This window comes from Phocoena sinus, chromosome 7 (assembly GCF_008692025.1).
Source record: "Phocoena sinus isolate mPhoSin1 chromosome 7, mPhoSin1.pri, whole genome shotgun sequence".
NCBI lineage: Eukaryota > Metazoa > Chordata > Mammalia > Artiodactyla > Phocoenidae > Phocoena > Phocoena sinus.
This window is the reverse complement of record NC_045769.1, coordinates 53,006,412-53,150,590: the sequence shown is the minus strand read 5'-3', so window position 1 is coordinate 53,150,590 and position 144,179 is coordinate 53,006,412. Positions and strand designations below refer to the sequence as shown.

General features: G+C 37.7%; 1 protein-coding gene across 9 annotated transcripts; it reads left to right on the top strand.

The window, feature by feature from the left end:
- The first annotated feature begins 29,238 nt into the window (after window positions 1-29,238).
- UBE2E3 (ubiquitin conjugating enzyme E2 E3) lies at window positions 29,239-132,261 on the top strand. Of its 9 annotated transcripts, none has more exons than XM_032637956.1 (7): window positions 29,239-29,259; window positions 31,453-31,671; window positions 33,444-33,494; window positions 113,023-113,155; window positions 117,043-117,190; window positions 131,109-131,144; window positions 131,602-132,261. In XM_032637956.1, the coding sequence occupies exons 2-7, from the start codon at window positions 31,478-31,480 to the stop codon at window positions 131,700-131,702; spliced, it is 663 nt and encodes a 220-aa protein (XP_032493847.1). In that variant the 5' UTR covers window positions 29,239-29,259; window positions 31,453-31,477; the 3' UTR covers window positions 131,703-132,261. The 9 variants fall into 9 exon arrangements, with proteins under 9 accessions (XP_032493847.1, XP_032493848.1, XP_032493852.1 ...); XM_032637961.1 differs by lacking the exon at window positions 29,239-29,259 and adding an exon at window positions 30,057-30,413 and having other exon boundaries at window positions 131,530-132,261; XM_032637960.1 differs by lacking the exon at window positions 29,239-29,259 and adding an exon at window positions 30,057-30,413 and having other exon boundaries at window positions 131,527-132,261.
- The last annotated feature ends 11,918 nt before the right edge of the window (window positions 132,262-144,179 follow it).

Sequence of the window (144,179 nt, the reverse complement as noted above, 5' to 3'; positions counted from 1 at the left end):
GCAAAAATCCTCAACAAACTACTAGCAAACAGAATCCAACAGTACATTAGAAGGATCATACACCATGATCAAGTGGGGTTTATTCCAGGAATGCAAGGATTCTTCAATATACACAAATCAATCAATGTGACACACCATATTAACAAATTGAAGAAGAAAAACCATATGGTCATCTCAATAGATGTAGAGAAAGCTTTCAACAAAATTCAACACCCATTTATGAAAAAAACCCTGCAGAAAGTGGGCATAGAGGGAACTTTCCTCAACATAATAAAGGCCATATATGACAAACCCACAGCCAATATCGTCCTTAATGGTGAAAAACTGAAACCATTTCCACAAAGATCAGGAACAAGACAAGGTTGCCCACTCTCACCACTATTATTCAGCATAGTTTTGGAAGTTTTAGCCACAGCAGTCAGAGAAGAAAAAGAAATAAAAGGTATCCAAATCAGAAAAGAAGAAGTAAAGCTGTCACTGTTTGCAGATGACATGATACTATACATAGAGAATCCTAAAGATGCTACCAGAAAACTACTAGAGGTAATCAATGAATTAGGTAAAGTAGCAGGATACAAAATTAATGCACAGAAACCTCTAGTATTCCTATACACTAATGATGAATAATCTGAAAGTGAAATTAAGAAAACTCTCCCACTTACCATTGCAACAAAAAGAATAAAATACCTAGGAATAAACCTACCTAGGGAGACAAACGACCTGTATGCAGAAAATTATGAGACACTGATGAAAGAAATTAAAGATGATACAAATAGATGGAGAGATATACCATGTTCTTGGATTGGAAGAATCTACATTGTGAAAATGACTCTACTACCCAAAGCAATCTACAGATTCAATGCAATCCCTATCACACTACCTCTGGCATACTTCACAGAACTAGAACAAAAAATTTCACAATTTGTATGGAAATGCAGAAGACCCCAAATAGCCAAAGCAATCTTGAGAAAGAAAAATGGAGCTGGAGGAATTGGGCTCCCTGACTTCAGACTATACCACAAAGCTACAGTAATCAAAATAGTATGGTACTGGTACAAAAACAGAAAGATAGATCAATGGAACAGGATAGAAAGCCCAGAGATAATCCCACACACATATGGTCACCTTATCTTTGATAAAGGAGGCAAGAATATACAGTGGAGAAAAGACAGTCTCTTCAATAAATGGTGCTGGGAAAACAGTACAGCCACATGTAAAAGTATGACATTAGAACACTCCCTGACACCATACACAAAAATAAACTCAAAATGGATTAAAGACCTAAATGTAAGGCCAGAGAGTATAAAACTCTTAGAGGAAAACATAGGCAGAACACTCTATGACATAAATCACAGCAAGATCCTTTTTGATCCACCTCCTAGAGAAATGGAAATAAAAACAAAAATAAACAAATGGGACCTAATGAAACTTGAAAGCTTTTAAACAGCAAAGGAAACTGTAAACAAGACCAAAAGCCAACCCTCAGAATGGGAGAAAATATTTGCAAATGAAGCAACTGACAAAGGATTAATCTCCAAAATTTACAAGCAGCTCATGCAGCTCAATATCAAAGAAACAACCCAATCCAAAAATGGGCAGAAGACCTAAATAGACATTTCTGCAAAGAAGACATACAGATGGGCTTCCCTGGTGGTGCAGTGGTTGGGAGTCCGCCTGCCGATGCAGGGGACGCAGGTTCGTGCCCCGGTCCGGGAGGATTCCACATGCTGGGGAGCGGCTGGCCCCGTGAGCCACGGTCGCTGAGCCTGCACGTCTGGAGCCTGTGCTCCACAACGGGAGAGGCCACAGCAGTGAGAGGTCTGCGTACCGCAAAAAAAAAAAAAAAAAAACATACAGATGTCCAAGAAGCACATGCAAAGCTGCTCAACATCACTAATTATTAGAGAGATGCAAATCAAAACTACAATGAGGTGTCATTTCACACCAGTTAGAATGGGCATCATCAGAAAATCTACAAACAACAAATGCTGGAGAGAGTGTGGCGAAAAGGGAACCTTCTTGCACTGTTGGTGGCAATGGAAATTGATACAGCCACTATGGAGAACAGTATGGAGGTTCCTTAAAAAACTGAAAATAGAATTACCATATGACCCAGCAATCCCACTACTGGGCATATACCCAGAGAAAACCATAATTCAAAAAGACACATGCACCCCAATGTTCATTGCAGCACTATTTACAATAGCCAGGTCATGGAAGCAACCTAAATGCCCATCGACAGACAAATGGGTAAAGAAGGTGTGGTACATATATACAATGGAATATTACTCAGCCATAAAAAGGAATGAAATTGGGTCATTTGTAGGGACGTGGATGGATCTAGAGACTGTCATACAGAGTGAAGTAAGTCAGAAAGAGAGAAGCAAATATCGTATATTAATGCATATGTGTGGAACCTAGAAAAATGTTACAGATGAACTGGTTTGCTGGGCAGAAATAGACACACAGATGTAGAGAACAAATGTATGGACACCAAGGGTGGAAAGTGGCAGGGGGGTTGGTGGTAGTGGGATGAATTGGGAGATTGGGATTGACATATATACAATAATATGTATAAAATAGATAACAAATAACCTGCTATATAAAAAATCGATAAAATAACATTTAAAAAATAATAAAATAGTTATTTTGAAAAATTTAAGCTACACAATAAAGCTATGAAACAAAGTAATTTAGATTATACTATGACAACACATGACTTTTGTAAAATTCTAGAAATATTATCTGATTAGAAATACAGGTAGTATCCTCCCCTCCCCATACTTTTTTTTATTGGAGTAAAGTGTTTTTAAGTCTAGTCTAATGCTAATATTATTTCTAGGTGTTAGACTTACCTAGCTCTTTGTAAACTATTTCATTTTGAAATAGGTTATTCCCAGGAACAGCAGTCCAGGCAAGAAGCCTGACCAGAACAGAGTTTCAGTGTCTTCCTTTAGGAGTCTCTTTCTTGGGCTTCCCTGGTGGCGCAGTGGTTGAGAATCCGCCTGCCGATGCAGGGAACACGGGTTTGTGCCCCGGCCTTGGAGGATCCCACATGCCGCGGAGCGGCTGGGCCTGTGGGCCATGGCCGCTGAGCCTGCGCGTCCGGAGCCTGTGCTCCACAGCGGGAGAGGCCATAGCAGTGGGAGGCCCGCGTACCGCAAAAAAAAAAAAAAAAAAAAAAAAAAAAAGAGTGTCTTTCTTTGGAACTTCCAGCCATGAGTCCAGGAACTTCTGAATTTACTGCTTGATATGCTCCTTTAAGACTGGAGCCAAGCAGGAATTTCAGTTCTGCTGTGATGTAGGTTGTAATAAGTGATTTGTATAGCACTTTAAAGTCTTTTCAATGTTTTCACATCTGTTATCTCATTCTCTCTTCTGAATCACCCTGTGAAACAGGCAAAATAGGAAGACTGTATCTATCAGAGAACTTTCTAATGGTGTGTTAAATGTCTTCTTTTTTTTTTTTTTTTTTTGCGGTACGCGGGCCTCTCACTGTTGTGGCCTCCCTTGTTGCGGAGCACAGGCTCCGGACGCGCAGGCTCAGCGGCCATGGCTCACGGGCCCAGCCACTCCGCGGCTTGTGGGATCCTCCCAGACGGGGGAATGAACCCGCGTCCCCTGCATCGGCAGGCAGACTCTCAACCACTGCGCCACCAGGGAAGCCCTAAATGTCTTCTTATACAAGATATTTCGTTATGTAAACAAGCATAAGCTTCAGAGTTCATAGTTCCATTTTCCAGCTGCGTAACATTGGGCATAATTATTAGAGAGATGGCAGATGTTTCAATTATTATTTAGTTGTGTTTCATCCTTTGTGGATTGCCTGCTCATAACTTTTGTCCATATTTTTCTATTGAGTCATTTTCTTGTCGATTGTAGAGAGTCCTAGATAGCATAGATATTAATCATTTTTTAATTAGAGCTGTCACAAATATCTTCTAAATGATGGTGGGTTACCTGTTCAATTTTTATGCTGTCTTTTGATTTAAAATTTTTTTCATTTTAACTCTGAGTTTCTTCAAATAGTTTTAAAGTTTTGCTTTTCGTACTGAGGTCTTTAATTTCCATCCCTCTACCAGCTTGATTTTGTGCATAAGATGAGGGGGAATCCAATTTTTCCCATATGAAATACCAAAGTTGGGAACTGCAACTATGCAATACGGGAGTCTGTTTGGCTGTTGTCCTTAAGGCCTAGGCCTATGTACTGAATGGGATTTGGATCTATTTATTGAAGTTTGTCTTCTTCCCACTGATGTGAACTGTTGGCTTGTTCACACTTTCTCTATTTATGTCCTCTATGGCCTATTTGACTATCCCAATGCTGACAGCACATTGTCCTAATGTAACTTTGTCTCTATATTTGGTAGAGCACATCTTTTCAATAGGTTCATCTTCAAAATTGTCTTGGCTATTTCCAGGCCTTTGCTTTTTCATACATATTTTTTCAGCTTTATTAAGGTATAATTGACAGAAGTTGTGTATATTTAAAGTGTACAACTTGATATTTTGATATATTCATACATTATGCAATAATCACCATGATCAAGCTAACTAACATATCCATAACCTCATATAGTTACTTCTTTCTTTCTTTCCTTCTTTTTCTTTCTCTTATGGTGAGGATGCTTTAAGATCTACCCTTTTAGCAAATTTCAAGTATACAATACAGTATTGTTAACATAGTCACCATGCTGTACATTAGATCTTCAGAACTTATTTGTCTTGCATAACTGATACTTTGTATCCTTTAAGCAAGATCGCCCCATATCACCCTACTTCCAGGCCCTGGTAACCACCATTCTACTCTCTCCTTCTATGAGTCTGACTATTTTAGATTTCACATGTAGCTGATATCATTCAGTATTTGTCTTTCTGTGTCTGGCTTATTTCACTTAGTGTGATGTCCCCCAAATTCATCCATGTTGTCACAAATGGCAGGATTTCCTTCTTTTTAAGGTTGGATAATATTCCAGCGTATTTGTGCATGTGGGTGAGTGATTTTTTTTCACATTCTCTTTATCCATTCATCCATCAATGGACATTTAGCTTGTTTCCATATCTTGGCTATTGTGAATAATCCTGCAATGAACATGGGAGTGCACAGCTCTTCAAGATCCAGACTTCATTTTCTTTGGCTATATACCCAGAAGTGGGATTGCTGGATCGTATGGTGGTTCTATTTTTAATTTTTTTCGGAATCTCCATACTGTTTTCCATAGTGGCTCTACCAATTTATATTCCTACCAACAGCGTACAAGAGTTTTCTTTTGTCTACAGTCTCACCAACGCTTTTGTCTTTTCGATAATAGCCATCCTAACAGGTATGAGGTGATATCTCATTGTGGTTTTGATTTGCATTTCCCTGATGATTAATGATTTTGAGCACCTTTTCATGTACCTGTTGGCCATTTGAATGTCTTCTTTTAAGACATGTCTATTCAGATCCTTGCCCATTATTTTCATATATATTTTACAATTCATATGTTGAAATCCTGCCTCCTAATGTAATGGTATTAGGAGGCAGGGCCTTTGGGAGGTAATTAGGTCATAAGGGTAGAGCCCTCATGAATGGGATTAGTGCTTTTACAAAAGAGACTCCAAGAGAGCTCCCTTGTTCTTCCCCACGTGAGGACACAGCAAGAAGACAGCCATCTAAGAACCAGAAGGCTGGCTCTCACCAGACACTAAATCTGCTGGCTCCTTGACCTTGGATTTCCCAACCCCCAGAACAGTAAGCAATAGATTTTTGTTATTTTTATTATAGCAGCCAGAACAGACTAAGATAGTGTTTCTTTAGAATTGCTTTTTACTTTTTAAAAAGTAGCTGAATTATTTTTCAACAGAAAAACCTACATAGAATCCCAATAAGTAAAACAGATAAAAGTGATAAACCTAGGGTAGATAACCCAGAGCTGAATCTGTTCTGTCTGCTCCATCTACCCTCACAGTCCTATTCAAGATACCTGTGAAATCCTATAATACCTGGAACTGAATCTGACCACTGATATAGAGGGTCTCTCCTTTTCCAGGCATACAAGAAGATATTTGTTTTATTTATTATGAAGTGACACAGAGACAAATCCTCCCTGTACCCAAGTACCTTGGTGGTTAGCTGGCCATTGCGTGGGTGGGAGTTACTCAGATACTGTTTACTGAACCTCAGCAGCAACAGCCAGAACAGGACAGCTGTCGTCAAGTCCAGGATTGGGTTTGCCAGCTTGTCTTGTTATGTTTTCTGACAGTACAACTGATCCTCCAGTTGTCTGATAGCATTCAATAGAAGGGGAGAAGAGGTGGTCAGAGCTCTCTTAAATTACATTTTTATATGCCTTAGCACCAGCTGATCTCAGGAATGTGCTGCTAAAAAGGCGGGTGCCTGAGCGTCTGTTGAGAGGTGCTCAGTGGGCTGTCTGCACCAGCAGTCTGAGTGTTGTTTGTGCACCAGGAGTTTCAGAGGATGTTCCAAAATTAATGTGGAATATTCAGTTTATACTTTTCTACCACAGAGAGGACTTTCTGTAGAAGACATTGTAATAAGAAATAAGTTATAATATTAATCAAACTGCTTCATTGTGTTATGACCCTTTTCTTTGGTAGTCATATACATGGCTTTCTAAGACCTAGACATCTTAGAATATGTCACAACTTTAACGGATAATTTAATAGATTCTTACAAAGAAAGTTTTCCTATTTAAATTTTAAAAATATAACAGCTATGCGGTACGTGTATAAACTAAGCGTATGTGGCAGGCTGAATAATGGCCCCAAATATATCCAAATTTTAATCCCTAGAACCTGTGAATGTTACTATATGTCAAAAGAGACTTTGAAGATGTGATTAAGGATCTTGAGAATGGAGGATTATTCTGGGTATCTGGGTGGGTCTAAATGTCATCACAAATGTCCTTAGAAGGGGGAGGCACGGGGAGACTTGACATAGAAGAGAGAAAGCCATGTGACCTCAGCAGAGAGATTTGGAGATGCACTGCTGCTGGCTCTGATGAAGCAAGAAGGGGCTATGAGATGAGGAGTGCAGCTCTAGAAGCTGGAGAAGGCAAAAAAATAGGTTTTCCCCTGCCCCGGAGCCTCAGGAGGGAGCATAGCCCAGCCAACACCTTGAATTCAGCTCAGTGAAACTGACTTCAGACTTCTGACCTCCAAAACTGTAAGAGAATAAATGTTTATTGTTGTAAGAACCAAGTTTGTGGTAATTATAGCAGCCATAGGAAACTAACATAACATGTTCTGGATATATGGGAAGGGAACTGGAAAAAAAAAAAAAAGAAAAATCACAGTAAAAGTAATCAAGATGTCCTAACTCCAAACTCTGAGAATCTGAACTAAGAATTTATAATCTAAGGATTTTTGTTGTTGTCGTGTCAATCTTTCTTTTTAACGGACTCTAAAATCCACAAACTAAAATCAACAAAATGCAGCTTGACTGGTTTTGCATTTTCAAGAGACACTGGGCGCCCTCACACTTCTCCTCGGCCAATTGGCCAAAAAAGTGACCCACACCATCCAGAGTACATTGTTGCTGTCAAAATAGAAGCCCAGAGAGAGCCGTGTGGCTGACAGTGTCTTGGTACTCTGGCTGGGTGTCAGGCCTGTGCCTCTGAGGTGGGAGAGCCGAGTTCAGGACATTGGGCCACCAGAGACCACCCAGCTCCATGTAATATCAAATGGAGAAAGCTCTCCCACATATCTCCATCTCAATGCCAACACCCAGCTCCACTCAATGACCAGCAAGCTATAGTGCTGCACAACCTATGCCAAACAACTAGCAAGACAGGAGCACATAGCCACCCATTAGCAGAGAGGCTGCCTAAAATCATAATAAGGTCACGGACAACCCAAAACACACCACTGGACGTGGTCCTGCCCAGCAGAAAGAGAAGATCCAGCCTCATCCACCAGAACACAGGCACCAGTCCCCTCCACCAGGAAGCCTACACAACCCACTGAACCAACCTCAACCACTGGGGGCAGACACCAAAAACAACGGGAACTACGAACCTGCAGCCTGAAAAAAGGAGACCCCAAACACAGCTGGGTTAAGGAAAATGAGAAGGCAGACAAACACACAGCACATGAAGGAGCAAGGTAAACACCTACCAGACCAAACAAATGAGGAGGAAATACTCAGTCTACCTGAAAAAGAACTCAGAGTAATGGTAGTAAAGATTATCCAAAACCTTGGAAACAGAATGAAGAGAATACAAGAAACATTTAACAAGGACCTAGAAGAACTAAAGAGCAAATAAACGATGATAAACAACACAATAAATGAAATTAAAAATTCTCTAGAAGGAATCAATAGCAGAATAACTGAGGCAGAAGAACGGATAAGTGACCTGGAAGAAACAAATGGTGGAAATAACTATTGCAGAGCAGAATAAAGAAAAAAGGATGAAAAGAATTGAGGACAGTCTCAGAGACTTCTGGGACAACATTAAATGCACCAACATTCGAATTACAGGGGTCCCAGAAGAAGAAGAGAAAAAGAAAGGGACGAGAAAAGAGTGAAGAGATTATAGTTGAAAACTTCCCTAATATGGGAAAGGAAATAGTTAATCAAGTCCAGGAAGCACAGAGAGTCCCATACAGGATAAATCCAAGGAGAAACACACCAAGACACATATTAATCAAACTATCAAAAATTAAATACAAAGAAAAAGTATTAAAAGCAGCAAGGGAAAAACAAGAAATAACATACAAGGGAGTCCCCATAAGGTTAACAGCTGTTCTTTCAGTAGAAACTCTGCAAGCCAGAAGGAAGTGGCAGGACATATTTAAAGTGATGAAAGGGAAAACCCTACAACCAAGATTACTCTACCCAGCAAGGCTCTCATTCAGATTTGATGGAGAAATTAAAACCTTTACAGACAAGCAAAAGCCAAGAGAATTCAGCACCACCAAACCAGCTTTACAACAAATGCTAAAGGAACTTCTCTAGGCAGGAAACACAACAGAAGGAAAAGACCTACAATATCAAACCCAAAACAATTAAGAAAATGGTAATAGGAACATACATATCAATAATTACCTTAAATGTAAATAGATTAAATGCTCCCACCGAGAGACATAGACTGGCTGAATGGATACAAAAACAAGACCCATATATATGCTGTCTACAAGAGACCCACTTCAGACCTAGGGACACATACAGACTGAAAGTGAGGGGATGGAAAAAGATATTCCATGCAAATGGAAATCAAAAGAAAGCTGGAGTAGCAGTTCTCATATCAGACAAAATAGAGTTTAAAATAAAGTCTATTATAAAAGACAAAGAAGAACACTACATAATGATCAAGGGAATCAATCCAAGAAGAAGGTATAACAATTGTAAATATTTATGCAACCAACATAGGAGCACCTCAATACATGAGGCAAATGCTAACAGCCATAAGAGGGGAAATTGACAGTAACACAATCATAGCAGGGGACTTTAACAGCCCACTTTCACCAATGCACAGATCATCCAAAATGAAAATAAATAAGGAAACACAAGCTTTAAATGATACATTAAAGAAGATGAACTTAATTGATATTTATAGGACAGTCCATCCAAAAACAACATAATACACTTTCTTCTCAAGTGCTCATGGAACATTCTCCAGGATAGATCATATCTTGGTTCACAAATCAAGCCTTGGTAAATTTAAGAAAATTGAAATCGTATCAAGTATCTTTTCCAACCACAACGCTATGAGAATAGATATAAATTACAGGAAAAATATGTAAAAAATAAAGATATATGGAGGCTAAACAATACACTACTTAACAACCAAGAGATCACTGAAGAAATCAAAGAGGAAATCAACAAATACCTAGAAACAAATGACAATGAAAACACGATGATGCAAAACCTTTGGGATACAGCAAAAGCAGTTCTAAGAGGGAAGTTTATAGCAATACTGTCCTACCTCAAGAAACATCCCAAATAAACAACCTAACCTTACACCTAAAGCAATTAGAGAAAGAAGAACAAAAAACTCCAGTTAGCAGAAGGAAAGAAATCATAAAGATCAGATCAGAAATAAATCAAAAAGAAATGAAGGAAACAATAGCAAAGTTCAATAAAACTAAAAGCTGGTTCTTTGAAAAGATAAACAAAATTGATAAAACATTAGCCAGACTAATCAAGAAAAAAGGGGAGAAGACTCAAATCAATAGAAATAGAAATGAAAAAGGAGAAGTAATAACAGACACTGCAGAAATACAAAGGATCATGACAGATTATTACAAGCAACTATATGCCAATAAAATGGACAACCTGGAAGAAATGGACAAATTCTTAGAAATGCACAACCTTCCGAGACTGAACCAGGAAGAAACAGAAAATATGAACAGACCAATCACAAGCACTGAAATTGAAACTGTCATTAAAAATCTTCCAACAAACAAAAGCCCAGGACCAGATGGCTTCACAGGCGAATTCTAGCAAACATTTAGAGAAGAACTAACACCTATCCTTCTCAAACTCTTCCAAAATATAGCAGAGGGAGGAACACTCCAAAACTCATTCTACGAGGCCACCATCACCCTGATACCAAAACCAGACAAAGATGTCACAAAGAAAGAAAACTACCAGCCAGTATCACTGATGAACATATATGCAAAAAATCCTCAACAAACTACTAGCAGACAGAATCCAACAGCACATTAAAAGGATCATACACTGTGATCAAGTGGGTTTATCCCAGGAATGCAAGGATTCTTCAGTATATGCAAATCAATCAATGTGATACAACATATTAACAAATTAAAGGAAAACAACCATATGATCATCTCAATAGATGCAGAAAAAGCTTTTGACAAAATTCAACATCCATTTATGATAAAAACCCTCCAGAAAGTAGGCACAGTGGGAACTTACCTCAACGTAATAAAGGCCATATATGACAAACCCACGGCCAACATCGTTCTCGATAGTGAACAACTGAAACCATTTTCTCTAAGATCAGGAACAAGACAAGGTTGCCCACTCTCACCACTATTATTCAGCATAGTTTTGGAAGTTTTAGCCACAGCAATCAGAGAAGAAAAATAAATTAAAGGAATCCAAATCAGAAAAGAGAAGTAATAAAACAGTCATTGTTTGCACTCTATGACACTATACATAGAGAATCCTAAAGAGTCTACCAGAAAACTACTAGACCTAATCAATGAATTTGGTAAAGTAGGAGCATACAAAATTAATGCACAGAAATCTCTTGCAATCTTATATACTGATGATGAAAAATGTGAAAGAGAAATTAAGGACACACTCCCATTTACCATTGCAACAAAAAGAATAAAAAACCTAGGAGTAAACCTACCTAAGGAGACAAAAGACCTGTATGCAGAAAACTATAAGACATTGATGAAAGAAATTAAAGATGATACAAACAGATGGAGAGATATACCATGTTCTAGGATTAGAAGAATAAACACTGTGAAAATGATTATACTACCCAAAGCAATCTACAGGTTCAATGCAATCCCTATTAAACTACCACCGGCATTTTTCACAGAACTAGGGCAAAAATGTCACCATTTGTATGGAAACACAGCAGACCCCGAATAGCCAAAACAATCTTGAGAAAGAAAAATGGAGCTGGAGGAATCAGGCTCCCAGACTTCAGACTATACTACAAAGCTACAGTAATCAAGACAGTATGGTACTGGTGCAAAAACAGAAATATAGATCAATGGAACAGAATAGAAAGCTCATTGATAAACCCACTCACATATGGTCACCTTATTTTTGATAAAGGAGGCAAGAATATACAATGGAGAAAAGACAGCCTCTTCAATATGTGGTGCTGGGAATACTGGATAGCTACATGTAAAAGAATGAAATTAGAACACTCCTTAACACCACACAAAAATAAACTCAAAGTAGATTAAAGACCTAAATGTAAGGCCAGACAGTATAAAACTCTTAGAGGAAAACATAGTCGGAACACTCCGTGACATAAATCACTGCAAGATCCGTTTTGACCCACCTCCTAAAGAAATGGAAATAAAAACAAAAATAAACAAGTGGGACCTAATGAAACTTAAAAGCTTTTGCACAGCAAAGGAATCCATAAACAAGATGAAAAGACAGCCCTCAGAATGGGAGAAAATATTTGCAAATGAAGCAACTGACAAAGGACTAATCTCCAAAATTTACAAGCAGCTCAGTATCAAAAAAACAAACAACCCAATCCAAAAATGGGCAGAAGACCTAAATAGACATATCTTCAAAAAAGATATACAGATTGCCAACAAACTCATGAAAGGATGCTCAACATCACTAATCATTAGAGAAATGCAAATCAAAACTACAATGAGGTTATCACCTCACACCCGTCAGCATGGCCATCATCAAAAAATCTACAAACAATAAATGCTGGAGAAGGTGTGGAGAAAAGGGAACCCTGTTGCACTGTTGGTGGGAATGTCAATTGATACAGCCCCTATGGAGAACAGTATGGAGGTTCCTTACAAAACTAAAAGTAGAAATACTATACAACCCAGCAATCCCACTACTGGGCATATACCCTGAGAAAACCATAATTCAAAAAGAGTCAATGTACCACAATGTTCGTTGCAGCTCTGTTTACAATAGCCAGGACATGGAAGCAACTTAAGTGTCCATCGACAGATAAATGGATAAAGGAGATGTGGTGCATATATACAATGGAATATTACTCAGCCATAAAAAGAAATGAAGTTGAGTTATTTCTAGTGAGGTGGATGGACCTAGAGTCTGTCATACAGAGTGAAGTAAGTCAGAAAAGAAAAACAAATACTGTATGCTAACACATATATATGGAATCTAAAGAAAAGAAAAATGCTGATGAAGAACCTAGGGGCATGAGAGGAATAAAGACACAGATGTAGAGAATGGGCTTGAGGACTTGGGGAGGCGGAAGGTTAAGCTGGGACAAACTTAGAGAGTGGCCTGGACTTATATATACTACCAAAATAGATAGCTAGTGGGAAGCAGCCATATAGTACAGGGAGATCAGCTCGGTGCTTTGTGACCACCTAGGTGGGTGGGATGGAGAAACAAGAGGGAGGAAATATGGGGATATTTGTATATGTATAGCTGATTCACTTTGTTATACAGCAGAAACTAACACACCATTGTAAAGCAATTATACTCCTATAAAGATGTTAAAAAAATTAAATTAAAAAAATTTTAAAACAACAACAACAACAATAAAAAACAAAATGCATCTCACACAGTAATTCCCAAATGCTTGATCATAGAATAGTACTGGTATGGGATATTTTTACTGGTTTTTGGTTGAAGTGAGGAAAATGATGACAATGTAATGAGTTTTTTTCCCAATTAAATTTATTTAAATATTTGCTCTTATATGTTATATTTACATTATTATTCCTTTGTAAGACCATGTTATAATATGCTGGTGTTATGTTATAATTTTAAGAAGTTTAGAATAAGGCAGCAAAATTAAAAGCTGTCAGTTGGCCCTAACATGTTTTGGAACTTTTACTCGTCTATTAAAGTCATCAGGCTAGTAACTATTTACCTAATGCAAGCAATCAATTATAAAAATTCTTTTGTCTGAAAACTGGACTAGTTACTTATTGCTGATGTAACAAATTACTACAAACAGTGTCTTCAACAACAAGAATTTATTATACTGCTCCTGTTGTGTAGGATAGAAATCTGACCCCGGCCTCACTGGGCTATCATCAAGGTGGTGGGAGGGCCACATTTTCCTCTGGAGGCTCTAGGGGAGAAAGCATCTCCTTGCCTTTTTCTTGGCTTTGCTCCTAGAAGCCTCCAGCACACCGTGGTTTGTAGCTCTTCTCTCCATCTTCAAAGTCACCAACAGAATGACTCCATCTCACACTGCATCACATTACTCCGACCTCTTGCCTCATTACATCTCCTCTTCCTTCTGCCTCCCTCTGTCACTTTTAATCATCCTTGTGATTACATTGGCCCCACCTGGATAATCCAGGCTAATGTCCCTCTTTTAAGATCAGCTGATTAGCTGCCTTACTTCATCTGCAGCCTTAATTTCCCTTTGCCCCCACCCCCCACCCCCTGCCCCGTAACCTTACATATGCACAGATTCCAGGGATAAAGATATGGACATCTCTTTTTTGGGGGGGGCGAATTATTCTGTCTACCACATTAACAAATTTAGCCTAAACAGCAACTGAGACAGAAGCATTAACGTGGTTTAATTTTGGTTATTTCCTTAGGATGAGTTATGAGCATTGAAATTGGTGGATATATGTACTGTAAAGGTTTTTCAATCATATTGTCAAATTGCTTTGCAAAAACCATTGCAAACTATTACATCAAATTAAAGATTAGATTCTAAGATGCATTGTCATTTCATGTGCCATTAAGGAAGAAAAATGACTTCCAATTAAACTATGACACTTTTTTATCACTTAGACTTTTTATTTTATAGTTATTTAAAGAATTTTCTTAAACTTACTTGGCCTTAGGTTTTTATCTTGCATCACAACGATATGAAGAACTATGGCCACGTTCGTGCATTCACAGGCAGTGCCAGCTACATCAGAAGTGCTGCCTGGCTGAGAGTGATTTAAGACCTCATCGATTAGATGGTACCTTTTGATTTTGGAGATGTTAAAATGTGCACATTAGAATCAATGAAATGTAATATAGAGAGACCCTTAGAATATGATGATTTAACATTCTCGATTCCCACTCTTCACTAGTACCTGAGATGGTCCGTGACGGGGGGTGATTTCAACTTCGCTGTGACACATATTGCTTGTTTCCCATCTGGTCACAGAACAGGGTACCTCACTTAGTGAATGAACGTGGTGGGTTATGCACTTGACTCACATGGCCTTGAATGCACCTGTGCAGCAACTCACACACAGCTTGCCACTCCATGCCTAAATTTAAGAATATGCAAAAATTTCCTGTAACTCTCATGAATGCCGAGTCTATGGTGGACAGTTATAAAAAACAGCACATATTACCCTGGGGGAAGAAGAGTTTCAAAAAATGTGCTTGAATAATTAAAAAATAACTGCCACTTATTTAGAGCTTACTGTGTGTCAGCCATTATACTAAGGGCTGTGTCAACGTTTCCTCACTTAATCTCCCATAACTAACAACCTTGCACAGAAGATATAAATATGCCCCTTTTGTAGATGAAAAAAGTGCATCCTGGACTAGGTAAATAATATGTTCCAGGGGCTTCCCTGGTGGCGCAGTGGTTGGGAGTCTGCCTGCCAATGCAGGGGACACGGGTTCGAGCCCTGGTCTGGGAGGATCCCACATGCCGCGGAGCAACTAGGCCCGTGAGCCACAACTGCTGGGCCTGCGTGTCTGGAGCCTGTGCTCCGCAACAAGAGAGGACGCGACAGTGGGGGGCCCGCGCACCGCGATGAAGAGTGGCTCCCGCTCACCTCAACTGGAGAAAGCCCTCGCACAGAGGTGAAGACCCAACACAGCCAAAAATAAATAAATATAAATAAATAAATTTATAAAAAAAAAAAAAAATAATATGTTCCAGGAAACCTGGCTAGGAGGGGCAGAGCTAGGTTTTGAACCATGGTTTGTTTGAGTCTAATCACAGTACATACTACCTTCTATATTAATTATATCTAAGCAAATAAATCACTGCTTTCAACTTACATTAAAGTTAGGGGGAATTTTTCTGCCTCTACTGTAATTCATCTTTCTTACTGGATGATGCTAATAAGATACCTCAGGAAAGCATACTTTATGAAAATGAATAAATTTCAAGGAGTAACAGCACAAAATATAGATTTATCATTTTTTCCCTAAACTGAGACTGGCTAAAATCTACTTCCCTCCCAAGGACATCTCTGCTACCTCCAACCACCATTTGAAAATTATTTATTCTGCATACTTTTTATATTTTTGCTAAGTATTCAAGTTTACTTCTCTGAAAAAGAACTCCACAAATTAAAAATTATTATATATTGAAATGAGGGGCAACTTATATCACTGGCGTATTTCAATCTTAATAAATAGGTATAGAGCTTCCCTGGTGGTGCAGTGGTTAAGAATCCATCTGCCAATGCAAGGGACACGGGTTCGAGCCCTGGTCCAGGAAGATCTCACATGCCACGGAGCAACTAAGCTTGTGTGCCACAACTACTGAGCCTGCATGCCACATCTATTGAAGCCCGTGTGCCTAGAGCCCATGCTCCACGAGAAGCCACCGCAATGAGGAGCCAGCGCACTGCAACAAAGAGCAGCCCCCGCTCGCCGCAACTAGAGAAAGCCCACGCACAGCAACGAAGACCCAACGCAGCCAAAAATAAATCAAATAAATACATTTTAAAAATAAAAAACTAAAATAGGTATAAACACTTGTATAATCTGGAAATTTACCCTCTCATATAATAGGTGGAACTGAAGTTATGATTTTCAAAGAAATCAGAAAAAAAGATAGCCTAATAATCTCTTTCTACATTATCATTGGTCTACAGTTTGAACAATCATTGACGTTTACTTTTTTTTTTTTTTTTTTTTTTTTTTTTTTTTTTATGGGTTACGCGGGCCTCTCACTGTTGTGGCCTCTCCCGTTGCGGAGGACAGGCTCCGGACGCGCAGGCTCAGCGGCCATGGCTCACGGGCCCAGCCGCTCCGCGGCATGTGGGATCTTCCCAGACCGGGGCACGAACCCGTGTCCCCTGCATCGGCAGGCGGACTCTCAACCACTGCGCCACCAGGGAAGCCCATGACGTTTACTTTTTAACTTAGCAAATAGATGTTCTTTTCTTATTATTTCTCCACCTCGCTGATTCTCAGCATCTCTACTACTAAGTAGTTCTCCACCTTGACCGTACATTGGAATCACTCGGGCCGGAGTGGGGGTGGGGTTAGAAAAGTACTAATGTCTGGGTCTCACCCCCAGAGTTTATGATTTAATTACTTGGCAGTGTAGCCCATGCACCAGGAGTTTTAACCACTCCCCAGTCGTCACCAGGTGATTCTAATGTGGAGCCCAAGTTGCGAACCATGAATACAAAGGGTTAGATAATAGAAAACACATCTGTGAGTTTGAGAAAGAATGCTGATTCTAATGGCTTAACAGTGATACTTTTGAATTAGCTACAGATTTCCATGTATATGTCATATCTGTTCCTAACACCACAGCAAATGAAGACATAGTTGTGTTGCTAAATACTCTAGGTATTTCATGGATCAAGAAATATAACCAGATCATTATCTCATTTGTTAACTCTGCTCCTAAAATTATCTTATTTGTTTCTGGAATTCTGTAACAAATTTGTGTTTGGATCATAGCACCAGAAAATTCGATAGTACTACTGTCTTGGGGGAAGGGAGTGGGAGTGTGTAGTAATAAGGTTTAAAATTTATAACTTACCATCTTGAGCAGTAATCCTGGCCAAGTTTCTTAAAAGACAATTTGACACACTAATACAACTTCTGCCAAAAATAATCATTTGCAGAGCCAAAGTAACTTTAGGTACGATAAACTGGGCCCAATGCATGAATCTATGAAACAAAACAATTGTAAGTCTATCCGTACTCTTGATGTTGCTGTTTTCTCTAAAAATACACATAGAAGAAAGCAAGATTTTGTATAGCAAATGGTAGAGATGCAGCTAGGCCCCCAATAATAATAATTTCTATTCATATAGAATTTTATAATTTTTTTAGCTTTTTCACAATAAAGTTCTTTATTTGGTTTCTGTGGTGATTTAAAGTCACCTCACTTCTCGGTAATGTTCTTTCTTAAATAAATGTTTTTTTTTCAGCTCAAGTGGTGTACTAATAAGGTAATTTAAAAGAAAATTCGTGACTGGTTGATGAGAAGCTATCATGATGCTGTCAACAAAGATAAGGTAAGTCACTATGATGTTTATATCTGGCATTATTGCTGTTTCTAATTAGCATATTTACCTTTGGTTCAGACTCTACATCATTATACATGAATACTGCACTTTACATAGCTCCTTAGTGTTATGTCTTCTAAATAGACAACTGGCAACCGCAACAGCAAACACTCCGTAAGAGGAAAATATACCTCTTAAGAGGAAAGTGTCATCTACTGTGACTTGATGTCAGCAAATGAATATTCATTCAAATTAACATCTGTTAACTTCCATAAGCCACCGTACTAAATCAGTTTTAAAAAGCTATACAGAGATAAATATCATATCACCTTCACTTGTCCCAAATCAATCTCTTTAAAATGGGATCCCTTTTGTTAGGATTTTACATTCCACATCCCACACTAAACCACGTTGTAGCTACTTAGCTTCTGCAATTTAGAGCCTATGCCTATGCTCCTGATGTCAGCCCGATACTAGTTTTTACTTATTCCTTATTTGCAGCACCTACGTCATGTGGTTTATCCAGTTATGTGGTTGTGAATGCTGCAATGTTGATCCTTATTTTCAGTCTTTAACAAACAAGTGCTTGTTCTTGTAGCAAATTGACTATCTGTGCACACACACACATACGCTCATATATGTATAAACATTTGCACTTTTTTACTAATTAGACTTAAGTTACTCAGATTAAGTCATTAATCTGTATACTGTACCAGGCTAGGCACAAATTGCCTAGTTATCCTGAGGATTTTCTCTAGACAGCTCCTGTAAATGACTCACTATTATTTTTATATTCTCACATAGTTAAATGAACAAATATAATTTCTTAATCTTTTAGTGTTCTTTTCAGAAACCCAGAAATTTCAGCATTCTATAAACTATCCCTTAGCTGACATTAGGCACAAATGAACTCTTGATCCTATCATAAAGTGAAGAGGCTAATCAATGTTAAAATGTTCTTTAGTCTAAACTTGGAGATATTTTTAAAATTTGAAAGGAAATGTTAAATTTCAGCATGAACTGCTTTATATTTAAGATTGGCCATCTCTTCTACTAATATTGAAGTGATAGAGTACCAAGATTTAGTTTCATAATCTCTCACTTTTTAAGGGTTAGTCCACTTTGGGAGACATTTTTTTTCTATTAAGAATCACTGACCTGCATGTACAGCATTAATAAGGAACAATTTTGAAATAACTTTTGTTGTTTTTTTTAATGGAAGTGCAGAGAAAAGTGGGATGATATATACATTTGATTTAATAAATACAATAATTTAAAATTTAGGTCAAGATTATAACAGGCTAAAAGGGATAGTAAAGAAAAGGGACAAAGGAAGAGAATGGCATTAAAAAAAGAATGAACTAGAGAGAGATTAGCAGAAGAAAAATTGCCCAAACGGACCACAGATCATTTCTGATTTTTATAAGAGCTTCCTTACATGTCTCTTTCTCATTGAACAGTCTCTCTGTCAACCCCAGCAACCAAAGACAGTCCAAAAGTAACCCTGATGGGATGCCTAAAACTTCCTCATTCTTCGCTGGCTGTCAACATCTCCAGCCTGTCCCAAGGGTCCCAATTATTTCCCTTCTGGCTATGGGGCCAGTGATGCTAGTTCCTTCTCTTCCCTCCCATCCCCTCACTCGGAATGCCACTTACTTATCTAGAGGTGGCATAGCATAGCAGAGCACCATTCACTTGTCACGTGACCTTGGGCAAGTTGCTTTATCTCTCTGTGCCTTGGTTTTCTCATCTGTAACATTAATATATAATAACAGTACCTGCGTTATGGGGGCTATTGAGAGAATTAAATGAGCCAGTGCATATAAAATACAGCATAAAAGACAATTAAGTGTTACAGAAGTGTTTGCTATTATCCAACAAATATTTCTTGAGCTCCAACAACATGCTAGGCACAGGGGATACAGTTGTGATGGCAGGGAGTGAGTGAAAGAGACCAGTATCTGAAGTATCCTAGCTGGAAGGTTGAACTCTGAACTCTGTTCTCCTTAAAAAGAAAAGAAAAGAAAAAACTGGATAACTTGCTACGATGCAAAAATAATTCAACTGCTGCTTTTTTAACCATATAATTATCCTAAGATAGAACTTGTTTTCCATCTACTCAACCAGTGCTTACTTCTTCAGAGCCTGCTGTGTGTGTGTATGTGTGTGTTTTGAAAGACGTCATCTACGTTCAAAACTATAGTTTTCCCAGTTGTTCAGTAGGTACTCCATGTTTGTTTGTTGAATAAGCATATAAAATCCCTCTTTTACATCCTCTGGCTTCTCCTCTAATGTATTTGAAGGTAGTAAAAGCACAATTCTAAGGGGCTGCTTATTATAAGAAGAGGAGGTGAGTGAAATTCTGCTATTGTTTTTTAGGCAGGAAACTCCTGTTCTTGGATTTTGAAGTCCTCCCTCTTGAACCATCCTGCTAGATTATAAACCCTTTAGAGAAGAGCCGGTTTCACGTCTTGTTTGACACACATCTTCTAGCGCTGTACTTTGTCCTTGAAAAGGCATTTGTTATGTTTGTTAAATGAGTAAATAAAGGCTCAGATATGCAAATAATTATATTTCCTAAGTTCAAGTGGGGGTTTTTGTGTGGGTGGCAAAAATGGCCATAGGTAAGTTATGGACTTTTTTTTTTCTAAGAAATTTCTCCAGGGACAAGGAAAAAACTTAAATTTAGAATTAATCTAACCAAGAAGTGGAAATTTCACCGGATGTAAACAACCTTATTAGAAATGACATTATTTTCTTTGGAAAATTTCAAACAACTAGAATTACTGGTATATATATTTTCCACTTCAATTGACAACTGGTTTGGTATATTCATATAGCCAAAATAACAGGGTGGGGTGGGGAGGGATAGCTGGTTATGGTAGCCTTTATGTAAGAAGCACATTCAAATTTTTTCAAGCCAAACTGAATTTTAATGGATAATCAACTTGTGTGGTTACATATGGCCTTAAATCATTGCTGGCCAGTACAACCCAGCAATCCCACTACTGGGCATATACCCTGAGAAAACCATAATTCAAAAAGAGTCATGTACCACAATGTTCATTGCAGCTCTATTTACAATAGCCAGGACGTGGAAGCAACCTAAGTGTCCATCGACAGATGAATGGATAAAGAAGATGTGGCACATATATGCAATGGAATATTACTCAGCCATAAAAAAGAAACAAAACTGAGTTATTTGTAGGATGGACCTAGAGTCTGTCATACAGAGTGAAGTAAGTCAGAAAGAGAAAAACAAATACCATATGCTAACATATATATATGGAATCCAAAAAAAAAAATGGTCTTGAAGAACCTAGGGGCAGGACAGGAATAAAGACGCAGACCTACTAGAGAATGGACTTGAGGACATGGGGAGGAGGAAGGGTAAGCTGGGACAAAGTGAGAGAGTGGCATGGACATATATACACTACCAAATGTGAACCCGATTGCTAGTGGGAAGCAGCCTCATAGCACAGGGAGATCAGCTCGGTGCTCTGTGACCACCTAGAGGAGTGGGATAGGGAGGGTGGGAGGGAGGGAGATGCAAGAAGGAGTGGATATAGGGATATATGTATATGTATAACTGATTCACTTTGTTATAAAGCAGAAACTAACACACCATTGTAAAGCAATTATACTCCAATAAAGATGTAAAAAAGAATCATTGCTGGCATAATCTTGCCATTAAGCAATGCTAGAATTTAAAAAAGCATTACCAGCCATACTAGTTAATTCAGTTTGCTCAACAGCACTTACTTATACAATAGCATAAATCATAGATTCCAGAATCAGAAACAACCTCCAGACTTATTTTGCTGATGAGGAACCTGGCATCTAGAAGGATGAACAATGTAATGGGAACTAGAACCCAAGATGCCAGGTTTCTGGGTCAGTGACCATGATGTTCTGATTAAGAGCTAGAGAAAGTTGGACCAAATATATAACAGTTTTATTTTTCCATTGGTCCTTTTAAATGCCTCTGCCAATGAGTCTGAGATTGATTGAGGTTGATTAATTTTAATCTTAGTCGCCAGCATTTAGCTTTATAGAACACGTAACTCCACCTCTTCTATGTAGACACTGTATAGAGCAGATTAGAAAAGGTTTTGCTGCCCTACTGTATTTTTAGAAAAGAACACAAGCCAATATTCATTTTCTGACTATGGTTCTATAAGAAGCTTGGTCATTGTTCTCCTGACACGTATTTCAGACCTTAGGGTCACATACCAAACACCCTTAATTTATTTGAATGTATGAACCTATTGGCCTTTAATTTCTCTAAATAATTTTGGACTCCCATATGCTTAGCCTGTGCTACTTTTCATGTCCATAAATATGTCAGACAGTGGGAAAAGATCTTTCTTCTTGTTGTTGCTGTTATCCTATAACAGTCCCTTCAACTGACTTTGAGTGTGAAAGTAACTTGGCCATCCACTCATTCATTCAGGTATTATTTACTAAATATTATATGCCAGGCACTGTATTAGGCACAAAACACTGATATGGTCCCTGCCCTCATTCTAGGAGGGGGATAAAAATATCAAAGAAATAAACACAAAATATTTGTTTACAAACCATGATAAGTATTATACAATATATATAGGATATTATGAGTGATTATTACCAGATTACCAAATTTATAACAGCGTATCGGAGCTCTTTCTCATGCTTATGAACATGGGTGAGAAAAGACTGTTACACTTTTAAGAACTTTCTGATGATATCCTTTTGACATTTCTACAGGAGCTAGTGACTTGGAAAAGTGGTCTATATGCCCTGGTGGATATGACAGCATAGTGAAATGGGGGCCGAATGCAGACTTGAGGAAAGTGATTTGGTATCTCTGAGACTGTTTCCTTGGTTAAAACTCTAGCACTTCAATATCCTCTTCTTGGATTATAAGTACTGCTACTAAGCAGTCATTCCTTAATATGAGTCCAAGTTTCTCCTTACCCTCACCACACACTGAGTATATAGTCTTACTGAAAACTATCACTTTTTTTTAACCCACTCACATCACTCTGTGATATTTACTTTATCTGAGCTATTTTGGGATATTATAATTCAGAGAAGTTAAAATCATATGCATTCTGACATTTTACTAGGCACATCTTTGAGATCTTTTATAAATGACAAGCCTGTAGAATCTAGACCTGAATAAAACTAAAATATAACTCAACATATTTAATTAATATCCCCATTTTAAAATATATTGTTTTACTTCTTTGATATAAAGACATTTAAGTAAAATGGAAACTTGTTTATCATTGCAAATTAAACTACTTTCTTTGCAGCCCCAAATTAAAACATATTGTTTCTTATTGAATCTCTTCCAATTAGATAACCACTTGTGCAATATGGAAAAGATGGCCAGAATCATAAATAAACTGGCCCTTAACCCAAAATGATTGTTTGCATATTTCTTCAAAAGCTCTTGTATACATTTTCCAGGCAATCATAGTGTGCATACAAGTTTGTTTTCTGAAGCAGAAAGTATACACTTAACCTGATTTTACACATGACATACTGTAAAGCATCTTGGAAAAATGTAAGTGACATAATGTTAAGTAAAAACAACGGTTAAAAAGATGATGCATGACATCTTTGTTAGTTTTATTAAGTAAGTAGGACATGAACTGATCTCACAGAAAAGGATTTACCATGAGAAGTACAAATGATAGTTATAATACTCACTATTTTATATTCACGTACAGTCCATTGAGTGAATGGACCATAATTTACTAAAGCATAGCCTTTATGTGGGACAGTTTGAGTGGTTTCCATTTTTATATAGTATAAATTACACTGGGGTAAACATTGTCAAGCATATGGCATTTTTTAATATTTTGGATTATTTCCTTAGGATAGATTCCCAGAAGTAGAATTACTAGGTTAAAGGGTATGAACATTTTTATGACTCCCGAAACACATTGCCAAATTGCTTTCCAAAAAAAGGTTATATCAATTTACAATGCCACCAGCAATACAGGAAAGTGCCCTTCTCATAATATTCTCACAAGTATTTGGCATCATACAGCTTTTAGATTTGTAAATTTTGTGGAATATATATATATATATATATATATATATATATATATCTTAGATTTTTAAGACAACATGTAGTTCAATAACCTCCAATTTCTAATCTGTCCTTTAACTGTCTATGATGATTTGATATTTTTATAAGTCTATTTAGAATTATATGTGATGTATATTAATCTTTTTTCATAGTACAAACTGCTCTATTTTGATGTTTCAGCTTGGTGACTGCACGTGTATGTGCGTCAGGAAGCATACTGAGGATTCAATTTTTGTACCTGGTCAAATACATATTTTCTTCTGTGATTTTTCTTTTTCTGTTGATTTTTAGCATAGCTTATCATAACTCATCTCTATCCATAATAAGTAATCAAATTATTCTAACTTTCCCAAGGAGCGATTTTTAAAAAACTTAACTCTTGAATTCATCTGTAATTTATGTTGATGTATAAGGTATGGTTCTAAGTTATGTTTTCCATATTGGGAACTAGTTACCTCAATATCATTAATTGAATAATCCTTCATTTTTCTATGTTTTAGATGAAGTCTCATTTGTTATATATTAAATCACCTAATTCTTATTTACTTCTTCTGTTTCAGTGATCTATCTGTCCTTGAGCCAGAGCTTACTGTTTTATTTAATGAAGAGCCCCTTCACACAGCTTTTTATGGATTTTAAAAATGGTCTTTATTTTTTCTTATATCGACCTTAAAACTTTGACAAATTCTGAAAGTCTACTTGTATTTACATTTCTTTTAATTTATAAAAATAATAATTTAAAAAAGTTAAAACAGTATTTATTTTCACCAAATGTACACCTCTGTATTTATTCACACCATTTTTTCCTCATTATAATAGTAGTAGCCAGCTCATTGAAAAAAAAATGCTGAATATAGAAAGAATTAAAAAGGTTATTCATAGTTGCTCTAAAGTATAAGCATAGTTAACCTTTTATTTTATTTTATTATTTTTCTTTAAAGTTTTTTTTGATGTGGACCATTTTTACAGTCTTTATTGAATTTGTTACATAATTGCTTCTGTTTTACGTTTTTGGTTTCTTAGCCTCGAGGCATGTGGGATCCTAGCTCCCTGACCAGGGATCTAACCCGCAGCCCCTGCATTGGAAGGTGAAGTCCCAACCACTGGACCGCCAGGGAAGTCCCTAGTTAACCTTTTAGAGTATATTCCTTTCAGATATTTTTGTCTTGCTAGCTGTACAGATATAGTGCATATTCATTTGACAGATATTTATTGAGCACTTACTTTGTGCCAGATACCTTCCTAGGCATTGAGTCAAGCTCTGGTTTCACAAAATGGACAAATCCTGCCCTCATTAACATTTTATCATAATCCAATTTTGTATTTTTGCATATTCCTCATATGTATTACTTTAATAACTGCAAATTTTATTGTGTGGGTGAATCAGTTTGTGTAATCATTTTCCTATAGTTGGACACTTCCAATTTTTCAATGCTATTTTTTCCACATTTAGAATACTTTCTTAAGATACATTTCTTGAAATGGAGAAATTTGGTTAAAGGCTATGAACACATTTAAGATTCCTGACACAGACTTACAAACTGCTTTTCAAACAGCTAGTACCAACTTTCATTGCCACTGGAAATGGGCAAAGGGAAATTTTTTTACTAATTTGCCAGCAATGATAATAATCACTAAAAATTGCTTTTGTTATTTTGATATGTATCTCATTTTAATTTTCCTTTTTTTGATACCTAGCAAGGTTGAGGGTTTTGTTTTGTTTTGTTAAAATAAGTTTAAATAAATGTATTTTGTTTAAAATGTATCTATTCAGGGAATTCCTTGGCAGTCCAGTGGTTAGGACTCTCCACTTACACTGCAGGGGGCCCAGGTTCCATCCCTGATCAGGGAACTAGGATTCTGAAAGCTGCACGGTGTGGCCAAAAAAAATGTATCTGTTCATGACTTTCGTCTTATTAAGGTGCTCATGTTTTCATTTCATGTGTACAAGCTCTTTATGGAATAAAGACACAAGCCCTTTTTGTTATATACTCTCCCTCAGAGTTATCTCAAAGGAGAAAAGCGGGAAATGATCACTGAGTTTTGTGCCTTGAAGTCCCTGAAGTCAAACAGAGGCTTAATGCACCTTTCCATTTCCACGCCCCAGCCCAGGGTCTGGCACACAGAAGGTTTTATACACATGACACAATGGAGGAACACTAGATGTCAATCAGTGTATTGGACTCTGGAGGTCCAGAGACAGTGAGACTAACAATGGCAATCATGGCTTCTTAAACTAAGCCTGGGCCAGGAAATGACTTCCTAATAAACCAAACTCTTTTTTTTTTTTTGAATGGATAGAAAGAGAGTTTTATAGCCAGATGACAAAAGGATACAAGTGACTGGATAGCATCTGAAACAGCCTGAAAAAAAGAAGGGTAAAAGGAAGGGATGTAGAGAAAGGTTATTGTGTGGAAGGAAACAAACAAAAGCACTCTGAAATCAACAAAACAAATTAATAAGTATTCTATATCCATTATGTGTAAGGTATGTTGTTGGCCATGGTGGGTGATTTTAAAAGATTTGTGGCCCTACTGTAGCTTATATAATCACTCAGTTCAGAAACTTATTAAGCAAATCAGACGTATATTTCTGTAGAATTCTTGGTTACACACACACAAACTCATGTACCTATATAACACTGAGACCCATTGAAAGGCATGGGAGAAAGCAACTCCCAAACCAGGTAAGTCTAAAGGATTCTGGGTCCTGCCTTGTCTGCCCTTGTAATGACCAGTTCCTTTTGGTCACAGCATTTGGGCCGGGGGGGAAGAGAGAAGAGGTCTTTGTGGCAATATCTGCTGCGATTGAATTTTTTATCTTTCCTCTTACTTCTGCCTTTTTCAGAGTTGTGAGTGAGAAGCTGGAAGGACCCCATACCAAGAAGAGAAAAAGAGGAAACCAAGAGGGAACAATCTTCTTGTGGTAGCTGATGTCTACTTTGTGGTACTATTTTGAGGGGTCATATGGGAAAACATTTTTATTACATAATTTATAGAATAATTTGCACTAGATGAAATATGTATGTGCTCAGGAATGCCTATAAGACACGATCCCTGTTTCCAAGGGTAGACACAGCAAAAAAAAGAGAGAAAGATAAAACAATTACAAAACAGGTGTCCTGTGAAGAAGAACTTCAAGTTAGATAACAATTCATAACTTACAAGTTGCTTCTGGTCAGGATAGTGACGTCAGATGACCTTGGAGGAGAGCTGTGAGCTGGAAAGAATTTCTTGAACAAACCCCTTTAGTCAAGTGAATAACGGTAGCTGGGTACCTAATACTGTGAGGGCAGGCCACTAATGTCCCTCACCTTATGGAACCATTCATTTTCTTTATGGTGACTTTAACAATTTGGTAAGTACTATTTATTGAACACCTATTATGTCCCAGGTACTTTGCACAGAGCATTATCTATATTATCACTTATTGATTCCCCCCAGGCCCAGTTCATTGCAACTTCTTTTGACCCACACCCCATGGTGCATAACCCCAAGCTGAATTAATAATTCCACTACTAATTTTTAATTCATAATTAATAACACTCCACTCATTCTTCCACTCCTTGAATGCAGCACTTCTCATCCTGTAGTCTACATTTCTGGTTGTTCCACTACCCACTGAGCTCAATAAGAGCAGCACCCATATTTCACTCCAATTTCTTAGCAATTGGTAGTTCCTAAGTAATCTGTTGTGTGAATATTGAGTGGAACTCCATGACTTCAAACTCATTGAAGAATCATGAAATTTTTGAGCAAGGATTTATACTTCTGCTACATACGAGGAAGATTTAACTGGAAAGAGTAACTTGCCTAGGCTTCCCTGATGGCGCAGTGGTTAAGAATCCGCCTGCTAACGCAGGAGACACGGGTTCGAGCCCTGGTCCGGGAAGATCCCACATGCCGCGGAGCAACGAAGCCCGTGTGCCACAACTACTGAGCCTGTGCTTTAGAGCCCACAAGCCACAACTACTGAGCCTGCACGCCACAACTACTGAAGCCTGCGTGCCTAGAGCACGTGCTCCGCAACAAAAGAAGCCACTGCAATGAGAAGCCTGCGCACCACAATGAAGAGTAGCCCCAGTAGCCCCCGCTCACCGCAACTAGAGAAAGCCAGCGTGCAGCAAGGGAGACCCAACGCAGCCAATACATACATACATACATATGTACATAAATAAATACAATTTATTTTTTTAAAAAAAGTAACTTGCCTGAGGTCACATGAATTTGATAGCATAAGATTAGAATCCAGTTCCCTTGCTTTTCAGTCCACTGTTGTTTCTTTTATCATGGAAAATGCTACCAAACACAACTAAATATCTTTATCTACCAATCTCCTAGCCCCACCCTAATCCTATCAGCAAATTGCCATTGGCCTTCAGTCTACTTCTGTAATATTAAATTTCCTAAAATATCCCACTTTTTTATATATAGCTTTCCTTTCACAACTTCCCAAATAGAGCAAAATCCAAACTCCAGATTGGTTGGCTTTTGCTGTAGCAGCACAGTGTAAAAGTTGGGGGAAACTTCTGCCTGTATTTTCACTAACAAGCTCTTTCCACAGGTACACTTTGATCCAGCCCAGGGAAACTTCTTGTCAACACACACACCATGCTCTGTCTGAGACTTCCTATTCCTTCTGACTAGAGTGTCCTTCCTCCTAATCGACCTGGTACACTTTAATGACCTGTTCCCCTTCTGGACTGGTTGCTTCTAGCACAGAGTAGAGACCTGGCTTGAGTCACACAGTAATTGAATGAATGAATTTTGTGTGTCCAGCACCTAGGGCATAGCCCTCTGAAAGGTTCGCTGAATGACTGTTGTCTTTGGAAAATCACAGAAATGTAACTTACTCGTCAGAACTGCAAGCAACAATTTACCAAAACTTTTCTATTTGGAGGAAAAATAAGTAAATATATTGGCTCACTCAGCCTTTTTTTCTCCTTTTTTCTTTTCATTCTAGTTCAGATGTTATGACTCTGCTATTGTCACTCCCTCTGTGAACTCCACATTCTCCCAGCACCCCTGCCCCTGACACTTGTGGGAGAGGAATCCCCAAATTCCTTAGGGGCTCCATCACTGGAGCAAGTTCTCAGTAGCAGAAGAAGGTCTGGGCTGCAAACAGGAAGTTTTTGTACTTCTGGCCACTTTGTGCCCGGGGCAAAAACTGCAGAGTCCACCTGGAGATTGCAAGAGAGAATGACAGAACAAAACTAACCTTCCCTTAACCCCATCTGAAGCTTTTCTGTGTAGACATTCTGACCCAGTATCACTTAGGGCTTCTCTTTCCAGAACTGGCGTCTAGCAGGCACGTCAGAAGGGCATCCAGCAAAGCATCAGGTATGAACCCTCCTTACAAGGTCCCTCTTCACTTAAAAAAATCTTGAATGGGACATCTCAATAATTGTTCTGAATTTTTAAGTTTTCAAAGCATCCGAAGGACCTTCCCCTTTGGAAGGCTGAGGGCCAAGGAGAAGCAGAGGCTAGTCACCTAGTCTCGAAATCCTTTTTTCCTCCTTCAATGCCCAAGACCCCATCTTGCCCCTTTAGCTCACACGGGGGGGCAAGAGGCAGCTTTCCTCCGCCTGCGTGCCTGGCTTCGTCAACGACACCCATTAGTCTCCAGTCTTCCAGGGCAGCGGGGGGCTCTCGTCCACGCGCCCCGGGCCCTTGCCCAGGCGTGGGGGCCCCGTGGACCACGCTGGCCCGTGTGTAGGGAGAGGAGATGCGGCCAGCCCCGGGGATGACCCTGGCCCCAGCCTGCGGGGGCGGGTAGTCCAATGGGCAGCCTCGCTCCGGAGGCGGGCTCAGGCCGGAAGCCACCCCGCGGCACAGCGGCCCCGCGAGACGGCGCCCGCGCCCCTGCCTTCTCCGGTACCGGCTCCGCGGCCAAGGGCGTCAGGGGCCAGCCCGCCGGGTCCCCGCCGCGCTCTTTGTCCTGGCCGCGCGCGGGCGGACGCGTGCGCCCCCCGGGTGAAGGGAGGCGCGGAGAGAGCGCGCGGGAGCGCGCGGGAACAGCTCGCGCCCGCCGGGCGCCGGCGGCGCGCGCCCCTCCGCCAGGCAAGCAGCGAGCGAGCACGCGCGCCGCCGCCGCGCCCTCCCCTCCCCCCGCGCTCGCCTCGGAACTTGCTGACTGCGCGGCCGGGAGGAGCCGAGCCGGGCGGCGGCAGCGGGAGGCCACAGTGCGCGGGGGTCTCCCGCGTCCCCTACGCCTCGCCGGGAGCTCGCGCCCTCGCCCAGCCGAGCTCCCACCCCCCCCCCCCTTTTTTCCGAAGGCGCTGGGCGGCGCCACCCTCCGGCCGGAGCCCGGCACTGCACAACCCCCTCCGACTTTCAATGTTCCACACTCCCCGGCCAGAGCCTCCTCGGCTTCTTTTTTTCCCTCCCCCCCCTTTCCCCCCCCCAGCTGCCTCCATTTCCTTAAGGAAGGGTTTTTTTCTCTCTCCCTCCCCCACATCGTAGCGGCGCGCGAGCGGGCCGGGCGGGCGGCCGAGGTAAGGCGGCGGGGCCGGGGGGCCGCGTGGGGGGCGGCCGGGGCGGCGGCGGCGGTGGGGGAGGGGGCGGGGGCGGGCAGCTTTGTTCGCGCCGGGAGCCCGCGCCGCCGGTGTCCGCGAGCCGCGGCGGGGCCGGCCGGGCTGCTCGCATCACTTGGCGCCCGGCGCGGTGAGCGCTGCCCGCGGCCCCCGCGCGGCCCTCCCCACAAAGGGCCGCGGAGCTGCGTGGCCGCCGTCGCCGGCCGCGGCTCGCCTCGGCGGGCGCGGAAATTTGTTGCACTTCTTGGGGCTTTGTTTGTTTGTTTGTTTTCCCTCTGAAATTTTTTTGTTTTCGTTATTTTGGACAAAATGTCGGTCCGTGATGTAAAAATTGAGCGAGGAACCTTGATGGCACGGGGAGCTTTGCAGAAGGTGCAGTTTGAATTCTGCTTTTCCCAGGGTGGCAGCTCGGTCTTGGCCGGATGAATCTTCTCTGCTGGCCGTGAAAACGGCCAGAGCAGCTTGTTAGTTGATTTTTAAAAATTCGTTAAGTGTATTTAAAGGCTTACGGGCTCAGAGGAGGAATCGCCACCTTAAATAAGCATATGGGCTATTAATAGGGTATGTTTTCCTCTCGGAAAGGGAATTTGGTAGCTTTGACCAATGTCAGTGTGTAAATATTTAGACGTTATTAGTGACTTTTTAACATTTTTCAGCGAGATCTGTTATTTACAGTGTGTCATATGTTATTAATGCTCGTTGCCTAAGTTCCCTGGCAAATCTGTTTCTTGCCTTCTGAGAAAGTAGACAATTGATAGATTGTCCAAGGGATGGAAAAAAATGTGAGTGGGTTTTCTAACTTGAGTTCGGTAAAGCCCTGAACGCTGCCGTTGTGAGACACATCACCTCCCCTGTAACCTTCCTGTACGATGAGATGTGTGAACACTTTTGAAGCGTTTTCATTAAAATATGATTTTAGGTGAAGATTAAGAGAAGAAAATGCTGTTGGCTTATTTCTTAGACTTACATTTCCTTTATTTCCCCCTTTTCTCTTTAAAAGTTTTCCAAGAAATAACTTCACCAAGATGTCCAGTGATCGGCAAAGGTCCGATGATGAGAGCCCCAGCACCAGCAGTGGTAGTTCAGATGCGGACCAGCGAGACCCAGCCGCTCCAGAGCCTGAAGAACAAGAAGAAAGAAAACCTTCTGCCACCCAGCAGAAGAAAAACACCAAACTCTCTAGCAAAACCACTGCTAAGTTATCCACTAGTGCTAAAAGGTAATGTGTAAAAAAAGGATTAAGCACGTTGTCAGGTTGTCTTCCAAATGGCTGGACGCTTTTGTTGGTTTTATATCAGTAGCAATAGTTCGAAAACATTTCCTTTGCGCTCAGTTTTATTTGGACTTGAATGAGTTGTCATTCTTTAGGTGGCATATAATCCACCTCCCTAGAATTAGACTTATAAGCAAACTCGTTCTGTACTTTGGTGACTTCAGTGAGAGTGTCCTTGAGCAGAGATTGGACTAACATCTGACAGATTGTTTAAGGAGTTGGCAAGGAAAATTTGGTGAACCCAAATTAGCTGGTACATTGAGGATGTTTCCTTTTTATGAGTCATATTCGGCTTCCTTGAAATTGACACTTAGATCAGCAGTGTCTCTTCATGAAACTTAATGATCAGAAATGGTCATGTTTGCTAGAAAATTTGTCAATTCAAGGCCTTGGCTATATTTGAAAGCAGATTTTAAAATTGTGCTCCAAATCTCCTTTCAGTTTTACAAACATTACTTTAAGTCATGCATCCCAGGTATTACTTTTTGTAATTAAGCTATGGTTATATAGCTCTGTGTCCTTGTGAGGGCAAATAAAACTGAAAAGTAGCCATTTACATTTTAGGTGGCACTTGGTGAGTGACAACTTTGTCATTTTTCCTCTTCACTCTAAAACTTGTGGATATGCTTGTCACGTTAATACTCAACAGCAGGAGAAACATATTTTGTTGGATATAAGTGAAAGATCATTTGTTTCTTGTTGATTTATGTTATCTGTAATGGTGAAAAAAAGACTGTCAGTGGGACCCCATCAGTGGTAGTAGTAGTGGAATACCCATGATTTCTAGTAATTATACATCAGATGCTTCTATAGCATTAACCAATATCGACATTTTATTGATTTTTGTTGATCACAACCAAAAGAAAAAGAATATAAAAGCTGTTAAAATGTTGGCATTCTGTAGTGATATTCTGTGGATTTTCGCCTCTATTACATCAAAGTATTAATAACGAGAATATTTATGAAATAACAGCAGTCGTTGAGATAATTTAAAATTCTCAATTTGTTGTAATCTTGTTGATGAACATATTAGACACATCTTAAGTTTTGAAAGCATTTTAAATTTGAATAAAATAAGGACTGCGTTTTTTCCTCTTACCTCAGGGATGTCATTATCTCTTCTTCCAAATTTATTTAATTTAAGTGCTGTACTTAAGGTCAGGGAAAACAGATTCAGTTAAATAAGAATGCCAGAATCCTTTGGAAGTTTTTCACTGGTAAAAATATTTGTAAATTTCAAACTTTTTTTTTTTTTTTTTACAGATAAAATATTGTCAAAATTATTAATGTGCACTTGCAGTAGCTTGTTAACTCTTACCTTGGTAAAAGTGACTTGAAGTCATTGTCAAATATTCTAGTGCTTTCCCTCCTCCCTTCTTGTCTCATTTGCATATAAGCTTGAAAAGAGAATTTCTTTGGTAAAAAGTGTTTTAAAATACATTTTATATCCTTTACTGAGTACTAGTGGAGGGCTAGTTCTCAAATCAGGTGTAAATGTCTTACTTATTTATAGTAGCAAGTGAGAAAAAAAGCTGCAAAGTTTCTGTTAAGGGATTTGGGTTATGCCTCTGAGAACAAAGAGGAAGCAGCCATGTTAGCATTACTGAAGGCGAAGCCAGCCTTGCATTTAACTGCATGGTGGTAGAGGGCAGTGTAATTCCCCGGTTATTCTGTAGACTCTCTCAAATCCTTTTTGTCTGTTCTCATTTCACTAACAGAATTCAGAAGGAGCTAGCTGAAATAACCCTTGATCCTCCTCCTAACTGCAGGTAAGAAACAAATTTTGTTTTAATTTCAAATTGTGGAAAAATATCAAGAGATTCATGTATTGTCCTTGAATATGTTGTGCTGCAGAAGAGGCTACATTTGTTTCTTTACAGCTTTGCAAGTGGATTAAACAAAAATTGTCTTGGGTGAATTAAATTTGGGTGGAAAAAAACCTTTTTAGCGCGTATCATACACTTTGGACTTACGAATATGATTTTGTGCTTCTTGCCAGGATTAGTATGAATAGTGCTGATTTTTGTTCTGCTGTAATAGTTCTATACTGTGTTTATTCAGAAGTATATTGCAGAAACTTCTAAAATTTTGCTAAGCTTTAAAGTTACTGCTTGTGTGCAATCTGAACTGACCTTCCAAATTTAGAAATTGCTGAATGTGGTGTTACAAAATGTAAATGCAGTAAACAAGAGTATAGTTGTTTCTGTTTGATTTATTCAGTAATTTGCCTTAAGGACAAATTTTTTACGTGCTAAGCTAATGGTCTTAGTTGCTGTTTTCTAGAGAATAAATTGCTGGAATTATTTACATTTTAATTAAATGGCCTAATTACTTGGGAAAATTCTTAGTAATTTTAGTACTTGAAATTCGTGTATAAAAAGCAGTGAATGAGTTGGAATTTGTGGGAAGAAGTCGTTTCAGTGAAACTCATGTAGAATAATTTAAGATTGTTGGTTGGTATAGGTGTATTAATAGTAACTGGTTGGTAATATTTTTCCTGAAAAATTTTTTAAAATTCCTCTTACTTAGTGCTCAGTTTTTCAACAGTGACTTTATGGCTTCCAAAATTCATCAAACTTAGAAAACCAGTCTTTAGATGATTTGGATGGATATACCTACTCAAGAACAAGAGTGGCTGCTAGAAATAAGGAAGTGTTGTGGTTTGATATGAAAATGTTTTCTTGTTTTACCTATATTTTTGCTATAAGTTGTGTTCACTTGTGATGATCAGACCTATTTCTGAAGTCTACTTGAGATATAATAGGATATAATCGAACTGCTTCTTACCATGTGTGTTAAGTGGGTCCTCCAATAAGGTGATCTGATCCTTATTTGCTCATACTTGTAATCAGACATTTCAGTTCAAAAAGGAAGCATGAATGTAGACTAATTTTAAACATAGTGGTATGTCAGATCTCAAAGTAGCACTTACGAGCTGCACTGTCCAGTAATGTAGCCACTAACTACTTGTGGTTATTGACCATTTCAGTTGTAGTCCCAAAATGAGATGTTCTGTAAGTGTAGAATACACATCAGATTTTGAAAACTTAGTATGAAGAAAAGAACTTTTGTAAAATATCTTACTGCTTTTCTGAAAAATATTTATTGCGTGTTGAAATATTAATATTTTTGATATGTTGGGTTACATAAAATGTTTTAAAATTAATTTCTTTTTTTGCCATTTTAATATGGTTAGACAATTTAAAATTACATTTGTGGCTCGCATTATATTTCTCTTGAACAGCACTGCTTTAGAGAATAAATAAATCAAAGTATTTCCTTTCAGGCTTCTAAATGGTGTGTCAAATCTGTAGCCATTTAGGGAGGTCAAGTTAAATTTGCTCTCTGGAAGAATCACTTAACTTGGCAGAGTGTATTCTGGTATTTCTCATTGTAAAAGACATAAAGATCTATCAGTTCAAAGGTCTTAAATGTTTTAAAATTGCATGTAAGGTCAAACATTTTTTAAAGGTTTTTGTTGATTTTCTGCAAATGGCACAATCTAGTGTTCTTGTGTAAATCTAGCGAACCCAGTAGAGATGTGTGAGATGCCCTCAGAGGAGTAACTTAGTGTTGCAGTTGCTGAAGAAATGTGCTGTACATGTTTAGCCCAGGAATGTTTCCACAAGGTCACTGACGATTATTTTAGAGGAAGTAGAGTCTTTCTTGGAGATAGAAAGTTTAACTTGTTATTATTTTTCTCTTTATCTACCAGATTTCCTTTCAGTCCATGAAATAATGCTTCACATTTAGTGATTAGGCTAGTGAAATAGTGAACCTTTGGGCTTGCCCGTGTGCAGTAACTTGGAAACAGCATCTGTGCTTTCCCTTGTCACAACTTGTGATCACTGTCAACTATTGCAAATGACATCTTTCAGTTCTCTGCTTCTTGTTATGTGTGAGTTTCTTTGTGACTGTGTGAGTGATTAAAGAAAAAAAAACAGAAAATATGAGCCTTAGTAGGAGACTGGAGAAGTTTTTTTTATTAGTTTGGGGACAGCCTTCTTTCATAGGCTGGACAAGTAAAATACCCACGTAGTTTCGTGTGTTTTTCTATAAGTCTTCAGATTCTTTTGGGTGGAAGAACATCTAGTCCTTGTTCTTGAGCAGGAATTTGGAATAGTGAGTGTTTAGTGGAGGCATTTTAGGAATTTGACAGCTAATTTAAAATTTGTATTGTATTTTTACCTTGTGTCATACTGTGGTGTTCTTGTAATTCAGAGGTGCATTGGTGAGAATTTTAGCTTTATGATGATCGTACAGTTTAGATTTGTTAATTTTTGTCTTAATTAAAAATGGGACTCTATTAATAAATTCTAGAGTATGTGAATTCATATTGCCTGAAATCTATGAAACCTAATTCTTTTGACTTTAATGTGTAGTTAATCAGAATTCCATTATGGTTTTGAATATGATTTTTATAAGCTTATCAAAGTACGTGACACATTTAATTCTTCCTCAGGGAAGAAATGTAAAGTATGTCTGTGTACATTCAGGAAAAAGTTGAATGGAATACAAGAAAACTCAACAAAACCAAACTTACTCAGACTTGATTAAGATTTTTGTTAAATTCCTTCCTATGTTTAATTAATAAAATATTCTTTAGTTATTATATAGCTGTGTCAAATATGTATACACCCAGGGTGATCATAGGATAAACTTAATTACTGAATTAAGTGTGTGGCTTTAAACATCTTTGAATACATTTTGATAGTATTGATATTTCTTTTCCCAATAGTATAAAAGTTTGATAAAATGTTATTTCCAATGATTTGATGGCATTTCAATTTTTAGGTATTGGAGTGCTTTAGGCCAAAGCATTCTAAACATAGGGATATGACATTTAGTGCCTTCAATTCATACTCTTTACTGTGCTCCAGATTAGAGTATAAACAGCTGATACACCAGTGAGAATGAGGGGAAATTGTATGTGCTATTAAGACATTTATGTTCCATCCAGAGAGTGTCCTTGTCCTCTCAGGACTTGACAGGTGGTGGAAGTTTAGAAAGGTGCTGGATTTTGAACTTAGCCTCTAATTCTTTCTGTATCTGAGAAAGTAGAAAAATAATCTCCAAAAATATTCTTTAATATGTTCAGATTGAATCTGTGTTAAAGTAGGTATTCAGGGACATTTGTAAATCGTTTTTGAATGTGGGAAAGACCTTATTGGGAGGGAGGTGTGACGGTATCAAGTTATAGTATTAATATGCAAAACCTGAAAGTAGGTACTAATGCTTGCAAGTTTTGCTCATTTCCTTCTTTCTAAAAAAAAAATTAAGAGAAGCAGTTAAGTTCTAAACCAGAAGTTGGCAAGCCCTGATTTATTTGTAAACCTGATTGTCTAACTGGATGAGCTCTGTCTCCCTTTGAGGGTTACCACCACTTTACACCATTTCTGGGGAAGATAGAACTTCGCTGGACTAGACTGTCTGGGTTCAAATCCCTGCTGTGGCACTTAATAGCTATGTTAACTTAGATAAGATATGGAATATTTCTGTCTTTCAGTTTCTTATCTATATAATGAAGATTAAAATGATATCCCTCTTTATAAGTTTGTTGTGAGGATTAGATGAATTAATATGTTTAAAATTTTTTTAACAGTGTAAACTTGGTCAATAAAATGGCCGTAGCACGGTTAAAGAGGTAGTTTATAGCAGTATGCCTTCACTCTTGCTGGCGTTTTCTCCAGTGCATCAGCATCCGACTGTAGGAATAATTTCATCTTAATCAGCTCCGCACCTATTTATTGACACTATGTCTCTATGTTTTTTTGATGTTAGTAAAAGCAGTTCCTTGGAACTTGAGTAAAAAAGAAAATAAACCTAAGAACATTGGGTAAAGCTGAACAAATAGTATATCCTCTTTAAAGGAATATGCATGAGGTTAATGATACTTAATTCAGTAGAGAATGCTCTGGCTGTCCAATAAATTATAATAAAAATTTTTTAAATAGTGGTGATAGTTATGTTTTCCCTTTTAAATGTTCCATTGTAGGAATTTGTAGTTTTACTGTGTTGAGAATGCGATTATATCAATGTTTTTGTAAAATTTAGATTCTGAATTGATACAGTTTACTCGTTACCTAAACACAGCATTCTTTCCTTCTCTCTGATCTAGGGAGAGATTTTGGAAGCTTTCTCTAATTGGTGTATGAAGGCAGGTCATGATCAAAATAATGTGATATCTACATAGCTTTGCTGGTTGCTTATACAATACTTGGTTTTAAACCCTCCCACACATGGATAGATTGCTTTTTCTTTTTTACTTATACATTTGATTGTTATTAGCCAACAGTATTAGCCAGTTTATATTAGCCAGTGTGTGCTATGTGAAGGTACCCTATTTTATAAAACAAAATTGTGCCATTAATCATCTCGTCCTTTTGTTTTCAACTCTTGAAAAGAAATCCTGCAATTGCCTTTTTATAAAAATTAAATCTCAGTTGGACGCTCAATTTGTAAAACAGATAAGTATAGAACTACTCTGACTGAAGGTGTTTCCATCTCACTCTACTGTGGTCATCTACCAAGGGTAGTTCTTATTTTATTTTTAATTAATTACATTTTGGCATCAGCATAGACCTCAAAAATCATGAGGATTTTTCTTGGTACTTCGACATTCCTGATAATTTTAAATGTTTTATTTTTTAATAAGCTAATAGTTGGTTCAGCACAGCTGTAATATCAATACATGAATCCAGTATGTTAATACTATATACTATAATTATTTACTTGTTTGTCTATCTTCTGCAAGAGTTAGTGGTCCTTTGAAAGGAGGATTGTCTTGAACATTTTTCTGTCTTCACACAATGCTTTTCATGTGAAGATTTATTAAGTTAATAAATAAGTTGAAGTCTGTCAGATTGACAGGAATAGAAATTCTAGGCAAAACAATGAGTTTGGATTGGAGAAAATCTATTATATATCCCATATATTCTTTACTTTTTCATAATTGTAATTTTTAATATGATTATTCAGAGGTATTTTGTTACCATTTTTATTATAAAAGGAAATTGATTCACAGTAAAGCTAATTATTTCCCTCATATATGCCAGTGTAGCAGAAGGACTCAGTTCTGTTGTGACTAAAAATTTTTTCCAAAAGAATGATGTGATTGAAAATAATATTCTTCCCCATCTAAAGGTCACATTTTTATTAGGGATCTGTTAATTTCAGTGCAGATAATGTAATTAGAAAGTGTGTGAAAACTGTGCATTTAAAAAGTTGCATGGTTACTTTGCTGCTGCATGCAAGACTCAAATTGTTTTGTTCCTTTCTATACATAACCAACTGGTACCTTATTCTCTCCTTGAATAAGTTGCTGTAACAGCAGATGGATATGTTTAGTTATAAGAAAGTCAACAAGTCATTGTTCCTTAGAGTGCCGGGCGCTCAGATTGATGACGGAGAACTTGATCTGCCATTCTGGTCTTTCCTACAAAATTAAGATTAAAAACAGAATAAAACCACCTGTAGATCTAGAGAAATAGAAAATGGTTTTTTTCCCTTCCCATACTGCTTTTAACAGGAAGTATATTTGGCAGTTTAGGATCTAGAAGAATAAACATCTTTAAACTTTTAATATTTCTCTTGCCTCAGTTCTCAACTGGGGGCAGTTTTTGCCTTCTTATTCCCTCACCCCACCCTGGCCTAGGGGGCAATTGGCAATGCCTAGAGACTTTTCACAACTGGGGGAAGAAGGGCTGCTACTGATAATTTAACGAGTAGAGGTTAGGGATGCTGCTAAATACCTTGTAATGCCTAGGTCAGCTCCCTCCAACAAAGATTTATCTGGGCTATAAAATGTCAGTAGTGCTGAGGTTGAGAAATCCTGCTTGTAGATGTTTATTCCAGTGCCTTGCCTCTTTAATTTTTACACAGTTTTTTTTTTTTTTACTGTTTTCCTATCTTACTAGTGATGCCTACTGAATACATTCTCCTGTACCTTCCTCAGAGTTGGTGTCCCCATCTCCCACTACTCTTGTGCTGTAGTTTATCTTATGTTATCTGATACATGTCTGTTTTTTTTATGTGAACCTACAGGAATGGCTACCTTGAGTACCTGCTAAATTATGGTCTATTGAGGCCAGAAATGCTTACAGCAGTATTTTTAATTAACTAGTCTCCTTCTAGTTAATTATACCCTCTCATGATTTAGCTTTAGGCTGGTTGTATCTGTGTGCTACTGGGAATATTGAAGTATCATCAAGTAGAAATACCATTGGAAAGTCATCAACATTCAATTGGATTCAGTACGTTGATTGAACTACAAACAGGTTAGAAAGCCATGCTCTTCATTTGATTTTTATTTTTATCATTAAGACAATACAGAGATTATTTACTTCTATTATTGTTACAAGTCCACAGTCCTTTATTTCAAACTCTTGAGGCCAGTAATGTTTGAGAATTTGGAAATTTTAAGATTTTAGAAAGGGAATGTGATACATTTGTTGTGTTTTATGTAACACCACCAGTGGGATCTGGAGAAGCACTCCATAATCAAACACATTCATATTTCTACAGTCAAATTGTATGAATGTTCATATTAAGGGGATAAATAGACACCACAGATAGTTTTTGGTTAGTTCATGTTTGGTGTTGCTGCCAAATTATTTTTCTCCAAACTTACTTTTTTTTTAATCTTTGATTTTTAGAGCTTTTGGGATATTCCAGAATTGCGGGTAAGCAATTGTGGCTCTATAATACTTCTGTTACAATCACAAGTGACTTCAGCTATTTTACTCATGGTGAAAGGGTGTTTAAAGTCTTGTTCAGCTTTTCTTTCTTTTACCTGTTTCCTGATAGCTGTTTTTAGTTTCTCAGTTATTATTTTTGTACTGTTGCTTTTTTTTTTGTATAACTTGTGTGCTTAACTAGAAAAATGTTTAGACTCTTGATTTTAGAATTTTTTCTCCTTAAGGTGAAACTATAAGTATCAGTTTCTTTTTAAGTTATTCTGTGTACATTGGATTACTTTTCTACTTTGCTATCAGAATTCTCTTTTAGCCATTCTGTTCATTCTGGATATACAAAATTACACAGAAAGGAAGATATCCTTTAATACCTAAGCTCAGGACTTGCCATTTTTATGTATGCATTTTGTCTAGCATTTGAGTGCAGTTAGGCTGTAAAAGGAGACGTTGAATTTTGCTAAGCTGTGTTGCGTTAACAAACAAACCTAGAAAGCTTATAACATATAAACGTTTGTCTCACTTATGTGAAGTCCTCTTCGGGTCCAGGGACTCTCCTGGTTAGCTCTTCCACGTGTTGGCTCAGATCTGTGCAGCTTACATCTTGTAGCCCTGCCATTTGGAGCATGTGTCCAGGCAAGATAGCTAGAGGGTCATGTGCTGGCTGTTAAGTGCTTTGGTCTGGAAGTAAGGCATGAATTAATCACATGGCCTCGACCAACTGCAAGGTGGCTGGAAAATGTCGGGGAGCATATGGATATTCAGTGAGAAATCGATTTCTCTCCCTATATACAAAGGATATATACTTCATGAATAAGTGAGCACCCAGCCTGACACTGCTGGATTCCATGGTATAGTGCCTATTAATATGCTATTTTATTTAATTCCCAAAACAATCCTTTGAAGTATCATTCTTGTTAAGATTTCAAAAGCTAATCTGAGAGTTGTCACACATGTAGTGCATATACATAACAGCTCCAGGGCAAAAATTTAGGCTTACTTTTTTAATACATTTATTTATTTATTATTTTTGGCCGTGTTGGGTCTTCATTGCTACTCGCAGTTGAGGGGAGCAGGGACTGCTTCGTTGCGGTGCGCGGGTTTCTCGTTGCGGTGGCTTCTCTTGTTGCAGAACACGGGTGTGCAGGCTTCAGTAGATGCAGCACATGGGCTCAGTAGTTGTGGATCATGGGCTCTAGAGCACGGGCTCTATAGTTCTGGCGCACAGGTTTAGTTGCTCCGCAGCAAGTGGGATGTGGGATCCGCAGCATGTGGGATCTTCCCGGACCAGGGCTTGAACCCGTGTCCCCTGCATTGGCAGGCAGATTCTTAACCACTGCGCCACCAGGGAAGCCCTTTAGGCTTACTTTTTACGTGAAGGTAAGCACTTTTGCTTTTGTACACTGCTGCTTGAGAAATTGGGTAAAAGCATTCAGAGTTGTTTAAGGGTTTGTAGGTGCATGTTTAGTATAAGTACATCCCATTTGTTTGCTTATAGTCTCTTGAAGGATCCAAAATACTGTATGGTTTTAGAACCTGGCAAGAGAGGTCCAGATGGTGAGTTGGAGAAAAAAGAGTTGCCTTCTTTGGCTTGGGGGTGCTAGGATCACCTTGAGTTTTTTTTTTCTTCTTCTTTTTAAATCATTCAGAAGCATTTTCTTTTCAAGGAGCATTCCCCAAGTTGCCAGCTTTCTTGGTTATTCTCTTGCCTTATAAGGAAGAAGGTCAGGGATTGAATACGATCGTAATGGAAAAGGCAAATCTTTGTTCTCTGGCTTGTAGTTCCTTGTGTAAGGCTTTTCTTTGGGCAAAGCAATGAGACTTTAAATCTGCCTCTACTTTTTTGTCTGGGGTATTGTGAAGCAGTCTATGTTTATGAATTGCTTTGAAGTTGGAAAAAAAATCTATGGATAAGAATTTCTAGCTTTATGGAGAAAAGTCCTAATCGCATAGGATTTTAGGAGTATTTTAATGCTGATTTCTCAGCAACATGTGCACTTGTTATTTTTTAGTACTGGTACTAGATCTGACTTTTTATAGAAATTTGGCTTTATATTAGATCCCTCTTAATTTTGTCTTGTTTTATATTGTTTCATAGTTTATTTAAACACTATTTTTCCTAAACTTGTGAATTTATACAAAAATATTTCCAGATAATAGTATGGAGATTTGCTTTTTTCCTAGGAGTCTCTCTGGAAGAGGAACTGTTCCACTTAGCAAAACAGACATAATGTTTTCAGTGTGACCTAGGTTGATAATAGTTCATTTTAGATTGATAAAACTAAATGAGTTTTATGAATCAAATCTGTGTTTTGCATCTTGTCTAAATGCTGTATTAAAATTAAAATTTAAAGCTTTCAGGTTTTTCTTTCTGTTGACATTTCATCAGTTTTATAAGGGTATAAAAGGAAATAGTGTAAGCTTGTTTTTAGCACCTGTTTTCGATGTGATGGTCAGTAAGATGTGATTAACCTTAAGTAATAGCAGGAGGGTCAAATTTCTAGAGTTATTAAATTTTTAAAATCCCAGCCTCCTGTTTGGTCCTTGTTGTAAATAATAATTGTTTTAATTTTATGGTTATTTGCAACAGATAAAACTTTGAAAGGAGTTGCAATATTGCCTTGTTCATTCATTGTCCAAGGTTTAGTCTGTCTGTTTTGGAGGGATTTGGACCAGTTTTGCCATTGTGAAGTTTCTTTGCTGCTTCACTGTCCCAGAGTAAATATACTTTGTCATTCTGTTTAACTTCTAGCTTGTCTGGGGAAAAATAAAGACATCTCTAGTCTGAAATTGCTTTTGGGAGTATAGCTCCACATGTTTTGGTCTGAGTGAAAGGCCTAGGGAAACATGAATTTTGTTACCTTTTTATTTTATTTTCCTTTACTTATAAATCATCATGATGATTCTCCCTTTATATCCATGGGACTCGCTTTTTATAAACACCATTTGTTCCCTTTCTGAGGGTGGTTATTTGTAGTTTGTTTTGCCATTTACCATCTTATAGGTCCTTTACAAATGGATCATTTTTTTACATTAAATTTTAGTAAGTCAAGAATCCATTTATTTAGGGTCCCCAAGAGAATCAATCTCAGAAGATTGTGGCTACATTTTTTTATGGCTTCCTACTGCTTTCTGTAGTCTTCTCATTTTAAACAGTAGCAACAACAAAATATAGAGGGCATCATAAAGCCTTGGCTTTATGGTTTTATTTTTGTTTCACACTTGTTTCTAAGGGTATTGGTAATATTTGTTGGATTTGTAAATACTTGTAGTAAATTTACCTGCTATCACAAAGAGGGGAAATCTGGCATTTGAAGGGTTTAAACACAAACTTAAATGCATGTGACCCGTGTGGAATTCAGTGATGGTTTTAACTAGTGCACCTTTAGATTTTCTTTATTTTGTTTACATCAGTGTCTGTTTAAAAATTTTAAAGACATTTCTGTTATATCCTCCCAGATGCTTAATATCCCCATATCCATTAGAGGACTATGCCAAGTATTCATTTTGTTCTTTTATAAGCCCGAAAATAAACATGTTGCAAATGATCGCTTTTCCCTCCTGCTGAGGTTTCTTAATTTTTTAAAATTAACTTATTATGGAGAACTTGAAACATATACAGAAGTAAACAGTCTAGTGTGATAAATACCCTTGTAGCCTTCACCCAGTTTCAATAGTTACCAACCTTTGACCAATTTTGTTTCATTTATAACACCAAACCATTTCACCCTCCCATATTACATTGAAGCAAATCTCAGACATCATTTCATCTGCATTTTTAAAGAACAGCTATTTCAGTGTGCATTTTCAAAAGGTAAGGACTTCTTTTAATTTAACCACGATGTCATTAACACATCTAAAAATATCAAAATTCTTGAATCAGTCATTGTTCAAATTTACAAATGTCTCAGGGATGTCTGCCTTCCTTCTTCGCAACTAATTTGAATCAGTATCCAAATAAAGTAGAGACACTGTGATTGGTCGATGTTTTTTATGTATCTTCCAATCTATAAGTTCTCTCTTTTTTTGTTTTTGTCTTTCTCTTTTTCGTTTTTGCAATTTATTTAATGAAATAGGGCTGAGTTTCTAAGTCTGGATTTGCTTATTGCATTCTTAGTCATAGTATAATATCTTTCTTTGTGTTCAGTGTTTCCTGTAAATTTGGGAGTTAGGTCAAGAGGCTTTTTCGTATTCAGGATTGATAGCCCCCCTCCTTTTTTTCTTTTGACAAAACTGCCTTATAGGTTGTAGTGAACTTTTCTATCAGAAAACACTTAAGATCTGATTGTCTTTTTGTGATGCTGGTAGCCGTTGGAATACATCTCTTAAGAGAAATTTACCCACATCTTTCATTTGGTTACCAATCCGGTGAGTTACATAGTGAGGGCAGAATAAGTGGTTAATTCTTCCCCTTGTTTATCAGATTTATTTTTTTCTTCCTTTTCAGAATAATGAGTTGGTTTCCTATTATCGTTTTCAGACTCATTGTGAACTTGTATTTGTTGTGTTTCATTACGTTGCAGTACTTCAGTATATTGCTGCTGTAGTCCTTACAGACCTTCTTAATTTTAAATAAACTTCAACTTAAATTGCTTTGCCTTAGGAAACTTTGGATGTGTAAAAGTTGCATGGACATATTTGGTGGTAAAAAAAAAATGCAAATGCATGTTATTCAACTTAACCAATGCCCTGGGTGTTATTTTTAAAACAGAATACTTACTGAAACTATTGCTTTAAACATAACATATTTTCCTGGCCACGTCTTCATTTGTCAAGGGATAATCAATGTCTTAGCATTAGAATAACCAAAATTCCTTTATTAGAACTCTATGTCTCTTCTTAAGTTCTGAATTAAAATAGATTAAGGTGGAATGCAAAGACCTTTATCAGAATCAAATTATCACAAGAATTAAATTTAAAAATGAACTTTGTTGTTCACTTTTATCTAAATATACAAGAAGAATACACAAGAAAAGCGACCTTCTTTGTCTATTTACAGTGTTTCTTATTGGTGTCCACTTTGGCATTTTGGACTGGGTTGTGCTTTGCCTTAGAAGACACTGAGCATCCTTGGACTTCGCTGACATAGTGCTAGTAGGGCCTCTCCCAGTATTGTGGCCACCAGAAACCAACTCCTCCTCCCATTTCCAAATGTCTAGGGGGGAAGAAGGGTTATCATTTCCAGTTGCAAATTACTGGTCTAGATTCCACATTATAATGATAGCAAATCATAATGCTGTAATAAAAATATTTTTGTATAGCATTGCTTTAAGTAATGTATAATTTGTAATAGACTTCTTATGTAAAATCTATCATGACCAAGTGTGTATGATTTTACTGCATATGAAATTGTCTTCTATGCAAAAAATAGATATTTTCTTCCTCTAGCGTTTTACTTTTTTTACACCTCCCCCAAACTCTGAAATCTTTCATTAAATTTAAGCTTTTTGTATGACCTTAACGTGTACATATACACACTCTCTGGCAAATATGTATCTTTGTATATTCCTTTGATCTTTTTTTTTTTTTTTTTTTTTTTTTTTTTTTTTTTTTTTTTTTTTTTGCGGTACGTGGGCCTCTCACTGTTGTGGCCTCTCCCGTTGCGGAGCACAGGCTCCGGACGCGCAGGCCCAGCGTCCATGGCTCACGGGCCCAGCCGCTCCGCGGCATGTGGGATCCTCCCGGACCGGGGCACGAACCCGTGTCCCCTGCATCAACAGGCGGACTCTCAACCACTGCGCCACCAGGGAAGCCCCCTTTGATCTTTTTATTGTGAGTGAATTTGATTTTATTTACAGGAAAATCTTTGCTCTTAACTGGATTTTTCTGCTAGCCCATTGCCTGAAACTGAACCTTTCCTTTTCATTTATCTCCAGTCTCTTTCCAATTATTAACCTTATCCTGTTTCTGAGAGTTTTTGTTTTTTTTTTTAAGCCCATTTAATTGTCATCTTTTCTCTTCTTATCCACTATCTGGCTGCCCATTTATCTTTTAGTTTACTGAGCCATATATGTAGCCACATCTCCACTTTTCTGTCTTGTATTTCTTTCATCTTTTTGTAATCTGGCTTTTCCTCTTCTGTTTTATTTGAAAAAGCTCTTTGGTAATCTAGCTGTCAGTGTTTTCTTCATGTGACTTATTTTAAATTTCTTTTTTGTTTTAACTGCTTGCCTTCTTATATGTTTTTACTTTCAACTTCTTTTTTGATGTCCCTGAAATGTCTCTTCTTTCTCCTAATTACTCTTCTTTAAGTATTTAGTATTTCCTCTTATGTGGGGTATTATTCTTTTTTTTCACTCTTGTATCTTTTATCCCTTCTCATTTCCCCTGGGCACTCATGCCACATTGTGTCACAGCTGCTTTTTGATTATGGAATTCCCTCAGGAATTTTAGTGGGTGTCCGTCAAAATGTTCTGCATTTGGTTCTTAACTTATCTTTATTTTTAATTTCTCTTATGTATAAAAGCTATGCTGTGGCAGAAGTGGTCTGTTTCCCACCCCCTGGGCATAATATGGGTTTCTAGGTTCTGCATCTCTGTTTACCTTCTCTCACTGCATAGAATGGCTTTCATCAACCAAACAGGCGTGCTCCTTTAAGGCCCATTTCAAATCCTACATCTTGTGAAGCCTTTCCTGCATATCTCTCTTTTGAGAGGCTTACATATTTATTCTCTGCTACTTATCGCCTCTTGTCACATGCCCTTTCTTTCTAACTGAACTGGGCACCAGAACTGGGTGTGGATCTTATGTTTCTTTACATTTTCACCTCTTAGTATAATACTCTTGCACTACATTTTAGGATAATGTTAATGAACTCCTAAGTTGAAAGTAGTTCTGAAACTAGCCAAATTCTCAAACGTGTGGCATACCACAGGAACCCTACTTTGACCATACATCCTGGTTTATATCTTTTGTCTTGGTGTAATTGTTAATAGCATTTCCTTTCACTTTCAGAAATATCCCAGTTAGTATGAAAAGTTGTAGGGTTACCTTACCCTAATGCTATATGTGGGCAGTGTTCTGGTTAGGCTTGGTGAATCAAAACATTCTTGTAATCAGGCACTGTCCAAAGCAGAGATTCTAATTTCATAGTCCAAGGGTGGCCTGAGGATGTGCATTTTGAGAAGCATGTCTTAGGATTCACGTACTAGCTACGCTGTAATCAGTTTTTTGAGAAACAGTGCTCTGAGGTTTAGGGTCATTGTTGGGATGAGGAGAGTTGGGAAGGGACAGGGGAGATAATGAAATACCATTTTTTCTCTATGAAGCTAGAGAACAGTTAAGGTTGTGTTTCTTACTTGGTTTTTAATGGCTAGCTGTTTCTTAACGTAAGCACTCTCTATACTTTGATTGCCTGTGTCATAATGCAAAAGATTGGTAAAAGTGGGAGGAGTGTGAGAAACATTAGCGCCATTACAAACATTAGTGTGTATATGTATATGTATGTGTGTGTAGCTAATGACTTAATGAGGGCATGAAATTTTAGTGCGAACAGCTGAAAATAAAAGTAAATCAGAACTTAATAAGGTGCAACTTTGGAGGAAGATGGCATTAGCTAAAAGCACCAGAGACGTCCTTAAATCTTACTAGATGTTTTTATTTAAAAAAAAAAAAAGAAAAAGAAAATTTAAAACAAACTTCAACAGCAGTCTCTTAACGATAATCGACAGAGGATGATTCATTTGAAAACATGGATTAGATTATTTATAAAATAACTTTTAAAAATTTATGCTTAATACTTTTATTAAATACTTTTCTCTATAGATTTACAATTAAGATGTTTTAAACTTCCAAGTGGTAGCTCTTTCCCATGTTATCTTTTATTCTAGAGCATAGGAAAAGATGACAAACTACCTTAAACATGTTTTGAGGCAAATATGACCTAAGTCCCCAAGCATGATACTAGTACTTGCCAAAATGACAATGATCTAATTTCATTGATGAACAATGAGCATTAAAATTGTAAAAACAGGGGCTTCCCTGCATTAAAATTGTAAAAACAGGGGCTTCCCTGGTGGCGCAGTGGTTGAGAATCTGCCTGCCAATGCAGGGGACACGGGTTCGAGCCCTGGTCTGGGAGGATCCCACATGCCGCGGAGCAACTGGGCCCATGAGCCACAACTACTGAGCCTGTGCTCCGCAACAAGAGAGGCCGTGACAGTGAGAGGCCCGGGCACCACGATGAAGAGTGGCCCCCGCTTGCCACAACTAGAGATAGCCCTCGCACAGAAACGAAGACCCAGCACAGCAAAAATAAATTAATTAATAAACTCCTACCCCCAACATCTTCTTTAAAAAAAAAAAAAAATTGTAAAAACAAATAGAATACTCTTCAAACAAAGGGAGTTTGTTGCAAGACTGAAGAATGGCAGTTCCCAGTCCTCTGATAAGTCACAACAGTAGGCTAAAGAAGAAAAGTTATTGAGCTTTTCAAGAAATACATAATATGATATAACTAAAAAAAAGAAACAGACTTACAGATACAGAGAACAAATTAGTGGTTATTGGGGGGAGGGGCAGCATAGGGGTAAGGGATTAAGAGGTACAAGCTATTATGTATAAAATAAGCTACAAGGATATATTGTGCAACACAGGGAATATAGCCAATATTTTATAATAACTATACATGGGTATAACCTTTAAAAATTACCAGTCACTATATTGTATACCTGTAATTTATATAATATTGTATATCAACTGTACTTCAATTTTTTTTAAAAAAAAGAAACACAATATGAAATAAAAGCATTTGGTACATTTTATCCACTCATAAGTTATGGACATTTTGATTGTTTCCACCTTTGGGCTGTTGTGAATAGTGCTGCTGTGAACTTGTGTGTACAGGCATTTGTTTGAATACCTGTTTTGAGTTCTTTAGGGTACATTCCTAGGAGTGGAATTGTGGTCATATACTTGCCAAACTGTTTTTCACAAAGTCTATGCTACTTTACTGTCTCACCAATAATGTATGAGGGTTCGAATTTCTCCACGTGCTTGCCATACTTATTTTCTGTTGTTTATTTGTTTGTTTGTTCATTATAGCCATTCTGGTGGGTGTGAAGTGGCATCTCATTGTAGTTTGGATTTGCATTTTCCTAAACGCTCCTGATGTTGAGCACCACTTGGTATATTTTAACTGACTCTCAAATCTTAAACAGTGAAGTAGAAGAGAATTTTTCCTTGAAATAATAAAATATGCTTCTCTTTAACAAAAAGCCAATATTCTGTTTGTTGAAAATACTTGCGAACAGTTCTTTTAAATTTAGGGGCGGGGGGAAACCAAAGGTGCCACCATTATAGTTAGGTAATAACTGTGACTATAAAATTCCCAACTATTGGGAAAGCAGAGACACATCCCCCCCCCCCACCCCGCCCCACCTGCAAAACAAACAGACGAGCAAAAACTGTCCTTTTGTACATCCAGGAAGTCCAGCTGACCCAGATAAAGGGCTCTGGAGTTAGACAAATACAAGTTCAAGTCCCAGCTCCAACAAATTAACTGTGAGCTTTTGAGCAAGTTATTTAACTCTTCTCTCAGAAATGCGGATAATAATCCTATTTCATCTGTTTTTTTTTAGTGAGTTAGATATTACATACCTTGTATATGTTACATGTAATGGTAAATAGGAGTTATATGGAAAAATAAACAGGCATGTTTATAGAAGAACATTTTGAAAAAATGAGGTATTAGAACCAATAATTGTACAAGAAAATAATTCTAGTCCACAAATAGCAGTGATGAGTGGGACAGAATAAGAAAATATTACACAGCATGGTAATTGATTTATTTCTCTGGTAAGAGTTAAATTTTTGTGTTCAGCAGCCATCTTTTGCATTTTTCATTATCAGCATTTAGCCCAGTTTCTAGCACGTGGAAGATACATATGTATTTTTTTAAGTTTTGTTGAATACAGGTTCAGATTGACAGAGAGTATATTAAACAAACACCTTAAAAAAATCTGTTAAAGTAACTTTCCAAAACATGGAATTAAGAGTACTTATTAAATCAAGTTGAGGTAAATGAATAGTGATTTTAAAAATTGTTAATCGGCCTTCCCTGGTGGCGCAGAGGTTAAGAATCCACCTGCCAGTGCAGGGGACATGGGTTCGAGCCCTGGTCCGGGAAGATCCCACATGCCGCAGAGAAACTAAGCCCATGCACCACAACTACTGAGCCTGTGCTCTAGAGCCCACGTGCCACAACTGCTGAGCCTGCATGCTGCAACTGCTGAAGCCTGCGCGCCTAGAGCCTGTGCTCCGCAACAAGAGAAGCCATCACAATGAGAAGCCCGTGCACCACAACGAAGAGTAGCTCCCGCTCTCCGCAACTAGAGAAAGCCTGTGCGTAGCGACAAAGACCCAATACAGCCAAAAATAAATAAATTAATTAATTAAAAATAAATAAATAAAAATTGTTAATCACAACTTTTACAATATAATCTCCGTATGGATGAAAATCTTAAATACACTGTAAAAAGTCAGATACTTACGTGTAACATTTCAGGAGGTTTGGGGACCACAAATTTTCTTCCAAGCTCTAGTTTTATAAATGGATTATTACATTTACTGTAAATTAGTATGAAGAAACAAATTAAAATTTGTCATTTATTCAGGAAAGATACTTGGGAGAGAAATAACTTTATACCCTTTAGAAAGTTGAGAGCTTGCATGTTGAAAGTAGAATTAAAAGAGCTTCTTAAATAGCTGGTGAAAAGAAAAATTATGTTTTGCCTTGACTTTCCCCCTTACGAATGTATGGGGGAACAAGAAGTGGAAATATAACAAAAGAGAAGATTTGGAGAAGGGGTGGGTTAATGGAGCACCAGATCAATAGGTTTGTTCAAGCACAGTGGAAGGAATAGGCGGAAAAGTAGAGAAAAAATAGAGATTAGCCTAATGAAACTCAAAATTGAAGATAAGGATCCTGACATGGAAGGGCAATAGGAAATCTCTGCAGAGTATTGAAAAGAGGAGTTGGGATTTAGAGGTGTAACAGAAGAGCCTGTAAAGTGAGTTGTAGTGGTTAGAGACTTAGGTAACTAATTGACACATGGATGCTCCTAGGGGGAAATAGATCCGGATGCAGTTCATTGTTCAAATCAATTAATATATTATTTTCAAACAAGAATGAGGAAATTTTATAATTTTACCTTTTTAAACCTCTTATAAGACAGTGCTATTCTCACTTTTAAATACTCGGTGACTAAAAAAAGTGACGTTTATATATGTCTTTGTGTTTTAATAATGGAAGTTTACAAGAAAGTTGTACTTTTCTAGCTGTTGCACATTGGGGATTCAAGGACTTGAGTATCACAAGCAACAGGCATTAATTACATTATCACAGAAGCCCAGTTGTCATTAGTAGGAACTACATGTGGCCTTCCACGCCTAGCTGGCAAATAAAATTCTGGGAATTAGGTTGACTTTATGATTGGTCTACTAACCACCTCTTGAAATGGATTTGTTTTAATGGATTTCTGTTTTGATGAAAATGTGTATCAGTTGTTGGCTGCATGACAAAAGCACTAGTACATTAGTAACAGCATAATGTTCAAGTATATAATCTATATTATATATTACATTTATTCTGTATTTGTAGTGTTCACTGGTGTTAACAAGTCCTAAGAGGTTGTATGAAAAGTGCGGAGGTGGGACAGGAAATGTAGATTGTGTAAATTGACAGATGCTTATCTCTTTTTTGTTGTTAAAGACAAACTTAGGAATGATTACAAACGAAGAAAGTCCTCTAAAGTAATAGATTTAGATGCTATGACTTAGAACAGTGCTGTCCAATAAAAATATAATGCAAGTCACATACGTAATTTTCAATTTTCTAGTAACATTAAAAATATAAAAAAATGTGAAATTAATTTTAAAGTTTTTATTAATGCAGATATCCAAAATTATTATTTCGACATGTAAACAATATATACAGAATCTTTGAAATTTGGTCTGTATTTTACACTTACAACATATTTCATTTCAGACTAGCCACTTTGTAAGTGCTTAATAGCCATAGGTAGCTAGTGGCTACTGTATTGGACAGCATGGATTTGGAATGTTTGCCGTGTCTTTCTATCTGTCATGGGTTAACTTGTCTTTTACTCCCTCTTACCACTTTTTATTGTGCATAGATTTTAAGAACTGGGGCACACTCCAGTTTGTAAAAGTAAGATTAATAACCCTTCATGGCTGGAGGTAATTAGATGTGAAAGGTCTAAAAGAAAGCTCAGCACCCAGTGTAGAAATGCAAGCTGTTTTCCAAGGGATTCTGTTTTGAAATATATTTCTCTGCCCATGATTCTTCATTATTGCTGTCTTAGGGTAGTATGTGCATCCTTTTTACTTGAGAAAGAATCTTTCCTTTTTGTGAATGGAGAGTATGTCTTGAACATCACTTTTGTGACAGGAAGTATATTTGGCTTAATTAGGATTCCTAGATGGAGGAGTTTATTTAGTAAGGAGGTTACATTGGACTTAAATGTATTATTATTGGTTTTCTAAGCTGAAATGTCATTTGTTGTGAGTTTAATTTTTTATATTAACACCTTTTAAGCAAATGTAAGCTTATGTATTTGTAACTCTTTTACCTTGTTACGGATAATCTTGCCATTAGCACTCATGTTTTAGACAGTCTCTAATGAGCAAATATGGTGTTCTCACTCTGGGCATTTTTAGAAGTACTACCTTAATTCAAATTATTTGTGTCTTATTTTCTAAGAACTTAATTCCTGGAGGGATAATATTATCTCAAGATGTAAAGTTGACTTAATCTAATTACAGTTGGACCTTATTTGATGTAAACTTTAAATAAGATAGTTAGTTCTCTGTTTTTCTGGATTGTGATTTTTATTTACTACCCTAATGCCATAGTCATTTTGCTGTTTTTGAACACTTAATTTGAATATTAAAAACTTCATGAAACAAAATTTGCTTATAGTACACGGTAGAACCAGACTATGTTTTCTAAGGCTTCTAATCTTTTATATTTTTATACCATTTTTTCTTATGTGTTGAATTATGACAAGTGTCACTTAATTGCAGGTATGCATGCCCATTTGATGCAATAGCTATTACTTATTGACTGTGCTAGGTACTTTGCTAGGTAATGTACATGTATTTATCTTTTTTCTCAGTTCTCTCAGAGAGATATTATAATCATCTTTTTAGAAGTGAGAAGAGTAAATAAATCTTTGAGAGATTATGTAACTAGTCTAAAAACATGCTAATTAATTGTGGAAGCAAGCTTCAAGCTCAAGTCTGTCTGATCCCAAAAGCCATGCTGTTCATCACAATGCCTTAGATATTCTGACGGCATCAGGTGTGAGTGTGTGTGTGTGTGTGTGTGTGTGTGTGTGTGTGTGGGCACGTGCCTTAGTGCATGGCTGTGTGTATTTGTGTGTGTGAGAATGTGTATGTGGGGTGGCCGTGAAGAGATGATCATAATCATTTTAGCACAGTACTCCGTGGATACTTGTCAGTTTATGCTTGTGTTGTGTGCACATGCTTAGGGCTTGTTTCTTTTTAAAGAGGCCTAGGCATTATAGTCTGCTATACTTGTAAGAAAGTGATATATATTATGTAGTGACGATCAAGGCTGCTGTTGCTTCTTGGCCTTTTGCCAGATGTAGTTTTGAAGGCTAGTACTGGTATATTAAATCTTAAGGTATACTATATCTTACAAAGAAAATATTTTGAAAAAAATTTAAATAAAACCCAAGAGTTTATATTTGCATATACTTGCGTACTGGCAGCCTGTAAGCCAAACGTACCATTGTGTGTTTGTGTGAACTGTTTTAAAAAACTGATTTTGAATGCCTGTATCAAGAGTCACTTGGTTGCAGTAGTAGAAAATTCAAACCAAACTGGTTTGAGAAAAGCATTAATTTGTTGGCATTAACTGAATAATGGCACAACTGAATAAGTTGTCTCACGTAACTGGAAAGTTCAGGGTAGAGTTGGCCTTAGGCATGTCCTCAATGTCTTGACTTACCTCTCCATCTGCCAGGTCTGTTTCCTTTCAGTTGACTCCAATATTGTACAGGCTTTGTCGTTGCGGTTATAGAATAACTGCTAGTACCTCCCAGTTACATCCTTTAGGTTCAGATGCAGTATGAAATAGTGTGAGATTACTGGCCCCAGTATTTCTGTCAGAAGTCCAGTTGCATCTCCATAACTCTAATTGGGTTCATCATTGAATCAATCACAATGGGATGAGTGGAGTAAGGGTGAAGTGTTATGCACTTATGGTTCATGCCTATCCCTGATATTGGGGTAGGCGTATAGGTTATGAGAAGGGCTGCAACTGTGAAGTGGCAAGTCAGGTGAGTGGGGCAGAGTAGCAAATCCAATGTGCATTTCTTTTGGGGTGACAGGTATTCTTTATTTCACCATAGTCCTCACTCTTTCAAGTGTGCTGGCTTATTTAAGTAATTTACATTACCTGCTTGGTACTTTAGAGTACTTGTTGTTTTTTTTTTTCGGTATGCCGGCCTCTCACTGTTGTGGCCTCTCCCGTTGCAGAGCACAGGCTCCGGACGCGCAGGCTCAGTGGCCACGGCTCACGGGCCCAGCCGCTCCGCGGCATGTGGGATCTTCCCAGACCGCGGCACGAACCTGTGTTCCCTGCATCGGCAGGCGGACTCTCAACCACTGCGCCACCAGGGAAGCCCGGGCTGGGTTATTTTTTAAATGACTTTACCAAAACAAATTTATTTCTTGGTTAAACCTCAGCCAGATGTCTTGAATTGCATCTGGCAGTTTTTTAGAAGACCTTGTAGCCAAGGTTTCGGCATGTATGTATAGTTACAACTAGACCAGGAGCTACTAATCTAAACACCGGTGGATGGGCTGCTGTAGTTGGAAGGAAGAGGTTCCAAGCCTAGCCCTTCTGTGGGGACAGAATCAGAGGCATTTCTAGAGTCCCTGACTCAGAGCAAGCCAGAACTGTGTGGGGTAGAGAGGCACAAGTCTGTGGCACTATTTGGGATTTGTGTCAACAGGTTAAAATTGAGTGGGATCTAGAATTGAGTACAACTAATGTAGAAAAAAACCTCTTCCGACAGAATTCTCTTGCACTGGCATTAGATTCAGAGCCTTAGGGTTTGCTCTCAGGCATGTCTTTGCATGTTTTAAAGACACACCTCTCCACCCATTGTCTATATTTACTCTCTATATTGATGGTGATTTCCGATTTTGTCGACTTCCACTCTTTGCCTTTAAACCTTTTGAGTCTAGGGTGTCGGGATAAAATACAGGACACCTAATTAAATCTGAATTTCAGTTACACAACAAATAACTTGTTAGTATATGTCCCAAATACACATGGGATATGCTTATACAATATTTCTTGTTCATATGAAATTCAGTTTTAACTGGGTGTCCTGGGTTTTCTTCAAATAAACTTCTTATTTTGAGATAATTGTAGATTCATACGCAGTTGTGAAAAATAATTCTGAGAGACCACCCTGTATTTTTATTTGCTAAATTTGGCAACGCTCTCTGGGTCTTTTCATCATAAGGCAACCCAACCTCAAAGCAGTTGTGTTTTGCCAATAATAAATATTAGTTGGAAATCTTTTGGAGACCCTCTAATACTTCAGAGAAGACTGATTTTTGAAAGAATAATGTTTGAGTTAAGGTACTACTAAAAGTACTTCAACATTTTCAAATTGCAGAATAAAATTACTTGAAAAGCTGTGCAGGATACTGCATTGGAAATGTTAGGAAACAATGAACTAATTTAGCTTGAAACATCTCTGAACAGGTAATATTTTGAGCCAGGTTGTCTCAGATCTCTTTCATTGCCCATTCCTTTAAAGTTGTTACAACTCCTTTGACCCCGATTTGGCAAGAGGGTTTATAGTTCTGTCTTTTCTAGCAGTTTGTGGTGATTTCAGAACTGTGGAATTATAATTTGCCTACCACACCTTTGAATAAGATGGGAAACAGAGAAGACCGGATGCTTCCAGTTTTCAGAGTTCTTGCGTCAAATTGAATCAGCTAGCTTGTTTCAATTTGTCTTTTTTCCTCATCTTGACAGGATAGCATGGGGAGAAACATGACCAGCTTGTTTCCCACACAGCTACTTAGTCAATCCCAGCTGTTACTCTTCATTGGTAAACAAACCTCATTAGTAATTTTATTTTAGAATAGACTGAACTGGGGGGAAGGAGAGGAAGTAAAACTGTGTACTGAGTAAAACTTAGTAAAAATTGATCATCTCTCTTTTTCCTTTATGCTTGGAAATAGTTGGGTAAATAGCTCTAGAACATTGTTCTCTAATGAGGAGATGAAAATTGGAGCTGGAATTAATTAGTCCACTGGACCTTCCATTGGGTCAGCTCTGGTCTCCAGCTTTACCTCCTCTGGAGGGGCAATGCCTCGATATGTTCTTCGTGTCACCACTCCCTGGGAGGCAAGACAGTGCGTGGAGGCCTTTTCGGCAGTGGTGCTGCTGCAGGGCTCCGATTATAACAGCATTGTCCAAAGAACTTTCTGCAGTGGTTATAATGTTTGATCTGCCACATGTGGGAACTGAGCACTTAAAAGGTGCAAATGAGGAACTGAATTTGTAATTTAATCTTATTTTATTTTTTATTGAAGTATAGTTGATTTACAATGTTTCAGGTGTACAGCAAAGTGATTCAGTTATTATACCCATTTTTTTTCAGATTCTTTTCCATTATAGGTTATTACAAGATATTGAATATAGTTCCCTGTGCTATACAGTAGGGCCTTGTTTATCTTTTTCTATATAAGGTAGTATGTATCTGTTAAACTCAGATTCCCAATTTGTCCATCCCTAATTTTACTTATTTAAAATTTTAATAACCATATGTGGCTAGTGGCTACCATAGTGAATGGAGTCTTAAATCTTTATCCAAGCTTCTTCAGGAATAGACAGGTCAATTTGTGTTTGTTCCCCAAGCATATACTGAAAATAAAACCAAACAAATATAATATTTTGAATAGTCTATAGCCTGGCTTTTTAAAGTAGGGCTTGACAGGTGTCAAGATCTAATCATTTAAGCTTTGGCCTTAATGATAAAATCACCGGTTGTGACACCATGGGTCTCTACAGTATAGACAAATATGATTGCTGTACCAGTCAGGCAGTTATTTTGTATGAGGGTTTTGTTTTTCTCCATGAGACTTGGCTGAATGCTTTGCAAGGAAATAATTCTGATATTTCTTGAACAATCACTATTGCCGGGCATTATTCCAAGTCTCACAGCAGCTTTATGGATGTTATTCTCACTTAAGAAGAGAAAACTGAGGCACGGAGACAGAAAATAATTGCCTAGGATCACACAGCTCGTAAAAGGTGGAACCAAGATTTGAACTCAGGCATACTGGCTCCAGAGTTCATGCTCTTAACTTCTGTACTGCACTGATCTTGTTAAGTTGTTGTTAAAGTGGCCATAGACATTTGTTTGTATGCCTACAAGATGAGTACTGGTGGAAAATGTGTTCTTAATTGCAGTTGAGGTCCAGGGATGTATACTGCAGCCCTGATTGTATAAGGAAAAGTATCCTGGTTCTAAGCCATTAAGGGGAGTGCTGGGGTCAGCTCTGGGTTCTAGCTGAGTGATAGCTTGGGCCTGGCTCATGTGCTGAGGATAGTGGAGTGGGAAGGGAATTCCTCAGTGGCTTTGGGTTGGAAAAAGGGCATACTTAAAGCAGAGCAAGAGCACTGGGCATGGCTAAGGCAGGTCAGCTTCTTACAAGCAAACATTAAACAGTTACTGAGAGGTGATAGATTAATCTCTTGAAAGCTAAATTCGAAATAATAATTTGATACATTATGACCATATACTTTGACAGAGTCATTCAGTCTAACAATACTTGTTCCTCATCAGACCAGGCTATAATTTGTTACATTTTCCAATGGAAATATAAAATTAGTTGAATAGAGTAACACCGGGTCTTGATGCATTAAATACTGTGGCAATGCTAAAAATATTATGGCAGTGCTAAAGACAGTTGTTCTAAAACAGTGTATTTTATACTGTTTGTATAAGGTGAAGGAAATAGTTATTTCTTTTAGCCAACTCTTTTTTTGCTGCACCATGCGCTTTCCAAGTGCCTTCTGGGATCTTAGTTCCCCGACCAGGGATTGAACCGGCACCATCAACAATGAAAGTGCAGACAGAGTCCTAAGCACTGGACCACCAGGGAATTCCCTTTTAGCCAACTCTTGACATTTTGTCACCTGCCTGCTCCTTTTGAAAGAATGTCCTATCTAATCCTGATTTTCCTCAGTAATTAATGCTAATGTGTTATTTTTCCTAGGCATGTACTATTTTTAATGTTGACAGATTGGGCACATTACAAAATAAGTGACTAAAAAATAAATTATCTTTTCTACCATTTATCTTCAGAGATACTATGAGTTATTAAGTTATCATATGGCTTTAGTCTGTTGTAGTATATATACCTGCCTGAAGTCATGAACAAATATAAATTTCTTCCTTTCAGTATTTCTGTTCTACTGAAGTGTTGATTGTGAACATGTCTTTGGCTTCCTGTACTCTAAAGTATGTGCTAGCCCTCATTTATTTAGGAAATGTAAGAAACACTGTTTTAAGGATATGTTGATATCTAGATTTGCAGGGTGGTATTAATAAGGACATTGGCACTTAGCTACTATATAAATGCTTTTTTATCATAAAATTACAATTTATGATTTTTTAATTAACTTTTCCAGTTTCTTTAATACATTTTTTATTCTTCATCAATTGTCCTCTTAATGTGTTGGTATTTTGATATCATAAATACTATTTCTGTTCTGTCCTAATCTAGCCAGATATGTGGTTGTAATGGGATTCTAGTTACATCCATTTTTTTACCCTTTCTGGATCATGGTAATGTTTTACCAACTAGAAACAGTAAGATGAAAGTCTACCGAAGTTTTACTTCTGATATGGTACTGGTACAACAATTAGAGGATATATATTTGTGGTAGACTGTATTCTTTTGTATTATTGTGTTTCTCTATGTAGTTCTTCCTTCCCTTTTTTAAATAAATTTATTTGTTTATTTAGTTTTGGCTGCATTGGGTCTTCGTTGCTGCGTGTGGGCTATCTCTAGTTGCGGTGAGCAGGGGACTACTCTTCATTGTGGTGCGCAGGCCTCTCATTGCGGTGGCTTCTCTTGTTGCAGAGCTCGGGCTCTAGGTGCGTGGACTTCAGTAGTTGTGGCATGTGAGCTCAGTAGTTGTGGCTTGAGGGCTCTAGAGCACAGGCTCAGTAGTTTTGGTACATGGGCTTAGTTGCTCCACGGCATGTGGGATCATCCCGGACCAGGGATCGAACCTGTGTCCCTTGCATTGGCAGGCAGATTCTTAACCACTGTGCCACCAGGGAAGTCCTATGTAGTTCTTATTTTCAAAGAAATCAGTAGTAGGGTCAATTTCCGGTGTCTTAGAGCTGGTTACTAACATGTTATTGTACTGTTTCTTGTTTGTCCTATCCTTTATAACACTAAAGGGTTAGTTTTTGAGGTGGTTGCTTTTAGCTGATTTCTTTTTAAAATAAGAGTAGTGGTTGATATTATTGGTTGTAGAAGAAGTCAAAGGGATGTTCATATATTTCCAGGTGTGCCTGCCTGCCCTAAATCTTTTTGTATGCTCCTCAGTTATAGTAGGTTCCTGCTATTACTACTAAAAGGGAGATCATGTGCAGGAATTATGCAGGTTTTTACTATTCCTGTCAGATTGAAAATTTTCCTCACTATGGTATAAAAATTCTGTTAGGATTGGTGTTTAGTTAGATTTCGATAATTGTTTCGTGGTTCCCAAGAATGGATTCAGAAGTTACATGTGAACTTGATTTTCACAGTTAGATATAAAAGGAAAACAGTAGCTAGTAGAATTTTTCTCAATATCATGTTATACTTTTCCTTTTTCTCCATTTGGATAAATAGTGTTTACTAGTGGGAGTTAAGAATAGCTAAAACAGCCTGTGACTCTTAAAACCTGTTTAGGGGAAAAGAAACCCTTTCTGATAAAAAGAAGCACGATGTTATAGAGTATTGAATATATGTACCTCCTGCTTGTAGTTTTTGTTATATTCTCTTATTTTTGCATTTTACTCTTATATGGATGTGCTTATTGGCAATATTCAAATCTGTCTCAGATTTTATATGTGCCTTGGGTGCCTCTGGAAAAATGAACCTACTGATTTCTTTATTAGTGAGTGCCCTGTGTTAAAACTTACTACTGAAGACTTATTACTTCAACTGCACATCATAAAACACAGGGCCTTTGTGGACTTATTTACTGTTAGCCCCTAATGTTGTTAGTAAAATCAAAGAGTGATTTGGTGACTTGGCCATGAGGTATTGACTCATTTTTGATCAGAGCCAGAACAGAAGTCCAGATCGCCAGGCTCCAGTCCATTGTTCTTTCTAGTACTCCTCAAGCAAAATTTTATTTTAGAAAGATAACCCAGTAGCTGCAAAGGAACCATGATATAGAATCATCATTTCTAATTATATTAGTTGCCAGGTAATGTTCTTCCATTCTTCAGCTTTCATCTTAATGCCAGCTTTGTGTGAGCTATAACAGTTTAATCACTGAGATCCTCTGGCAAGTAGTGTTATAAAAATTGGATCATAACATTATTTATTGTTTTATTTTAGCTTTTGAAGCGAATGAGCCGTGTATCTTCCTTTTAGCTGCTTTTAGGAAGAACAAATGGTAAAGATTGACTGTAACATTTTTTCCAATTATTTAATTTCACATTATGAACAATAGTTTGTATTTATTTGTTCTTAAATTCCCTGAGTGAGGCTTATTAGGCAAAGTGGACTCCATAGAATACATCATGTTTTCCTGTCATTTCAGTGTTTTCAGAATTAAACTTTCATTTTATGTGTAAGGGCAGATCTGTTTTGTTCCACTGTGAGGTAGAGGACTCAGTTATTAGGTGGGAGGGGGAAAATTAATTATTGTCTTCTTTTGAGAGAAAGCAGTGTGATTGGTCACTAGCTACAGATTTGTTTTGTCCCTTGCCAAGAATGATAATTTTTAATAGTATGTGTATTCCTTTGTTGTGTGGCAATCCTGATTAGATTAACAACACCAATTAGATTGGTTTTTAACAAATCTATTACATATATAGGGTATGCTAGGAATTTTCAAACATGTCAGGCAAATATTTTATTTTGTCTTATTGAGTTGATAGAGAGCCAAGATGTTTGTCAATTATAGTTATCATTTGAATCAGTGTTCTCTGATGATTAACATTATTTCCTAGGTAGTTTGCTGTATAATTACGTACTTTACTAGCTTTTTAAAAACAAACAAACATGGTTGGGGTGGGGGGAGGTGTGTGTGTCTGTATACATACGCATGCACAAGTGCGTGCACTCATGAATTCATGTTTATGTGTGTGTAACTGATTTTAAGTTGTTTATCCACACAACTGCACATCGTCAGGTAAGCGCACAGAGGTTTAACATTTAACAACGAAGTACTCTCTTTGTTATGCCTGAAGCCAGTTTGGAAGATCTGACTAGTAAAAAAGTGCAGTATATTCCATGAACACTAACAATTTGTTAAACACACATACATACCCCTATATCTGTCATTTTATATACATATATATGTAATTAACATCTATGTTTTGAATTAAGGTGTTAAGCCATTTGATGATGTCATACTTTAGACTAAAGTTTTATTATTATCTAATAACACATTTGTAGTCATGAATTTAGAGATATTGATAAACATTGGCGTTTCTCACATTGAATGTTTCTGGCGTCCCTACTATGTATTAGACATTACTTGGTGTTGAGAATATAATAGTGAACAAGTCAGCCTTTGTCCATATGCTTCTTCCTTTTTTAGTCAGGAAGACATATATATTAATTTTTTTAATTGCAAATATATTAAGTGCAACAAAGGAAAAATACTAACTGTTACGATAGATGTCATAGGGATTTTGTTAGCTATCTATTGCTGCTTAATAAATTACCCCACAACTCAGTGGTTAAAATAGCAAACATTATTATACTTTCTGTGAGTCAGGAATTTGGAGAGGATTAGCTGAGTGATTCTGGTTAAAGATCTTCCATGAAGTTGCAGTCAGGGTATCAGCAGGCTGAAGTTATCTGCAGGCTTGATTAGATTGGAGGATCCATTTTCAAGATGGCTCACTCATATAGCTGTTGGCAGGAGGCCTTAGTTCTTCACCACATAGGCCTCTCCATAGGCTGCTTAAATTTCCGTATAACGTAGCAGCTAACTGCCTGCAGAGTAAGCGATGGGTGGAGGGTGTTGGAGTGTGGCTTCTCCATGTGGCCTGGGTTTCCTTAAAACATAATGGCTGAGTTTCAAGGGCAAGCATTCTCAGAGAGAGAAAGACAGAGAGAACTAGATAGAAGCTACATTGCCTTTTCTGACCTAGTCTTGGAAGTCATACAGCATTACTTCTGCTGCATTCTGCTCATCAGGGTGGTCTCAAAATCCCACCCAAATTCAAGAAAAGAGGAAGAAACCATACCTCTTAATGGGGAATGGCAAGGTTCTGGAAAAAGCATTTGGACCACAGAATTGATGTGGTCATTTTTGGAAAATGCAGTCTGTTGCAGAAGGGAGAGGAAGAGAGGACGCTGAGAGATCAGTTAACTTCCCGTAGTCCAGGAGGGAGATGATGGTGGTGGTAGTGGGAGTGGAAAGAAGAGGATACATGTAAGAGATAGGCCAGAAGGATGGACAGAATCTAGTGATTGAAAAGATGTGGATGGTAAAGAAGATGGGATGTTAGAGAAGACTCCCATCTTCCAGACGTAAGCAGTCAAGTGGATGTGGTGTCATATCCTGGGATGGGAAATTTTGTGTAAAGACCAAAGTGGGGAAGGAGATTTTGTTTTTGTTTACAATGGTTTTTGTTTTCAGTGGCTATGGTGGGCTGAGTTGGGAATATTCTAAGTTTATTTCTGAACATACTGAGTTTGAGTTATATGAGGGACATTGAACGGGAATGGAATGCTGCTAGTCTAGTTCAGAGAAGCAGTCTGGGCTGGAAATAATTATTTGAGAATTTTAGGTATATAGATTGCAATTGGTATGGGTAGGTTCACTTAGGTGAATGTAGACTGAGAAGATTAAAAAGGGGGGAAAGGTTCTGAGGAATGTCATCTTTAAATGATTGATTAGAGGAGACTACATTAGCACATAAGACTGAAAAGGACTGGCCTGAGAGGTAGGAAAAAAACAAGAAGAATATAAGTATGTCAAGGGAACCTAAGGAAGATAGTATTTCAAGAGTGCATAAAAGTCAAGTAAGTTGAAGGTTTAATAATATTTTGTGGATTTGGCCTCTTGGAGGTGACGTTAACAAAATTGTTTTTGTAGAAGAGTGGAAGTGAAGGCAAATTGGAGTGGTGTGAAAAGTGACTGGGAAGGGAGGAATGGGGATGCCTGATGAGTCAACTCTTCTAAGAAGTGTGGTTAAGGAGGAGAGGAGGGGGACTGAGGCCAGTAGCTGCAGAGGAAAATGAAGTAAAGAGATTTTTTAAAATTTGTTTTCTTTTTTAAATGGAAAGGGCTTGACACTTGAAATGTATATTTAATAATTTAGAGAGATTTATAAAAGGTTGGAAGAACCAGGGACTCAGAGAGAAAGAAATTTCTTTGTGTTAGAGGCCTGGAAATGCCAGAACAGTTCAGAGAATAGGTGTGTTTGGGACTAGCAGTTTGGATCCCATCTGAGGACTGTATCACCCTAGTTAACAAGAAGATGGGGGGAGAGGGTAAGCAGCACCTGGGTCTGATTTAAAAGAGAGCTCAAGGGTAGAGGACAGAATTGGACCAGAGATGGAACCTGGATTATAGTGTAAAGCCTGAAGGAGGGCCAAAGTGTTTGGGAAATCTGGAAGAAGCATAGGACTGGGAGCCCAGATTAAAGCAGGACAGTGGCCAGGACTCTCCAGAGATTACAAAAGTGTGCAGGTAAAGTCTGAGGCCTAAGAGGAGCCACTAGGACAAGGGCAGGGCCAGTGAGGCGAGCTCAGAAATGAAAGTTTAGAGTTGGGTACATCTGAGGTTGGGACCCTGGAGGATGAGTTGGGGGCATAGGGTGGGGGACCAAGTATGAGTCTCTCTTGTACTAAGACAACAGTTTTTCTTCTAAGACGAGACCATGAATTCTGCAGCTTGGGCAGTTTTCTCCAAGGGGAGATAGTTTGTATGTATACTACCATTTTGGTAAATGTGACTGATTCTAAATTTGATTAATCTGTCATAGCTCTGGGTTCTTCCTTGATCTAATTTGTGTAGAAGTATTCCTTTCATATGTTGCTTATTTGAAAAGTGGTAAATAAAAGGTTTTAAAAAAATCTCTTGTTTAAATAACACTTAGATCCAGAATGCTCCTTCAGCCTGCCTTATCTTTCAACTCCCAACTAAAAAGAGGGCTTTGATAGCCAGAGAATAGGGGATTTAGGCTGCCTTTCTAAAGAGAGCTATTGACCTGAGGGACTGAGTCCTACTGACGGCAGATTTTCTTGGTTACAGAAATCCCATCCCTCGCGTTGTCAGTCATCATCTTCCAGCTTGCGAGCTTGGTTTACTTTTTTTCTCCATTTCCTTTCAACAGTATCTTTACTTTCTGCTTTCTCTTTCTACCTCAAAGATCACCCTTGTTAATTTTGTTTATAATGAGACTGCCAAAGTGGCTTTGCTTTGGTTTCATTCATGCCTGTTGGACTTTCATTTGCTTTGCTTTTGGTACTTGGTTGGCTATCTCTTCTAAAATGAATATTCTTAAATAACTAATAAAAAAGGTTATATTACAGTAGTACTTTATGCCAGTAAAACCTAAAGAACAGTGTTTATATTTAAAGATTCTGTCCCTCTTGGAGGACTATATACTGGTAATGTACATGCATACATAAATACACAAGCACCCATGTTTACACATGTGGTTAATATTTTTACATATACATATATATGTTTGACCTATAGGAAGGCACAGTTTTTGTACTATATGTCTGTTGGGGTGGTGTGTTTGTGTGTGCATGTGTGTATACCTATATACACATATACATATTTCAGTGTAGATGATCTATTCATTATTAGCTTTTGTGCCGGAGGACCCAGGGGAGTGTAGGTAGTTAAAAACTGTGTGCCCTTCTTACTTGCTGACAGCTCTGTATTTTGTTTCAATTTCTTATGTTTGTTCTTTTATTAGACCTTTTAATAAGCAGGTTCTGAAGAGCTTGAAGAAGGAAATGATTTTAATTGCAGGAGTTAGGGCTTTTTCATTCTGGTTTTCCCTTCTGCTAGGATTCTTCATCTTTGATTTGATACAATAGTAATATCAATAAATGGACGTAGGGTAGTAGTATAACATATATAATTTTCTTTCCCCCAGTATCTGGAGGATCTAGAAAAGCTCATGCTTTTTGTGTAGGGGAGAATCATTTTCCTGATAAATGATTATCTGGGCTAAGAGCAGGAGAGATCTACGTTCTCAGGACTCAGATTTTTCATTGTAAAATGAGGAAGTTGAAAATACTAAACCTCTGAAGTTTCTTTCCAGCTCTAAAATTTATGAGAATGTGGGTTCGTGAAATTCTTAGTTGACAGACATTAAATCATTGGAGCATGTTCAGATAGTGCTCAAAATTTGCTGCCCATAAATGTCACTCAGAAACATATTAACTTTGCATTAATCTCTTTTTCCTCCTTACAGTATATACTTTCAAACTTTCAAAATGCACTGTGCAGTGGCCTTTTTATTTTGTTTTTTATTTTTTTAAAGGTTTAATTTTATTTAATTTTGGCTGTGTTGGGTCTTTGTTGCTGCATGCAGGCTTTCTCTAGTTGTGGCGAGCGGGGGCTACTGTTCGTTGAGGTGTGTGGACTTTTCATTTTGGTGGCCTCTCTTGTTGCAGAGCACGAGCTCTAGGCACTCGGGCTTCAGTAGTTGTGGCACATGGGCTTAGTTGCTCCGCAGCATGTGGGATCTTTCCAGACCAGGGATTGAACCCGTGTCTCCTGCATTGGCAGGCAGCTTCTTACCTACTGTGCCACCAGGGAAGTCCCACAGTGGCCTTTTTAGCTTCTTGTTTCAGTTTGTTACTTTGGAAAGCACAACATGGATTTTATTTTCATTTCACATTTTGAAGGAATAATAGTAACTACAGAACTTTCAGGAGTGGGGGGCTTCATTTGTAATTATATCAAAATTTATTTTCATTGGAGGGCACAATGTACAGTGACTTTTTTTTGAAGTCTATTTACTGTTAGTTTTTTTCAAAAGGTTGATATATTAGTTTCTTTGGGCTGCTGTAACAAAGTACCACAAACTATGGGTGGCTTTAAACACAGATTTATTATCTAACAGTTGTGCAGACTAGAAATTCTTGAAAACAAGATGTAGGCAGGACCATGGTCCCCTCTGAAACCTGTAGGAGAGACTCTTTCCTTTTTTCATCTAGTCTCTAGTGTTTTCAGGCAGTCCTTGGCATTCCTTGGCTTTGTAGATGCATCATTCCAGTTTCTCCTTCCACTATCACATGGCCAGCTTCTCCTTGAGTGTCTCTGTATCTCTTTTCTTAAAATGATAGAAGCCATTTGGATTAAGGGTTCACCTTTCTCCAATATGACTTCATCTTAACTAATTACTTCTGCAATGACTGTTTCTAAATATGGTCACATTTTGAAGTACTGTAGGTTAGGACTTTAACGTATCTTTTGCCAGGGGTTGGGGGGAAGCACAGTTCAACCCTTAATTGTTGATAAGATTATGATCATAAGTCCTCATGTACTAAAACCAGATTATTGTCCTCTTACTCCTTATTTCATAAATCTTTCAACACTGCCACTACCACCTTTCCATCTGCTGAGCAAACATTACTGAATTCTGTTTGTTTCTGTTATCTAAGATCAAATAAAAGCCTTACAGTAGATTCAGAGAAATGTTGAAACTACTTTTCATATAAAGCTAAGAGAAAGAAGGTGAACAGTTAGAAGTAGGTTACATATGTAATGCACAAGAAAAAAATATTAGGTAGTCATAGGAAGTAGAAAACTTTAAATTCACCTTAACATATCCAAGAACTCCTTGATGTGAGTATAAAATCCAATGATGTGGTTGTAGCTGACTGGGTAGATTACAATTCTAATTAAATTTTTAGATTCAGAGATTGATAAAAGATGGAAAAGAAAGGGGGAATTTTATCCTTCCTGTTTCATAATGTTTTATTTGGAAATGTCTCAGTATTTTAATGTATAAGCATTTGAAACTAATAAAAGGGTTATTCTATACTTTGTCAATAATTTTATAGACTACTGTGCATAAAAAGCAGTAATTATTTCAGGAAAGATGGTTTAACAGGTACAAAAATAATGGAGTAGATCATTGCTACAGCAATATACCACTCTGTGGACTTGCATGTATAATAATATAGTTGGAATTAAAAAACATGAGATTAGTTGAGATTGTGGTATTTACTGGCAAACAAAATATTAATCCCAGTGGAGTATTGTTCTCCCTCTTGAAATTATGTATTCATTTAAATTACATTTTTCTATCCTTATTCAGGTTTTAAAAATTAATTATTCACATAATTGCAAACCCCTACCGCCCCCTAGTTAACAGTTTTTCTTTTTAGATGTGCTATATCCATTAACAGCTGTGGTCATGGAACCAAGTAAAGTAATTTAGTAGTGGTTTTTTGTTTGTTTTGTTTTAAATTTAGGAGTGTTTTGAAGCGATGGGTTTCTTAATATTCTTGTGGACTATCTGTTTCTGTTAGTTTGTACTTCATCTTTTTCAAGATCATATGTAGGTTGGAAAATGTTTTTGGATTTTGTTTTTTTAACTTAAATGATTTCTAAGTATACCTGCAGGTTCAGAGTAACAGTCCTGAGAATCCATGACATAGGTCTTCCTTATAAGTGAAACCACTAGTTTTTCTCTTTTGATTAGTTGTTTTGTTAAGGGAAAAAGCTGCTCTGTCTCACTCACAACTTTTGTAAAAATAAAATAATGTGTGTATCATTTTGGAAATTGTGAAACATGTACAGTTGTAAAACACAGTAAGATGTCATTAATAATATTAGAACTTAAGTGGGAATGTGTGATATCCTCTTATTAATGTTTGTTATGGTAAATATACTATAAATCTAGGAATTATGGAGTGCTTTTTTAATGAATATTTAATAGTTATCTGATGGTTATGAAATTTAACCTTTTCATTAACATTGTCTTGAAAACAAGATTAATTTTGCTAGCTCGATCCATTTCAAGAAGACTTATCAGGTGGTAGGAAAACAATTCAGTCAGTTCTCATTATTTGCAGTGGTTATGTTCTTTAGTGTTGCCACAAACACTGAATTAGTGAATATTGAACCATTGTCTCTAAAGGAAATACAGGATTAGTTGCCTGCGAGCCTCTGGTTACCTTTTCGTCAACAGATGAAGGCATAACTTTATGTTTTTGTTTAAAGATACCTTATCTAATATATACTGTTAATTTATTAACGTTGAACCGGTGGCCAACAGCACTATAACTCAGGCCTGGAGAGAGCTTATGTAACACATATGTTTTCTTAGGGCACATCAGAGCCTTCTTGCATTTTGGGACAGACACTAGACAGCACTTCAGCACTATGCTTCGGGGGCCATTCCAAACAGCAGGTCACCCACAAAAAGCACAAAAAATGGGAAAAACGTGGTACTAAATAGACCACGAAAAGAGGACTTGTTTACAGTATGAGAGCTGAAACAAGAAGGCAGTTTTTATTATTTATTTATTTATTTACGGCTGTGTTGGGTCTTCGTTGCTGCGCCTGGGCTTTCTCTAGTTGAGGTGAGCGGCGGCTACTGTTTGTCACGGAGCGCATGTTTCTCTTTGTGGTGGCTTCTCTTGTTGCAGAGTGCGGGCTCTAGGCCTGCGGGCTTCAGTAGTTGTGGCGCACAAGCTTAGTTGCTCCGCAGCGCGTCGGATCTTCCCGGACGAGGGTTTGCATTGGCATGGCGGATTCTTAACCACTGCGCCACCAGGGAAGTCCCGAAGCAAGATTTGTCTTGTTCTACCTTAGCTGAAACTAAAATTTTTTGCCACTGTACACATGCCTCGTATGACTGCAGAAGCACTGCTAGTATTGATTTGGGGTTTATAAATGTATTTTGAGGGGTAGGTGAATTCAAATATAAAATCCATGAATAAATGAGGATCAACTGCCTATTGAACAGTGAAAGAATGAGTTGGGTTGTTATTGAATTGCTAAAGTTGGATTCAGAGACTTTTCATCTTAATTTCTTAAATTTATGTTTACAGTAAATAAACTCTATCTTTATCTTTTGATTTATCAAACAATATAACCACAAAAATCTCCATTATCCATGATATTTGTAACAAATAAGTAAATATAATGTAATGCCTTGCTCTTTCATTTGATGATAAGAAATCTGATATTCAGGGAATCACGAAATGCTGTGTGTCATCAGAAAGATGACAGAGGACTTTGGCCAGTGTGGCCAATGTGTGGCATCCCTTATACTACCTGATTCAGCAGTAGCTAAGCAACTTCACTCTGACAACCTCTGGGTAATTCTGGGTGTAAATCAGGGGCATCCAGTATAGCAAAGGGGTTAAGAGTATGGACTATCTATCTTGGTAAGATCAGTTACTAGATGTGTGACTTTAGTTCTGTTAAGTTTTTTGTGCCTCAGTTTCTGTTTTACAGTGAGGAAAATAATAATACAATCATGATTTTGGTGAGAGAATTAAATTAACTAATACATATAACATACATAAAATAGTGCCCACCACTTAACTTACTGCTCAGAAAATGTTAGCTGTCATCATTATTACTGTTGTTACCATCCTTAGTTTAAGCAGACCCATTTTATTCCTCCCTGCCCCTTACTGTCATGAGTGATAGAGCAATTGAAAACCCCGTGCTTTATAGTTTTCATGTTTGTAACGTCTCCCAGCATTCCTGTTTATCATCGATGTAATTAGTCACTCCCCACCCTTTTACTATCGTTTTAAGAAGTCAGGAAGGGGAAGAGAGAAACATGTACGTTCAGTACATATACATGGCTCCGTAATGAGCCAAAAGTTGATATGGGGACTTGAGCAATGAGTCACCAAAGGATTATTTTTTTTTAATATTTATTAATATCTTCATCTTTCTTCCCCCAAGAATAGTCTTTTGACTGACTTTTTCTTAGAAAATGGTTGACAGTGTATATAAGATTGACTCTTAAAAGTGCATTATGGATTATGTTAAGACTTGATCAGGGAAAAGTGAGACTCCATCCTACTATCCTGCCATCTTGCAGTCATTGAGCATGAATGACTGCATGAAAAATAATCCAGAAAAGTTTTCAAAAAGGAGGGACCATTTAATGAAGTATTTGGGGAACTGAGTTTCAGTCATCATGAAATGAACAAGCAATAACAAGATTAGGTAAAGCTCCAATAAATAGAATTGTGGAACTATAAATTATACTTTAATACTTTTCCTCAATTTATTTTCAAACTTCACATTATACCTATATATATGCACACATATGTATGCACACAATATCCTTGTATATAAAATATAGTAAAGATGTAATTGTGATGTGCTGCTGTGTAGATATGAGTCAGTGTTTTTTCCAATTTTTTTCTCAACATTTTGTTAATGAAAATGTTTAAACATACAGCAAAGCTAAAAAAATTTTTTTTAAACATCTTTATTGGAGTATAATTGCTTTACAATGGTGTGTTAGTTTCTGCTTTAAAACAAAGTGAATCAGCTATATTTATACATATATCCCCATATCCCCTTCTTCTTGGGTCTCCCTCCCACCCGCCCTATCCCACCCCTCTAGGTGGTCACAAAGCATCGAGCTGATCTCCCTGTGCTATGCGGCTGCTTCCTACTGGCTATCTGTTTTACATTTGGTAGTGTATATATGTCCATGCCACTCTCTCGCTTCCTCCCAGTTTACCCTTCCCCTGCCCCGTGTCCTCAAGTCCATTCTCTTCATCTGCATCTTTATTCCTGTCCTGCCCCTAGGTTTTTCAGAACCTTTTTGTGTGTTTTTAGATTCCATATATATGTGTTAGCATACAGTATTTGTTTTTCTCTTTCTGACTAATTTCACTCTCTATGACCTCACTACAAATAACTCAATTTCGTTTCTTTTTATGGCTAATATTCCATTGTATATATGTACCACATCTTTATCCATTCACCGGTCGATGGACGCTTAGGTTGCTTCCATGTTCTAGCTATTTTAAATAGAGCTGCAGTGAACATTGTGGTAGATGACTCTTTCTGAATTACGGTTTTCTCAGGGTATATAGCCAGTGGTGGGATTGCTGGGTCATGTGGTAGTTCTATTTTTAGTTTTGTAAGGAACCTCCATACTCTTCTCCATAGTGGCTGTATCAATTGACATTCCGACCAACAATGCAACAGGGTTCCTTTTTCACCACACCTTCTCCAGCATTTATTGTTTGTAGATTTTTTGATGATGGCCATTCTGACAGGTGTGAGGTGATACCTCATTGTAGTTTTGATTTGCATTTCTCTAATGGTTAGTGATGTTGAGCATCCTTTCATGTGTTTGTTGGCCATCTGTATTTCTTCTTTGGAGAAATGTCTGTTTAGGTCTTCTGCCCGTTTTTGGATTGGGTTGTTTGTTTTTTTGATACTGAGCTGCATGAGCTGCTTGTATATTTTGGAGATTAATCCCTTGTCCATTGCTTCGTTTGCAAATATTTTCTTCCATTCTGAGGGTTGTCTTTTCATCTTGTTTATGGTTTCCTTTGCTGTGCAAAAGCTTTTAAGTTTCATTAGGTCCCACTTGTTTATTTTTGTTTTTATTTCCATTTCTCTAGGAGGTGAGTCAGAAAGGATCTTGCTGTGATTTATGTCATGGAGTGTGCTGTGTTTTTCTCTAAGAGTTTTATAGTGTCTCCCTTATATTTAGGTCTTTAGTCCATTTTGAGTTAGTTTTTGTGTATGGTGTTAGGAAGTGTTCTAATTTCATTCTTTAACGTGTAGCTGTCCAGTTTTCCCAGCACCATTTATTGAAGAGGCCGTCTTTTCTCCATTGTATATTCTTGCCTCCTGTATCAAAAATAAGGTGACCATATGTGAGTGGGTTTTCTCTGGGCTTTCTACCCTGTTCCATTGATCTATATTTCTGTTTTTGTGCCAGTACCATACTGTCTTGATTACTGTAGCTTTGTAGTATAGTCTGAAGTCAGGGAGTCTGATTCCTCCAGCCGCATTTTTTTCCCTCAAGACTGCTTTGGCTATTCAGGGTCTGTTGTGTCTCCATACTAATTGTGAAATATTTTGTTCTAGTTCTGTGAAAAATGCCATTGATAGTTTGATAGGGATTGCATTGAATCTGTAGATTGCTTTGGGTAGTAGAGTCATTTTCACAATGTTGATTTGTCCTATCCAAGAACATGGTATATCTCTCCATCTGTTTGTGTCATCTTTGATTTCTTTCATCAGCGTCTTATAGTTTTCTGCATACAGGTCTTTTGTCTCCTTAGGTAGGTTTATTCCTAGGTATTTTATTCTTTTTGTTGCAGTGGTAAATGGGAGTGTTTTCTTAATTTCACTTTCAGATTTTTCATCATTAATGTATAGGAATGCAAGAGATTTCTGTGCATTAATTTTGTATGCTGCTACTTTACCAAATTCATTGATTAGGTCAAGTAGTTTTCTGGTAGCGTCTTTAGGATTCTCTATGTATAGTATGATGTCATCTGCAAACAATGACAGCTTTACTTCTTCTTTTCCAGTTTGGATTCCTTTTATTTCTTTTTATTCTCTGATTGTTGTGGCTAAAACTTCCAAAACTATGTTGAATAATAGTGGTGACAGTGGGCAACCTTGTCTTGTTCCTGATCTTAGTGGAAATGGTTTCAGTTTTTCACCATTGAGAATGATGTTGGCTGTGGGTTTGTCATATATGGCCTTTATTATGTTCAGGTAAGTTCCTTCTATGCCTACCTTCTGGAGGGTTTTTATCATAAATGAGTGCTGAATTTTGTTGAAAGCTTTTTCTGCATCTATTGGAATCATATGGTTTTTCTCCTTCAATTTGCTAATATGGTGTATCACATTGATTGATTTGCATATATTGAAGAATCCTTGCATTCCTTGGATAAACCCCACTTGATCATGGTGTATGATCCTTTTAATGTGCTGTTAGATTCTGTTTGCTAGTACTTTGTTGAGGATGTTTACATCTATGTTCATCAGTGATATTGGCCTGTAGTTTTCTTTCTTTGTGACATTGTTGTCTGGTTTTGGTATCAGGGTGATGGTGGCCTCCGGCATGAGTTTGGGAGTGTTCCTCCCTCTGCTTTAATTTGGAAGAGTTTGAGAAGGATAGGTGTTGCCCCTTCTCTGTTTGCTAGAATTTGCCTGTGAAGCCATCTGGTCCTGGGCTTTTGGAAGATTTTTAATCACAGTCTCAATTTCAGTGCTTGTGATTGGCTGTGTATATTTTCTGTTTCTTCCTGGTTCAGTCTCAGAAGGTTGTGCTTTTCTAAGAATTTGTCCATGTCTTCCAGGTTGTCCATTTTAAGGCATATAGTTGCTTGTAGTAATCTCTTAAGATGCTTTGTATGTTTGTAGTGTCAGTTGTTACTTCTCCTTTTTTATTTCTAATTCTATTGATTTGAGTCTTCTCCCCTTTTTTCTTGATGAGTCTGGGTAATGGTTTATGAGTTTTGTTTATCTTCTCAAAGAACCAGCTTTTAGTTTTATTGATCTTTGCTATTGTTTTCTTTGTTTCTATTTCATTTATTTCTGCTCTGATCTTTATGATTTCTTGCCTTCTGCTAACTTAGGGAGTGTTTTGTTCTACTTTCTCTAATTGCTTTAAGTATAAGGTTAGGTTGTTTGTTTGAGATGTTTCTTGTTTCTTGAGGTAGGATTGTATGGCTATAAACTTCCCTCTTATCTTAGAACTGCTGCTTTTGCTGCATCCCATAGGTTTTGGGTCATCGTCTTTTCATTGTCATTTGTTTCTAGGTATTTTCTGATTTCCTGATTTCTTTAGTGATCTCTTGGTTATTAAGTAGTGTATTGTTTAGCCTCTATGTGTTTGTATTATTTACACATCCTTTCCTGTCATTTGTATCTAGTCTCATAGCGTTGTGGTCAGAAAAGATACTTGATAACGATTTCAATTTTCTTAAATTTACCAAGGCTTGATTTGTGACCCGAGATATGATCTATCCTGGAGGATGTTCCATGAGCACTTGAGAAGAAAGTGTATTCTGTTGTTTGTGGATGGAATGGCCTATAAATATCAGTTAAGTCCATCTTGTTTAATGTATCATTTAAAGCTTGTGTTTCCTTATGTATTTCCTTTTGGATGATCTGTCCATTGGTGAAAGTGGGGTGTTAAAGTCCCCTACTATGAATGTGTTACTGTTGATTTCCCCTTTTATGGCTGTTAGCATTTGCCTCATGTATTGAGGTGCTCCTGTGTTGGGTGCATAAATATTTACAGTTGTTGTATCTTCTTCTTGGATTGATCCCTTGATCATTATGTAGTGTCCTTCTTTGTCTCTTGTAATAGTCTTTATTTTAAAGTCTGTTTGTTCTGATATGAGAATTGCTACTCCAGCTTTCTTTTGATTTCCATTTGCATGGAATATCTTTTTCCATCCCCTCACTTTCAGTCTGTATGTGTCCCCAGGTCTAAAGTGGGTGTCTAGTAGACAGCATATATATGGGTTTTGTTTTTAATATCTATTTAGCCAGTCTCTGTCTTTTGGTGGCAGCATTTATCCACTTACTATTAAGGTAATTATCGATATGTATGTTCCTATTACCATTTTCTTAATTGTTTGCGGTTTGTTATTATAGGTCTTTTCCTTCTGTTGTGTTTCCTGCCTAGAGAAGTTCCTTTAGCATTTGTTGTAAAGCTGGTTTGGTGGTGCTGAATTCTCTTAGCTTTTGCTTGTCTGTAAAGGTTTTCATTTCTCCATTGAATCTGAATGAGATCCTTGCTGGGTGGAGTAATCTTGGTTGTAGGTTTTTCCCTTTCATCACTTTAAATCTGTCCTGCCACTCCTTTCTGGCTTGCAGAGTTTCTGCTGAAAGATCAGCTTTTAACCTTATGGAGATTTCCTTGTATGTTATTTATTGCTCTTCCCTTGCTGCTTTTAATATTTTTTCTTTGTATTTAATTTTTGATAGCTTGATTAATATGTGTCTTGGCGTGTTTCTCCTTGGATTTATCCTGTATGGGACTCTCTGCACTTCCTGGACTTGATTAACTATTTCCTTTTCCGTATTAGGGATGTTTTCAACTATAATTTTCTCAGTCCCTTTCTTTTTCTCTTCTTGTTCTGCGACCCCTTTATTTTGAATGTTGGTGCGTTTACTGTTGTCCCAGAGGTCTCTGAGACTCTCCTCAATTCTTTTCATTCTTTTTTATTTATTCTGCTCTGTGGTAGTTATTTCCACTATTTTATCTTCCAGGTCACTTACCCTTTCTTTTGCCTCAGTTAATCTGCTATTGATTCCTTCTAGAGAATTTTTAATTTCATTTATTGTGTTGTTCATCATTGTTTGTTTGCTCTTTAGTTCTTCTAGGTCCTTGTGAAACAATTCTTATATTTTCTCCATTCTGTTTCCAAGAGTTTGGATCATCTTTACTGTCATTACTCTGAATTCTTTTTCAGGTAGACTGCCTATTTCCTCATTTGTTTGGTCTAATAGGTGTTTACCTTGCTCCTTCATGTGCTGTGTGTTTGCCTTCTCATTTTTCTTAACTTACTGTGTTTGGGGTCTCCTTTTTGCAGGCTTCAGGTTCGTAGTTCCTGTTGTTTTTGGTGTCTGCCCCCAGTGGGTAAAGTTGGTTCAGTGGATTGTGTAGGCTTCCTGGTGGAGGAGTCTAGTACCTGTGTTCTAGTGGATGAGGCTGGATCTTGTCTGTCTGGTGGGGTTTTTTGGGGGGTGTCTGTGACCTTATTATGATTTTAGGCAGCCTGTCTGCTAATGGGTTGGGTTATGTTCCTGTCTTGCTAGTTGTTTGGCATAGAGTGTCCAGCACTGTGGCTTGCTGGTCGTTGAGTGGAGCTGGGTCTTAGTGTTGAGATGGAGATCTTTGGGAGAGCTTTTGCCATTTGATATTTCATGGAGCCGGGAGGTCTCTGGTGGACCAGTGTCCTAAACTTGGGTCTCCCACCTCAGAGGCACAGGCTTGACACCCAGCTGGAGCACCAAGAGCCTTTCAGCCACACAGCTCAGGGGAAAAGGTAGAAAAAAGGAAGGGAGGGAGGGAGGGAGGGGTAAAATAAAATAAAATAAAGTTATTAAAATAAAAAATAATTATTAAGAGGTAAAAAATTAGAAAGAAAGAAAAAAAAGAAAAAAACAGAGCAACCAAACCAAAAAACAAATCCACCAATGATAACAAGTGCTAAAGACTATACTAAAAAAAAAAAAAACAATAAAACAGACAGACAGAACCCTAAGATAAATGGTAAAAGTACAGCTATACAGGCAATATCACACAAAGAAGCATACACATACACACTCACAGAAAGAGAAAAAGGAAAAAATATGTATCTATATATTAAAGAAAAGGAAGAGAGCAATCAAATCAGTAAACAAATCTACCATTGATAATAAACTCTAAATACTAAACTAAGGGAAACATAAAACCAGAAACAAATTTGATGTAGAAAGCAAACCCCAAGTCTACAGTTGCTCCCAAAGTCCACCGCCTCAATTTTGGGATGATTCTTTGTCTATTCAGGTATTTCGCAGATGCAGGATACATGAAGTTGATTGTGGAGATTTAATCCGCTGCTCCTGAGGCTGCTGGGAGAAATTTCCCTTTCTCTTCTTTGTTTGCACAGCTCCTGGGATTCAGCTTCGGATTTGGCCCCACGTCTGCGTGTAGGTTGCCTGAGGGCTTCTGTTCTTTGCCCAGACAGGACAGGGTTAAAGCAGCAGCTCATTAGGGGGCTCTGGCTCACTCGGGCGGGGTATGGAATGCGGGGCGAGCCTGCAGAGGCAGAGGCCAGAGTGAAGTTGCAACAGCCTGAGGCGCACTGTGTGTTCTCCCAGGGAAGTTGTCCCTGGGTCGCGGGATGCTGGCAGTGGCGGGCTGCACAGGCTTCTGGGAGGGGAGGTGTGGATAGTGACCTGTGCTTGTACACAGGCTTTTTGGTGGCTGCAGCAGCAGCCTTAGCATCTCATGCCCATCTCTGGTGTCCTAGCTGATAGCCGTGGCTCACGCCCTTGTCTGGAGCTCATTTAGGCGGTGCTCTGAATCCCCTCTCCTTGTGCGCCCCAAACGATGGTCTCTTGCCTCTTAGGCAGTTCTAGAGTTTTTCCAGACTCCCTCCCGACTAGCTGTGGCGCACTAGCCCCCTTCAGGCTGTGTTCCTGCAGCCAACACTGGTCCTCTCCCTGGGATCTGACCTCTGAAGCCTGAGCCTCAGCTCTCAGCCCCCGCCCGCCCTGACGGGTGAGCAGACAAGCCTCTCAGGCTGCTGAGTGCTGGTCAGCACCGATCCTCTGTGCGGGAATCTCTCTGCTTTGCCCTCCGCACCACTGTTGCTGTGCTCTCCTTGGTGGCTCTGAAGCTTTCCCCCCTCCGCCACCCACAGTCTCCGCCCGTGAAGGGGCTTCTAGTGTGTGGAAACCTTTCCTCCTGCACAGCTCCCTCCCACTGGTGCAGGTCCCGTCCCTATTCTTTTGTCTCTGTTTTTTCTTTTTTTCTTTTGGCCTACCCAGGTACATGGGGAGTTTCTTGGCCTTTTGGGAGGTCGGAGGTCTTCTGCCAGCCTTCAGTAGGTGTTCTGTAGGAGCTGTTCTACATGTAGATTTATTTCTGATGTATTTTTGGGGAGGAAGGGTCTCCTCTTACTCAAAGCTAAAAATTTTAGTGACTACTTGTGTGCCCACCACCTGGCATCTGTCACTGAGCAATTTATTTCTATAAAGGTAATTTTATGTCACAGTTTCATAAACAAAGCTGTACACTTTAAGAAACAAATATGTCTTTCCCCCGAAGTCTTTAATAGAAATTAAATAAAGGTGTCTTTTGTTTTTTACTTGGAGTAATTTGCTTAAATTGTAGTAATTCAGATGGAGTAAGTTCTAAAGTAGGTCTTTCTGATGTGTATTATCATACTGTTTCATATCAGCTCCACTAATAAAAGTAGAAAAATAGCAAAATAATTCTCATGATTCCACTGACAGTACAGCCAATTGTAAAACATTGTTAATAATATCAAGTAATTTTTAGGGTCAGCAGTGTTTTGAGGTACAGTTTCAGATTTAGCGTGGGTCTACGCATTTGTCCAGAGATCAGACCACTTTGCTCAATATGCTTGAATTACTAAATGTATTCACTAGCCTAAACACTCTCCTACATAAATCAGAAACTGTGCTCTTAATAGCGTATAAGATAGTGCAGTAAGTTTACTTTTTGAAAATGTTGTTTTCATTTTTATTAGCAGTATTTTATTTACAAATAAGTATAATTTGCACAGGGTCATTGTGTTGATTTTTGTCACTGAGGATGTTACCTATTTTTTTCCTGGTAGTTGATGTTAAAATGTGAATAGCATTGTTGGCCAAGATAACTTCAGTAGTTTCCTTCAGTATTTATTGTGAAAACAGGTATAATTGCCTATAATATATGCATTTAAAGATATTCTTTTAGGGGCTTCCCTGAAAGATATTCTTTTAGGGGCTTCCCTAAAAGACACCTGTGGGCTCGTAGAGAATTTTTATTTCTCGTGCCTTCTATGTCTTGTTTGTCTGCAGGTAAGAAAGAGGCCTCTCTTTGTGGGTATATTTTCTGTCAGGGAGTTATTAGATCTTTAAACCATTTTTTGATAATCCTGGAAAAATGCCCTCCAGAGGCTGAGAAAAAAAGGAAGAGATGGGGGGAAAGCTGTGTTTCAAAGGAATTAAGCAGGATAAATTTGTGTTCTTCAAGTTGCAGCAATGCCATTAATTTTAATTTGGGGTATGAGATTTGTTTGACCATCACTTCAAGTAGGTTACATTTCCTTGACTGGGCTGCCTATACTTCTGTTGTGTCAGTCAATATGGTTATGTTTAATTAAATGGCGCAGTGGTTGAGAGTCCGCCTGCCGATGCAGGGGACACGGGTTCATGCCCCTGTCCGGGAAGATCCCACATGCCGCAGAGCAGCTGGGCCCGTGAGCCATGGCCGCTGAGCCTGTGCTCCGCAACGGGAGAGGCCACAACAGTGAGAGGCCCGCATACCGCAAAAAAAAAAAAAAAAAAAAAAAGATATTCTTTTAGAACAGTTATCTAAGAGGTACCTTTAATCATAGTTGTTAAATACCACTTGTCACTTTTTTTTGGTTTTAAGTGGCTGTGTTATTGAACTTGTCTCAGAAATGATAGAAATACCGGGTCATTAAATTAATTCTGGATTTGGATCATATTATTGGCTATTAATGATCTTCCAGAGTCACATCTACATCTACATATGTTAGCAGTAAAGACTTAATAAAAGAGAAAAAAATATTAAATTCACATTTTGTCTTCTATAAGAATAACTCTAATGTAAGTGTACAGCCCTTTTTTATTTTTAAAACTCTCTAAGATAATTAAACTTTATATGAAAATAGTTTTCAAGAGAGCAGGAAATGGACTTAAGGAAAGTTGTGCAGTAAACTTGTACTCACATTTTATCTAAAATGTATAAAAATTATTTTTAATGTTCAAAAATGTTAACATTTGAATAATACCAGGAAGCAATTTTACTTCATTTAGAGGGTCAACAGAGTAGTTAATAAAGTGATGATAGAACTGAAGAGACTTTTGCTCTAGGATCAAGTGTGTTGGGATAATGAATAAATAGTTTGAATTAAAACAGCAGAAAAAACTGAAACAGCAAGCTCAAATCCTTTGGGAGATTTAGTCATAAATTTTGAAAGTAATGATTTGAGCCTAATACTTTAGACGTTTTCATAGAAACAGAAAAACAGGTAAATGTATCAATAGCTTACATATTCTATAGATTGTTTTGGCATTTTCTTGTAATCTGATTTGTTTAATTTAAGAAGACATTGAATAAACCTAAGTAACTCCCTCAGTTAAATTCCCTGAAAAGACACCTGTGGGCTCATAGAGAATTTTTATTTCTCGTGCCTTCTATGTCTTGTTTGTCTGCAGGTAAGAAAGAGGCCTCTCTTTGTGGGTATATTTTCTGTCAGGGAGTTATTAGATCTTTAAACCATTTTTTGATAATCCTGGAAAAATGCCCTCCAGAGGCTGAGAAAAAAAGGAAGAGATGGGGGGAAAGCTGTGTTTCAAAGGAATTAAGCAGGATAAATTTGTGTTCTTCAAGTTGCAGCAATGCCATTAATTTTAATTTGGGGTATGAGATTTGTTTGACCATCACTTCAAGTAGATTACATTTCCTTGACTGGGCTGCCTATACTTCTGTTGTGTCAGTCAATATGGTTATGTTTAATTAAATCTGTGGCAATGCCAGTATTGGATCCGTTGTACATAAATTGTCAGTAATCTTGTATTTATTTGATATTGATTGAAATTCATGTCCAGTTTGAGTCTGTTGACCATGTGACATTTTGTATAATTTCTATGGTTATTGGAAACATAAAACTGATAACCAGTTACCTAGGGAATTGTATTTTAAATGTTTTGATTTGGATTTATCTAATCAGTCAGAAATGTCTCTCTATGAAGCTAATTATTTGTTAGTAAAAAGATTTGTGAACCAGCATTGTGCAGCATATCCAAACTTAATCTATTCTTTCCTAATTTAAACTACATTTATGAATGTTATCAGCATTTTTAGTGAAACTTTATTCAAAATTTCTTAGGTAATCTGTACTCCTTTAAAATGTTAACTGCAACTTTTAAAATTAAAGGTCATATATTTTATAACTCACGTTAATTTCAAATTTATAACAAATATACGTGTATGTATATGTATGTGCATGCGTGTACAAATTAAATCTTAGAATATAAGATGGACTGTAACAAAAAGTGTAGGCAAGTTTTATAGTAACAATATCCTGCTTTTTGCTTTTCTGGCTAAGAAGTTAGTAACTGCATCATGGCTAGCCAAACCTCTTGTTTGAAATGATAGGCATGGTTAACCATGATTTAAAATACCCAATAAATTTGAAAGTAGAACTATTTGACCCATTAAATGAAAAAATCTTAGCAGGAATTCCTAGGTGTAAAGCCATTTAATTCTGAGATTTAACTTAAACAATTCATTTATGGGTAGACTTCTTAAAAGTTTTGTCATTGGAGCATTATGGAGGCTAGACATTTTGGTTTTTTTTTAATTATTTGAAGGTCTGGGGGGAAAGTGTTATATAATTATGAGATGCAAGAGAATTGTAGCATATTGTGTCTTTTAAAGGCTTTTAGAGTGATAGAAAAGCCCAAATTCTCTCTTAGTATCACTTTTTAAATAAAGTATTGAAGCTGAATGTAGTTCAGCTAGGTTTTGTTTGCTATCTCGCACTCTTAACATTGCTATAACTACTTTCCTAGTCATTTGATTCTGCAGAAAAATTATACTCTATTATTTTGTTTGTAAGTATACTCTTATTATCTGTGCACTACATAATGCATAGAAAAAAATAGATGTAACATGCTGTAAAGCATAGTAATAAAATAAACACTGATGACCTCTCACCTACCTAAGGGACTAGAATACATCATTGAACCTCATTGAACCTATATTGTCCCTCCATATCCACTCCTCTGTTTCCCCTCACCCAGATGAGATTTTAAAAATGATTCCCTTACTACTTTAAAAATATAGGTTCTCTGTATATTCCTAAACAGTGTATCTTTTGCTTATTTTTGAGCACTATATACTTGGTATCATAATGTAATTAGACTCCTACAATCTTCTTTTTCTCTTTTGTTAAAACTGAAAAAAAATTTTAATGAGGTATAATTGAGGTTTAACATTATATTAGTTTTAGGTGTATAACAGTGATTCGATTTATGTATTTATTGGGAAATGATCACTACGATAAGTCTAGTTAACATCTGTAACCACACATACTTAAAATTGTTTTTCTTCTGATGAGAACTTTTAAGATTTACTGTCTCAGCAACTTTGAAATAGAAAACACAGTATTATTCTCTATAGTCAACAGGCTGTACATTACATCCCCAGGACTTGTTTATTTTATAACTGAACGTTTGAGCCTGTTAACCACCTTCACCCATTTAGCCTGCTCTCCATCCCTCTGCCTCCAGCAACAGCCATCTGTTCTCCGTATCATTTTTTAAAAAATTCCACCTGTAAGTGAGATCATATGGTATGTGTCTTTCTGTCTCACTGATTTCACTTAGCTTAATACTTTCAAGTTCCCTCCATGTAGTCACAGATGACAAGATTTCATTCTTTTTTATGGCTGAGTAATATTCCATTATATATATGCCATGTTTTTTTAATGCATTTATCCATCAGTGGACATTTAGGCTGCTTCCATATCTTGGCTCTTGTAAACAATGCTGCAGTGAACGTGTGGGTGCATATATCTTTCTGAGTTGGTGTTTTCACTTCCTTCAGATACGGTACCCAAAAGTAGAAATGCTGGATCGTATGGTAGTTCTATTTTTAAATTTTTGAGGAACTTCCATACTGTTTTCCATAGTGGCTGCACCAATTTACTTTGCCATCAGTGGTGTCAAGTCTTCCCTTTTCTTCACATCCGTGCTAACAATTGTTATCTCGTCTTTTTGACAGTAGCCATTCTAACAGGTAAGAGGTAATAGCTCATTGTGGTTTTTTTTTTTTTTTTGCGGTACGCGGGCCTCTCACTGTTGTAGCTTCTCCCGTTGCGGAGCACAGCCTCCGGACGCGCAGGCTCAGCGGCCATGGCTCACGAGCCCAGCCTCTCCGCGGCATGTGGGATCTTCCCAGACCGGGGCACGAACCCATGTCCCCTGCATCGGCAGGCGGACTCTCAACCACTGCGCCACCAGGGAAGCCCTCATTGTGGTTTTGAATTGCATTTCTCTGATGATTGGTGATGTTGAGCACCTTTTTGTGTACCCTGTTGGCCATGTGTATGTCTTCTCTGGAAAGATGTTTGTTTAGATCCTCTGCCCATTTTAAAGTCAGTTCTGGTGTTTTTTTTTTGTTTTGTTACGTTTTTGTTTTGTTTTGTTTGCTTTCGTTTTTGTTTTGTTGCTATTGAGTCGTATTTGTTTTAAAATATATTTTGGATATTAACCTCTTGTCAGATATATGATATGCAAATATTTTCTCCCATTCTGTAGGTTGCCTTATTTTTTTTAATTGATTTATTTTTGGCTGTGTTGGGTTTTTTTGTTGCCTCCCGCGGGCTTTCTCTAGCTCATTGTGGTGGCTTGTCTTTGTTGTGGAGTACAGGCTCCAGGCGTGTGGGTCTCAGCAGTAGTTACAGCCCACAGGCTCCACAATGCAGGCCCAGCAGTTGTGGTGCACGGGCCTAGCTGCTCTGCGGCATGTGGGATCTTCCCAGACCAGGGCTTGACCGTGTCCCCTGCATTGGCAGGCGGACTCCCAGCCACTGCCGCCACCAGGGAAGTCCCTGCCTTTTCATTTTGTTGATGGTTTCTTTTGCTGTGCAGAACTGCTTTTCAATTTGATGTAGTCCCACTTGTTTACTTTTACTTTTGATGTAGATCCACATGTTTATTTTTGCTTTTGGTGATCCATGTCAGGCAGCTTACTGCCTGTGTTTTCTTCTAGGCTTTTTATGGTTTGAGGTCTTATGTTTAAGTCTTTAATCCATTTTGAGTTGAGTTTTGTATTTGGTGTAAGATAATGGTCCAATTTGATTCTTTTCCATGTGACTGACAGTTTTCCCATCACCATTTTGTAGAGACTGTCCTTTCCCCATGGCTCCCGTGTTGCATATTAATTGACCGTATATGTATAGGTTTATTTCTGGCTCCCTATTCTGTTCCATTTATTTTGTGTGTCTGTTTTTATGCCAGTACTGTACTGGTTTGATGACTATAGTTTAGTAATAAAGTTTGAAATCAGGAAGTGTCATGTCTCCAGCTTTCTTCTTTCTCAAGAGTGTTTTGGCTGTTCGGGGTCTTCTTTGGTTACATACGAATTTTCGGATTGTTCTATTTCTGTGAAAAAATGTCATTGGCATTTTGAAAGGGATTTTTTGGAATCTTTTGATTGCTTTGTACAGTATGGACTTTTAAATAATATTAATTTTTCCAATCCATGAGCACAGAATACCTTTCTATTTATTTGTTTCTTCAGTTGGTTTCATCGGTGTCATTGTACAGGGCTTTCACCTCCTTAGTTAAATTTATTCCTAGGTATTTTATTCTTTTTTTTTAATAAATTATTTTTTAATTTTTTAAACACCTTTATTGGAGTATAATTGCTTTACAATGGTATGTTAGTTGCTGCTGTATAACAGAGTGAATCAGCTATATGTATACATATATCGCCATATCCCTTCCCTCTTGCTTCTCCCTCCCACCCTCCCTATCCCACCCCTCTAGGTGGTCACAAAGCACCGAGCTGATCTCCCTGTGCTGTGCAGCTGCTTCCCACTAGCTATCTATTTTATATTTGGTAGTGTGTATATGTCCATGCCACTCTCACTTTGTCCCAGCTTAACCTTCCCCCTTCCCATGTCCTCAAGTCCATTTTCTACGTCTGTGTCTTCATTCCTGTCCTGCCCACTGGGTTCTTCAGACCTCTTTTTTTTTTTTTTTAGATTCCATATATATGTGTTAGCATATGGTATTTGTTTTTCTCTAACTTACTTCACTCTGTATGACAGACTCTAGGTCCATCCGCCTCACTACAAATAACTCAATTTCATTTCTTTTTATGGCTGAGTAATATTCTATTGTGTATATATGCCACATCTTCTTTAACCATTCATCTGTCAAAGGACACTTAGGTTGCTTCCATGTCCTGGCTGTTGTAAGTAGTGCTGCAATAAACATTGCGGTAACATGACTCTTTTTGAATTATGGTTTTCTCAAGTTACACGCCCAGTAGTGGTATTGCTGGGTCATATAGTGGTTCTATTTTTAGATTTTTAAGGAACCTCCATACTGTTCTCGCACCAACAGTGCAAGAGGGTTCTCTTTTCTCCACACCCTCTCTAGCATTTATTGTTTGTAGATTTTTTGATAATGGCCATTCTGACTTGTGTGATGTGATATCTCATTGTGGTTTTGATTTGCATTTCTCTAACGATTAGTGATGTTGAGCATCCTTTCATGTGTTTGTTGGCCATCTGTATGTCTTCTTTGGAGAAATGTCTATTTAGGTCTTCTGCCCATTTTTGGATTGGGTTGGTTGTTTTTCTGATGTTGAGCTGCATGAGTTGCTTGTATGTTTGGAGATTAATCCTTTGTCAGTTGCTTCGTTTGCAAATATTTTCTCCCATTCTGAGGGTTGTCTTTTCGTCTTGTTTATGGTTTTCTTTGCTGTGCAAAAGCTTTAAAGTTTCATTAGGTCCCGTTTGTTTATTTTTGTTTTTACTTCCATTTCTCTAGGAGGCGGGTCAAAAAGGATCTTGCTGTGATTTATATCATAGAGTGTTCTGCCTATGTTTTTCTCTAAGAGTTTTGTAGTGTCTGGCCTTACATTTAGGTCTTTAGTCCATTTTGAGTTTATTTTTGTGTAAGGTGTTAGGAAGTGTTCTAATTTCATTCTTTTACATGTAGCTGTCCAGTTTTCCCAGCACCACTTATTGAAGAGGCTGTGTTTTCTCCATTGTATATTCTTGCCTCCTTTATCAAAGATAAGGTGACCATATATGTGCGTGGCTTTATATCTGGGTTTTCTATCTTGTTTCTAGGTATTTTATTCTTTTTGATGCAATTTTAAATCGAATTTTAAAAAATTTTCTCCTGCTGATAGTTCATTATTAGTGTATAGAAATGAAACAGATCTCTGTATATTTGAAAATTTTTGTCCAGTTGATTCTCACTTCTTCTAGGAGCCCTGTGATGCTAATATTGGTCCTCTTGACCATCTTCCATAAGTCCCTTATGCTATCCTCACTCTTTTACATTCTTTTTGCTGCTCTGATTGGATGAGTTTTGCTGCCTTTTTTTTTTTCTTTCTTTTTTTCCCTTTTTTTTTTTTTTTGGCCATGCTGTGCAGCATGCAGGATCTTAGTTCCCTGACCAGGGATCAAACCTGCGCCCCCTGCATTGGGAATGCAGAGCCTTAACACTGCACTGCCAGGGAAGTCCCAAGTTTCACTGCCTTCTGTTTGAGTTTACTCATCCTTTTTTCTTCCTCATTTAGTCTGTTGTTGCAACCCTTCTATTGTATTTTTCAGTTCAGTTGTTGTATTCTTCAGCTCTGTGATTTCTGCACAGTATTTTCTTATATTTTCTATCTCTGTTGAAATTCTCACTTTATACATTGTTATGACCTCAGTGAGATTTTTTTTTTTAATAGTGAGAATCTTTATGCCGGCTATTTTGAACTCTTTATCAGGTAAATGACTTATCTCTGTTTCATTAAGGTCTTTTTCTGACATTTTATCTTATTCTTTTGTTTGGAATATATTCCTCTGATTCTTCATTTTCCTTGACTCTGTGTTGGTTTCTATGCATTAGATAATTCAGCCATCTCTTAAAGGAGTAGTGACCTAGTGTAGTAGATGAACTTTATTGTTTAACTTTGCCCTAGCTCTTAGTTGTCTTTGAAACCTTGAAATAGTACAAGCCAGCCTACTTTGTTCTTAGTTGCTCCCAGTAATTCAGGGTGTGTCAGTGTCCCAAAGGGAAGGCTCTTAATCAGCACCTAGATTCAGGCAAATTGGAAGCTAAATTCTCAGGTAGTATCTTTTAAAGTATTCAGATATACCTCTTTCTGGGGAGGACTGGGAGATGAGTGTTTCTGTGTGCTTTCTCTGCCCTGAGCCCTGGGGTGATAGCCAGTTAAGAATTGTTTGTTTACTACCATCTGTTGATCACAAGCCCTGCTGGCCATCAGATCCAGGATATGAGGGTGGCGCCAGACTTCTGCACAAGTTCCTTGGAGATTGGAGATACCAACAACCTGGAGTCAAGTGGAAGGAGAGAGTGAAGATGATACCCGTTGGCTTCCTGTTCTTTGGGGAGAATTTCTGTAGGCCCCTAGATGTGTATTAAATTAGAGGCCTGCCCTCAGGTAGAAGCTTTCAAGATAAGCAGATGACCTCTTTTATGCAAAGATAGGGGATTTCAGTCAGCTGCTCTGTGCTGGGCTCTGTGGGATAGCCTTGGTGAGTCTCTTTGTGCCCTTTAAGACCTGTTTTTCATTTCATTATAGCCTTGTGGGTCTCATGGACATATGTCCCATTGCCTTTCAGAGCTGATATTTTGGGGGCCTTTCTCTTAGGTACAGGCCTTAAATGTTGCCATCTTTGGAAAGTGAAACTCCTTTTTCTCTTAAATTGTGTTACAAGATTTATTTGAGCCATGGCATGTAGCTGTAGTTCATTAAATTTCACTGTTGCATACTAGATATTTCATTATGTGAAAATACCTTGATATATTCTATAGTAGGGAATATCAAGTGTTCAGTGTTTATTTTGTCGTGAACACGTTTAATGTGATGATTATTTAACATGTGTTCTGGTATATGTGAGTAAATTCTTTGCGTGTGTACCTAGGAGTGGAATTAGGGTCACAGGGTATGTGTGTGTTCATCCGTGCAAGATAACACTCAGTTGGTCACGCACCATTTTACAGTCTCATCAGCAGAGTGCAGTCATTCTCTTTGCTATATATGCTTATCAATACCGACACTTTGCAGACTTCTTGATTTTTTCCCCCTAGTCCATGTGTATCATTCTCTTACATGGTTAGAACCTTTTTAGGTCATGGTTAAGAACTCTTCACCTGCTCTAAGGTCTTGAAGATACTATCAATATTTTATTTTTAAAGTCTTGTCCTTCCTATTTATTTTAAATCTATTTGGAATTGGTTTTTTGGATAGTGTAAGTTCATGGTCCAGTTGCATTTTTCCCCGTATGGATAACTGTTCTAGTATGATTTATTAAATAGTCTCTCTGTTGACTAGAGTACCATTTCTGTCATTTCATGATTCTGTGCATGGTTCCATGCTGGGCTCTCCTGTTTTATTGATCAGATTTTCTATCTTTGCACAGATACTACATGGTACTGTTTTAATTACTAAAATTCTATTGGGTCTTGATATCTGTTAGGGCAAGAATCCATGCCTCCTTCATCGGGAGCTGCTTGACTGATCCATATAATTTGAGAATCAGCTTATCAAATTCTTGAAAAATTCTTTTTGTGGTCTTGATTGGAATTTTATTGAATTTGTTTATCAAATTAGAGAAGTGCAATTCTTAAAAATGTTGAATCTCTTTGTCCATGAATGTATACATTACTGCATTAATTTAGGACTTCTTTGATTACAGTTATGTTTTATAACTTGTTCTATGTAAGTATTGTACATCTTTTACTAGATTTTTTCCTAAGTATTTAGAATTTTGATGATATGTATTGTAAATTACATCATCTAAAAATTTCAGTTTGTTCCTGTTCTTCTATTTAGAAATTAGGTTGACTTTTTTTTCTGTCCTTGTATTTAGCAACCTTGCCTCAACACTTTTATCAAATCTAATAATTCACTTAAACATTTTTTGTGCTTTCTATGTAGACAATTTTATTATCTCCAAATGACAGTTTTCGTTCTTCTTTTTTAATCCCTTTTCCATTTAGTTCTTTATCTTACTGTAATATCCACTAGGTCATAAGTGGGTTTCCTGTCTTGTTTGAGATTTTAAACAGAGTGGTACAAATTTTTGTCTTTAAAAATGATGTTTGATGTGTATGTTTGAAAGATTACTCTTTATCAGTTAATGAAGTCCTTTTTTCTAAGACGGTATTTTTGTTGTTTGTGGTGTTCTTATGGAAACTCTTCATTGGGTATTAAAATTTTCATCAAATGCTTATCTGCTATTGAAAGAAATAGTCATGTTTTTTTCTCTAGTCTATTAATATGAGAAATTGCATTTGTATAATTTTTCTAATGTCAAACTAACTTTGCATTCCCAATTCGGTCATGATATATCATCCTTTTTAATATAAACACTTTTGGATGTGGTTTATTATTAAGAGTTTTTCGTCTATGTTCGTTAGTGTGATTAGCTTTTAACTCTTTTTTAAAAATTCTGCTTTATTAGCCTGTTTTTAATATCAAGGTTATATTGGTCTCAGAGAAGAAATTTTTTGGTTCTTCAAAGAATTTTAAGATTGGAATGATCTTCTACTTAAAATCTACTTAAAATTTAATAGAACTCTTCTGTAAAACAATATTTGGACCTGGTAATTTTATATTTGGAGTGGCTTGGCATAAAGAAAAGGTAGATTATCTACTAGTCCACTTCTTAATTGATAATAGCAGTGTTCTCATAGTCTGTTTCTTTTGCTAAGTTATATTAATATTTTTCTAGGAGTAGGACCATTTGTCTAAGATTTTTTTCTTGTCTGTTGTTTGTGCCTTTTTTCAGTCAGTCTTGTCACAGGTTTGTATATTTCATTAGTCTTGGCCAAAATAAATAAAAAACACTTTTAATCTTTGTTGATTCTCTATTTTGTGTTTGTATTCTATTTCACTAATTTATACTTTTACCTTTGTAATCCTTATTTATTGTAGCTTATTCTTTTGTTCTCTTTGTAGTTTTTTTTAGTTTGAGTATTTAGCTCACTAATCATCAACTTTTCTTCTGTAATGTAAGCCTGTGAACTGTAAATTTAACTCTAAGTACTGTTTTTATGGTTCCTCTGATACTGTGGTTCTAAAAATTTGTTGAGTTGTGCTTTTTGGCCTAATACATTGTTAGGTTTTGTAAGTATTTTCAGTATGTTTCAAAAAATGTGTCTTCTCTGATTGTTAGGTTTAGGGTTCTGTTTGTCTCCATTATATAAAGCTCAGTAATTGTGTGTTCAAATATTTTATATCGTCTTTTTTTTCCTACTTATCAAAAACAAGCATGAAAATGTGTGCATTTGTTTAATCTCTCCCATAGCAGTGTATCTTGAGGCTATTTTATTAGCTGAAGCAAGTTTGAAATCATATGCCTCAGTAAATTGAAGTGTTTATCTTTTTTTTTTTTTCTGGCTTTCCCACATGGCTTGCAGATCTTAGTTCCCCAACCAGGGATTGAACCCGGGCCATGGCAGTGAAAGCACTGAGTACCAACCTCTGGACAGCCAGGGAATTCCCTGAAACATTTATCTTTATAGCTTTTGGGTTTTGTCTTTTAAAAATACCTTATTACTCTTTGTGTGTATGTGTGTGTGGGACAGAGAGAATTCACTTTGACAATCTTTGAAAAGTGATCCATTTATATTTATTGGACTGGGGCTTGTTTCTACTATCTACTTAGTACTTCCTATTTTTCTGTCTTTTCCTGTCCCTGTCTCACTATTACCTTCTTGCACTTCTTCTTTCTCCCTTTTTAAATTTATTGTACATTTTTTACATGTTTATTAGTTTCCTTTTTTTTTTCATTTTTTTTCCTCTTTATTTTTAGAAGATACACACTTTCTGTTTTCTTACGGTTCCCTTGAAATTTTACCATGCCTACTTAAAGAAGTTCTTGGTACTTAAAGAAGTTCTAAGTTAATATCTTAACAGCCTCTCATGTAACACAGAGACTTTGGAACATTTTAACTCCAATCAGCTCCTTTCCTGATTTGAAATGGTTCCAGACTAACAATTTTTTAAATGCCATTGTTTCTGTCTAACTCAGAGTTTGCCAGGCTCACAAATGCCACTTTGGAAATTCCATATAACCTGTGTTTATCATCCAAGAGTTATTTTCTGCAATGGGAAACCTACATCAGGGAAGGACTCCAATAGCAAAAACCTGGAAACCAAAACCTACTGATAATCACTCTTCTGAGGTTTTTCTTCTCTGAAGAAGCAGAATCTTCTAGTGCTACTTTAAGCAGATTCTGTGTTCAGTTTTCCTTGGGAGACATCTCTGACAAAATGAACTTTCATATTGAAGTAATATCTTATGAAAGCTAAAGTGAACCTCATTATTTCAGAGGGAAAGAAAAATAGAACACAGCCCTACTTATTCATCTGGTAGTAATTGTATGAAATAACATATTCAACATTAATTTTTAATTGGTGACATTTATTTCTCTGTAGAGTCAGCTTCTACTGATAAAAATGTATATTATTCTTTCATATATATAGACTACAGGAAAATCATTTAGCTAACTTATTCAAATAACCCCTATCAAAGGGAACCTCTGTAACATAGATAGTATGGATAGGATAATGAAGTTTCAAAAAATATTACAGTGACTCATTCACTGTTTTTGCATATGTTCTTTGCATCTTAGAACTTTCTCATTTGTGTGCATTTCTTTATAGTTAACTCTCTCAATCTTTTTACCAGGTATTTCTTTTTTTTTCTGAATAAGAAAAATTGACAGTCTCTGAATGTAAAAGAGAAAAATTTAAGTGTATCACCATAATTTGGACATGCAAAGGAAATGAGATTGAAAAAAATATAGTTTTCAAGTGTGCTTCCTTATTTCCAACTATGATTCAGAATCACTGAAATTTATGGGCAAATGTTTCTTGTAATTTTAGGATTATCTAACACTATCTGAAATTTCTTGGAGCTAGCATGATGTAATATTATTTTATGCCCTGCTCAAATTTTAGTATGTTTTTGAATTGTATTTCATTTCTATTTATATTGAAGTTTCAAAGCAGGTACTGAGGAGGACAAAATATGAAGGACAGGTGAAATGGTTTTAGTAATAGAAAACACAACTTTATCATTGTCATGGAAATTTTTCTAAAGTTAAAGAATATATAATATCTATCATTGTCATGGAAATTTTTCTAAAGTTAAAGGATATATAATAATATCTTCAGTTAAAGGATATATAATAATATCTTCAGGGAGGAATTGGTTTGAGACTTGTAATTTATGAAAGGTAGAGAAAGGGGTAAGGTAAGTTACTAGTATCTTATATAATTCCAGGTAAATAAATTCTATGTAGGTAAATGACAAAATTCTGGCTTAGTATTCATAACCTTTAATTTTTGTGTATATATAGCAAAAGAACTATTTTGTTGCATTATTTGTGTGCATCCTCTTTAAGGGACAAAACCATTTTCAGCAATGAAAATTTAATACTCCAAGTGAAAAATTTCTAAGATACCTGCTATTCAATGATTTGTATGATGCAAGGATATATATGAAAGTATATATATGGAGATAGACAGACATAGATATATAAGGTATATAAGGATGGATATATAATGATATATATAAAATATCCTTATAAGAATATTTGTATGTATTTGTTATACACACACACTCATAAAATATTCCTTTTCCTGGGGTATTCTTTTTGCTGCCACAATTACTAGTTGTAAGAACAACTAGTCCTTACAACTAGTAAACCTTTTTTTTATGCGCAAGAATTTTCATCATTCTATTGATTTTTAAATATGTTCCTAAAGAGTATGAGTTCACTTTAAAATAATTATTATTGTTAATACAAGTTTTACTTTATATGTTCCCAGGGTTCTTGGCAATGGCAGTATGGGGACAAGAGGAGGGTCACATAATGGGCAATATATGCTTAAAACGAATTTTTTTAATCCTTCAGTAGTCAGCTGTCTTTGGATTCAAGATTTATGTGATATTGAACTCTAGAGGTATATATTAAAGTAAGTATATACACACACACTTAAGTAAGTGTGTATATATATCCACATACACACACTCAAAGTATGTATTTATACTTATCTATATATGTAAGTCTCCAGTGTGGTAGGTAATATCAATACAGTACATTTTTTAAACAGTAGAGACATAATCCTCATTTTCTTGAGTAGTATCATTGAAATACCAAATTTTTTTTTTTTTTTTTTTTTTTTTTTTGCGGTATATGGGCCTCTCACTGTCGTGGCCTCTCCCGTTGCGGAGCACAGGCTCCGGACGCGCAGGCTCAGCGGCCACGGCTCACGGGCCCAGCCGCTCCGCGGCACGCGGGATCTTCCCGGATCGGGACACGAACCCGCGCCCCCTGCATCGGCAGGCGGACTCCCAACCACTGCGCCACCAGGGAAGCCCTGAAATACCAAATTTTTAATTGAAATGAACAGGATGGAAGTACTGGCTGGATACAACTGGTACCACCTTGGACATTATAATTTTTGGAAATGAAGAACAAAGTTGGAGGACTCAGACTACTTGATTCCAAGACATACTGTATAAAGCTATAGTAATCAAGATAGTGTGGTATTGGCATAAGGATAGACATAAAGATCAGTGGAACAGACGAGAGCCCCAAAATAGATCAACACAAAAATGGTCAGTTGATTTTTGACAAATGTGCCAAGGCAATTCAGTAGGGAAAGGATTTCAACAGATGGTGTAGAATAACTGCATATCCACGTGCAAAACAGTGAGCCTTCACCCTTTGCCTTGCGTCATGTATAAAAATTAACTCAAAATGGGTCATGTCTTAATGTAGAGGCTAATGTAATAAAACGTCAAGAGCATAAAATATGAGACAGTTTTTATGACCTTGGATTAAGCAAAGATTTCTTAGGCCTCAAACAGCATGAAATAAAAGAACAAAAACGGGTAAATTGGACTTGATCAAAATAGAAAACTATTGAGGAAATGAAAAGTCAAGCCACAAACAGGGAGAAAATATTTGCAAAACCTGTGTCTGATAAAAGACTTCTATCCAGAACCTATAAAGAACTCTTATATCTTAAGTATAAGAAAAACAAACCAGTTCAGAATGGGCAAAAGATTGAATGTACATGCCACCTACAAAACTGTATAAATTCCAGTGATGCGTAACATTATTAGTCATGAAGGAAATGTATTTAAAATCACAGTGAGGTACAACTACACACAGACTAGAATGGTTAAAATTAAAAAAAAAATCATACTAAGTGTTGGGGAGGATGTGGAGTGGTTGGAGCTGTCATACGTTTGCGGTTGAAAAGGCAAAATGGTGTATCCACTTTGACTAATAGTTTGGCAGTTTGTTGTTATAAACGTACACTTAACCGTATGACTCATTGTTCAGTTTGAAATGTGCCCGCGCCCCCCACCCCCCGCCAAAGGTATGTTTAAGTCCTAACCCTCAGTACCTCAGAATGTGATCTAATTTAGAAATACAGTCATTGTAGCTTAATATAAGGTCTTACTTGAGTAGGGATTTCTTAATCCAGTATGACCTGTGTTCTCCCAAGAAGAGGAGAGAGACAAGGAGGATACAGAGGGGAGAGAGGGACTGCTGAGGATTACAGGCACTAACATCAACTAAGAAAAAGACATGGAGCAGGTTCTTTCCTAGAAGCTTCAAGAGAGCATGGCCCTACCAATACCTTGATTTCATACTTCTAGCCTCCAGAACTGGAAGAGAATAAATTTCTGTTGTTTAAGCCACTCAGTTTGTGATTCTTTGTTATGGCAGCTCTAGGAAACGAATACACCCACCAATACCACTTACAGGCATTTACTTAAGGGAAATGAAAACATGTTTTTACAGAGATGTACTTTGAATATTTACAGCAGTTGTAGTCCTAATAGCCAAAAGCTGAAAATAATCCAGTGTCTACAGACTGGATGAGTGAATAAAAATTGTGATATATCTGTGTAGTAGAATGAACTACTGATACATGCTACCACATGAATGAGTCTAAAGGGATTAGGCTAAATGAATGAACCCAGTCTCAAAGTTCTGCTTACTCTATACTTCTACTGATATGACATTCTAGAAGAGGAAAAACTGTGATGGCAGAAAGCAGATCAGTAGTTCTTAGGGAATAGGGGTGGGGAGAGGAGATTAACTGCAAGGGACATGAGGAAGCTCTTGGGGTAGTGGAAATGTTCTGTATGATGATTGTGGTGATGTTACAGAACTATATATACTTGCTGCAACTTAACCAGTTGTCCGCTTCAAAATGGTGAATTTTATTATAAATTATAACTCAACAAAGCTGATTAAAACATGTAAAAAGGAATATAATAAGTGGTCCCATTGAGTTTATAATGAATATGCTTTTAGGTTGAACGAAAAAACATTTAAAGATTGTACAAGTCGTACTTTTGGCCACCATAAAATTTGTGATAATGGTGTCAATTGTAGAATCAAAAAGTGCTGTATCTCGATAACTTAGGAGTGAAGAATGGTGTACTCTAGAAAAGGATTCTGGTGATGGTGAGGACACTGATGTCAAGGAGCTGAATAAAATTTTAATGAAACATGAGTAGAGAAAAGCATTATTTGCGAGTTAATTTCTTATTTTATTGGGTGATTTTAAATATCTCAAAACTAGTGAATATTTTAAATGGCTCACTGTTGGCTTGACATTCCTAAAAATTGATGTAATTAGATTGGAGGGAAAAAACTTTTTTTTCTCTTTGTACTGGGAAAATGGTGGATTGCCTTATATTCAGGCATGCATAGAGCCTTCTGTTCTACACAGTTAAGCAGAGTTCATACATCCTCCTTCATCCTTCCATGGGACATTGAACTGTCTGTAGTTCTGCACATGTTACACTGTGTTGCAACCATTCTGTAAATTTAGTTACGTGGCATTTTATTTATCTTTTTTATCCATACCACGGTCTACAGTGCCTGATTTCTGATGTACATAAAATAAAAAATTGGTGGATAGGACAAAAAATATTTTTATAAAGAATCAATCTTGTGCCATGATGCCTTTTATCATGCTTGACATTTACTCAACAAGCATTTTATTAAATGTTATGTGGAAAGCATTATACTAGCTGCTTTGGGACGTATAAAAATGCTATAACATCTAAACTTCTAAGGTTAGAAGAAATTGTAATCTCTATTTAGTGTAAAGTATAATATAAAGGATGAGGGTGAGTAATCACTAGAGCTTTCAGGTGTATCATAAGTTAAAATACTGGAAAAGCTGTTTAGCCTGATGACAAAGGAAATCACTTTTCAGCAACTATAATATTCAAAGTAATCATAGTTTAAATGTCATTTAACAAAACAGTTTCTGGGATTTTTATAAACGTATTCTCCTTACTGTCATATTGTTAGGTTGATCAAAAGAGTTGGACTGTGCAGTAAATGAAATAGTCTTTACCTTGGAAGAACGGGCGACTTGAATTTTCATGAGTAGGCTCTTAGTGTTTCCTCTGATGCTTCAGCACATTTCCTTTTCTCTAAAGAAGTACAGTGAAGAGTAGTGCTTCAAAGATTCACTGACATTTTTTTTTTCCTTTTTAAAGTAGATTTTAGAGTGTTTAATAGCACTTGAGACAAAGCCCTTTACCTCTCCTCATAGGGGCACTGAACAGTAATGCAAGCTTAGTATGAAATATATTTTATGTACTAATGGCTAAAATGGATGTCAGGGTTTTCTGTGAGTGCCGTGAAACAACAGGATTCTTAATACTGCAAATTGTGATAAGGTTTTGTCAAATAGAACTATATTCATTCCATGGCTGGTGCTTTCACTCGGTGGATTGAATGACAACCAAGACTCGGACACGAGGCAACGTAGTGTAGAAGAGCATTGGAGTGTGAAGCAGAAGACTTCCTGTCTCTTCTGGGCAGACCTTAGCACTATTGACTTAGTACTGTAATGGTGCCTATGCCTTAGGCAATAGAAAGCAATTGGAAATGAGAAAACATTTGTGAAACCTTCTACTAATATCTGTCAAAACTAAGAAATTAATACTGGTAAATTACTACTAACTGAACTGCAGGCTTTATTCAGATTTTATTGTTTTTTTCACTAATATTCTCTTTTTGGTTCCAGGATCCATTCCAGGATACCACATTGCATTTAGTTGTCATGTCTCTTTGGTCTAACACATCAGTTTTCAAGAACATTTTAAGTTTTCCAGATGTTTGAAAATTAATGTTTGACTTGTCTTGGGAAACAGAATATGTACTGAGCATCACTCAGTCTTGTCCTGTTAACTCAAGGCTGTTATTGTGTAACATGTAACTATTCGGTGCCTTCAGGGGTTGTTTACATGTTTCATGTTTTCTGCCTTGACCTCAAGCTGCTGTGCTCTTCTTCTGGTTGCCCCTCCATCTGTGTAACCTAACTAAAAAACCAAACAGCAGTGTGTATTAAATTAGTTCAGAAGGAGGGAGAAGTCACTTTAGTATTAGGGAGGGCTTTCTATTTATTAATTAATTCCAATAAAGTATATTGAAAGAGACAGGGATGATCATGGAGGTGGGAGAAATGGCATGATCAAAAACATGAGGAATTTTTCCAAGGATTCCAGAGGATTTCTAAGCCTTCCCAATACAGTTAGTTTGCTACTTCCATTCTTGTGTCATAAGAACGATTGCTTAAAAGGGCTTGTTGAATGATTGGATATGGGGCCTGGAGAAGAAGGAAGCTTAAAACTCAAGTCTGTATAACTTGAACAATAAGTGAAAGTGCTATTTTTTTAAATAACATTTATTTTCTGATTATAAAGGTTGATAAGAATCAAAAGCAAAAAATATACATAATAAAAATCAACTATGATTTCAGTATAGACATAACCACTGTTAATGTTTCCATCTATCCTCTTTAAAGTATGATATATATACATATTTTTTACACTTTGATTACTACCAATACAGTGTTGTGACCTTTTTGCACATTAATCTGGTATCAGCATTTTCCAGTGTCAGTAAATCTTCAGAATCTTGATTTTTAGTGACTACATTCTAGTTCATTGAAAACCACGTCATTTAACTATTACCATTTTGTTGGACATTTGAGTCTCATTGTTAATTTACTTTGAGCCTCCTTGTACAAAAATCTTTATCCACATCTCTGTTTATTCTCTTAGGACAGCTTCTTGGAAGTGGGATTACTTGATCAAATGGCTCTTGAGACATGTAGCTAACCTTTAAAAGGTTATACTCCTCTCTCCTCCCATCAGTAATGTGTGAGCATGACTGTTCCTCCCACACTTTTGCTGTCAAGTACTGTAATTTTGGTCTTTAGAAGGGCCAGGTTTTATTTTGAAGATTATTTTGACCTTGTTGAGTTTGAGGTGACACTTGGACAGATAAGTATGACATTCAGTAAGTAGTGCTTGAAGAAGCAGAGCGATAAATGCAAAATACGCATACTACAATTAAAGATTTAGAAACCATCTATATGTAGTTCATGTGAAATAAGTTATCTCTAAGCAATAAATATATATAGTGTGTGTAAGGATATCTGTGGTATATATAACAAAAAGTAGGGTAGTTAAAGACTGATGAACTTTAGGGCAAACCCAGATAGTAAGAGACGGAAGTGGGGCAAAAAAGGCTCTTTCAAGGTGATAGAGAATGCAGGGTTAGCATCAGTAGGAGGCTGTTTTCTGTAAGGTCTTTACCCTAAGGAGTATTTTAGCTTACAGTGCAGCAACTGCTTTTATAATTCCACATTTCTAACCTGGTTTCAGTATTCCAGTGTTGTGCCACTAGAACTGTTTTATGTCACATAGATTAATATATTTTTGATCTTCTTAGTGAACCTTATTGCTGTTTTATATTCTTTTAGATGATATTACTAAAGACCCCAAATGGTAGTTGCAGGTCTGAAACTGTTCAGGTCTGTTTTAAAAGTATTTTATAGCACGGTGGTCATAATAATATCTAGTGATGTTACTGATTAATGTTCTAGACTTAATGATACATGTTAAATGCAAAATATACTATTTTAAATAGTATTTTGCCCATCTCTAATTGCTCTACTCGGTATTTATGATTTTAAGTCTGCTTCTGTTTATAATCAGAGAGGGAGGGAAAAGGCAAGAAAGCAGAGAACAGCAAGAGCAAGGATCTTAAACTATCATAAAACATTTTACTTTTTAGAGACAAATGTATAGGCAAAATTATTTGTGCCTTATATGAGTAAGAATATTTTTGAGACATTTTCTCATTTGACCAATTTTTTTTTTTCAAGTTGTTGTGTTCTGCTGCTTATCATTGTAGCTTTTTGAGGTGGTGATAGGGAAGTTGTCCAGGGAGGCTGGCATGCCCCTGGCTGAGCCCAACCAGAGTAGCATTACCTTCATAAATTCACTATAATCCAAAGATGATAACGAATTTTGGCAAGAAGTTATCGTAGCCTGTTAACATCTGTCTGTACAATAAGAGTAACAGTTACACAGCCTAGATAATTATGTCATATCTGAGAATTAGAATATTTTCTTGTGTTTCTATTCTGTCATTTCCCATTCTTCTGCATGTCAGATCTCCTGCTCCCCCAAGTTGTTCTGAATCTTGGCCGCACTTTATATCACCTGATGAGTTTTTAAATCTCTCTAAGCTCAGATCACACAGCACACTCCCACACTGATTAAATCAGAATCTCTCAGGGCTACAGCCTAGGAATCAGTAATTTTTAGAGCTCCATGGGTGATTCCACTTGGAAGCCAAAGTTGCAACCCATGGTTTCAGCTGTAGTAATACCATCAGTGAACTTAGTAGTTATCTTTTTTTTTTTTTAATATTTATTTATTTGACTGTGCCGGGTCTTAGTTGCGGCATACGGGATCTTTAGTTGCAGCAACTTAGTAGTTCTTAAGAGGGTTGCTTATTAAAATCACCTGGGAGTTTTTCTCCACACTGTTCCTTCCCTCCCTCTTCCCCTATAACTGGAGTGAACCAGTGTCAACTGACAGGAGTATAACCCACTCCTTAGATGTGTTAGGACAAAAAAAAACAAAGGATCAGTTTGTTAAGCACTCTTTTTCCTATACCCTTTTGGGGAGATATTCCGCTTATGTAAGTAACTTTGCATTTATCCAGTATTATTTCATGTTAATAATTTTGTGGTGTTTGTTTAGTATTTGTATAATCTCTGTGAGGGCAGAGGTCATGTCTATTCTGTTCATCACTATTTTCGGTACCTAACAGTGCCCAGCATATAGTGGTTACTCAGTAAATGTTACAAAAATGAATCATTAGCCCTGAGTTTTGGGAGTATGTCACTTACAGTTTTATATCTATATGTACTATCTATATTATAAAGCTTTATAATTACATTATCTGCTAAGGAAAAAGATCTTCCATAAAACAACATAAACAGGAAATAGATTTATTTAATTTTGAAAGGTTTTTGCGGGTCAGGGATTCAGTGTGGATTATTAAGTTTTGAACAAAGATGCGGCACACAACACAGTTCATACTTGGCTCTCAAATCAAACTTCAAAACAAAACATATAGAAAAACTAAAAAAAACAACAGGTACTTTTAGAGTTTGTGCTTAGTTTAAGCTTCATGATAAACTAGACTAGAGCTTGGTACATTTATCAGCTTGTTAGTTGTATTTTACCCAGTCATACTCTGTCTTAAAGTAGAAGGTGGTAAATTAAAATGACATGATCCTGTCCAATATGTTTGACTTGTGATACAGATTTATAATGCATTGGCAAAATGGCTTAAATTTTGGATGAGCTCTAGACTTCATAATGTGCAAAGAATGGGGGAAAGGGTGCTACCTAAGATATCTAAAAGCTGTTATTAAATCTTTGTCATTCCAGAATTAGGAAATCTCTAGTGCCAGAGTGCTAGCATTGAGGATAACATAGCATATCATACAAATTCACTCTGCCTATTTAAAAACCTTTATGGTTTAGATTTTCTCCTGTGGCCTTACTGCTTTACTCACTGGGTTTTCTGTTGTTTTTTTCCCACCCCCCCCTTACTTTTTAAATTAAGAAACAAGTAAAAAAATACTTTTTTTTTATACATAGTGAACAATTCTGAATAGAATAGAAGAGAGTATACAGTGAAAAGTAGGTTTTCTTTCTACTGTAGAGAACTATTCTTAGAGGAAACCACTATTACCATTTTCTTGTGTATCTTTCCAGAAAGAGTCTGTTTATATTGCCAGCATACACATGCAGATAGCTTTTCATATCCACTGTTCTGTACCTTCCTTTTTCTTTCTGTTTCTTCTTTTTTGTTCCCCCACCAACCCCATTTAACATATGTCTTAGAGATCTTTCCAAATTACTTTTTTATTTTCCTCACAGTGAGCTGGTATGATCCCCATGTCCTTACCAGATGAAGTCTTCCTTAGTCTATAACATCCTTTTCAAACCCAGCTTTCCCCCATATCTCTTCATGTAATTAATCTCTCCTCTGCTTTGCTCCCATTTATATTTTTTTTGTCCCTCTATTACACACCTGTCACAGGTCTGCCATATATTATCATGACTTACGTGTGGTTCTCTCATCCCAGGTGTCATCTCCTCATCTCACTCTGTATTCTTTCCACAGTCTGGCTCATCCCATCTGCAAGACTTTAGTTACCACCTGTGTACAAGGTCTCCCAAATTTATATTTACAGTCCACCGCCCCCCACCACACACACACGTCATTGACATATTTATTTCTTGTGTATCTCAAAGGCAGCTTAATCCTAGTGTGTCCAAAACCAGCTCCTTTTTCATTGTCTGTATCTTAGTAAAAGGTATCTGTATCCATCTCAGTTGTACAGTCTGGAAAACTATGAACTATTCTTGATATTTCCTTCTCCCTCACCTCCCATATTCCAAAAACATAAGTTTGGTTGATTTTTTACTTCCTAAATCCCTCTCAAATCCATCCTCTTCCCTTTATCTCTGATATTACCTTAGTCCAGTCTGCCATACTCTTTACCTGAATTATCACAGTAGTCCACTGACATAGCCTCTCTGGTCCTCTTCCAGACCATTTTCCACACAGCAATATAAGGAATGTTTTCAAAATGTAAATATTAGTGTGACCCCCTTCCCTGCTTAAGATATTTTGATGTCTCCCTGTTGCTTTTAGGATAAAGACAAGATGTTTATTTAATATAGCCTAACAGGGTCCTGCACGGATATTTGTTACTAATTCCCTCTTCAGTTCATCTCTTACCGCACCCCACCCCCCAGTGCTCTTTGAGTCTCTACCACACTAGACTTAGCTTCCAGGCGCTGCCATTCACCTTGCTCCTTACTGCCTCAGGGCATTTACATATGCTGTTCAGTCTTCCCCCTCTCTTCCCTTTTACCTTCTCCTAGTTAACTCCCACTTAGAGTTTCAAATATCACCTCAAACATTGGTGAACTCTGTGAATCCTCCCTGAACTTCCTGACTAGGTCACATCTTCCTGTCACTCAGCAAAGTACGTATACCTCTCCTCTGTCGCACATTTTCTGCTGCATTTGTGTGTGTGCTAGCATTTGACTAATCACTATCTACCCAGGTAGGCAGTAAGCTCCCTGAAGGCAGTGGCCTTTATATCTTTAGTTTCCTGCACAGGTGCTCAGCACAAAATAGTAGACACTCATATCTTTAATGAATAAATGAATGAATTTGTTTCTGTTTTCTCCATTGACTCGTCTTGTGGAAAGTATGCAAAATTTTGCAAAGGCTCAAATGCATATTTCAGGTTCAAAGTGAATCCATATGCTCAACAAGGCACAGTATGGCTTAATAAGCAATATGTACCACAGACTTCCTAAGGCCTTAAGTGTACCAGAAAGAGGTCACTCTGAGGGCGGGGAATGGGAAGATAATTGTGAACTGCTAGCAGATTTCTAGGTCTATTTTGTAGTTAGTGGAATTATTTGCCTGTATTGTTTCCTAAGCCATTTCCCCTCTCCCATTGTCTTATATTTCCCGAATAAATGATGATCTCCTAATTACTTTCAACCTAGAGAAATAAAACTTTTTCCAAAGCAGTCAGGAATAGACCTGTTCACTTATAAAACAATTGAAGTTTGGAAAGAAATAATAAAGATATGGTTAAGATTGTATTCTCTCTAGATAGGCTGACTGTGTCTGCCTACCTATTAGCCATGAGAATTTAGGGGAAGCTATTTAACTGCTGTGAGCCTTGGTTTTCTCATCTGAGAAGCTGGGATAGTTACAGTATCTATCTCATAGTATTACTGTGAGGATTAAATGAGATATACAGCATTTAATGTAGTGACTCCTGGCAACATACAAATGCTCAGTCAGTGCACATGGTTGCTGCTGTTGCTGCAGCTGCTGTTCTTGTTGGGACACATTTTCCCAGTACCAAGATTGTTTAGTCTAGCTCACACATACCTTCTCCCCCCACTCCACCTTCCTGTGTCACAGGGAAGGTAGAACTCTATAGGCTTCAGCCAAGAGACAGTAGAAGGCACTAGGAGGAGAAAGGGTGGTGGGTGTTTGCATTAGCGATTTGGAGGGGAGGATAGGTACTCTTGATGTCTCCATTAGTAAAAGAAAAGTCTGGATCTTCACATACATGGTACCTCACTTAAAGTTATGGGGGAAATGGTTTAAATTGACTTGTGAGCCAGCATTGAAACCACCATTTATATTACTGTGGTTAAAATGTGATCCAAAGTTCCAAATTACCTGATTTTAAAACACATTATTGTGTTTCAAACTCTTTCTATAAACCAGCACTTAAAGAAACAGTACTTTTTGCTTTAATATGGAAACATTTACTTGTACTAAACTTCATTTGTATTTTTTTAAATTAATAAACGTTATTTTTAGAGCAGTTTTAGCTTCACAGCAAAATTGAGCAGAAAGTACAGAGTACCCATGTACCTGCTGTCCCACATGCACAGCCTCCTCTCTACCAACATCTCACACCACACCAGTACATCTGCTACCACTGATGAACCTGCATTTGACACGCTGTTATCACTCAGTGTCTTTAGTTTACATTAGGGTTCACTCTTGGTATTCTACGTCCTGTGGATTTGGATGAATGTATAATGACATGTATCCACCATGTAGTATCATACAGAATAGTTACACTGTCCTAGAGATCCTGTATGTTCTGTCTGTTCATCCCATCCTCCCCATTAAACCCTAGCCACCATTCATCTTTCTACAATCTCTATAGTTTTGACTTCCAAGAATGTCATATAGTTGGAATCATACAGTATGTATGATTCAGATTGGCTTCTAGTAATATGCATTTACGTTTCCTCCATGTCTTTTAATGCCTTGGTAGCTTATTTATTTGGAGGGCTGAATAATGTTCCACCATCTGAATGTACCACTTTATTTATCCATTCGCTTACTGAGGGAGATCTTGTTTGCTTCAAAGTTTGGACCATTATGGATAAAGCTACTATAAGCATTCGTGTGTAGGTTTTTGTATAGACACAAGTTTTCAATTCATTAAGTACCTAGGTGCACAGTTGCTGGATTGTATGGTAGGAGTATGTTTAGTTTTGTAAGAAGCCGTCAAACTGTCTTCCAGAGCAGCTCTGCCATTTTGCATTCCCACCAACAATGAATGAGAGTTTTGTTGCTCCACATTCTCACCAGTATTTGGTGTTGTCAGTGTTTTGGATTTTGGCCTTTCATATAGGTGTGTAGTGACATCTTGCTGTTTTAATTTGGAGTTCCCTAATGATGTTTTAGTCCATTTGGACTGCTCTCACAAGAATACTATAGACTGAGTGACTTGTAAACAACAGAAATGTATTTCTCACAGTTCTGGAAGCTGGGAAGTTCCAGATTTGGTGCCTGATGAGTATCTGCTTCATGGCTCGTGGATGGCTGTCTTCTCACTGTGTCCTTCCATAGCAGGAGGAGCAAGGGAACTCTGGGGGTCTCTTTTAAAAGGGCACTCACTAATGCCGTTCCTGAGGGCTGCATTCTCAGGACCTAATTCCCTCCCATAGCCCCTGCCCCCACACACACACATACCACCACGTCGGGCGTTGGAATTTCAACATGAACTTTGGGGGTGGATGGGAGACAACTCACAAACACTCAGTCCACACCAAAATGTGATGTTGGACATCTTTTAATATGTTCTTTTGCCATCTGTGTATCTTCTTTGGTGCGGTATCTTTGTTCATGTCTTTTGCCCATTTTTTAATTAGGTCATTCATTTTTTCTTTGCGTTCTAAGGGTTCTTTGTGTATCTTGGATAACAGTCCTAATCAGATGTGTTGTTTGCAGATATTTTCTCCTAGTCTGTGACTTGTCTTCTCATTCTGTTGACGTTGTCTTTTGCAGAGCAGAATATTTTAATTTTAGTGAAGTCCAGCTTATCAATTATTTCTTTCCTGTATTGTGTCTTTGGTACTGTATCTGAAAGGCGTCACCATACCCAAGGGCAGCTAAGTTTTCTCCTATATTATCTTCTAGGAGTTTTGTAGTTTTACATTTTATATTAGGCCTGTGATCCATCTTCAATTTATGTTCGTGAAGAGTGTAAAGTCTGTGTCTAAATTTCATTTTTTTAACATATGGGTGTCCAGTTGTTGTAGGACCATTTTTTGAAAAGACTGTCTTTGCTCCATTGTGTTTGCCTTTGCTCCTTTGTCAAAGATCACTTGACTTTATTTATGTGGGTCTATTTCTGGCCTCTCTGTTTTGTCCCATTGATCTATTCGTCTATTCTTTTGCCAGTACCACACTGTCTTGATTACTGTTGCTGTATAGTAAGTCTTGAAGTTGGATACTGGCAGTCCTCTGACTTTGTTCTCCTTCAATATTGAGTTGGCTATTCTGGATCTTTTTCTCTCCATATAAACTTTCTTTTTTTTTTTTTTTTTTTTTTTTTCATATAAACTTTCTAATCAGTTTGTTGATATCCACAAAATAATTGGCTGGGATTTTGATGTGTTTGCATTGAATCTGTAGATGGGAAGAACTGACATCTTGACAGTATTGAATTTTCTTACCCATGAACATACAGTATTCTCCATTTATTTAGTTCTTCTTTGATTTTATTTGTATCTTAACAGATTCTATATTAATATATAGTATTTTAAAATTTAGTCATGGTGGATAAGGTCTGTTGAAGTTATACCAATATGGCATCTTAGTTCAAGCTCTTTCATTTCTGTAGCCGTAAAATTAAACCCACGCTTAAATAAGAACTTTGTATTAGTACTTTTTTAAAAATGCACACTACACACACGGGTATATTTATTTTAACAATTTAATGGTTTAGGACGGAACACTCACCAGTACACCACTTTTCATAGTTATGTCCGTCTTAAGTCAGACATATGTTATATTCTTTTCTCCTTGAATTTAATTCAGCTCTTCTTAAGATTGCCATAGGGATAAAAACCATACAGATTTTAGTGTAAATCTTTGCATTTGGCTTAGTATGAGATTTAAAAATTGTATAAAAAAGCATTGTGTTAAGAAAAGGATATTTGTAAAAGGGAATCTGTTATTAAATAAGCATTTGAGAGTTCTTGTGGGGAATCACTCCAGTGCTGTAAAAGGCTAGTGTTTATGACCCTTGCAGTAACAGTAATTGCTGAACGAATATTCAAGTGATGAGAAAATGGATTTTGCTAAGATCAGTCCTCTTGCTGCTAATGTTTAAAATATTGTTACTCATTAACAATAAGAGCAGCTAGTAACAGAAAATTCCCAGGTGCAAGTTTGTCACTCTATCTAAACTTTCTGCCTGCCTTTTACTTTTGTTTGTTTTGTGCAGAAGATATAATAGCTATGGGAAACATGGTATTTAAAGGGAGGAAAGTAATGTTTGCAGGGGAAAAACAGTAAAATAAAATACTACTCTTTATCTTAGTGGTATTTAAACAAAAATTTACGTCCTCAATTCTGAAATTTAACAATTGATCTTTCTATTTGGCATTAGCAAAATATTGAGGTTGCAGTAAACAAAGTCCCTGTTAACTTTGTCTCTGCTTTTTTCTAATTTGACTCAGAACTGGAATGAATTTTACTTCTGCTGTATCGGTGAAGTAAATTACTAAGTAAATGAACCCTTTCTTATGAAATTAGTATCCCACTATCTGAAAGTAGAGTGTCCCTATAAAACCTTTTGTAAGCCTAAATGATGTGAAGCGAAGAAGCAGTTACCTTAGGACACATCTTGCTAATGGCTGCACAAAATAAATCGAGATAAAGCACAGATGCTTACAGACACAGATCAAAGCTATGGAGGCTTGATGCTGAGATGCTGAGTGTAGTTCCAGGGGAAGGAGCTTGGTGGTGCCACTCTCCCTGTCTCTAAAATGTTCACTGCAGAACAGACTGAACGCTGTTTTTGCTTTTCACCTGTTTTTGTAAAAGCGAAAATCTTCTTTGGATCTCTTTTGGTTGGTGAAAACAGGTACTAATGTAAGTCTTTCGTAAGAGCAAAGAGCATAAAGGGAATTTTTTAAAAGCAGGGGATACCCATTTAAGGAAAAGTTCCCTTTCTGCTTCCCCCTTTCCTCTGCCATTAAACATGCTCTATGTTTAATGGCAGGGATCTAATGCCTGATGAACTGAGGTGGAACTAATGTAATAATAATAGACGTAAAGTGCACAATAAATGTAGTGTGCTTGAATCATCCTGAAACCACCCCGCTACCCCCGGTCCTTGGAAAAATCGTCTTCCACGCAAACGGTCCCTGGTGCCAAAAAGGTTGGGGCCCACTGCTCCATGAGATCTCTCTTTCCTCTCCCCTTGGGCAGATCCCACAACTCTTTAGTCACTTTGAGTTATTAAAATACATCTGATTTTCAGGGCATAAAAAGCCCATTTCACCGTAAGTTGAAGAGCCTGGTCCACATCTTGCAGCCTCATGGAGCTTCCAGTTCTAGTGGGAGACGGACAATAATAAGTAAGATAAATAGATTAAAATATATGTTAGAGAATGATAGATGCTATGGAGAAAAAATAGAAAGGCGGGTGAAATGTGTGGAGACTGTGACATTTTAGATAGAGTGGCCACGAAAGGCCTCACTGAGAAGGTGGCTTTTGAGCCAAGAAAGACCTGTAGAAGGTGGTGGCGCAAACCAATGTGGGTATCTTGAGGAAGAGCATTCCGGGCAGAGACACTGGTGCGGGGACCCTGAGGTGGAAATGTACATTTTAGTTGGAGAAACAGGTTGCTGTAGCCAGTTGAGCGAGGAAAGGAGGAGCAGATAAGGATGGTGGTGGTTATGGGCCTTATAGGTCAGAAGACTTTGACTTTAACACAGAATAAGGAGGTAAGCCATTGGAGGGTTTTGACCAGAGTCCCGTGATCTGATTTACTTATCGCTCTGCCTGGTTGTCATTGAGAATAGAATACTGTGGTGGGGCTTAGGGTCTCAAGTGGAAGCAAGGAGGCTATTGTAATTAACCAGACAGAGAATGCTGGTGTTTTCAATTATGGGTGAGGTGGTAGGAGTAGGGAGAAGTAGTAGAATTTGAGGTATGTTTTGAAGATAAAACCAGGGGAATTTACAGGAGGTGGGATAGAAAGAGTGTTGTCAAGGGTGAGGTCTAGGTGTTTGCCCTGAGGAACTAAAATGATAAAGAGTTGCCATTAGCTGAATTAGGGAAGCTTGTAAGAGGAATTGTAATATCTGGGATTCGGTTTGGGGCATGTTAAACTTTTCAAAATTAGTGGATACAAAATATTAGATTTCAAAATAAAGAGTGTTTAGTAGGCATTTAGATGTATAGCTCTGGAATTTAGTATAGAAATGTAGGCTAGAGATACAGGTTTGTAGGTTCAGAGCTTACTGATGCTATTGGAAGCCGTAAAACTGCAGGAGATCAACAAAAGAGTAGATGTAGTTAGAAAGGAGAAGAGGTTTAAGGACTGAGCTCTGGAGGATTGGCAATATTTAGAGGTTAGGGAGATAAGGAACAGCAATAGTGATTGAGAAGGAGAAGCAAAGAAAGTTAGGAGGAAGACCAGTAAGTATGTTATTCTAGCAACAAAGCAGAGAAAGTATATCTAGGAGGAAGAAGTGACCAACTGTGTCAAATGTTGCTGGGCCAGTCAAATAAGATGAAAATTGAGAAATGTGCATTGAGTCTAGTGATGAGGTCACTGGTGACCTTGGATGAGAGCTGTTTCAGTGGAGTGGCGGCGGGAGTTAAGAGCCTGTTAGAGGTAATTGAAATGAGAGCTGGAAGGGGTAAAGGAATCGTGGTTAGTTTTTAAATAAAGATTGGGGAAGTGGCACTTGTAGCATTCTTGTGGGCATGATTCACCAGAGAGGGAAAAATAGATGATCCAGGATGGAGCGTAGAATTGCTGGGGTGTTGTCCTTTTGGAAAAGAGAAAGAGAGAAGATTGAGAACTAGTGAAAAGGTGTGGCTAGCACCTATCTTGAGATTGTCAGCATTTAGCACCCATTTTCTACTCAGCTGTGAAGCCTCAGTGGCAGGTCAATTACTAGCCTATAAAATGTTACGTTTGAATTAGGGTGGAGTCAGTCATGCCTCCGAGGCACACCCACACACACCCTCCTTACTGCCCCCAGCCCCCCATCTTGATTAGCAGGTGGCACCTTTGTGAGAAGGAAAATGGGGGCTCTTACTCCAGACAAGGCAGCCAGCAAGAGCTGGGTTTTTAGCCCTAACTCACCTTAGGCTAGGTTCCTTAGAACACAGCCATAATCTGCAACCCTACTAAGTAGGTCTACTCCAAAACAGTAGGGAAAGTCACATTTCGTATCCTGCTGCAATAACCATATCCTTAGTGTCTTGTAGCAGAGTAGCATAACTGAGAAGACAGCAAATTTAAGAACCAAGAACTTGGTGTGGGAATTCCAGCTCTTCTACCAACTGGCAGAGCAGAGTTAAAATGGATCGCTTACTTTCTGTGAATTGGTTTCTTCAAGTGTAAAAGGAGGGGTTTGGCTTCAACCAGATCCTTTTCATGCTGAAATTCCGTGATTCATTAAAATATAGTAATCCCCAGCCATCTGAAGCATAACATAGTTCTTCTGCCAAGAACCAAAGAATATCACCGAGGAAATTTGGTTTCTTTGGAGAATTGCTCTCCTTGGGTTCCTACCCAAGTAAGTGTTTGCAAAACTTGACTGGAGATTAAATTACACATAGTAGCACTGAAATTATAAGAGAAAATACAAATATAGCAAAACTATTGAAGTCAATAGAGATTTATTCAGACTTTGTCCAAATTCTCTGAGTGTTTTGTAGCTGTGGGACGTACAGAAAGTTACTTAACTCTCTGAACTTTAGTTTCCTCATCTAAAAATAGGAATGTAATAATAGTACCTACTTCATAGATTTGTAAGGAGAATTAAATGAGATATACACTGTGGTGCTTTGACAAATGCTTGGCTTATTATGGAGTAAACCTTAGCTGCTGCTGTTATCATCATCATCATCGTCATCATCTTTATTATCAGTGTGTGACATGTGTAGTTTAAAACATTTTAGTATAGCAGCTGTACTATAAAAGTTTCATACTATAATTTAATTTTATAACGATTACTTTGAGTCATCAAGGGAAAAATTAACTTAGAAAAGGAAATGCCATTGAATCAGTTTAAACTTCTTTTTTTAAACAAAATTGGTACTTCATTTTGTATGCTTTTAGTTACAGTGAAAATTCCCTTGAGGAATATACCTGATTCTCAGATGATGACAGAACAATGAGCCATTACTGTAATTAGTTCCAGTTGCTGTGTATACTTAAAACTTAGAAAGTAGTATTTTTCAAATGTGTATTTTCCCTAAATAGGCCATAAAAGTAAGATTTTATAGTTCATATATATCTGCCTTAAAAATAGGTTTTTGAAACATCCTGTAAACACTTTGATTGTACCGTCAAGTTTTCTCCACCCTTTCTGTATGAACTGTTGTCAGAGTGATTATTGATAGTATCGCCTACTTGATGTTTACAGTCTGCAGTGTATGTTTTACAGAATTAATAAGCTATAGTTAAATCATTTAACGTATACCTGGATGTCCTATTGTAGTTAGTGTGGTTGCTTTATCAATGCTGGTTTGCACTTATATTAAATCAAACATGCAGATCATTTATAAACTGATGGTCATTTTTTTTTTTTTTTTTTTTTTTTTTTTTTTTTTTTTTTTTTGCGGTACGCGGGCCTCTCACCCCCGTGGCCTCTCCCGCCGTGGAGCACAGGCTCCAGACACACAGGCTCAGCAGCCATGGCTCACGGGCCCAGCCGCTCCACGGCACGTGGGATCCCCCCAGACCAGGGCACGAACCCATGTCCCCTGCATCAGCAGGCGGACTCTCAACCACTGCGCCACCAGGGAAACCCTGATGGTCATTTTAAAAGAAGAAAAGCTTTATACATAACTTAGTGCAGACAGTCAAGTTAGTCTATAGTGTCAGGTTAGAGAAAAATGGAAGTCTGTAAGGTAAATTTGAAAAGGGTTTAAGGGGCATTGGATGTGTCTTCCTAACCAATAACTGTGAGTTTAGACTTTATTTGAATTATCTCTCATTGTAGTTTATAAATGAAATGATGGTGTTGAACACAATGTAATATACTTGGGGTTTAGTAGCACCTAGCACTCAGACAGACCTTGAACAACATTCGCATTAAAAGGAACCAGGACTCCTTGAAGAAATGGCAGATTCCAAGGATGGGAGCCTGGAACATATCGTTAGGCCAGAAAGTAAGGAAGTGTTCAAAAAAATGATGGTGGCCTATCACAAGGATACAGGGTCATTTTGAAGGTGTTCCCAGTGGCCAAATCTGGGGTGATTTGAGTGTCAAAATAATTAAATTCAGTAAGAATTCTAAATCATTAGGAAAAAAGATAGGAATCCATGAGACCTCACCAATAATACACATACATATTCATAGAATCAGGAGAAGAGAGGGCTCAGGGGCCAGCTGGTAAATGTGGAGGAAATGCTGACGTTGGAAAATTATGACTTTATCACTATCATAGTAAGGTTTAGTTTAGCCAAGAATCACAAGTCCATGTTAAATCTGGGGGAGAAATTCTGATGAAGAGGGGGGGTATTTGCAAAGGTTGCTTATTGGTTGCAGTAGGAAAATTGGACAGCACTTGATCTGGATAGTGAAAATTAACATCACCAGTGTGCCTCTGGACGTGACACCCTGAGGAGAACACAGCATCACTTACATTCTCTTCTAGCCAGGACTGAACTACCTGCATCTAATCATAAGGACACATCAGATGAGTTCCAAATGCTGAGCATTCTATTAAAAGAAAAACTGTATTCTTCAAAATTATTAATATTATAGAAGGCAAAGGAAGGCTAAAAGGCTCTATATTAAAGGAGACTAAAGGCACAGGATATATAGATGTTTGATCCCAAGACTGGGATCTTGTATCTGGAGGAAAATTAAGATTTTTTTCTAAGGCCTAATTGGATCAGTTGACAACATTATTTTGTAGATTGTAGGTATTGTATAGATTTTACTTTTACTGAAATTGTAGCTGTATTGCAGTTGTATTAGAAAATGCACACTGAAATATTTATGGGGAAAGGGCCATGATACATTCAACTTACTCTCAAATGGTTCAGAAAAAAAGCACTTTGTGTGTGTGTGTTGTGTATGTGCATGTGTGTGTGTGTTTTTTTTTTTTTTTTTTAGGAGGAGGAGATGGAGAGGGAGAGAGAGGGAGTTGATAAAGCAAATGAGCAAAATGGGATTCTGGATAAAGTTATACAGGTGTTCTTTGTTTTTGTGATTTTTCTGTAAGTTAGAAATATTTCCAAATATGTTTATACACACATGCATGCACAAGTTGGTTGAGACTTCTTTCTTTTATACTTATCTCTTATTGTTCTAGGCTGCTAATTTACCTTTGATACGTAATTGGTTTAAGATGTTAAGTTCATTGATCACAGATATACACATTGATTTTTAATTTCTTTTAAATAGTGCTGGGCCTAAAGGAGATAACATTTATGAATGGAGATCGACTATACTTGGTCCACCAGGTTCTGTATATGAAGGTGGTGTGTTTTTTCTGGATATCACATTTTCATCTGATTATCCATTTAAGCCACCAAAGGTAAGAACCTAGAATTGCATTCTTTAATACTTATCCTTTTCCACAGTCAGTTTATTCTAGGGGATGGATGCAGTTATTTTTATTTAATTGTTTTTCATGGATTATACAGAAACTCATGTAACCAAGGATTTTAAAACTAGAAGTAATTAATTTGTGTCTTTTACAAATAACTTTGTAATCAGCAGAGAGTTTGTTAATTGTAAATAAAAGTATGCCACTTTGCACATCAGTAAGCACATAAATTTTAGATTTATGATATGAGAAAAAGTATCTTATGAACCTTGCTTAAGAAACCTGTTGGGATAAAAAGTAAATTTGTCTGACAGCTTCCGGAAAGAAGAGTTAAGTAACTTGAATCTTGTGTTAAATACCCTATCTTTATAGATGAGCAAAGACTAGAAACCTATAGCAAAGAAGAGAGAACTAGTACTATTTAATAGACTTATTTTGTGCCCTCTGTAAGTATGATGCATTAATGGGAGTGAGGGCGGCTGGGTGACGTAGGCCTCCTGTTGTCTCTGAATGTGAATTAGGTGGATAACAGCGAGAAGGGTTGAGTTGTGTCTTGTGATCACTGGCAATTATTTTTCAAGTCTTAAACATAACAGTTACTTGAATAGCTTCCTCCTCTGACTTCTCCCAATAAAATAGTCAAGCCAGCAGTTTTTACCATCAGTATTAAGCCTGAGCATAATTATGCTGTAGTTAGAAAGACTTCTGACATGTCAGGGAGAAGTGTTATCAAGCCCTTAACTGTCAGCCTAGTTCCTTATGTTCCCTTCACTATTTAAAATATATGTAGCGATTTAATGCCTGCCTCACGTGCACGTGTGTTATATGTGTGTGTGTAAAAATAAAGGATTTTTTTTTTTTAAAGAAGGCAGATTGGTTCTCCCTTATCTAACAAGGTAACAAGAGTTCCACCTAGTGGTATTTACCTCAAATTGCAGATACCAAGTTTCCGTATCACCTAGAGGTATTGGCTCTCAACTACAGCTGTCAGTTTTTGAGTGCTTTACTTTGTGGTTCCATAAGAACCTAAGATCTTTAAATGATTGTCTTATTTAATGTTCTCGGGTATGTCGAGTATCTCTTGCTAGATCAATCAAAGAAAGGGACAAAACCCTCATGTTAACAATACCGCAGATTGTATTCACATTCAAAATGACACGTTAAAAGCCAGTATATCATTAACTATTCAGTTTGCCTTCAGTGCTTAAGTTTTCTGTATTACAGCAAACAAAACCTTAGCAAAATAGCACATGACTGTATTTATAGTGAGGCTTATTTCTACTTCCATCATTTTTCATATTGGAAATTGGTTTTAACGTGGCAGCAAAATTAGAAAAAAGTTTGCAAGATTTAGTTTTTATGAAATTTTTATACATGAGGGGGAAGAGACATTTTTCTTAGAATCTTTTAGTGGGAAATAGAGATTGACTAGCATACTTTTGTATATGATTTGTCATAATTATTTTGGTTAATATGGCTATTTATTAATTTAACATGTTAATTTTTTTGCTAAAGTCTCAATATTTTTATTTTCTAACCCTTTAATGTTGATTCCTTCCTCTTCCCTAAGATATCTTATGCAGTATTATGAAGCATTCTTCAGATCTATAGTTGGACAAGTGAAAAAGAAATAAGACTTCTGCTGTTATCTTGGTTTAGGTATAATTATTTCTCTACAGTTCTGCTTATTTTTGAAGTTCAGATAAGGTGTTGAACTTCTTGAAGAATAATAGAAATTTAATTCTCTTCTGTTCATTGATTGTTAAAAGCTGAAAGGAATCAGAGTATTAATTGTGTTTGTAAGCCATGCGTATCTATTGAGTAGTCAGCTGTCAATGATATGAACCTACATTATTCCCATATTCTGGAGCAGGGCTGCCTAATAGAAATATAATGCAAGCTACATGTGTAATTTTTTATAGAAACAGTGAAATTAATTTTAATAATATTTTACTTAATCCAGTGTATCCAAAAATATCGTCGTTTCAACATGTAATCAATAGAAGCATCATTAACGCCACATTTTACATTCTGTTTGATATTGTCTTTGAAATCTGGTATGTATTTTACACTTTTAGCCCATCTTAATTCTTACAACCACACTTGAAGAGCTCTGTGTAACTAGTATGTACTGTGTTAGAACAGTTCTAGAGTTATATACAGTAGTCCCTCCTTATCCTCAGGAGGTATGTTCCAGGACCCTCAGTGGATTCTTGAAACCACGGATAGTACTGAACCCTATATGATGCTATTTTTCCGATGCATAAATGCCTATGATAAAGTTTAATTTATAAATTAGGCACAGTAAGAAATTAACAATAACTAATAATAAAGTTAGAGAGGTTATAACAATATACTGTAATAAAAGTTATGTGATTGTGGTCTCTCTCTGTCTCAAAATATCTGTACAAACTTAATGCCTCTTCCATCGTAACTAAGCACGTATGCCTGTTGCGTTTTCAGCTTGAGGTACAACAGCAAAACTAGCACAAGTGTTTTTATCCTTTTATAATTTCATGGATAGAAGACTCATTCTTACCATAGATCTTAGCAACCTCAGTGTAGAATTTTTTTTCCTTCCCTTGTTAAGTCAAAAACTTTCACCTTTTCACTTAAAGCAGGAATTTTAGAGCTTCTCTTTGGCAGATCTCAGTTGCCAGCATCACTACTCTTGAGCTTTGGGGCCATTATCAAATAAAGTAGGGTGACTTGAACACAAGCCCTGCCATACTGCAGCAATTGAACTGATAGCCAAGATGCTACTTAGTAGACTGACTGGGCAGGATTATGCTGGACACCCAGGCAGGGTAGAGCAGGACAGTGCAAGATTTCATCATGCTACTCAAAATAGCACAAAATTTTAAACTTATGAATTGTTTATTTCTGGAATTTTCCATTTAATATATTTGGACCCCAGTTGACCTCAGGGGTCCAAAACTGAAACCATGGAAAGCAAAAGTGTGGATAAAATGAGTGCTACTGTGGTCTCTTTCTCCTCCTTCCCCACTACGCCAGTGGTTTCTTTCTTGTTTTTAATTATGGGTCCTTATCAGAAATACACTTTTGAGTGCTTTAAACATTTTCTTCCCAGACTCCACTTGGGAGATCACAGTACATTGCTAGTTCCAAGGGATCAGGAACTGTCTTTTTTCTTTGCAACTCCAAGTTAAGAATTAATCACCCAGTTTGTGTTTGTGTTTGTTTGAAACTGGTGAGTGTTTGCTTCTATGGTTTATTCTCTTTTTTCACATATCTCAAGGATATAATAGTTTCCTTTATTCAGTAGCTTAAGACCTTACTTGTTTCATTTTACTGTCTCAGTCTAACAAGACAGTGAGCCATTTGTGGAAATGAAAGTCTGAGAAATAGAAAGGCTGGTGATTTCACCAACCTTCTCCAGTATTTTCTGACACATGGCAAGAGATTTAGCTAAGTTGGTGACCTTTTTCTACTAAGAAACTAACGTAACTTTAGTTTTATGTTTAAAAAAATTCTTCACTAGTTTCTCTTACCTTTGGCACCAAAACGTTTCTGTTCTCCCTCACTTCCTGTCTTTAAATAGTGGTGTATGTGTGCATGCCCACATATACATTCATAGAATTACCGTATCATTTGTTTAAACAATTCAGCGACTCATTTGGTTTAAAAGCAAAATAGTTCCAGCTATACTGGGTAAAAACAATTTCTTTGAACTGAATTAAATAAATCCATTTAATTTTGCTATTACTTAAACCTAGTGTTTGTTAGCTCTTCGATGAAATTATATGCTACTTGCTATGATCTGTGATATGTTCCACTTCATTTTTGCTAGTGAGAGTTTTAGTTGGTAATAGAGCTTTTTATTTTCTTTCTGTCTTTAATGTCACTGCCCTTAGGTTACTTTCCGCACCAGAATCTATCACTGCAACATCAATAGTCAGGGAGTCATCTGCCTGGACATCCTTAAAGACAACTGGAGTCCTGCTTTGACTATTTCAAAGGTTTTGCTGTCAATTTGTTCTCTTTTGACAGACTGCAACCCTGGTAAGCAGATTTTTATTAACACATACAATGAGGCTACAAAAACTGCATTTTTTTCAGTTTAAAGTGAATTTGAGAAGTAAATACTGTTGGTAGAAAGATCAGCATAAAACACTTTTTGGGGAAATTATCAATGCCATTTCAATTAGAATAGACCAGAAGTTTCACAATAACTTCCTTTAATTTGTTAATGGCATACTACCCTATAATTATTTTCTCCCTGTCATTGGTGACTCTCTGTTTTCTAAATTAATGGAGTTGTACAAACCACTTTTGATGCGAGTAAAGTAATGTTTCTTACACCACTGCCACCTTCTCTTGCTCCTTCCATTCTGCCATGTGCTTTAACGCAGCCTCTCAGTAATGAAGGGCTTCTTGTTCGCCCTTCCTTTTCGGATTATGGTTGGTTGTATTAGATGTGGTAATAGTCGATATTAAAATGACAGCCGATGAGAGAGTTAGACTAGATTATGATTATAAGAACTCAGGTAAAGTCATTAGTGCATAATCTGTAAGAAATGCCTAACAGCCACACATGATCTTTAATGTGGGTAGCTGGCTTGAAAAAATAATGTTTGGACCTGGGATTTGCATATGCTCTCTTACTAAGTGGTCATTTTTTAAAGAAGTTGGCTTATTTTTTCTAAATATTTAATCAATCACCAAAGGTTATTACTGTTATATTAGGCCTAGCAGTTATACATATACCCAAAATACAGATTGATAGATAGATAGATAGGTAGGTAGGTAGATAGGTAGGTAGATAGATAGAATGATATATAGAAGGATATTCATTGTGGCATCTTTTATTAAAGCAAAAGATTGTAAATAACCTACATATCCATTAATAGAGGATGTAGCTTAATGAGGTAGCTCTATGTGAATGGATAGAGAAAACTCTCTAAGATATATTAAGTAAAAAAGCAAGGCACTGAAAAAAAACACACGTGCGTAACAATATTCTAAATGCTTATAAATGTGTATAATGTCTCTGGGTAGAAATGCTGTGAACAGGTATAAATTATTTGCCAGGAAGAGGAACTTCTGAGTAGTTGGAGTCAGGAGGGAAGAGAGCTTTATGTTTTACTGGCTGTTGTTTGGTGTACTTCAAATGTTGTACATAGTACACAGTACACCTTTTCTGAAAAATAAATTCAAAATAAAATTTACATCTCAGATTCAATTTCTCACTAAGTACTATTTAAAGCAAAATGGCAAGTAAGCTTTCAAATGGAGGTAAGGGTAATGATTTAAGTTGTGTTATTGTACAGAATGAAGGAAATATTTCATTCTCAATAGCATTGCATCATAGGATCTGAGTTTGGAAAAATTAATTTTTAAATACCGTAGAAAAACAAATATCATCATCTAGCACACTTTTATTCAATAAAATGCTGAGTGAAAAATAGTTTTTGTGTATTAAAGGCATACACATTTTTAAAAATCAGATTTATTAACTCAACATTTATTTTTTAAAGAGGCTTTTCTAATTTGAATATTAAAATATAAAGATGATTATGTTACTTTAAACATTTTTCTTCTGAGAAATTAGCCATTATATATCAAGTTGCTGCTGAAAAATCAGCATTTCAGTTCAGTAGACTATTAGAACCGAACCTTTAAGACACCATATAATATCTTTTAATGTTCTTTCCACTTTTCCAGCGGATCCTCTGGTTGGAAGCATAGCCACTCAGTATTTGACCAACAGAGCAGAACATGACAGGATAGCCAGACAGTGGACCAAGCGATATGCAACATAATTCACATAATTTGTATGCAGTGTGAAGGAGCAGAAGGCATCTTCTCACTGTGCTGCAAATCTTTATAGCCTTTACAATACGGACTTCTGTGTATATGTTATACTGATTCTACTCTCTGCTTTTATCCTTTGGAGACTGGGAGACTCCCCAAAAAGGTAAATGCTATCAAGAGTAGAACTTTGTAGCTGTAGATTAGTTACGTTTAAAACGCCTACTTGCAAGTCTTGCTTCTTTGGGATATCAAAGTGTATTTTGTGATGTACTAAGGATACTGGTCCTGAAGTCTACCAAATATTATAGTGCATTTTAGCCTAATTCATTATCTGTATGAAGTTATAATAGTAGCTGTAGATGACTAGGAATTACGTCATTTGTATTAAACCCAGATCTATCTCTGAGTATGTGGTTCATGCTGTTGTGAAAAATGTTTTACCTTTTACCTTTGTCAGTTTGTATCGAGAGGATTTCCTTTACCCTTTGTAGCTCAGAGAGCACCTGATGTATCATCTCAAACACAATAAACATGCTCCTGAAGGCATAGTTTCCTGTCGTAATATTTTAAGTCAGTCTTGTTAGAAGGTGTGTCTGAGATGATTGTTGATGAGATAAAAATGTGAATATGAAGATTAACTACAGAGGACTAGTATAAATAAATCATTTATTAAATTGAAAACATTTGAAATCATATAAATGTGTAGAGTTTTTTTCCTTTAAGTCCTAATGAGAGAATACATGAGTTTAAATATACAAAACTGCGTTTTTTAACCATTGGTCTCAAAAAAACATAAAGCTCTACTTTGATAATATGATATTTGAGCCAAAAATAACATGAAATCCTGGCTTAAAAGATTTTGTTTCCAGAATGATGACTTCTGTCCACCATTGGGCAGCATTGTCAAATAGCTTTAATCTGGTAGCCCTTCTGTGTCTTTCATGCATTTTTGACTTCTAATCCTGTTCTTGAATTTTCATGGTGTTTTTGGTGTGCGTTACCATTCTTATTATGCACTTGTCCAACAGATATAGGCAGAGACAGAGATGAACATAGAAACCCTTGTCTGCCCTGAAGGTAGACTAGAACTCTGGATTACTGTGCAGTTGTGGCATTATTTCTCAGTTGAAAGAATAGGGAATTTTAAGGGTTTAATAGGTTATATGAATTCCTTCTTTCTAGTTATAATTATTAAATATTAGATTTCTTATAGGAGTTTATGTTTCAATATTAAGATTGGTCAATAGAGTATAAATGGTTTTTTCTATGACTGGGATAGTTATTGAGGTAATTCTCTGGTCATGTAACCAAGGTTGTGGAATATGGGCAAATGTCTTCTCCAGTCCTAAATATGGAAATAAAATACCACCCTAAAATTTTTAGGCTGGAATTATTAGCATAAAGATACGTTGCTCCAAGATAATAAAGTAAAACATTTCTAGTTGTATATACCCTCACAAAGAATAATGGATTCCTACTTGAGTATTTGTCAGTAGAAGTCTTAAATCAGGGTAAAAATAAACACGTCTATATCTGTCTTTCACTTAACGCACACCCACCTCTCCGCCCCCCTCCAAAAAAAAACCCAAAAAGAATCTCTCCACGTTACAAAGGTACACCAAACAGGCTTAGGCTTATGAAAACCTCTGAGCCTTTACTATTTTGAGTTCAAGTTAATGTGATGAGAATGGGCATCTCTTATGTAAGCTATAAGGATTTCTATGTAGATGAGCTGTAGAAAGTAGTTTTTACCCACTTCCAATATTGTACATTCTGCATCCTAGGTTAATAAACTTCTCTCTTAGTCCTAGAAAAGCATTCATCATACTGAACATCAGGATATTTGGAGATGCTATCCTTTGACTTCCTTCACTTGCTATCAGCCTAATTACTACCACCAAACTGTTTACTTGTAGGCTGTGTCCCATACTCACCTGGGACAGAGTGGAGAGAACTGGTGACATAAAAATATATGTGGCTCTTCCACAAACTACCTTTGTGGCCTTAAATAAGACACTTTCATCTCTTATGTAAAACTCAAAGAAGTTAATTTCATTATTTCCCTGTTCTCTATTAGTCCTTAGTCCTCAAACTCAGTCATTCTAATCTTAGAAAATTTGTTATGCTTGTTCCACTTTCTCTTGCTGGGATCAGGCCACAGTTTCAAATGGACTGAGTAATAAGTCATCATTTCGGTTCCTACTATTAGGTTCTCTTAAAATTCTGAATTTTTAAAAATCTTTTCTATTTTTGATTCACTTCCCAGTTACATAGATGTCCATCCATGTGTACTACAAATAGGTTTTTTTTTTTCCCCATGGAACTTTGTTCTAGATGTAAATTGTGATATTTTAAAACCTAGACTTTTTCTTATTCATTAAGAGCAAATTTTACAAGTCCAAATGTAATGTTGTAAGTACTCAAGAATGGCCACAGCACCATGTACCCTGTTGAGCCTGGAGTGTTCTAATTATGATCGTGTGCCCTCAGAGGGGCCATGCAGTGCACAGACCACTACATGCCAGGCTCCACTTAGTTACTGAGGTGCCTCATCTTGTTTAATATCCCTCAGAAAGCTTCAGGAGAGAGACACTCTGATGGACCTCAGTTGACAGAATAGAACTGATTCACGGACAGGTTAAATGGCTTGATGCAGATTACACAACCAGTATGATGCAGAAGTACAGCCCCCATTCTTTACCACTAGGCTAAGAGTTTTTGTTTATAGCATTACAGTTAGTATTTAATATATATATGTTTATATGTAAAAGCAGGTATACATAAATTAGAAACCTTCTGAAAGGTAATCTATAAGATAAAGTACAATTTTGCATTTTAGTCAATCCTTATTTTAATCTCCTATTTTAGTCTCAAATGGAACCTTACAAAATAAGCCTTTACTAATTGATTCCAATGAATACGAGGTATGTTTATTTATCTTCTGTCTCAGACATTGGCCATAATACTTTTAATATCACTGGCTTCCCTTTTTTAATTTGGAAAATGAGATAAACGATGTTATTTTAAATTTATTTAACCGTGCATCACATGACCACATCAGAAGATATATATTGATAAATTTATCAATCATTTAATGATGACCTTTTTCAAAATAAGATACATTAGTTATCTAGACATTGCCTTTTTTTTTTTTTCCCCCCTAAACTAGGATATCCTAACATGTCACAGGGATAAAATTCGTAGGTTTGATTTGGCCCGTGTGTATGTTAAGTCTTTCTAATAAGGACGTGGAGGTGCTGTGTACTTGGAGTCAGTCCTCTACTTGCCCATGTGTGTTCTTACAGCAATACAAGAATGACTGCATTGTAAAACTCAAGTCAGTTTCAGTCCTGTGGCATCACATAGTAAGCTGTGTCCTAGTCATGTTAATGCAGTACATTTGCACGTCTTCAGCTGACATACTGTGGTCTTTGGACAGAATCATGGCATGATTTGAAGCATTAATAATTTTCATAAAACCATTGCAAATGATTTGAAGGGGTTGAGCTAATGATTCTACAATAATTATCCACTTATATTTCAGTTAGTGTTTCTTACATTAGATGAATAGAATATGTAAATAAATCCCTTGTTTCATGTTTCAATTAATAAGTTTTTTCAAGTAATACCAAAATAATTCATAATTACATTTTAGTAGATAGGCATTATTTGAAATAACAATTTTTTTGTAACTAGTTTGTTAACCTTTTTTTTGGTAAAGTTCTTCAGTAATTTAAGTGAACCACTCCAGTGTGTAATGGGATGTTTCTACACAGTGGAATGATAGTCCTTTCAAAGTGGTTATGAATTGAATTTCTAGGACTGGTGTGGATAAGTGGTGTTAAAACCTTGACAGACAGAATCAACCTAGATATTACCAATGAGTGCATTTAGAGAACTATAAATTGACTTTAAACCTTTTGTATCTGTAGGTTACCTTGCTGAAATCCAGTGAAGCTAAAGCCAGTTATGCAGGTCTTTTTAACATAGAACATTAAAAGCAGTTTTTCCCCCAAATCTTCCAATTCCTAAAGTTTATCTCAAGTCCAGCTCTTTTAATGAAACCTTTCCATTTTACTATCATGTACCTTCAGTCTGTCAGTCTCTCTGTTTCTCTTGAGACACCATCTGTACAAACATCGGAAATAATAGAAGCAATTCAAGCATGTACATATTTCCAAGTGTGATCAAACAAGCCAGGTGCCCTTCTGGGCAAGAATTCTTTTTTCTTTCCTTTTTTCTTTTGGATGGAAGGGGTGGAGGGGGGAGGGTGGTTATACTATATACCACCTTAACTGACCTCCATGGTGAGTTTATTCTACAGATTTTAAGAGTTTGCTAATTGAAGGTCATTTCAGGCACTGTGATGCATGCAGAGATGAATACATTCTTAAATAGTTTTTTTCCTGTCCAAATAGATTTTTCCCTCTTGTTAGCAGAGGAGAACACATCTTTGCTAATGTGTATCCATTTTCTACTGAATGAGAAATCAAACAGATGTCCCTGCTGATTTAGCTATGAAAATATTAGTATAATAATTAGGTAAGTTTTATCTAATCTATATGATGTTAAACATTCTTAATACTATTTGATGCTTTGAAAATAATTACTGTCTTTCAAACTACTCTGACTATCCAATATCTCTAGCGTGCATTTTGATACTTTATTATATTCATTTTAACACTTTATGCATACTTCTGGATAGTGATCTTTTGGAGGATAATATCTGTAGTCCTTGTCTCTGTATCTTAGCCCAGTATATAACATGATATACGTTTGCTGAAAGAATGAATATGATATCATGGGTGTAATCTTCTCCATAAGGTTATCCAGGGACCATGTAAAGCATAAGTCATGTCTTCTTTAATCCCCCATCATACTGATTCAGTGCTTTATACTTGGTAGGTGATATTCCTGTAAACTTGAAATGTGAGAAGTAGCAATGGGTTATTTTCATAACCTACTCAATGCCTACTTGTTTTAAATGGAGAATGAATTAATCTTGTAATTTTAAAAGTCCTTAAATATACCAAAATGCTTTCTGTCCTACAAAATGTACATCATTTCCCATTATCATTACTGTCTTAATTGATATATTTCTCCTATTCCTTTTTACTGGTAAAAAGGAAGAAGACAATGGAATATATGTGTCTGCTTACAGTATTCTTTTAGGGGTATCTAATAGGAAAAATGAAAAGTGGTAGCTTTTGAAAAAATTTCTTTTAAGAGAAATATTTTAGGGAAGAGGAACAAGTATACTGTACTGTATAGTAGTACAAAGGGTGGGGGCAGTCCTGGAGTGCTGAAAGTTAGTCATTGAAATATTATCCAAATCTCTTCATTTGGTTTTTCTTTCCCACTTCTGTCTTCTGTGAGAAAGGGAAATAGAATAGGACAAAGAACCAAACAGGTCACTTTTTTTCTTTATTGCCCCATGTTATTCCTGAGCCAATAGGTGTAATTGAAAGGTGACAGGGTAAAAGCTCCCTAATTCCAGAAGTGTAATTCCGCCTTCTCATTGTAACATGAGTATTTCGTAAGTTGGCTAAGCAAATTCAGGTATGTTGGCTGCTTACTGCTCCAGGCCCATCTCACACTGAGAGGGGAGAGAGAGAAACCCATGGAGAACAGGTTACTGAGCGTTGTTGGTCACCAAGAGAAGTCCTGATACTCCGGGGCAAGTGTGTAAGGAACGTTAAAGATTCTCTAGGACTGAGACAGGAGTGCGTTATGACAAGTCTTTATATGAGCATGTCATTCCTTCATCTCCCTAGTGATGAAGAAGAGTAATTATAAGTAACACAAGGTGAGGGAGTAAAGCTGTATTGCAGGGATATTGCTGGCACCCCTTGCCTGATTCCTTTATCGTTTTTTAGGAGCACATTAGCCCTCTGCTGAACTCTTGCCCTGGCCACACAATTCCCAAATGGTAAAGGTCATTTTAAGTATTCATGTGGGACAGTTTTTTCTTCTGTAATTTTTTTTAACATCTTTATTGGGGTATAATTGCTTTACAATAGTGTGTTAGTTTCTGCTTTATAACAAAGTGAATCAGCTATACATATACATATGTTCCCATATCTCTTCCATCTTGCGTCTCCCTCCCTCCCACCCTCCCTATCCCACCCCTCCAGGTGGTCACAAAGCACCAAACCGATATCCCTGTGCCATGTGGCTGCTTCCCACTAGCTATCTACCTTACGTTTGTTAGTGTGTATATGTCCATGACTCTCTCTCGCCCTGTCACAGCTCACCCTTCCCCCTCCCCATATCCTCAAGTCTGTTCTCCAGTAGGTCTGTGTCTTTATTCCTGTCTTACCCCTTGTAATTTTTTTAATGACACATTTTATTTGTATTGTCACCTCCCTTGATCACGAGCCCCTAGAAATCAGGGATCCAATTCATTTCACTAACATTGGTTTAGATACTTAGGATTAGCAGTGAACAAAGCACACAAAAATCCCTATCCTTAGGGCGTTTACTTTCCAGTTCAAGGCGACAGACAAAGTTTAAAAAGGGGGGGAAAGTGTATATGTATGACGGTAAGTGCTATGTCAAAAACAGAATGGGGAAGAGAAATAGGGAGTGTGCTGAGAGGGAGAAAGGGGAGGTTGCAGTGCAGTTGTGAAAGGGTAATCAGAGAAGACCTCACCAAAAAGATGAGTCAAGAGCTGAAGATGGTGAGGGATAAGCCACTCGGGGTGATGAAAATTGCAGGCAAAGGAAATAGCAAATGAAAAGACCTGGGGGCAGGGGCACGCTCAGTGTTTGCAGAAACCAGCAAGGGCCCGGAGAAGGTGGGGCAGAGAAAGCAGCAACTAGAACAGCAAGAGGTAAAGTCAAGAAGATGACAGCTGAACAGGTCACGTAGGGCCGCGTAGTGTGTGGAGTGCCTTGTGAGGAGTTTGGGTAGTACTCTAAGTAAGATGGAAGCCACCGGAGGGATTTTTAGCCAAAGAATGATAGGTTTATGACCTGTTTGAGAATTTCTGATTACCGTTAGGAAAAAGACTTGGGGGGGAGGGGAGAGGGAGCCAGGCTAGAGATACTGATGACTCCAACCTGGACGGCATTAGTGTAGATGGGAAGAAACGATCAGATTCTGGTTCAAGGTAGCCAATAAGATTTGCTCACAGATCTAACTATGTGGTGTAAAAAGTAGTCAAAGTTTGGCACCTGAGCAAACTAGAAGGCTGGAGTTGTAGTTAATTAAGGTGAGGAACCTGGGGGCGGCGGGTGGGGGGTGGTGGCATTCAGCAGGACTGGAGACAGATGAAGAGCCTCGCTTTTGACAGGTTAAGTTGGAAGTGCCTGTTAAGCATCCAGATGGAGGCGTCAGAGCCGTGGACATCCGGACCTGAAATTCAGGAGTGAGTTCTGGGCCAGGCACAACATTTGGGATTCATGAGTGGATAGGTGATATTTACAGCTGTGGGACTGGATGAGATCATCAAGGAAATGAGTGCTGCTAGAGAAGAAAGAAGTCTGGGCACTCCAACATTAAGAAGCTGAGGACAGACACGAGGAATCAGCAAAGGAACCCAGGAAGGAGCAATCAGGAAGTAAAAATGAGAAGCCTTGGAGAGCGTGGGGACCTGAAAAGGAGGTGAAAAGTTTCACGGAGGTGGGAATGATCTACAGCTTCAGATGTGACTCATGAGCCACCTAAGGTGCAGATGTGGACCGAAATGGCCATTTTATTTAGCAACTGACTGATGGCAAGCATCGTTTCGTTGGAGTGGCGAGATCAAAAGCTCTGTTGGAGTAGGTGCCAAAGGTAATAGAAACTGTAGACTTCTGACAGTTTTGCAATAGAGAAATGGAGAGTAGTTGTCTTTTTTTAAGATGGGGGAGAATTATACCGTATGTTGATGGGAAAGATAAACAGAGAGGGAGAAACGGATGAGTAGGGTGGAGAAGCAATGTCCTCGAGAAAATCATTTGTGCTTTACTGGGGGTGTTTCCAAAACTCCCTGCACTTCCCTTGGACATTTCTTTCTCTTCCTGAATAGACTAGGAGCTCTTGGGAAGCACAGTATCCCCACTTAAAGCAGTACTGACCTTCACGAAACTTGAGCTCTACTAGTTAGGCAGGAGAAGATGGGATGTAGCACACAAGTGAAGTGATTGTCCTTTTCTGGGAATGCAACATCTCATCCCATCCATAGTTAATAGAACAAGCAGAGGGCAAGGGGATAGGTCCAGGCTGGAGGGTAGATGTGGTAGTGGGAAGCTTTCCTGTGGCTTCTCCGCCTCCACGAAGTAGGAAGTGGTTATTGGCTGACAGGGAGGATCGGGGGACCAGACCTCATGTGTCTGTGTGACTCCTCTGTGCCCAGGAGAGTAGTCATTTATTGTTGAGAGAATAAATGAATGGTTAAGTGAATTGTTTAGCTAGATGGGCCTTTGATTTTATAGTTACATGTTAATAATGAACAAGTAATTAAAATTCCCCTAGTGTCTGGAATGGCTGTTCTTCATCAAGTATGGTTAGCAAATATTAGCTGACTTGAATCTTGAGCACCTTAATATTTTCTTTCCTTGAAGTGATTTTCCTTGTCATTGAGGAATCTACCTTGATACCAAACTTAACTAGATTTAAAATTTTAAATCAACAAATTTAAGTATTTATAACTAATGCTGCTTTACTGCTGGAAGCGAGAGAAACTTACATTTCCCAAAGAGCTCATCAAAGTCTAGTCAGGAAAAGAGATGGCCTAGGTAAGCACAGAGAGCTCTCAGGAAAATGGCTTATCAAAAATCCTTTCTTGCCCATTCAGATGATTCTAGAAAATAGAGCAGTGTTTACCCTAGGTCTACTTTGTAACGTAGTAGCGAGAGAAGGATGCAGAGATGCCAACTCCTGTTACCCTGACTTCTACCCCTGGTTCCATGGTAAGACACTTCCAGTTCCAGGCCCTCTGTCCCTTTACCTTACTCAGGAAGTAGGGAATTTGAAGGGCAAGTTTCATTTCCAGAGAACCCATGGGGCAGTGAGCTAAGGACCAGGACTCATACCTTCTATTGTGTTTCTCTTTCCCTGCTCCTGTCTTGACTTCCTGCTTCCAAGGTTCATACATAAGGAATGGGGCACTTCTTAGCTTATTTTCTGTGAAAACCTGGTCAGTGACAGACCCGAAACATCACAATTGGCTCAACCACTTAATTTTGCCTAGAGAGTCAGGAATTAAGAAATACTTAGTCAGCTTTTTTCCTGATTGAGTCTTGCTGAACAGTACTTTTGCTGTGTGATTATTGCACATTTATACCCAACTAATTATCTGAACTTCAATAGGGTATGACTCTTCTTTCTTAACCTAAATTAATCATCATATTCTTTAGGCTATCTCTCACACTTATACAGGCTAATAGTTGCTGGCTTTTCACCTTATTTCTGAAGGATAGCATGTTTGGATTCTGTTCTCAGATTTTTCAGTCCTAGGTCTAATTCAGGCCCTCATCTGCAGGAGTCTTTTAAGTCGCCCTCTTGTCTATACAAAGGACTCCAATCTCTTCTTCATGCTGAGGTCACATTAATCTTCCCAGAGTAAGCACACTCCTTGCTCACAGACTTCAGTGGCTGCCCACTGTTTTCAGAGTCAAGTCCAAACTCCTTAGAAGCCCAGCTTTCTGTCATGACATCAGTACGCCCCCATATGATGAAGCAGCATCTATTTCAGTAGTTGGTTCAGATGCACTGGTTTTTAGTAAAATACCAGAGTCATTCTGGCCAATGGCAGCCGTTCTATCTATCACTTAAAAATATTTTCTCAGAGAAATAGCAATAGTGACTCATTGAGAAAACTTCCTTAATCTTCTGACTCTTCTTCAAGGCCTTCCTGCTCGTAGGACTGACTACAACTCTTTGATGCTCTGACACTTTTATAATTTCTTTTACTACTAGCGGTTCAAAGTATTGATGCATATAACCTTGTTGCTGGCTGTGTTAAGTTTCAAGCATCAGAAAATAGATTGCTTAAGATACTTTGCTTGGCACACCAGTATTTTATATCTGAATTGATATACTTGTTACTTCAAGACAGATGGTGCATTGCTTCTGTGCCTAATAGCATTTGGCAGTGCTGAAATTTAGCCTTCTGTTCAATCCAGAATAATTCAGTGATGAGTGGGCAACTTTGTGCTTTTTATTTTTATTTTTTTTGCTGGATTTGAATATTTGGAAGTGTTTTAGCTTACTTACTATATGTAAGCGCCTTCATAAAATGACATTCCAAGTGTAGGCAAGTCCATAATCAGCGGGTGAGCACTGTGTATCAGTTTGGCACCACTTGTTTCTATTTTCATTATAGTGATATGTTTCTAGAAAGATTAACGAGTATTCGGCCACATTTAAACATGGGCACAAAACTTTCCAGGTTTAACGTTAACTGTTAGGCTAAGGAGAGTTAACATCAAAGGGGAGGGTTTGCAAACGTTGTTGAAGTGAGTCTAAAGGAGCAGAGGTTTTTAGGTCTCATGTTGATTGTCTCTCCTCAGTTTCATTTGATTCCCCTGGTTCATACCTCTCCTCAGGCACCTTGCTAAGACAGCCATTTCGTTATTTAAGGCCTGGCTGGAAGATTGCAATAAATAGCATCTCTAAAGCCCTGTATTTTGTTACTTAAATTAGAAATCGTTTTGTACTCTTTCTTACTTACAGCTTGTTAGAGCTTTCCTAGTGATTTGCTGGAAATGTATTTTCTCTCCGTGTATTTTCAAAGTAGGATTTACGTAATTCTGTGGTTATCATTAGGGGAAGACTGGGTGTTAGGATGCCAAAAGCCCACAACATGAGAACACTCCAGTGGGGACATCTGAAGAGAAACAGCAAAAGCACCGTCCTTCTGCACTTGGTTGTGGGTTCTGTTTGTTGATGGAGGATGTTGATGGTTGATTTAGGAGAGGGCACTGTGATGTGGAGAAAACGTCCATCCCATTTAAGCTTTGGGAAAAGGTTTACTCCTTTGAGCTGGTGTTAAAGATACTGTATTGCCTGCTCTCCTAATTCTGGAAGGATAAAGAGATCAATAAAAAGTTTCGTCGGATTCTGTAAGTCAGACCTGTTTCTATTTTTTCTACATTTCCAGAGAAGCCAAGATCACAAAGACTGGGGCATTCTGTATTACTATTGATTCTATAATGTTACTGTAAATTCTTTTTCTGACAGTGATATATTGTGCACAGGTACTCTGACCACTTCTCTAGATTCGTTTCATATAACACACCCATGGACTGAACTTCAGAGTCACCGCTTCTTTAGCATCTACAACTTGTCTGGAAGTTGTCTGGAACATGTCTGGAAGACTCAGTTCCTGTCTACTGTGTAGTGGCATACCTGGGACAATGGAACTAGAAGAGTGACTTAGGAGGACACATTTACACCCAAAGGACTCACGGCTTCTCTGAAAATCACTGCAATCTGCTTATTTAACACAGTAGGGATAGTAACCTTAGCTCTTAAGTCCGGGTCCTGCCCAGGAATCTTTAAAATCATCATTTCCAAAATAAAACGTTACCTTCAAATAAAGTATTTATTACACATATATGAAAACTAATTACCAAGAGTTGCCACCTGACGTATTTTGACACTTTGTCTTGATAGAAATGAAAAGAGAGATCACAACTTTTAAATTTTAGTTGTATTATCACTTAGAGTAATTAAAGGTCATTGATGTATCCACAATTGTTACTTCATGAGTAAAACACTGCAATAGTAGTTATTTCAATTCTAACTCCTGGGTCTTCAGATGCTGAACTCTAGGGTCAAAATAGTTTAATTAAACACCAGCCTGTAGAGTAACTAAGCTTTCAAATTTCTTATGTACTGTCTTATTCTGTCAGTGGATTTTTTTTTTTTTTAACTTCTCTGGACCTGACTTTCCTCAATTATATAACTGAACAAAGAACAATGAACAACACTGCAGAAATGTTGGGAAAATGATGGGAGAATTTTGTTTAGTAGTAAAACACTGAGCAGTGTAAAGTGTCTGGAGAGACTTTTTTTAAGCAGTAAAACAATACAATTGTAAATTGTATGGATAATTATATTTTTGAGTACAGCATGAAGCTTCACTATTAGAACATTGTTTTTGCTTGTGCTAATAGGTTGTGTCGCATCTTTTTTTGTTGTTTTTTGTTTGTTTGTTTTTGTCTCTGGGCTCTGAAGATTGGAGTTTACTCTTAATTGCCAAGAAGGACATAAGTGAGTATATTTCTTTTTTTTAAATTTAACAGACCAATAATGGATACATATTTATTTCAGAGTGTTTGATTATAATTACGCAATGTAGATGCTGTAAGATCCTTCTAGATTTTACACTTGAGAGCTGGTCTGGTCTAATCATTTCTAGATGATTCTTCTGATGCCCAGACAAAAATGAAAGACTGAAGGAATTAAAGAGTTGAGACTCATTCTGGGTGTGGTGGGAACAAACTCATGCACGTTCTTCTCTAGAGAAAAATCAACCTTTCCTAATCCTTGAGGTTTCTTTTAATCCCATGTTTCCTCCAGACCAACAGTAAGATGTTTTCACTTTCTTTCTTTTTTTTCTTCTTTCTTTTTCTTTTTTTTTTTTTTCCTCCAGAAGAGGTGTGGTGGAAGGGTCTGCCAGAACCAGAGGCTAAGCACACAGCAGTATAAAACAAATTCTTTATTCCAGCTTCCAGAATTCATCCTCTTCAAACTTTCCTGTTCACTGGAATAGCGAAGCCATTAACCAGTGGTGTCAAGAAGTCTCATCCAGTGGTTGAAGCTCGGTAGAAAACAAGGAAGCAGGCAGGTGTGGATCCGGTAGACCAGCTGCACTCAGATCTTCCCACTTTCACTAAAGGGGGTGGGGAAGTGGGGAGACAAAATTTAAATTAAATTAAATTGGTACTGAAGCAGATCTGATGTGACAATCTTCCAGTGAATATTTGTTTATCTTAATTTAAATAGTCATGTGTTAAAAATGTGAGTGTCAGATTTACTTCCTCCCAAGGCCACTCAGCTATGCTTCTTGTAGTCTTTGGAAGGGATGAAGAGGAAACACAGAGCCACACTTTAATGATGGTGCTAGACGTTTGTGAAAGCTAAGTGTAATCGTAGAAACATTTTATATTTTTATTCCAGAGTAAATGCAATGTACTAAGTGAGCAGGTTTAGATAAATGTTTTCGTGATATGCCAAAAAGGTTACATGTACATTTGCTTAAAGAAACTCTCCCTCTGGATTTAATAAAATTCTAGCCACAAAGAGGTACAAAATTTAACTCACGGGATGTAATGAAAAATCTAGAAAACTTACTTCCCACACATTTTCCTTCCCTTCCCTCCCTTCCCCTGCCTTGTCTTCTCCCCCATCGCCGCGCCCCCCCCCCCCAGCCCAGCTTTGCTCGCCATGGTTGTAGGAAAAGAAGAGCAGCTGAACACATAGTTATGTTGTTCCTTTAAACTCTGAATCAGAGGGAGGTTTTCTGGGATCTCCCAAAGCTACAGTGCTGAGGAGCTTGTTGCTACCCACCGCACATCATCCCACAACTTCTGATTAAATGTCTTGAGAATTGGCCGGTATTTTTAATTGAACAAGGGAAAACTTAAATATACAGGAAGTGTACCTTTGTTTTTTAATTCATTTGTATATTTTCTTGATGCTTCGCATAAAGACCAAAAGGTGCTTTTGTTTCTCTTTGCCCCTACCAGAACTGTGGAGTTATTGTGGGGTGTATGGTATTCCATAGCACACCATAAATCTCCACTAGATGTCAGTGTGTCACCAAGTGAAACCAGTTCAGCACGCTCTCCAGACCTGTTTTTGAAACATTGAAAATGGGAACTCATCTATAACTTTTTAACCAGAATGATACAGAGAACTTTTAGTATACAGGTTAATAATAAGTTATATTTGTCAATCAATCCTAATAAAAATGAAATCTTTAAAAAATGTTGTACCTTTCATCTGAGGATTTTAAAATGCTTTACTTAATATTCTAGTTTTTGCAATGATATCCCCAAAGAGATAGAATGCAAGTATTCGTTTTACGTTTTACAGTAAAGTACCTGAAGTGCAAGGGGACAAAATGATTGGCTCAAGATCACACAGAGGACATCTGCTAAACCCAGGCTGGTATTTCTGCCATCACAGAACCTACTCTACCTAAATAGTACTGCTTGCTCCTTTGGCATGGAAAGTGTACTTGATGCAGATGCCCTTTATTTCTCATGTGTATTAACCACTTTGCCTAAAAAACAAGCTCAAGAAAAGTGGAATGGTAATTAAGGATGATTGAAGATTATTGATTCAATTAGTATGGAGATGTTTAAGATGGAATTTTAAGGTTTTATACAGATTGCACAAAGAAAATGTGCTAAACGATGTAGATAACTTTAAAAATTTATAGCAGTGTTTTACCTATGCTGTTTTACAGATGGTGAACTCAGACCAATGTTAGCCTTGTCATAGTTTATATGCTCCAATGCAGAAGGAAAGAAACGCAGTTGTAGTTTGGTCTGGAAGGTTGAAGCTCTTGGGTATTTTGGGATTGATGGACATATTGCATTTTGTAGGTTTTATTTACACTGTTATAATTTTCTTAAAGAGGAGTATACATACAGTCCTGTATATGAGGATTTAAATAGTGATTTTATCAAAATTGTGTAAATACACAAGTTACAACTATGTAGAAATCATGTTTGTGAACAGAGATTAAAAGATAACACATTAGGGTGGTGAGATTATGGGTGAATTTAATCTTCCCCTCTATATGTGGTAACATTGTTTTTATAATATAAAGGGGAAAATGGTTTTTATTGTCTTGTAAAAATTTGCCACAATCTCCACTTTAGAAAGGCTTGTTTCCTGTCAATGAGGTACCTTGTAAACAACTGAAATTCAAAAGATTTGGTTTGGTTTATTTACTTCAGTTCTAGTTTAATCACAGAAACCAAGGTTAAACTGGCAGAAGTACATATTTTCAAACCTTACTGGGAATTTTGAGCGAAAATAAATGATTGCCCCAATCCCAGCAGGCTGTTTGCTGGCAATGTTCAGTGCATTGTCGATGTTCATACTGATGAAGAAATGTTTAATAAATGTAGCTGTCTTCAATTTGTGTTTTCCTTTGAAACGGTGCAAGGTTAAAAGAGTCGCCAGTAAAGTTCAAGAGATTTTCAAAATTAAAAATTAGAATAGCTGTTGATTTTGCATGCTTGGAGACCTATGTTTTGGTTGAGAACTTGTATTTCCCAAATCATGCATGGATCAAATTGAGGTATAAAATAACATTTCACATATGTGAAAGAAAACTTGTACTTCTATGATATGTCGCATTTCAGTAATAACAGTGTAGCCACCCTTGAATTGTGTATAAAAGCTTCATGGGCAATAATAAAACTTATACAAGTGATCAGTGATTATCCGTTGGAGAAGTCAGGCATGTGTATCGGAATTGCCTAGAAAACTTTTTTAAACCCATGTTTCCCTGCCAGCATCCCCATCCTGTGATCACAGATTTCCAGATTTGGCGCTGGGGTGGGTGGGTGGAGAACGCAAGAGTGTGCGGTTCCAGGACTTTACAAGGTGCTGCAGAGTACTGGTGCCGATGGGGCCTTCAAAGTCACTCCCACCCCAGGCGTGCCCTCAGTTTGAGTTAATTCCTGGGCTCCTGGAGCCGCTAAAACGCCTTGAATACTGGACTCACAGTTGGCTAGAGTTATTCAGTAGTTGTAACAAACCTAGGGGATAGCTGAATGGAGTTCATAGGCTCCCATTTGGAGGTGAATTCTTTGTTCAATCAGTTCCTGTTAAATAGGAAGGTAAGGAATCCAGGGGGAAGACCAGGACCAGCTCAGCCTCCCTCATGCCTGATTTGTAGCATATCAAATACTTCAGCTCCCACAGAACCTTTATTTTCTCTACCAGTTTCTCACTGTGCTTAGAATCCCACCATTAGATTCATTCTTGGGCTTAAAATATAGGCATCTCCAGAAATCTTAACTTTTTAATGCTGACATTACAGGAATCAGTAACACATTGAGTTTTATTAGTTTTAGCAGGAACTCTACACTGAAGCTCATTAGCTCAGAAAAATCACTTCTCACCCCTGACACCTGGCTGAAGCAAATTGTTGGGTAAATGGGGATTTTGATAAGGGAAAGAGGGAAAAGAAGCCTAGAGCATTCTAGCTACTACTTGAGAAGACAGGCAGAAGGGGGCAGGGGCTGATTGCCCAAGGGAGTACCCTCCGGGCGCACAGAGGAAATCGATTAACTAAAATGCAGGCTCTGATTGGAGTTGTGGGCAGGAGAGTCTGCATTGCAAGCTCCTAAGTGAGGCCCCTGCCGCTCGTGTGGAGGAACTTCATCTCCTTCACCTATTGTCTCTAGCAAGTCCTACACCCAGCACGCAGGGGCCCAGAAGTTCTTGTTATTGCACTTCAGTGAGACTGAGAATCACCTGGAGAGCTTGTTAAAGCAAAGTCCTGGGCCCTTCGTCAGAGATTCTGATTCAGTTGGTGGGGGCCTCGAGTTTGCCTTTCCAGTTGCTGATGCCTGGGACTGAGTAGCAATGCTTTAGACAGCACATCTCCGAGCCGTGTCTGCAACCCTGGCAGAGCACCCGATACCCCAACATATGCCGAAGTTCTAAGTCGTGGGCGCTTCCCGACGTGCTGCAAAGGTGAGCCCAGCATCCTCACATTTGCCAAAACTTATCATCTACGAGATCTCCCATTCAGGCTCTCGTGATGTTGTGTTTCTTTTTTTTGCAAACTTAGTCACACACAGGTGGGTCAAGATTTTGTATTATGTCTTGCATACTAATGTATCAGGAGGATAAAGAATAAAATTCAGTAGGCATGGGACTTCAAAATCATTTTGATCAGTTTCCTGGCCTGGTGGGTTGAATTGGTTGAAATCCACAACCTGCTTATGGATGCACAGCAGGAGTTAGGAATGATACTGTTTTTTTTGTTTGTTTTGCGGTACGCGGGCCTGTCACCGTTGTGGCCTCTCCCTTTGCGGAGCGCGGGCTCCGGACGCGCAGGCTCAGCGGCCATGGCTCACGGGCCCAACCGCTCCGCGGCATGTGGGATCTTCTCGGACCGGAGCACGAACCCACGTCCCCTGCATCGTCAGGCGGACTCTTAACCACTGCGCCACCAGGGAAGCCCTGATACTGTTTTAAATATGGCAGACTTTTCCTGGCAAAATCTCTTAAAAACTTTGATAGAAATATTTTAAGAACTTGGAAATTCTTAGGCGTTTTTCTTGGTTTGTTTTTTTGTTTTTGGAATTTAAGAATTCAACACATTGAAAATGAAAAAAACATCCGCAGAGTACTGGAAGAAATTTCTTCACATTCTTGTCTCCTTAGAAAGATGCTTATTATATTCTGGTTAAGCTGAAGGATAAAGATGGGGCTAAGTATAAAAGTATTTTAAGTTAACTTGAAAGAAATTTCAGTCTTAACTATTACTGAAACAGCTTAAAATACAGAACAGATTATTGTTTGCAACTAGCAGTTCCCTTTCCATTTTAATCAGTTCCTTTCTTCGGTGTCTTTGAGTGTTATCTTTATTATGAGAAAATATGGTTACAGTTCCTCGACCTTCATATAGCAGTATTTAATAATTAAGGGTTATCAAAATTTGTCTCAAAGATTAACTATGCTAAATATTATTTTAAAATATATTTTTAAAATACATTAAATATAGAGTTTTCTTTCATTTTTAAATCAGTTTTACTTTTATTAATATGTAGCTCTCCTCTTTGAGCTATAGAGTGTTGTGATTTGTAAAATTTCTCTCAGCGGGCATGCATTTAAGAACATTAGCTTACCTCGTTGGAGGTTTGTGAGAACTGCCACAGCTGGGTATTACAACTGGAAATAGCTAAGAAACCTTGGTTTCATAACAACATAAGAACATGGACTCAATGAAACGACAAGAATAAGATTTGTCAAATGTTGCTTGTTAGAGTCTGGTCTACTTAGCAGTGCTAATCTCAATAAATCTATCAAGAGCTCATTTCTTTTCCTTCCATATTTACAGAAACCTCTATGTCATCTACTATAATGGATGGATTTCTTAGGTAGCTTTCAGTGTTAGTAGTTCAGTTACATTACCAACTGTTCTATCACTATAAAAGATTTTCAAATGGGAAAACTTCCATATCCCACCAACACAGGCCACTTTCCTTTGTTATATGCTCTCCATAAGCAGGCTTTTTTCTTAGCAGAAATCGCTTTAGTCTGTAACTAAGGTATTTTCTTATTTGTGTGTCCATTTGACTATCCATCGTCCTCACCTGGGCTTCTGAGCGCATGTGCACAAGGACCATGCCTTACGCTTCATTGCAAGCCCCGGGCCCAGCATAGTGGTAGCAGCTCAAACTACTTTTGATTAGCAGTTATCTGCTACAAAAGATTTTTCATAGTTGAGAGGTTAGTTTTCTACTACTGTGTTAGGGACTTGAAGCTTCCATTGTGTTCCTTCTCCTGGTAAAAGTGAACCACCATCCCACCCCCTGCCCACACCCCCTCCACTGGAGCCCATCATCAAAGGAGTTAGCTAGCCAGGCACACTCTTTCTAATGCTTCTGAAATTGTTTTGAGTTGTCTCTTACCATTCTCAACCCAACCCAGCCTGAGCATTCTCTCCTAGCTCTGGCAGGGAGATGTGTGCTCATCAACCAGGCTGGGTCCTACCTACCTATATTCCAGATCCTCTTTGCCCTGCCAAGCACTTCTCCCACTCCCTGGCACAATTTCCTGTGAGAGAGGGCAAGGGGGATTTTGACTAGGAAAATGTACATTCCTATCTTAAAATGTGACATGAAGGAAATACACAGAAACAAATGTTTTGCATCAAGTTTATTTCTACGTTTAGCATTATTGCTACTTGGGGAAGGGGGTTGTAGATATAAAACGTTTTACAAGTTTTATGAGTTTAAAATAAAAAAACCTTGGGCCATCTGTACCATTTCAATTTCTGTTTTTAATAGGAAAACTTTGGCTTTTCCCCACCCTGGTTTTCATCAAGATAATACCTCCCTTTCCTCTATTCTTATGGTATATGTTTTTACAGTATAATCTTGTTATCTGGATTAATTAAATCTTTAGTTTTGTTACAGAACCAAACTTTGGTCCACTCGCCTGCGTGCAGTAAAACCACTATACTGAAACCGGGTTGTGGTGAAGCAAAGTGTAGCATTTACTGCAGGGTGCCAAGCAAGGAGTCCAGGACAGCTAGTGCTCAAAAACCCCCCCTGAAGGGTTTCAGCAAAGCATTTTTAAAGACAGGGTGACAGAGGGACATCCCAGGGTATGTGATCAGCTTCTGGGCAATTCTCTGATCAGTTGATAGTGAGGTAACAGGGCCGTGTTACAGGGATTAACATTATCAATCCTTAGGCTCCAGTAGTCTGGAGGGCTACATGGTGTGGGTTTTAGCATCTGTAAAACAACTCAGGAAATGTGTATCAGATACTATTATCTAGGTACTTCAGAGAGAAGCTAAAGCAGAGGATATTGGGGAGAGGTCTGTCCCTGGAAGGCCCCATAGTGTCCTACTCAGTTACAGTTTTATGCTCAGCAGAGAGGAAGTATGATTTGATCATTACCTTAAAGCTTTTAACAAGGGTTTGTTTTTCCAGTTTATGAGAAGCAGACAAAATCTGATTAGTTAAATTTGTCAGTATCACACAGTAAGATGGTGCATATAGTGTGGCAGTTAACCACATGGTCTCTTTACCCCATGTTAGCTGTTTAACCTTGGGTAAATTACTTAACCTCTCTGTGGTTTAAATTTTTCATCTGTAAGATGTACATCACAATAGTATGTATTTTTTAGGGTTGCTATAATGAGATACAGGTTGTCAGTGCTGCTGAAAACTCAGCCTCTGTGCACCAGTGCCGAATCGAATCTCAGAGACAGATTTTTTGGTGAAGTAGAAAAGAATCGCTTTATTGCTTTGCCAGGCAAAGGGGGACACAGCGAGCTCCTTCCCTTGAAAACTGTGTGTCCCAACCCAGGGGAATTTGGTAAGGAGTTTTATAGCAATGGTTCAATGGTGGGGTTGCTGATAGGATTAGGGTATGTGCAGGGCCTGCACTCCTTTCATCTGGTCTCAGGCAATCTCTCTATGAGCTTCTCTGGTTTCTTTAATCTGGCCTCAGGAGGTCTTCTCTGGAATGAAGAATGCTAACTCCATTTGTTGGGGGTTTCCGGATCCTAAAGAGCTCAAAGATATTGTTATGTGTCTCCCTTGAGGTAGAACCAGGACCCTGCCCCAAGGCTGCACTATTGTTTCTTGACTGCCCCTCCCTTGTCTCTGCATCCCCTCCCTTCCCTGATTAGCAACTGTTTGAATCTGCCCTTTGGGACTCAGGGAAGGTCATGAAGGCTAGAGTCTGTTCCCTACAAACAAGGAACAGGGTACAAAAAGGCTTTCATGCCCAGGAATCCCACAGAGTCCTGCTTGCTTTCATCAGGAGTGTAGTGTAACTCTACACGAGCCTGGCACAGTTAGGTGCTCCATCAGTGTCAGTTACTGTGTTTTTCAAATGTACAATAGCAAACAGCTCCTCATAACCTTTATTTTCAGAAAAGGAACCCTGTTTCCTAGACAATCTGACTACTTCTAGCTCTAATTGCATGCTTAACTGCACCTACTCCAGCCTCTCATAGGGGGCTTATTTCTTTACTTAGCGTCAGCATTTCTGACCGTAGATGAACTTAAAGAAGATGGAACAATAAATCCGTAGGCGACTTGTGTTGCGGAAGTCTTCCTTGTCATGATGTTGCAAAAGGATCCGTGCCTCCACCCAAATCCCAGAACACCTTCTTGTAGTAACTTCATGAGGCTGTCTTGTATTTGGCAAATGTCTGAATAAATCTCTTAACCATTGTCAGGTCCTAAATGTGTTTAACCCAGTTGAGGGCAGATTTCCTGACTAGGTACAATGGACCAGTCCCTGGGGCCCGTGCGTGCTGCTTTTCTTTTCCTGCCAGTTCTAAGTGTGCCACCACCAGGTATATAATTGTGCTCTCAATAATTGGCATTCACACCTTTAGAACTTGGCTCTAGGAATTGGCAGCAACAAGAATAAGGCAATGAAATTCTTTTTCCTTTCAGTCATCACTTTCTATTTTGTATAATTGGACTCTTTAATATCTAGGCCCATCATTTATCGCAGATATATTGATTCTTGAGAATCACTTATTTTACAGTGCCTTCACTTTATCTGACCTAAGATACCTGTGAAATGGGTGATTCCCTTTCCCCTTCCTCAGGGGTAAGCCCCAGGGGGTAAGCTGGCAGTGGGCATTGTTTTGCACAGGCCTTAGGAGCCTCAAGAGAGGGCAGGGATAGGTATTGACTATATGCTTTAAGGATCATGTCCATCTTCAGGACTCCACCCAGACCTTGTGTTAAAAGGTCACTCTAGAGCCTGGATCCAGCTGAAGAAGGAGCTGAGCCATAGGGTGCAATGCAGGTGTGCAGTGTTGTGGTTTTTGACAGCAGTGTGTGGCATCCAGCTGCCTTGTTACCCGCAGGAAGCCTGTGCAGCACTGAGTGATCAAAGGCTTTGTGACATTCTAAAAGCCAGAGACATCACCCTCTCTCCTATAGAGGAATAGAAGGGGAAGAACACTCTAGATAAAGGAGGCGTCAAGTATAAAGGCCTGATGGAGCGGATGGTGTGGGTGAGGTTTGTAGGGGCAGAGTTGATCGACTTGCTGACTAATTGGATAAAAAAACTGGAAGAAGTGGGTGAATGTTTTTAAATGACCCTGAACCTTCTAGTTTGGATGACTTGCTACGTAGTCATGCAGTCAGTCAAGAAAGGAAATGTGTTACTAAAGAAGGGAGTCAGAGTAAGAGAGGGTGAGAACTCACTACAGCTATGCCTTGTCATCTCCATATGGGATTTCTTTGATTCCTTTTTTAAAAACCTCAGTATAGGAGATTTTATTGAGACTAAGTACTTGCCCAAGGTTGCAAAGCTAAAGTGGCAGAACCAAGATTCAAACTCAGGACCCTGCAACTACAAAGCCAATGACCTTTCGTTACACCAAAGAGAATAGACCATAAGGCACACTATCTTGGGATGTTTCTTATGCTGCAAGCACTGTGCCCCAATTCTAAAGATGATCCTATGTATTGAAATGCCCCCCCCAATTAATCATCATTGTGAGGACTGAATGTCTGCAACAACCTGCCCAGTCAGACTTTCTCCATTTACATCAAATGCTATTTATTTAATTAAAGAGAAAGTTATACACACAATTGAACCACCACAAATGCAGCACTGAAGTGTTTTGCTGTTTTGATAATTATGAGTTTGCACGGGAGCCTTGAAACTGAGCATCAAACGTTCTGTACCAAATCGACTGCCAGTTCTATGACCTTGTTATCGCGAACCTCCCTTACTGGAAATCTTCATAATTAGAGCCCATCCTTCCCTAGCACAGCATGCTGTTGCAGACACAATTGACGACCTCGGAGCGCAGATTGGCTCAGGTCCTGAGCAGTATTGGCGGGAGACCCATCAACGTTATTTCCATTTCTCACTATTATAGGCCCCATGTTGTCCAAGATCCAAAGCAGTGTTTCTTAAAGTGTGGTTCCACAGCTCCGCATTTGGGCTGAAGCTAATATACGAGTGCTTGGGCCCCACTCCAAATGTATTCACAGAAATTATTGCAGAGTGATCCAGGAATCTGCATTTTAATAAATGTCCAATATGATTTTCACGTATGCTGTTTGAAACAGCTGGTCAAGATGTGTGTAGACAGACCACTGTTACAATTGTGTTGGTGACGGCAGAGGGATTCCTCCCAGGGGAGCAGGCAAGAACGGAGTCCTTAGAAATGTTTTTTCTACCACCATCTATTGGTCCTTTGCCTTCTATAAGTGATGCTGAAAATTCGGCCTCTGTGTACCAGTGCTGAATCGAATATCAGAGTTGGGTTTTTAAAAATTTAATTATTTTATACAGCAGGTTCTTATTAGTTGTCTATTTTATACATATTGCATATTAGTGTATATATGTCAATCCCAATCTCCCAGTTCATCACACCACCACCCACCACCCGCCACCGCTTTTCCCCCTTGGTGTCCATATGTTTGTTCTCTACATCTGTGAGAGACAGAGTTTTGGGTGAAGTAGAAAAGAATTGCTTTATTGGTTTGCCAGGCATAGGGGGACAGACACAGCAGGCTTGTGCCCCGAAAAGCTGTGTGTCCCAACCCAGGAGGATTTGGTGAGAAGTTTTACAGCAATGGTTCAAGGGCGGGGGTTGTCGATAAGGATCAAGGTGTGTGCAGGGCCTGCAGTCCTTTAATCTGACCTCAGGTGGACTCCTGATGAGCTTCTGGATGTTATCAAACTGTGATCTTCTCTGGAATGAAGAATGCTAACATCTTCCATTTGTTGGGGGTTTTAGTTCTGTAGAAGATTGTTGTGTGTATCCCTCGAGGCAGAACCAGGACCCTCCCCCAAGGCTGCACTGTTGTTTCTTGACTGCTTCTCCCTTGTCTCTGCATCCTCTCCCTTCCCTGATTACCAAATGTTTGAAAGGCTTCCATGCCTAGGAGCCCCACAGGGTCCTGCTCGGTTTCATAAGAGCACAAAGGAAGTCATCATTTTTACTTACCTGTGATATTGCTACAGTCAAGATACACAGATGATAGCAATAGCTTTCCAAAAAGTTGCCTCTCCTCTTGCTGGTTAAAAGTATATGTGCTTTGTTAAGAGAGGTATTTCATATGCTACAAAACACTAGTGTTTGATTTTCATGGCGTCCTTTTTTGAATTTCTGTAGTTGTCTGCAATTTTTGTTGGAGTTGGCCAAGAATATTTTTCTCCCAAGTAATGCACTAGTAAACTGCTGTGCAGGGGTACCCCAAAACAATGCTCAGTGAAACTGGAAGCAAAACTGTGTCCCATAGGGAGCACAGCATATCATCATCACTGATTTTTTTTAACAGTATCATATGAAACCAAAAGTGACCAAGAAAAAGCAGAGTGTTTCTGTGCACAGCTTTTTGGCTCCAAAATGCCATTATTTTTATATTGATAGAGCGATCAATAAAATAATTTGATGGATGCACGCATCCATGTTGTTAAGTGTGAGAGAGATTGATTGAAGACCCTCAGCCAAAAATATGTTGTGCCCAGAAAACTACACTTAGGACTAAAAGGGAGGTGCTTTTTGAGAGGTACCTCAACAAGCATTTGATAAATAAGCACACTAGATCCGTTCTGCTCACTGGTGGAGCCCGAGTCCTACCCTCCCCAAATGACATGTTTTGTAGCTTGTGATTATGATGAAGATTAATTTGGGAGTTTCAGCCAAAGCATTGTGACACGGAATTAGTATAAAATCTCAAAGAAATGATAATTAACCAGATTTTGTTATCATGAATGATTCTGCTTAAAACATATAGCTGAAAATTTGAGAGACTCAGACAACTTCCTTGTCATCTGTCTCTGCAACATTAAACAATGACACACTCTGATGTTCCTGGTTACTTTTACTGAGTTTACTGGCCCCTTCCCTGAACTGGTCTAGAGACTAAGGTATATAAATATGAAAAGATAGGGATTAATCATCAAATTAATGACACATACATATATCCTAATGTTGGGGGCCATTAATGTTGGGGGCAGTGGTGGAGAGGAGACTGAATCTGGGATGGACTAATCAGGAAGACTTCCTGGAAGAAGGGCTATTGAGCTGAACTTTGATAGGAATTAAATAGCAGAAGGTGGCAGAAGAGTGTGGAAATACCTCTGATGATAATGAAAAAAGTACGTTTGGTGGATGGTTTGCTGAGAAATAGGTGTAGGAGAATACTTGCTTTGAAAAGGAGTGAAAAATAAGGTTGAAAAAGTGAATTCAGTGAAAACAGTTTCCTTGAGGATGATGGGGCACATGCAAAATCTCTGCCCTGGGGTCTTCAAAATATATGCTCCTGAGAGCAAAAGTACCAACATACAGATGAAAGCCCGTCTTAGCAATCACCTCACACAAAAGTCCAATGGGGAGACAATGGAGATACAAATTTGCATCACTGCAAAGCAAATACCTTAAAAAGCCCAGTCACATCAGATAGTCCTTCTTCAGCCCCTCTACCACCAAAGGTTTCATCGATTCCTCTCACCTCTTCCCAGTTTCTTTCCATCTTGCTGGCTCTCCTCCCTTCTTCCCTCTGACCTTTACCCATCTTTGCTCCTTTGATTTACAGGAGAAAA

Coding starts and splice junctions, on each gene's coding strand:
- UBE2E3 (XM_032637956.1), top strand. CDS start 31,478: ATGTCCAGTGATCGGCAAAGGTCCGATGATGAGAGCCCCAGCACCAGC. Junction 33,495..113,022: donor GATCCTCCTCCTAACTGCAG/GTAAGAAACAAA, acceptor TCTTTTAAATAG/TGCTGGGCCTAAAGGAGATA. Junction 131,145..131,601: donor AATTGCCAAGAAGGACATAA/GTGAGTATATTT, acceptor TCTTTATTCCAG/CTTCCAGAATTCATCCTCTT.